Below are 144179 nucleotides of genomic sequence, written 5' to 3' on the forward strand. Positions count from 1 at the left end.
CCCTCTCTGCAAGATAATATTTTCTCCGTTGTAAGTAAAACAAACCCCAGGATTGTTGTGTTCTTCGTTTTTGATATTTGAATATTTTGATATTGAGTCTCATTTCAGTTCTTCATAAGTCAATTGCAATTGTTTATGATGGTAATAATCAGATACTTGCTAAATAAAGGCCAATAATTATATTACCATATGATTGTTCCATCCTGCCAAAATACAAAATGGACTCTTTAGTGGTTTATTAAGAGACCTCTCAGACGGAAAATTTTGAGAAGCAAATGGAAATTGCAGAAAACTCTTCTGAGGACATTTCCATTAAATTAGGAGGTATGAGAATCGTTCGAACCATAAATCAGCAATGGGAAACATTGCGCATGCATAGACTAAGCCCAGAGGTTGCGTGTCACTCGCTGAATTTAATTTTGTACAATGATACATTCTCGAAGGTGGTTTACTGGAACGCAATTTTCAATTTCCAAGACTCCTACTGAATCGATGTCGATCCTCGCCGAGCGCGTTTCGATGGTTACTTTCATGTAGCACCTGCGAGACTGCCCGCACCAAATGCCACCGTGAACGTGAATTCAAGCGACACGGTAACATCGCTGCGGATTGTAAGACACACGTTGGGGGAAGCTCGTTTATTTTACTGGAAATCTTGGTTCCATCTGCGATAATTGTAGCACTACCGAGATGGGCCACATTGCCGAACATGGAGGTAATATTGTGAAAGTAAAGTATGAGTGGTGGAAATATAAGTCGAAAAATTTAAGTATTTCACACAATAGGAAAAGAACGTGTGGATGGAAAAGGGAGTGGTTTATTAATGTGTCACATTTAAAATTAAAATATTAAATTTCGGGTGACGATACGTGTTCCAGAGGTTCCAGTCAACACGGGCGCCTACCGGGAGTTTAATACCGATGTGGACTTAAACTTGGACATCGCTGTGTACCCCCCACTCCGTTGCAAAATCGTCCCCTCCACTCTGACACTGCTCGGGGGTTGGCCAGCTCTCTTCCTTCTCGGCGCTCCCAGTGAACACATCGGTCGACTGAAAGAGTGATTTCTTAAAAATCATTCTTGGTGCTGGCAGGCAAACACAGCTTTGTGCTTAGTTTTTGGGAATTTTTCTTATGAGATTATTATATATCATCGTAGCTTTCTGTAATAATTTTGATTTTGAATGTTTCTACTTGGAATATATTTTGATTGAAAATGACTCGTAATTTTGTGACAATTCTTTCTTTGACTGCTGATTATTCTTGTTTGTGGAGTCTTTCCCTCATCCAGCGAGTGACAAACGATCGGAGTTCCCTGTTTCTGGGGCTTGCGTTAAGAATCTGGAAGATTTAAAGACGTAACGCCACAATGTGCCAGTTTGAAACGTCTCCGAACAGCTTCATACATTGTATAATGGATCATACCCGGGCTTACCCTTTCTTCATGAGTCTATTTTCATTGAGATGATAATAACCGTTATTGACAGTATTCTATTCCTACTCATTAATTTAGGACAGAAGCTACATTATATCACTGGGTTTGTGCTCCAACGGTCTGCCATGGCTGGTTTTTCACTGATACTCATGTGAAAAATTATCGAAAGAATTTTTTTAAATATCGCCAATGGTTACAGTTCTCCAATTTGGTAGCGCACTTATAGGTGATATCTCGTTACTTCTCCTTTTTTCTTGATTTTTTGTCTAGCATACAGATTTTTCTGCATTTTTTTGGCTGAAGAAATCTTGATCAACAAAATAATAAAAAATCAACTAAAGCACTGGTTACATCTAATCTCGTTTCCTCAGTTACACCTGTCTGGCCTGTGAAAATAATGATGTTCGGAAATCGGTCTGCATCACTCCAGTCATCCTGATGCATACGTTTTCTTTCTGGAACCTCCTATACTTCTTACCACTCCTCTGACCCCGAAAGGACGCTGAATCAGCCGCAACACCGCGTACACTGACGTCGTCATCGCTACTGGATTCTGTCAGAACCCAAAAACAAAGGCTTTTAGACGGTATAAGCATCATTTCTTTAGTGAAAGAACGAATGTACGGCTAAGAGATAACGAAAGAAAGAAATTAACATGTTCCAGAGAAAAAACGTTAAGTAATTTTCTTACCAGAATCATAATTTTTCGCCGTTTCTTGGAGGTCGGAATCGTCGTCGCTATCGGTTTCACTACTTTCCGCCCAGTCACGGCAGTTTTTCCAAAATATCTTGATCTCGAATAGTACCATTGCCATGCTGAAAAAAATTATAAATACTCAATAGGCTCTCACAAGATGACACACCAGAACTCCGAGCAAGGAAGAACAAGTCCAAGCAAATGAAAGGAAAAAATATGTATTTATCCACTATTTATTCTCGCCGTACAACTAGTTTCGACGCAGCGGCGTCATCAACAGGTACAAGGGTTACAAGCACAAAATACGTCCTTATATATCGTAAAAATGATGTGATTTCAGTGGGGGAGGAAGAGGGTAGGTGGAAGAGGAGGGTGGGAAAATCACAAGGAGGTGATGTGGCGCTGTGAGCAGGTGGTGAGAGTTGGATAGGGGCGGGGTGTGGAAGACCGTTGGCCGGTAGTGTCGGAAGGTTGTTGGTGACTAAGCTGATGATGGGGGTGTCCTTAAGAGTAGGGGAGCGGAAAGGTTATGGGTTGCCGGTTTTTCCGTAAGGGTCCTAGAGGCTTTTAGGAGGGGAGAAAGGTTTTCAAATAGAGCGTCATTAAGCAGGGAACGTTTTTTCGTAAGTTTTCTAATTTCCAATTCCTCCTTCTTGTCCACTATTCTACCTTTTTCTTCACGATGTAGAATTCTTGGGATGAAATAACTGCTGTGGTTCTCCTCCCACAAGTGTTTTGCTAAGTGAGACTGGAAGAGGTTGCAACTCCTTTTCTGCTTCTCTGCTCAATGCGGGAAAGTGCGGTCCGTTTGTACAACATAAGCAGCAGAGCACTCATTACAATCTAATAAATAAATACTTCCGTTGTCCAATTGGTCAATTCTCTCTTTTGTGTTATTAAATATTCTTTTCAGGTTGTTGTTTTTTATAAAAGCAAATCTTGAAAAGGTTTTTGAGAAAAAGGTTGCTTTCTTTCTCTGACAAAAAACCGTAGTAAGGTAATTTTCTCAACTTAAATCTATCGTCCTTTGATTTTATTTGACTGAATAATATATCGTGTGCTCTCAGGGAGCGTGTTTGAGCATTTTAGCCACAAGTGTTCTATTATACCCATTCTTTGTGCTATTGTTTAAATCGTGTCCAATTCCTTATTAAAGTTTTCTTAGAGATTAACAAGTCCTGGATTTTACACAAAAATGTACGCAATTCCTACCAGGGTGGATCGGGATACATCCGCGCGGGGGCCATTCACACAAATATAGTGCTGTCAAGAAACTAAAGTACGATTTCACGGACAGACGAGATTATTTGCTCACAGACAGAAAAAGCAAATCTCACCACTACCACACACTCCAGGCTCCCAAAGCTCTCTGCTGTAAAAACCCAAGCGTCCTCTCGCCGAAGGCCGAAAAATCTCGAATGATAACAGCGTTGAATATATTCGGAGATGGTTTGGATAAATTACACTGGTCGGCAAAATGAAACTTTTTTCGATCCCACGAACGAAAATAGGTGATTCCTACAGGTTTCGAGCTTCTGAGTTCGAATCCGTTACCCGTCTCTCTTCAGGACGTACCCGTTTGCAGGGAGGAGGTGGGGGGGTGTTTCAATATCCGCCCAAAGATGCTATTCTCCATCCATTATAATTTTCACGTTATAATTAAAAAATCAATATAAATTATGCAAATAAAATTACATAAAAAGTCAAAGCTTAAAATTTGTGTCACTTGGTGTTCCAACTTCTCTTTTAATTACTACAGGGTGTCTCGCGTGTCACATTCCAACAGAATTCTGCCAACATATTCACACTCCATATACATCTGTAGCGCCTCACCATATGGTTGCTATTTGCCGGTGAAACCTTTCTCCGTGTTCGTCAGAGACTTACCCCAAGCTGTACATTTCAAGGAAGAAGCCTAGGTGGCAATGCAGGAAGTGTAACTGTTCTAGTGCTTTTAGTGATGCATGTAGTGAGTCCATAGGTTGCAAGTAAATTTTTGTAAATAGCCACTTCCTTTGACTTTGAATTTAAGTTAAGATCACCAATCAAAATTATTTTTTTGTCTTGTCTGCTTTGAAGAAAAGAATCTACAGTAATGAGAAAATCTTTCTTCTTTGAACGTGGTGGTCTATAAATACATAATGGTAAAATAGAGGCGGAGTCATTATCTATTTTCAAGATTAAGGATTCACATTCATCTAACTCCAATTCAACCACCCTAGCGGATATGGGAAAACAATAGTGAGAACGATAATAATAACAATGATAAAAATGATGTAAAGAATATTTATCACCGTTGGCAAAATACAATGCATGACTACGTCAAGGTTTGCATATGTAAAATGCAAGATAACCCATACAAAAAAATCTGTGCTGTGGCTGTACTAAAGCTGCACTGTAACTGTGCTAAAAGGGCTGTACTGTGACTCTACTTAAACTGCACTTGAATTGAAACATCGCAGTACAGTTATAGCACGGTCGAGTGCAGTTGCCATAGCACAGTCACAGTGGAGTTGCCATAGCACAGTCACAGTGGAGTTGTCATAGCACAGTCAGAGTACAGCTGCCTTAGCACAGTCATAGTGCAGTTGCCATAGCACAGCCACAGTGCAGCTGCCATAGCACAGTTTTTACTGTAATACTCTTTCCATGAATCAATAATTGAGTCTTGATGTGGCTATTGCATTCCCTGTATATCTTATTGAAAACAAGAAGCAGAATTAAATCAAGATAGGACAATTAGCAGAGATATATAGTTCCCTTTTTGGGTGTTTGAAGATTGGTTGCCTGATCCAATCAGAAAACAGCAAAGAGATAACAGTGGCCAAAACGACTACACTCATTCGAATGTTGACTAGTCTAAGGAAAGATAAACCATATTCTCACTGAATTTGTTACGTTCCACTTCCTAAATATGAACAAAGTTTATGGTACTAAAAATATTGCTATCGAAGCACTTAGGTTCTATGAGAAAAATTGACAAATCCTATTCTGCACATCAACGGGCACTCAACATAAAAACCACCAAAATTTACGTCAGTGCTATTTGTCTAGTTGCCACAAATATGCCCACCTTGATAGTTTTTGTTGATGAAGTTTCAGTACTAACGCCGTGGAGCACAATAAATGACAATAAGATATGAAAATAAAAGAAATTTATTAAATACAAATACATATACTCATGATTATAAACATAAAAATGAAAGTCTTGTTAAGGCATGGCCGCTCAATTCATTTGCCTCTTTGGCTTCCTTCCTGAAATTAAAAGGAAAACACATTACATACTGATATCTAATCAAGTGTTACTTCAAAATTTGACTGTTTAAGTTTGTCTGAATTTAATTTTAGATAAGTTGAGTACTTACCTCCAGCAGCAGAGTATAAATAAAGATATGTCTTTTTTCAACTCTCTCGTGCTTCGCAAGGAGTAGATTGCGAGTCGTCGAAATCAATCGTGGAAAGTTGATTCATCGCGAACCACACGAATTTCAGCAAAATCGACGATATCACTTCACCCGCAAGAAAAATTCCCGGCTAAGTAGCTAATTTTGATGTAATTGAAGTAAAGTTCACTTCTTCATGTTCTTAGCGTCGATCTTACATCGACGCATCCATCGTACAGCGTAGAATTAAAAGGATGAGAGCACGTAAACAAGGAATGTTACAACCGGTTCAACACCAATGCTGTCTAACAAAGATGGCTGAGTATCGGCGGAAGTTGTTCTTTTGACCATACTTTACCAAAATAATAAGCAAGCTGGAGCTATGCATTGCCGCGGTAATGTCAACATAAATTTTTATATAATTTACGCATTCATATTCTCATGGAAATGATAGTTTATCGTGATATGAAATAATATAGGAAATACTTTCTCCTGTCAATGACTAGTTTAAGTCCAGCCCTGTCGCAGCGGTTTGAGCCATAGTACAGATCCAGTCATGTTACCCAGCCCAGTCACAGTCCACTTTTAGCCACAGTACACTTCCAGTCATGTTTTCTAGCCCTGTCACAGTCCAGTCTGAGCTATAGTACAGTTCCAGTCCAGTTACCCAACCCAGTCACAGTCCAGTTTGAGCCATAGTACAGCTCCAGTCATGTTACCCAGCCCAGTCAAAGTGCAGTCTGAGCTCTAGCACAGTTCAAGCACAGTGATCCAGCACTGTTACAGTACAGTTCTTCTCAAATTATAGCTGCCATAGTACAGTCTAGTACAGAAAAGTGTACTGTGACTGTGCTAAACACAGAGTTTAGTCCAGTTACAGTGCAGATTTAGTGCAGTCGCAGCACAGATTTTTTTGTATGGGAAAATAAAAATAACATGAATAAATGCGTACACCCTGCAGCTAAAATATAGAAAAAGGGAAACCGTACAAATACAGAATATGATATCATATGTTTTTATGAGTCCTCAAGGTATTCAGTGACACTGTAATCGTAACTTTTGAATAGGAGATTTTTAACCATCAATTTAAACAAAGCAGGTGAAGAGAAGGCTTTAATTTCATTTGGGGTATTATTAAAAATTGCTGAGGCCAAGTGGTAGGCCTTTCAGGCAGAGAGAACTTGAGTATTGCTGAGTGTGTATTATTTCTGGAGCGGGTAGAGTTATTGCGGTAGGAGGCATTTCCAGGAAATTCGTCCTGGTTGAAGTGTATGAAGCAAGCACATGTCAAAATATATCTACATCTACATCTACATCTACAAATTACCCTGCGAGCCACCTCTAGGGTGTTTGGCAGGGGGTGATCAATCACCAGCATGCAGCATGCATTTGGACTCCCACATGCACACCACACCGTCCAAGAAACGTCCCGTATAATAACAAACTATACTACTATATGCTGTTAGAAATAGAATATAGAATACAAATTCAGAAACATGCAGTAAGTTTTACATAGGTTAGTAGGCTACACTACAAGTCATGCAATCTATTTACGCGTTCTATTGCTGCCGTTATAATCTCTTATTGATCGTGGAAAAAATGACATTCGGAATCTGTCTGTTCTGCAATCTATCTCTCTTATTTTATTTATATGATCTGATCTTCCGTAGTACGTTGGCGTCCGCAAGATATGGTTAACTTCGTCAGAAAAGACACTGCTCTTGAATTTATCTAAAAGGTTTAGTCTATTTTTCAATCTACGGTCCGACAGAGATTCCCATCCGAGTTTATCTAAGAGGTCAGTTACACTAACAAGACTATCGTAACGACCTTTCACATACCTGGCAGCTCTTCTTTGCACGCGTTCTAACTCTGTTATTAAGCCTTTTTCATGAGGGTCCCAAACACTGGCAGCGTATTCCAAATGTGGTCTAACGAGGGAAAAGTAGCTAATTTCTCTCACTTTGTCGTCGCACTTTCCTAATATTCTTTTAACAAAACCCATTTTACGATTAGATTGACCGGTTATTTCTCGAATATGTTTATTCCACGATAGATCATTATTGAGTCTAACCCCTAGATATTTCACAGATTCAACTGCCTTTAACTGCGTATCCCGAATGACATAGTTACGCTGTAGGGAGTTATTCTTCTTCCAGAAATTCATTACGACGCATTTTTCCAAATTTAATTCTAACTGCCAAGCATCGCACCAAGCTTGGATAGCAGCAAGGTCATTCGTTAGTTCATCTATATCTTTGCTGGAACGAATTTCTCTGTAAACTACAGCGTCGTCTGCAAATAATCGTAACTTACTCTGCACTACTTCGCCAATGTCGTTTATATAAAGTAGGAATAGGAGTGGGCCAATGACACTACCCTGAGGAACGCCAGAAGTGACTCTAACCTCATTGGAGACTGCACCGTCTAATACTACTCTTTGGACGCGGTCGCTCAAAAATTCTCTAATCCAGGAAATGACATCTTCGTCTAGACCATAAGATTTCAGTTTTATTATTAACTTTCCGTGGGGTACTTTATCAAATGCCTTTTTGAAATCAAGAAAAATCGCGTCTACTGGAATGTTGTCTTCCCCGGAGACTAAAATATCGTGGGCGAAAAGCGCTAACTGAGTTTCGCACGATCTGCTTTTCCTGAATCCATGTTGATTTCCCATTAATAAGTTTTGCGCGTCTAGGTGTTTCATTACCGAGCTGACTACGATGTGTTCAAGGACTTTGCAAGAGATGGACGTTAAAGATATCGGCCTGTAATTAGATGGCTGTTCCTTGTCTCCACTTTTAAATATAGGCGTTACATTAGCGATTTTCCAGTCATTAGGTACTTCGTGTTGCTTGATGGATTTACTGAATATTAACTGCAAGTAGGGGGCAAGTTCTGAGGCTAGTTCTTTATATACGCGAGAAGGGATTTCGTCTGGACCAGGTGATTTATTTGGACTAAGCGATTTCAATATATTTTCTATTCCGAGCGTACTAATGTCAATAGCTGGCATCTTATGTAGACAGGGATTGTCATCGGTCTCGGGTGAGTTTTCGGAAGGCTCCGTGAACACGCTCTTAAAGTAGGAATTTAATAAATTGGCTTTATCGTAACTGCTTGTCAACACATCTCCATTGTCGTTTCTCAGCGAACATACGGTAGATCGTTTACCTTGAACTTCCCTAACATATGACCAAAATGCTTTTGGGTTATCCTGTAACTGCTCTACTAGTGTTTTTCTTTTAAAATTCGTGAACGCATTCCTGAACGCTTCCTTCGTGGCGGCTTTAGTCATCCTATATTTTTTAATTATTAGCTCGCGTTCATTAGCGGATAAATCCGTGCTGACTTTTTTCAATTTAGCATGACACGCTCTCTGTCGCCTCAATGATTTTCTCACTTCCGCGTCGTACCATCTCGGTTCGCTGCCTTCTTTTACTATTTTACTAGGGATGTAGCTATTTATTCCCGAAGTTACGAGCGAAAGAAAAGCTTTCCAAGTATCCTCTACATTTAACTTTAATACTGATTCTTGAAACTTGGGGAAAGCATTTTTCAGATGACTCTTAAACCCATCAAAATCAGCTCTTTTAAAAATGAAAACTTTACGCTCTTTTTTAAAGTTTACAGCGGTATTTAGAGAAAACTTTGCAGTTACTACCCTATGATCACTTATTCCTTCGACAGTGCCAACGTTTATTACCTGATGTGGTATATTTGTCGCTAATAAATCAAGAATATTTTCTCCTCTGTTTGGTGCGGATGCTATTTGAAACAATGAATTAGATGTGAAAGTGTGTAATAAAGCCTCGCAGATCACTTTATCCCTCCCACCAGGAATGAAGCTATAAGTCTCCCAATCTATAGAAGGTACGTTGAAATCTCCACCCACAATCAAGTTTCTTTCAGGATACTTGGATGCTACGCTGTTTATTTGATTTTGAAAATCCAACATTGACGTTATATCTGAGTTAGGTGGTCTGTAATACGAACATAATAAAATAGTTTTGAATTTTGGACATTTAATTAAACACCACACAGATTCAACGCTGGTCTCAGTTACGGTTATCGCTTGGCTGACGGGGCTGCACGGGTTCGCCCGATTGCAAATAGCGGCTGGTCGATCGAGAGCCTTCCTCGAGGTCCATCTCTCGATGACGGGGTCACGTCACCCCGTAAATCTGAGTTTTGGAGGGTCGTGTCTCGGAGGGACGGTGGTAGTGTCACTCTAAGACGGGGTTTGGGGGATGCTGAGGCAAATCCCGTCCCCGTCTCGAACAGGTACCAGTTGCTGTCGGATGGAAACTCCGAGGTGCCTGACGTGCCTACTCCTACCCCGAAACCGGCACCTAGGAAGGGGCGTCAGAGTGGGAAGGGGGGGATCATAGTGTTAGGGAGTAGCAATGTCCGTCGTGTGATGGTCCCGTTACGGCAGAGGGCAGACCGCGAGGGTGTAAGCGACCGTGTAACGTCATGGTGCATCCCTGGTGGCGGTGTTCCTCAGGTGACGCAGGCGGTTGGTGCGGCGGTACGGGGCACGAAGTGCTCCAGACTGCGGATCGTGGCTCATGTCGGCGTCAATGATGCCACCTTCCGTGGATCTGAGGAAATTCTAGATTCCCTCCGGGATCTGAATTCCGAAGTGAAGCGGGTGGGTGGGACCATTGGAGTCGGCATTGAGCTTTCGATTTGTAGTCTTGTCCCGAGGATCGATCGTGGTTCTCTGGTTTGGAGCCGAGTGGAAGGCATAAACCAGAGGCTGCGTCGTTTCTGCACGGACATCGGAGCCTCCTTCGTGGACCTTAGGCCGGCAATCCGATCGTGTCGGATCCCTCTGAACCGTTCGGGAGTCCATTACACGGCCGAGTCGGCTAGTCGTGTAGCGAGTAGCATATTTGAGCACTGTAGGTCTTTTTTAGAGTAGAGAGTAGGGCAGAGTGTAGATATATTAGTGGGTTGAAAAATAAAGGGGTAAATTCAAAACTTTTCACAGACAAAGATTCTTCCAGAAATGAGAATAGAGAAGTAGAGAGAAAAATCAGCGTTTCAGGTATTACATTTAAGCACGAGAAGCGTCAGTCGAGCAACACGTTCAAAGGCAGTCAAGGCTCAAGTCATTTTGATAGTGTGTCAATAAGACATACATTTCCATTTATCAGCGGTATAGAGCCTGTGAATAGTCTATTCGACAAAAGCAAATCAGAATTATTCCCGAATCGCAATATTACTACTTCCGAAGTTTTAATCGTGGCTGTGGTTAATTGCCGTAGTTTAAGAAATAAGATTCCCGAATTCCACCATTTAATTCATAGTACGAAGTGTAACGTCATTTTTGGAACAGAAAGTTGGCTAACAGATGATGATTCAGACAATGAGATCTTCCCAAAATCGTTCACTGTATATAAAGAAGGGAGTGTGAGGATTTTAGCATTTGAAAAAAGAGGTTTGCCAGGGGTTCGTATGGAGACTTGAAACATTGAGTAGATGGCTTGCTTTTGGGAGGAAAAAGTGAGTGACAATTTTTTGCGTTACGAAACGAAAGCTACATTATCTTCTAGTCGTCAGAAAAAAACACAAACTTGACACATTCGTGTGTGTACAGGTATATCACTGGCTGTCCACGAGTGTAAAAAACAGTGGATGTAGGGGATAACCATCCTGATTTCAGTGATGACCTGAACCTCATCTTGTATCACGTAATGGTAGTTTTCACTGAAATCCAGCCGAAGAATAGCTTCCTCTTGCTATAGGTTATCTCGCCTGGGATTTGGTTGTGAAAGAATGTGGGAGAAGTTTTTCCAGATTGTTCACCAGATTATTGATGTATTCATCCAGAGTCACTGTTAGTCTAATTCGTTGGGTCAAATCTGTTGTCACCCATGCACTGTATGTTACTTCAACTTCAGGGTCCCATTCCTCAAGTTTACTTCTCAGATGTTCCTTCAGCAGTCATTCATACGTACCTTCTGAACGGTGCCGTAGCATGCAAGCCCTGTTATTTTGGGAACATACCAAGTAATCAAATAGATCATTGTAGGTCTCCTCTATGGAGCATGCATGGAGAAGAAGTGATACATTCTGATGGACAGCACGGACACATTCAGAATTTAAGACACGGTCTCAGGCGTTACTTTGTGGGACTGCTTCATCATAGAATAGAATAAAATTACTTTGTTCTATTCCACTCTTTCTTTTAAATAATACGACCCGGGTTTCTGCATCTCATGCTATCATCACCTGCATTTTTAAAACCCTATTTTTTCATGTTAGTATTCAAATTTAAAAACTGAATATAGCTCATAAAGGTTATTTAGTAGCAATATTTTTTGGGTGTGGACATTTTGGACACACTCACCTTATCTTTCATTCCTGGTATAAGGCGAAAAAAAACCGTCATTTTGGTAAAACGACTGAACTAAGTCCACTGTAGCTTGTACTATGGTTACCGAATTGCATATTCACTAACATTATGAATGATGAATTTATTTCACCCCATGCTTTTTCTTTCAATGAATCTTTGTCCAAATCCACAACACTATCATCGCTGCCAGCAATTGGGATAAGGTCTTCAATTCCTCAGGTATCTTCGATATTGTGTGTGTATTCATCCACTTTTTCTCTACATGAATTACATACATTTTTTTCCTGGAATAGCTTTAGCAATTTCTGGTATGCAATTTATCTTGAATGAAAATACTGGTGTTACAGTTCGTAGTGATTTACTAATTTTTTTCCTATGACATCTAAATGGATTATAGCCAGTAATTTTGTGTGTTTTATATTTTATGAAGAAGTAGGTTTTATTATGCTCACAAATACTCAAAAGAAGTCCAGAATTAAGCCACTCCTGAGTTCAATCATTTGTATTTATGATGCAAATTGTCTCCGATGAATTCTTCAAATTTTAGGAGATTCACTGAGTGTAGCTAGTTTTATGTTACTCTGTACCACTATATTATGCTAGACTACATTTACCAATCTCTTGATACTCGGCCTTTATAAAGGCATTAGCCTAAATGATAAATAAAAATATGACAATGACGAATGATTTTTAACTGAGAAAGAAAACAAATTGTGTCAAAATATTTTCCTTAACGTTTACAATCCTGCTTTCTAAAGATGGACACAAATATTAACCACAACACTTGATGCTCACACTGCCAAAATTAAGGGCAACTAGGGTAGAAAAAGGGCAAACAATACCTACCTCCTGAGAGAAAACTAATTTGTATATATAGTTAGTGTCAGGGCTTATTCAGTTCATTTTTACTTCTGTTCAATGAACCCTGTTCAGGTCTCAAATATGCGGTTACATGGTTGCATTATTACTATGTATTGTGACATTTTTCTCAGCTCCACAATAAAGTTAAAAAGTGTCACTCCTTCAAGGAAGATACTGCTATACAGTGTTCCACATTCAGTTGGTTGGGTTCTGATGGAGATTCGTTACCCATGTTAATATCCATAAGGCCAGGAGCTCGGTGTTTTCAATAGCAGCATAAAAATTTATATTGCGTTATGCACTATTTCACAGTGTAATCTAATGTAGAAAGAGACGCAGAATTTATTGGCGTCAATAGTTTTTACATAATATTTATAGCAAAGGCCATAAAAACATTTCCTTAAAATTACGTTACAAATGTGTATTTTTTACTTGTCTTCTTCTCGCAATTGTCTTATAACCGTTCATTATATTGAATTGAATCTCTATGCATAATTCTTCGTACTATTTTCTCTTTGGAGGTTTTCACCAATTTTACAATAATTGAGAAAAGATGTAGGTATACCGATGTAACACTCTTTAGAACAAGAAAATTAGGATTTTTTAAAGATGAAAAGTAGTCTCCTACTAACTTACGTTTTTTACGTCGTAGGTCCCTATATGCAGCGAATCAAATTTGAAGAAAACTACAAAGTTACTTTTAAGTGAAAAAATCATTAACTTATCTTCATTTTGAAGGGAGTTACATGGTTTTGATCTGAAGAAAAACCCCGCACGGGGGAAGAGGGTAATCTATTCCTTTGGGGAGCAGCGCCCCCACGGACCCGAACCAACGCTACCCAAAGTAAAAGGCCTGATGACTTCACCGTGACGTCATCACGCGGAGGCCGGCATCGCCCCAGAGGCATTGCTCGTTAAACAAAGGAGAAAAACGCACTTCAGAGGCAAGTCGTCTGCGATGTCGGATTAATGCATGTTCATTGGGTTCGAGAAAACTGTCATTCAGAAAGAACAATTGCAGTAATGTACGCTAAAATTTTTAATACCATTCCATCGACAGTCAAAATGCCCTTACGCTTCCATATTATCATTAGTATGCACAGATTTCAATATATTACACAACAGATTACTGAAATCACTTATGAGCGATGTTTAAAAAAAAAGGAAACACACAAAACTCCACGAAAATCCCCCGAAAATGATATCGTCCCACCAAGGATGTGGGGAACCCAAAAAATTTATTTTCCCCCAATAGAAGGACGAGAAAACCCAGTCCCAATGAGGGAGCGAAAACAGTCCCACTTCCACCGAATTAGCGCTCCTCGCCGCCCCGCCACGCCTGTTAGGTAATTAGAGAGGTAGAAGGGGGGGAATAGGAGAGGAGGTATGTGGTCTATCGCCGATGAAATGGTTTTATTTGAGATACGTGGCATTTACGAGTTGATCCTCTCCGTTCCACGTCTTCTAATTCCACGGTAACCGGACCTGTAAACAGTTAAATTTCGTGTTCTCCCGATCATTTAGGCAATAATTTCCCGGAAATTTTGTTTGCTGCAGAAGTTGAAGGATGCAATTTATATGCTACACTCTGTCCTAGCCTAAATGGTTGCTTTTTCCGATTGCGATTATATTTGCTCGCTACAATCTTGTTGGCATTTTCTAAGCAACGCGAGGGTTTCGCCCATCTAAACTCAAGAGTTTCTTTACTTTCCGGTTGCAACACGCTCTCATCAATCATCCATTGCATGGCCAAAGGATGATTCAACTCTCCCAAGAAACAGACTTGATGGTGAGCATTTGGTATTCTCGTGGAATGCGCTGTTGAAAGAAATCGCCAGGGTATGGACATTTTCATCCCATCGATCTTGGGTATTGTGGTGGAAAATCGTAAGAGCTGTCTTCAGATTTCTGTTAAATCTCTCAACATGGGAGGCTTGCGGATAATAAGGACTAGTTGTCACATGTTTTATGCCCCATAAAAAACACACATCCTTAAATTCTCTTCCCGTAAATGTTACGGCGTTATCCGAGACCATCACCTTAGGAAAACCCGCCATGGCGAATACTTACACGAGTATTTAGGATTTTCACTGTGTTCGCCGCCCTCATGTTTCGTGAGGGCAATATGAATACGAACTTACTGAACGCATCGATAACAGTAAGTATGGCCGTATTTCCTGCACTAGTACGTGTTAAAGGCCCCACGTAATCAATAAAAGACTTCTGGCCCGGTTCACTCGCTGTTTCCGCCGAGTGGTGTCCCACCAGGGTGTTTTGCGCTGCTTTAGCCATTTGGCAGCAAGCGCAAGACTTCACATATTCGGCCAATAAAATTCGCGGGAAGTTTTCCTAAGAGTTTTTCGACATCCTAGATGTCCTCCAATCAGCGAGTCGTGAAAATAAGCCATTATCATAGGTGGCACACTGGATGGAACATACACTCTATTTCGCGTATTTCCCCGTCCGCGAAACACGAGGAGACCACGGCACTTCTTAAAATTCCTTACTTTGTCCCCGCTCATCAGTTTATCCTTAATTTTCTTACACTCAAGGTCTTTTTCCTGCTGAGTCGATATCGTAATAAAAAGACATAGGCATGTCTTGCAAAACACATATCAGAGGCTGCTCTGCGTGAACCATGGGTTCTTCCTCGAATATCCGCGATAAGCAATCAGCGACTACGTTCTCTTTTCCCTTTATGTGATTCACTCGAAACTTGTACTACATTGATAGCCGTAGCATCCAACGCCCGACTTTCCCCAGTTGTTTAGGATGACGCCGCTTCCACGCCAAGGCCTCGTTATCAGTAAACAGTTCAAATTCTACCCCCTTTAGATATTGGTCAAATTTCTCGACCGCAAACACGACCTTGAGACACTCTTTTTCATAAGGCGCGTATTTTCTTTCGGCATCATTTAACGTTCGACTCGCGAAGGCTATCGGAGCGAACTGACCTTCAAACCTCTTGAGAAAGTACCCCCCCTACTACATTAACTGAAGCGTCCTTATGCAAAACAAATTCTTTTTCACAATCGGGTATGCGCAGCACGGGTGGAGAAGAAATTTTCACCCGTAATTTCTCGAACGCCTGCTGTTGAGCGCGACCCCAAACAAAACGTGAATTTTTTCTTTTTAGTTGATTTAAAGGCGCGGCTATTTCAGAAAATGAGGGGATAAAACGTGCGAAAGAACTACACATCCCCAAAAAACGCTTCGCGACCTTCAGATTATCCGCGGTTGGGAAGGTGTTCACAACTCTAGCTCTTTCGGGATCGATCCTAATTCCCTCAATGGACTCCTCATGCTCTTAAGTATTTAATTTTTCGAAGCGCAATGGACATTTTTCTGGATTAACGGTCAATTTGGCACGTCTTAGACGAGTGAAAGCGTCTTCCAGGTCATAAAACAATTTTTTTTCGAAATTCATAGTTCGACACATGTCAAAATGTAGCCCGAGGTACCAAATGAACAGAGAAAAAAAATTTGTACCTGTAGGTTGACGTCCTGCGGTGGCACCAGGGCCATTTATGTTGATCTTAGGCAACCCGCAACGCATGCAATATTTTTGCTCTATTTCGGCGATAAATGTCGTGATTTAAACGGTTTTTTCAGCCGATTCTGCACAAGCCATGTCTCAAATTGTCGGGGTAAGCAACATAAATCGAATACTCACGTTTGTTATACAATAATTGGTACTAAAATGCAAATAAACGTAAAAAAACTTTGAAAATTTCTTAATTAATGGGATGTAATTTAATTTGGTGTACTCATATGGTCATCATCGCACTAATATGACCCTACCGTTTATATAGAACAACACTTTTACACTCTCTCATCCTAAAGTACGGATCTCCTCATCTCCCAATGGCCCGACATGAACTAATGTCAACGCACTACTCAGGCTACATCGTCTACGAAAATGGCTCCGTGTTCCAAATTTTGTAGTTCTTCGCCCATCATGAGAACAGGTACCACTCCGGCTCTCAGGGATACCCAGAACTCACCACGTTGAGGTGGCTCCAACTCGAGGTTTTCCCATACCAACCCACCCTTCAAGTCTTATGACGCACTCGTTAAGATACAATCTTTTTTGGATCCAAAATTGGCGGAGAGAAATGGTAAGTCAACAGATGCGAAGGAGGTGAGCTGCTGAAGACTATGTTAATACTAATTAAAACTAGTAGCAATTGCCGGTATCCTCTCTTCTTTCTCCATTTCTCCTCTATTCTCCCTTACTATATATATTCCATCCGCGCTATTGATGAATTGTATTGTACATGCGGATGGCCTTTCGCAAGGCTTGGTGAGACAAGGATTGCGTGCCGAAGTGACTTTTTTTTGGAGAAGCAAATTAAAAAAATGAATGTATTGGCATGCTATACAGTGGAGAGTCATCTATTCGGCGCTGCTCGACAGTTGTGTGGGAGATATCTTCCCACGTATGAAGATATTGAGAGGTTTTACAAGTAGGTGGAGATGAAAAAGATGCAATAAAGGAGAGAATTTGATCCATCGGCCCAGGAGATAGCTCATGTTGTCGCCGATAGAGTGGACCAAGTGTGGAACGACGCGTCTGGACCTATAATGTCGAACCGCGGCATCCTCATGGCAGTTTATAGATACCACTCGAAATGTAAAAAAAATATGAAGAGCACTAATAACAAAAATTCATCTGTTGTCCATCGAGACTTGGAAAATTTAAGGGAAATGTTAAAAGGCTGTTTGATTTTGCTTAATACAAGTGTCTTCCGAAATTGGCCAAGTGCAGTTCATTTTAGATCGAAGATCAACCGTAGAACTAGTGATTGGGGCCATTGATTGGAAAACCACAGAAAAACAATGGACGACGGCTGCAAAAGAAAAACATTGATAAAAACGGAGGAATCGTTTGAAAAGAGGGCATCAGCATGCTTTGCCCAGAAAATTATTGGTTCTAAACTCAAGCTTTTGTTCTTTATAGTTCCAAATGACTCGCCACCTGTGCTTGACGATGAAGGGCAGCCATCCTCCCGCCCATCCCCAAATAGCTCGTCGCGCAACATCCTGAAGCTTCCTGTAACCAGCCAATTGGTGGAGAGGCACAGCGTAGCAAGCGGTTTGCAGCATCCCTCGTGACTGCAGCGTTTTAGACGACGGCCGGTTCAAACCTGAAAATGCGTCTGTCTGGAAGAAAATTGTGCGCCGAAGGAAGAAATACAGAGAGCTTGCGACTGCAGAGGATACGGAAAAGCTTAGAGACCAACCGAGGATAGCATTGTTCTTCGAGGGAAGAAAAGACAAGACGAAAATCAGGGAATTGTGCAGCAACAATAGAGTGCACATCACGACTTAACCCAAGAGCATGTAGTTATTCTTGCAGAACCCGGCGGATTTTATTTGGGACATGCATCAACTGAAACAGGAGATGCAGAATGCCTCGGAAGCTCTATCCTCGACTTCGTCGAAGCCGCTAGAATTGACTCGTCTTCCATAATGCGCATCGGTTGTGATGGACAGGGTTCCTACTCAACCGTGAAAACCTTAAAACCGTGAATTAGCCGTGAATTTCGTCTACTGTGAAAAAAAGTGGAAAAAGCCGTGAATTTCGCCATGAAACCTTAAAAATATCTCAATATTGATAATAATACTTTGGTTGACTGATCAAATTCGATATGTTAATCATGTTTCATGGTCTGGCACGCGTAGACTCTTAGTCTACGCATTTCTCTACACACGAGTATTCGAAGTGTAGTAATTGGTCCGTATTATATGACGACACATTGACCGATATTTTCCATGTTGATGGCGGAAGTCTGTTATTTTGTTTAAGCTTTTCAATATCAGTGATAGCTTGGGATGGACTTGTATTCGAAAAAGGACGAATGAAATAACTTGCATTTCTAATGGACCCAGAATGAACCATTTACGAAAATTATCTGATTTGTAACTCGAAGTTCAGTTCCCACAAAAATTAGGGCGCATGCCATATGCTTCGAAATATTAGTTTGCCATTGGAATTTTACTTAAGGAAACATTTCTACGGCAAATAGGCTTTCAATTTATGGCAATAGCTCTCAATAGACTACGCTCACCTCGTTTGATTTTATGATAATAATGAAGTAAAAGTGAAAATAACGTGTTTCAGCAGGTATTTATTTTGTCTTTATATGTTTAAAACTAAGTGCATAATACAGTGGAACCCCGATCTATAGTACCCGCATTGATCGTTTTCCCGCATTCATCGTTCGCCGTTCCTGGTCCCAAATAAAGTTCCTCGCGGTCCCGTCGTATAATTTCCCTGCATCCATCGTTTGAGGAAAATGAGACGAAGTGTTTACATCGTGTTGTTTGTGGCAAATAAAGACAGACACCCCCAAGGGATTGAATTACTATAGGGAGAAGCTGAGTGCCGTGGGATAGTTTCATTAGCGCATTTCCCAAGATCCGCTATCCCCCTCCACTCAGAACTCGCCTCCCCCCCCTCTGAAGCTTTCCTCTTCTCCGAAATAAAAAAAAGGTCTCAGCTCGCGCAGGGATCGTATTACGAAGACCTTAGCTTCGAAAAAAATATCAAGTTACACGAGAACAATGGAAACGTGTTTCGCGCCCCCCCCCCCTTTTCTCACCACTTGACCTTTTTCAGCCTAACTGCTTCAAAGTTCCCAGTTTCTAGAGGTCAACTGCTGCATGAATCACCTATTAGCCCAAAAGGTATCTTACAATGAATTTCAGCAATTGGCATTATACTTTTATAAGAATGAAATATTTGTAAAGTGCACGTAATTCAAAAAAGAATGAGACCAAACACGATGTATTTCTAACGTTATTTAAGCATTTAAAACAAGAAAATAGTTGGAAATATACAATTGTGATTTCAGGCGAAACTCGATATCCTCGTTGCTGAGCTTCTCGGCAGTTAATGTGGTATTTTTCCGAAAACAGGATGTCAGGTTATTATCAGTTATCAATTTACGTGTTAGACTATAAGTCTCACTTGTAAGAGTTACTGTGGAATCTTCTCAGGATATTTTGTTTTTCCCTACTAACAATCAGAATTCATCTACTCATCTGGCGCTACGATAAGTAGTATAAGGAGTATTCATATTTGCTCTTTTTATAGACCGCCGAACTCCGAAATCTATATTATGTACCTTCTTGAAAATCAAATATCTGCATTTACGCAGAGAGACAGTAAAAGTGTAATAGTAATCGGGGGAGATTTTAATCTCGCATCCATAAACTGGGATACTTACACTGTAAAACCGAATTCAAGAAATAGAGTAATCAGCGAGGTATTACCCAACATACTTGCAAATCACTCTCTCGCCCAAGTAGTTGACAAGCCTACGAGAGGAAATAAGATATTAGACCTTTTAGCAGTAAGCCATCCTAAGTTGATGAAACAAGTCGATATTATTGACGGTATTAGCGATCACAGAGTAATCCTTGCAACGTTAAAAATTGATATTGTGTCAGCCGTAAAACCAAAACGCAATATTTACTTATCTGATAAATGTAACTTCACTAAATTTGGCGAGATGCTTAATGACTCCTACAAAAAATTCGTTGTTACATCAAAGGACCAAACCACAGATGTAAAATGGACACATTTCTTAGAAATTCTGCGCCAAGGAATCAACAAACATATTCCGCAAAAACTGAAATGTGATAATAAAGAACCTCGCTGGTACAACAACGATGTCAGAAGGGAACTTAGGAAACAGAGAAAACTATACAATTTGTACACAAAGTCCATTACGTCACGTAATAAATCGAAGGAACTTGAAGCTAAATAAAGTTACGCTGCACAACGCTCAATAACCGAGAAATCAATGCGAACTGCAATGCGAAAGTTTAAGAAAAAAGTTCTCGGTGAATTACTCGAAGAAAATCCGAAATCCTTTTGGTCGTACGCGAGAGAGCTTCAGGGAAAACATTCAACCGTAGATTCGTTATTTGAAAAAGATGGTAAACTTGTCACCGAAAATATTGACAAAGCTAACACTTTAAATTCCCACTTCGAAAGTGTATACACTACTGACGATACTAAATTCAATTTAGACATTCCATACACTGAGGGATCGATGGAAGAAATATCTATGCAACGTGATGGGACAACTAAACAACTACAATCGATTAAGAATAGTAAATCTCCGGGTCCGCAGGGAATACCCGCGCGTGTCCTCAAGGAGTTAGCTCCACAGATCGCACCTTACTTAGAGATCATATTCAAGAAGTCACTCTCCGAAGGGAAGTTACCGCTAGACTGGAAAATTGCAAGCGTTATACCCATATGCAAAAAGGGAAACAGACATGATCCAGGCAACTACCGTCCGATTTCATTAACATCGATTATAGGCAAGATACTTGAGCATATCATCGTTAGCAATATCATGACTTTCTTGGACAATCGTAACTTCCTTCATGACTGTCAGCACGGATTCCGAAAAGGTAGATCATGCGAAACACAGCTTGCGCTCTTTCGTCACGACGTTATAAAATCTGGTGAATCGAAAAGGCAAGTTGACGCACTATTTCTAGATTTTAAGAAAGCTTTCGACACTGTACCTCACCACAAACGTTTATACAAATCACAGTCATGCGGATTAAACGAAACAGTTGTAAACTGGATACGCGACTTTCTCAGAGATCGTAAACAAAAAGTAGTTCTTAACGGAATTAGCTCTGATGTTGTAAAAGTTACATCAGGTGTTCCACAAGGAAGCGTAATCGGCCCCCTGTTGTTCATTATATACATTAATGATCTCTGCTCCCGCATTAGTAGTAAAATACGTTTATTTGCTGACGACGCTGTCATCTAACGCGAAATTAGTGATCACTCTGACTATGAAATTCTATTATCTGACTTAAACAACGTTCATTTGTGTAGCGAAGAGTGGGGACTCGAACTTAATCTGAGCAAATGCATGGCGGTACATTTCTTGCGGAATTAGTCCAACTCTAACCATGTTTATGCAGTGGGTGGTATTAACATAAAGGCAACAGACGAAGTGAAGTACCTGGGAGTTACGATAACCTCGAACCTCACGTGGGGAACACTTATAAAGAATATTTGCGGCGTAGCCCTGAAGAAATTAGGATTCGTCAAGCGTATTGTGGGAAGATTTTCGGATGAGAAAGTAAAAGAAAGGTGCTATTTCGCTCTCGTCCGACCGCACCTTGAATATGCAGCGAGCGTATGGGATCCGGTGCAGAAAGACTTAATCCGCGAACTGAATAAAATACAAAGGAAGGCTGCGCGTTTCGTCAAAAACTGCTACGGGCGTACAGGAGGGCGGATCGGAAAAATCGATTTTTTTCAAATCCATCTGGCCCAATGAAAAAAAGTTGTGGGACCGATCAAAAATAAGGCCTGAAAAATTTGAGACCTCTAGGTGAACCCCTGACCCTCGCTCAAATGCAATTTAGGGGGGGAAGGTCGAAATTCGAAAAATATAGTATTTTATGATCATTTCCTATAGATTTTGCCGAGTTACTGACCTTGTAGGACAAAAATTTCGTGCATTTTGACGTATCTGCCACTGTTTAGCCACAAATGCCTAATTTGAGTCCGCGCCCGCGAAGAAAATATTCCAACGCCCACGCAGCGTCGCGGATACAAGAGCCGCAGGCCGATCCCCTCCCCTCCCCGCTCGCTTCTACCCCTCCCACGCCTCAAATACATCAAAATTCATCCCGCGTATGCTGCTAGGAGGTCATTTATCTTTGATAATATAAATCGGAAGAAGGTAGAAGGTAATAAAGGAAGCTTAGTGAGACGACTTGTTCCTTATTAGGCGCCTCGTCGAGGTTAAACAAATCGATGTTACCAACTTTTAGAGAAGTGATGAAATATTTTTAGATCCCAGAACGCAGGAATGGAGCCTACGGTCCATGAAAAGGCCTCTCGAGTGGCTATAAAGGTGTGCGAACTATGGTGACGCTTCCCTTCCATTATGTGTGTGACTAAATGGATTTAGCGGTACAACAGGAAGTACTAAAACTTACGGAAAATGTGAATAGGCCAAAAGTAGGGTTTTTGCTTAAGTACAAACCTGAAGCACTTTTGAAAGAAAATTTGAAATTATGCGATATTTTTGCGTTTAAGTGCAAGAAGGAGCATAATGTCCCCACTCAATGAAGAAGTATGTTGAGAAACCAGCGGACGAAACCATAGATGATGGCTGCTGGATTGAGTCCTAAAGAAATTCGACAACTGAGGAAAAAAAATAGAATCGTCGGAGAGTGTTGAGTCGACATCGTCAATTCTTGTATGGGGAAATAGTATCAAAAATTTTCTTCATCAATTCATCCAAAGAAAATTAAACTGAAGAGAAATCATCCGATTTTTATCTCTGCGTTCCTCATCAAATAAAAATTCAGGACTAAACTCAAACTGGAAATTCTGCGTGGAAAATGCGTCTGCCATATGCTATAGAGCGATATGCAAGAACCAAGAAACAGCAATGACCGGCCCCCCAACTTTAGTTGACGCAAAAATAGCTTCGTAAGAAACATCCAAGGTAGTTTGCAAGATTACTTACGTAGACAGAAAAAAGATGCTAATTATTGTGAATACGAAAAGAGAGGTATCAAAGGGTGTCAACAAAGGGCTACATTTTTATGGAGTGAAAGACTAGCAGAAGAGAAGAAGTCAAGACCAACATTAAAATAGGGAGGCAAAAACTGATAGAAGTGGATGAATTCTGTTATTTGGGAAGCAAGATAACTAGTGACGGGAGAAGCAAGAAAGAAATTATCAGCAGAATAGCCCAGGCGAAGAGAGCATTTCAGAGACCTGATTACAGCGGGAAACTTAAATATGGATGTAAAGAAACAATTTATAAGAACCTACATCTGGAGTATGCTCCTATACGGAAGTGAGGCATGGACAATGACCGCAGCGGAGAAAGCAAGGATAGAGGCCTTTGAAATGTGGTGCTACAGAAGAATGATGAAAATCAAATGGATCGACCGAGTTAGTAACGAGGAAGTCCTAAGAAGGGTAGGAGAGAAGAGAAGCCTCACGAAAACCTTAATAAGAAGACGGAACAACCTTATAGGCCACATCTTGAGACATGATGGCCTGATGAAGACAATCGTCGAAGGACAGGTGGAAGGCAAGAATGGAAAAGGAAGACCTCGAACAAAATATATGGAACAAGTAAAGAGAGATGTGAAAGAGAAGAAATACGTAGGAGTGAAAAGATTAGCTGATAGGAGAACTGAGTGGAGAGCTGCGTCAAACCAATCCTAGGATTGTTGACCAGTGATGATGATGATGATGATGATGATGATGATGAAAGACTACACTTTTTTCTGATGAAAAAAGGCAAGAGCACTTATCAATCCAAGTTTAGAGGGGAATGTGTGATGTTAGTTGAAGAAACAGGGTCCCACCTTTGGGTTTGCCTCCCCCGTCGGAGGATTAGCAAGTTATAAAATCTGCGATTCTCGATTCCTTTCCAAGTGAAAATTAGATACACAAAAATAAAAAGAATTTGAATGCGATGGTGATTACCGCCCAAAAGGAGGCATCATCCCATTGCTACAAGCATAATTCCAACATCCCTTGCTATGTGAGTAATCTTTCGGGATTCCCACCGGGTTAATTTTTCCATAATGGCAAACGTTTCAAGCTCCGACTCGGGGCTCATCATCAGGGATAAATTTCGTTGAATCCCGAGAAGAGTTTACCCACATCATTCGCCGGGAAAGCATCAAATCATATTTCATCCATTACAGAGGTCTATTTGCTAATTGCACTAAGTTGACTTACAATTAGATTTGCGGCATAAACATTGGGAGGGCAATCTAAGGACCAAATTTGCGTTGTTGCAAGGATGCGTTAGGCGGCCGATCCTAGATTTTTTAAAGTGCTGGATTTTAATATCAACTTTTAGGACTACTCGCTGATGACATATTGGAGAGAGACCACAGTACCTCCGGCTACATCTGACCTTAGTGCTGTGGATTTTCAAAAATCTATTGATGAACTTTCAAATTTGAAGTTAAATATTTCTTTTTATTATAGATACGGACGAGAGATTCGTGAAGAAATTCACCAAAACTTAGTTGACAACAGCAAAGACGAGGAAAGACACTGACATAAGAAATACAGATAGGAAAGCAGATAATAGAAAAAATCTTTCGTGATTGTTCCTCCAATGGCGATACTGAAACATTAAATATTTAGAATAAAGAAGTAAGACGCACTTGGTGTGAATTTTGGTGCATTTGGCTCGTGGGAGAAGCTTGCGGGGAGGGGACGCGAGCGGCTTTCACCCAAAATCCATTTAATCACATCTGTCGGACAAAGCCGAAATTGGAGCGCATATCCGAAGTAAGCACACCTTTATAGCCACTCGAGAGGCCTTTTCATGGACCGTAGGCTCCATTCCTGCGTTCTGGGATCTAAAAATATTTCATCACTTCTCTAAAAGTTGGTAACATCGATTTGTTTAACCTCGACGAGGCGCCTAATAAGGAACAAGTCGTCTCACTAAGCTTCCTTTATTACCTTCTACCTTCTTCCGATTTATATTATCAAAGATAAATGACCTCCTAGCAGCATACGCGGGATGAATTTTGATGTATTTGAGGCGTGGGAGGGGTAGAAGCGAGCGGGGAGGGGAGGGGATCGGCCTGCGGCTCTTGTATCCGCGACGCTGCGTGGGCGTTGGAATATTTTCTTCGCGGGCGCGGACTCAAATTAGGCATTTGTGGCTAAACAGTGGCAGATACGTCAAAATGCACGAAATTTTTGTCCTACAAGGTCAGTAACTCGGCAAAATCTATAGGAAATGATCATAAAATACTATATTTTTCGAATTTCGACCTTCCCCCCCTAAATTGCATTTGAGCGAGGGTCAGGGGTTCACCTAGAGGTCTCAAATTTTTCAGGCCTTATTTTTGATCGGTCCCACAACTTTTTTTCATTGGGCCAGATGGATTTGAAAAAAATCGATTTTTCCGATCCGCCTTAGCGTACAGACAGTGTTACCCAGATGTTAAGCGAATTAGGCTGGGAGCCGTTGGAGACATAAATTAAGAGAGATGTTTTGCCGAACGGATAGATATGGGAATTCGTTTTTCCCCCTGAACCATGAAGGACTTTAATAAACGCTAGTCCCAACCTCGTTAGAGCACTTCATTTTTTTAGTAGTAAACGGCTGGTGTCCTAACACCCCCTGCCACACGCCTTTTAGGCGGCTCGCGGGGTATTATGTAGATGTAGATAATTAGAAAAGAATGGGTAAGTTGACTTCTCTTTAGAACAAAAAATTTCATGTCGCAGTCATATGTTTATGCTTCACCCTCTGCAGTATATTCTGCGTAAGACGTACGCGATAGCATCAGTTCCGAACTTCACCTCGCACGAGTGGTTCCGTACTTTCCAGGGTGGGTTGACTTCAAACTAGCGAGTGTTTTTCGTGTGGGTTTAATAAAGTAAGGTTTCATTTTTTTAGTTTTATTTTTATCCGTCTTCGGACCATCGCCCTTCCGAAAAAACAAGTGAGTACTTAAAAAGATGGACTTGAAATAATTGAATATGAAGAAAAGCATCCGGGATAGAAGCGCGTGAATATTGGAGAACGGCTCGGGCTGTTCGCTAGCACATGACGGTAGGGGTGGGGGTAGAGCGAGCTACCAGGTGAATACAAGAAGTGGGATGAAGCCGAGGCTCAGGCGGGCGTGCCGCTGACGATTAACGCAACAATGTTCACTCTTTACACATGGCCTAAATTACATGAAAAATATATTTATAAGACAGGAACATTACAAATAATTGGCTATTTTTGGCCTATATGATCCGTCTCACAACCAATCACTTCGCCGGCGAAAGCGGTTGTTCTAGTCACAAAATTCACATTGCTCTCGTGAATACGTGTACTGGAAATGGGGTTTGATGGATTTTTACATCAGAGAGAAATCCATAATAGCAGGGTAAATGCCGAGTGGAGAGCAAACATTTTTAGTGAGGTGGCGTGTTCCTTTAGGATATTTGAAAGAGATATTATTCGAATCAACTACATGACTTAAGTCTTTCGATAAGGTTCTCGTATTCCTGTAATTGGCTAAAATCTTCTTTGAATCCTTTGACAAATATCATAATTACGCGCCAAAATCCTGCGTTTTCTGGGACATACGCAATCTATCCAAACATTCCCGCAGCGATCGTTTTCCCGCATTCATCGTTGTTTTCGCCCATAACCCCGAAAAACGATAGATCGAGGTTCCACTGTAATTATATGAAATTGATTTATTACATTCTATAAAAAAATTTAATAAATATTTTCCGCGATCTCAGAAAGATTGGGTAAGGGAAATTTGGTTACTGCGTGGTAATAACAACGTGCGCAAGGAACAATCTCTCGGCGAGGAATTAAAAAAGGACTTACGGTGTTCAGACGGGAGAAGGTCCTAAGGGCATTCGCATATTTAAAGGAGGCCATGGTATTTGGCGTCCGGGCAAGAGAGCGGTTGGGTTGGGCCTTTAGTTGGCCCTGAATTTTCCAAACGTTGACGTCATAAAAGATTTCACTTTTCATTGCTGCGTTTACATTCATGGTGTATGTCGCGTACGTTAATTTTTAGGTAATTTAGGCCGGTGATTGTCCTATTGTTGACTTATAAACGGACCATGAATTTGACGACACTGAGACCGTGAAAACCTGAAAAAAACCGTGAACACTTGTAAGAAAAACCGTGAAAACCTGGAAAAAACCGTGAATTTCATTATTAAGGTAGAGTGGGAACCCTGATGGAGCACCTTCGAACGCCGCGACCGGCTGGAACGGAGGCGCTGTATGTTTTATCGAAGCGCGTCTCGGGCGTGCCTTATAGATTTGTGTGGGCCTTCTGCATTCAAATGAACTCCCTCTTCGACATATGATGGAGAAATTTAATGGGCCGACGACAGGACCAAATATCTACATTGGGTCAATTGGTCGCCAACTGAAGACCTGTGTGCAGCTACCTCTGGTGAAATTTCAGGCGATTGAGCTTGGTCTACCTGATCCTGAACTTGATTCATCACTCATCAGCCCACACCAAAAATATTCGCTGGACATGGCTCGTGGTATTGCTAGGGGATATATCCCACAAGAGCTGGCTGATCGTGATAGTGGGGAAATAAATAACACCATATGGGGAACGACGGCCAACAGAATGATCCCCTTTTACATGGGAACAAGACGACCAACATTGGCTTTGAAAACAATAACCAAGATTATCATGAAACTCTACATTCCTATGTGGTTCACAATAAAGAAAAATTGGAAGATTACAGAAAGAGCAAAACATGTCTGGGAAATGATTAAAAGAATAAGACAATTCCCGAAAAAGTAGAGTTCTTGAGAAATTCATCCAAAGCAAAGCGTTCTTCGCTCATCCAGAGAACATCCTCATTTCAATGGTGAATGATGAAAGTGCCGAAGTGCGAAGAGTAGCCTTCCAAACGATAGTGCAGGCAATAAAGACGTATCCGCCAGAGGAAGGCATCAGGGCTTTTCACATCTCTAAGTAGTGCGTTGACATTAGTTCATATCGGGCCATAGGGAGATGAGGAGATCCGTACTTTAGGATGGGAGAGTGGAAAAGTGTTGTTCTATATAAACGGTAGGGTCATATTAGTGCGATGATGACCATATGAGTCCACCAAATTAAATTACATCCCATTAATTAAGAAATTTTCAGTTTTTTTTACGTTTATTTGCATTTTGGTGCGAATTATTGTATAAAAAACGTGAGTATTCGATCTATGCTGCTTACCTCGACAATTTGAGACATGGCTTGTGCAGAATCGGCTGAAAAAAACCGTTTAAATCACGACATTTATCGCCGAAATAGAGCAAAAAGATGGTGTGTGTTGCGGGTTGCCTAAGCTCAACATAAATGGCCCTGGTGCCACCGTAGGACGTCAACCTACAGGAACAAAATTTTTTTCTCTGTTCATTTGGTACCTCGGGCTACATTTTGATATGTGTCGAACGTTGAATTTCGAAAAAAGTTGTTTTATGGCCGCCCCTAGTATACAGCCTCTTGCGCGCAACTCAAAAAAAGAGCTTTTGAAATAGATTTTTTAACTTTAGGTGGCGTTTCCCGAGCCCACCGAGGAGACAACCTCGTAAAAAAAGCCTGATACGACTGGGCTAGCGTCCGGACAATCTTGTGGGCGTGAATGTCTGTATGAAGCGATGCTATCTTGCATTAGCCCACCTACGTGTTTGCCGTGCGTGGCGACCCGTGTCGCAGGGAACGGGGATCCTGGTGGCTGAGGGGACCTCCTCTGTGGGAGGGGAGAATCCCCAACACTCCACTTTGGCCCTTGACTCTCCTAGACGGGCGGCCGTGAAGTGGTCCAGTCTCAGTCAATCGGCTCCTGGCGGCTGGGGAGCTTGGCGGCTCCTTTCGAGCGTACGCCAGGATGGTTAAGTGCTGGAGAAAGAGGGTCTTCGTAGGGCGGCCGATGGCGTGTTGGTTTGAAGGGCCTCCGCGGCGGAGGTTCTAATCCGAAAGAGACCCCCTAATCAAAGGTTCCTATATCCCTTGGGTAGCCCTGACGTCCACACTGGCTCGCGGGTGGCGTCCCAAATGTGTGGCTCCGATGTGGGTGAGGAGGCCAGGGGATGAATTCTCTATTTTTGGGTGGCAGAAGAAAATCTTCCTCCAGTTAAAATATCCCGTCTAAAAGACGGGGGAGCAATTGCATACGGCGGTAGTCAACGGTATTTAGTTATGAGAGCCCAGAAGGAAGGGGAGAACCTGAAAAAGGTGTCACGCTTCCTAATTCGCAAATCTCTGTCGGGTTTGGTTCCTGGGGAGCTGAAATAAGCCAAAAAGCTTCGCGACGACACGCTACTCATCGAAACAAATAAAAAAGCATGAAGTGAGAAACTGTTTAAAATTAATCAGCTTCATGACATTCCCGTCAAGGCCGAGGTGCGCCCCACCCTAAACACCTGTCGGGGAGTTGTAAGCCATTATGAGCTGGTGTACGTTGAGATCGACGAGATCAAACGGGTGATATTTTTATCGAGCTTTTTAACCAACAAAATATCATTGTGTTTTCATGACGACCTCTGTGGGAGCGATCATTTGCCCCTTTCAACCCCCATGGACAGAAACTTTAATCCTGATCTCATCAGACCGGGCGACGGGATTATCCAGAAATCCGACTGGTGTAGTTTTATAGAAAAATTCAAGTATACATGCGATATCAATCGCGATAGCATATACAATACCAGATGTTCATCTAGCTCTATCATCAACGCCGCTTACATAAGCGTGCCACGGTCTCGGCGTATGATGTCAAGACCTGCTGTTCCATGGTGGAACGATTAATGCGCCAAGGCTATCCGTCAACGTTAGAAAACGTTGAGAATTTTTAACAAGTTTGCCACGGAAAATAATTTGTCCGCATTCCGATGCCTGAGAGCGAAAGCCCGCCAAGTTGTGAAAGAGGCAAAAAAGGCTTCTAGGATGGAATGTCTCTAATATCAATATATGAGGACACCACTAGCACATGTGTGGCGTAAAGTGAAGCATAGTGTGGGTAGCCGTCAACAATTCGGTGTCTTCCTCTTGAAAATCAATGGTACCACCATCACATCACTCCCTGCTATCGGCGACGAAAGAACGAGACGAGCAGCGACGAAAGTTACGACCCATATGTTCGCTCTTTAAAACGGCGCTTAGAAACTACCCCTATCTGTTTGAAGGAAACGCGGATGATGGCAGATTACAACCTCCCGTTTTCTATGTGGGAACTGTGATCAGCCATCCTCGACTCCCACGATACTTCTCCGGGACCTAACGAGATCCGCAATGCCTTTCTTCGTAACCTCCCGGATCCGCGTTGCTGCAAGTCCTGGACATATAATCAGCTATGGGCAGAAGGAACTTTTCCTTCGTCCTGGCGGGTGAGTGTCATAATCCCCATACCCAAGCATGAGAAAGATAACTTACTTACTTCCTCGGCACTACAGCCCGGTATGGGCTTTGGCCTCCCTCAAGACGCCTGTCCATTCTCTTCTGTTCTGCACTTTCTCCCACCATCTGACAATCCTCATAGCCTTTATGTCTTCTTCCACATCCTGCATCCATCTTTTCCTCGGTCTTCCTCTCTGTCATTTTTCCAGCCTTCAACATGGTCCTTACATTCCATGTAGCTAAGGTCAATGTTGTATTCCGTTTTCGAGTTCCTGATCGTTTGCCAGTGTCATTATCCTAAAAGCCGTCCGTATTTCGAGGCTTCTTTATGGGTTTCGTAACAGAACTTTTTTTACGGTGTGGGATTGTTAGCCCCACGCCCAACCCCCAACCTGGAGGACCAGGGTATCTCTTTTTGTCTGGCCTATCCCCTTTGACCTGTCCGGCTTGGGTGGCCCTACCAGGAGCTTTCGCTCCCGCCGGCATAGCTCTCAGGTTCACTTAGGCACGCAAACCCCCTCATCACGACAAGATAGAGATACCAGCGAGGGGGAAGATAAGAGATAGATAAGTCCGACCCAAATTCTTACCGACCGATATCTCTCACCAGATGCGTATGTAAATTAATGGAGAGAATGGTTAATCGGCGGCTCATTTGGTGGTTGGAACACCGAAACCTCTGCAACATTCAGTGTGGATTTCGAAGAGGCCGTTCCACCTTGCCCCATTTGGTGAGGATCGAAAACTACATACAAGAGGGCCTTCCTCCTCCTCCAACACGAAGTTGGGGTGTTCTTCGATCTAGAGAAAGCCTACGATCGGGTGTGGCGTAGGAAAAGCTTGCGTACTATGCATGATTAGGGTTTTAGGGGCAACCTACCGGGAGTAGCAACAACAACAGCGTAAACAAGAAGAGCAGTAACAGCAGTGAAAACAGAAGTGATCGCAACAGGAACAGCAGCGATAATTCAAAGAAATCCTCGAATTTAAGTGAGTATAGCTATCGTTTCAAAAATTGTGCATAAGCCGATAAATTACTTCTACCGTTTCAGAAATTGTGCCATAGAAAGCAAATTACTTCTACAGTTTCAGAAAAATATTTTTTTTCATTTTTATCAAATAGAATGTTCATAACTTTTAAGGAATAGGGTAGTTTCCTTCACCAAAGAAAACGAAGGGCATTGATTGCGATTCCTTACCCACCATTAGTGTATTCATAATATAAAAATCATTTGGTTTTAGAAATCCCAGTTTAGACGAATGGCAACGGTCAATTCTTAACCGCATTTGAAAAAGGCCAGAACGGCGCCCATGCGATGCCACTCCACGTGACGTCACAGGGACCTAGTTTCTATACGAGTAGATGGGAGTTTTGCATCGTCTGAGATTACCAATGCATGCATGTGGCACAGAGCTCAGAGAAACACCTCTTAATAATCACCCATTAAAATTACCGAAGTTCGGAAAGTTTCCTTCGTTTGATAAGGTATTAATAATCCTTATTTTAACCAAGTGCCACCTGCTAGCAGGGTACTCAGCTACCTGCTAGCAGCCTGCGTCGTATCAGCGCTCAAGCCTCGCCCCAAGGTCACCTCACGCGCCGACAGCTGGAACCAGAAATACGTCACATGGACTTTTTCCCAGCATTCATACATAGCCGTCGCGTTTTCGCGCGCTTGAAATTTTTCACTTTGTGTTTAATCGCGAAAAATAGATATCGTCATTCGAAAATCTAAGAGCGTGAAATGCGTACTCCAGGAGTAATGATCTTTCTATTTAGGCAATACAAAAATAATAGGAAACCACCCTATTACACCCGTCCGCAATCGTTCCCTCACCTTGTTACGAAAGTCCGGCTGGATATGGTGTTAATACTATCCAATCGAACGTAATTCCCGGGCGAGGACGTGCGGTATTAAGAACTGGATTATCCCTTGAGAAATCTGAAGGTTATTATGGTCGGCTATTTTGTTTATAGCTACTCTCTCGGGATATTCGGTAAAGCATGGGATTGAAGCTCGGCGGGGTTACTGACCCTGATTATAGAGGCGAAATAAAAGTTCTCCTTTATAACCATGGCGATGAAGACTTCACAGTGAATGGGGAAGATCGTATATGCCAGGTCATATTTAAAAAATCGGATGTTACATTCATACGTATTAATTACATACATACTTTCATGGAATACGAGCCAAAGTCGAAAAATATTGCATGATATGAAAGGAATAGAAATTTTGTCGCATTCAGAAGTGGCGATAAATATTCTTATCCTTCTCTTAATTGTTATTTTTTACATCCCATATTATTCATTATTCAGCTTGTGCATATTGAATAAGTAAATCTATAAAATAGGAAAGACTTTTCCTTTTATATTGCAGCAATGGTATTTTAGTTTACGCAAAAAAATCCTTATTTTACGCCGTCTTTCACGCGATCCTATACTCCTTTTTGAACTACACCATCTCGGCGCCCTGTTATGTATGGTTGCATACGCTGTCAGGATGCCGGCCGGCGGAGCGGAAATTTGGCAACACTGTTCTCCATGAGGTCCGTACTGTCAACTAAACGTGGAACGCACTATAGAAGTTAATGTCAAGTCCTAATTAGAGTAAAGTCTGGTCAAGGTTAGACAATTTATCTTCTCCTTAGATTATTTTTATAATTTTCACAACAGTAGGCAAGTAAAACACATTAGTGAAGTTTTTGTCAATACAAAATGGAGAAAGTTAACCTGTAATGACATGTATCATGTATTTAGATGGTTTCTGTACAATTTATCCCCAGCAGTGATGGTATGTGCTAGGAATTCCTTAAAATATTCTATTTAAAATATCAATATATTTTTCCTATCGGGAGAGAAACAATCTGCACATAAAGAATGTTTTATTTTTGCTCTTTTATGTTCTAGATTCATGGTTTAATCATTTGCTTAGACATAGAAAACAGTTTACACAAGCATTTCATCACACTTGAAGGAGGACCCAACACTGACTACCAGAGTAATGAAAAGAGATTTTTTTGCACATATATGTATGCACAACAATAAACTTAATTCTATTGGAGCCCTTGTTGTACCATAAATAAGTGTTGGCAATGATAAAGAATTGGAATAATTATTTGCATAATTTTACCTTTACTCTCAAAGAGAAAAATTTGCTATTATGTAATTTCATATAATATAATCATCTAGTGGACCAGTCTAAAAATGTGCTTTAAATGCTGGATTAATGTGCATTCCTAATGCGCATTAAATGCACATAAAAAGTAGGACAAAAATGTGCTTTCAATGCACATTTCCAATGTGCATTTAATGTTGTTATGAATGCACATTAAAGGCACATTAAATGTGCTTTGGCTCTGCTTGGGTAATTTTTTTTATCATCAAAGCAAGCAAAAAGCTATGAATTTTATTTTTACAGGTAGAGGATCATACTTTAAGAAATATTAGAAAAAATAATTTAGCTTGATTCACATATTTCCTTAGGTCAAAATTTGATGTTTTATAGAACCATATTTTTTACGCAAAATTTTTTCAAATCTTATGGAACATATGAGTTTAGAGAGTTTTCAATGTCCCTTGGGATATTTTTCAATTGGCATTTGTAATCCTCATGAGTTCTATAGTAAACCTACAAATTTTCATAAGAATTGGATGTAAAGTATGGCTGAGACAAATTATTTCCCTCCAGAGGTACAAATGCCTCTGGAGACTGCATTCATTGAAAAACTGCAGTTTCACCCAAACTACAGATGGTCGTAAAAAAAAACTAGTAGAGATAACCAAGAAATATTTTACACTATTTTCATTCCTACATGGAAGGATGAAAACTGCCATGTCATCAAAATCCGAGTCGGTGGGTGTCATGCCAGGATGAACTGACATGGAATGACTTGGGCCCTTTCGGTGCCTCAGGCATGGCTATCCATCGTCGCACAAAGCGTTTTTTTTCCTCACCAATTTGAACATTTGAGACCACGATTTCTTAAATCAGATCATTTTTGTCGAACAATCGCTGTCCTAATGCCACATTCCTGGGACACTGTACTGCAAGGGCCGCATAATATTGGGCCTTGAGTGAGGTCCCTAGCTGCAGTGGGCTGCTTCTTCCGCTCTACCTGCTCCTATTGGCAGAAAGACACAATATGGTGAGAATGCTGGTCACGGGTATATTTTTCTTATTTTAATGAACTTAGGAATACATACTTCCTGGAAGAATTATTTTTTTGCCTTCCTATTAAAGATTTGCTCTGGCTTTCACATTTCATCATACAGCTGGAAGTGATCTAAATTTGTGTGCTAACATTTATTTTGAGATGATCAGGCATTCTTATACCTGGCTAAATTTATTTTCTAGTAATATTGGAGTACTTGTCAAATGAAGTCAAAATTTCTTATCTTCAGAGGAACATATCGATGGCTAAGATCTAACAACACGTATCTCAAAATTTGGCGGGCCTGAGTTAATACTGTTGATAAACAATAAAATTCAAGCAAAGAACAACTCTTTGCTTGCAAATTTATACTTCTTTTTCAGCATACATATATTTTTTCTTAATTTCAATTAAAATTATATACAATTAAAAAAATAAATCTTTTTATGCTCTCCTGAAAAGTTGCTATTTTTGAAATACGTGTTGTTAGAACTTAGCCATCGATTTGTGGTTATGCATTAGCATAAGTTGTGCAAAATTAATTATTATAGTTTAGGAAAGGGTTTTTTTTTATCAATAGAAAAGGTTCTTTTGAGCTCCTCTGATTAAACTTGCTGGATATCTTATTTTCAGGTAATGATTGTCTGAGAAGTACAGCATTTTTTTTGTAGGTGAAGATGAAACGGTGACAATGTAATTTTACCAAGATAATAAATAAGCTACAAGGTTTCTTTTATTGCTAATTTATTCTCATGTAAATTATTTTATGTTCCATTAAAAAGTCATTATCTTGCAATGGAAAACCCGCTCCTTTGTAATTATGAAGAATTAACAATTGTTCCCTTGGCTGCATTGTAGTTTAGCTCAAAAGCTCCATGAAGTGTGCTTGGCATATTGGATGCGGCTGGTCCCTGATCTTCGCCTTTGATAAAAAAATGTAATGTTCCCAGTTTATTCACCATCACACCAACTCGATCTCCCACCTAATTGAGGTAAAAGATATTTATATAAAAACTTATTCCAAAAAAATTTAAAAATACATCTTATGGTAGAAAATAATAAAAATAATTTTATTTGTCCCGTGATATTTTTTTTACAAATATAGGACACGTCAAGGTTTGAGTAAGGATCAAAAACAGTAAAAGAAACCCTGCACGGGAGGAAGAGGGTCATCTTTTCCTTTGGGCAGCTGCATCTTCACGGACCTGAGCCCACAGGGGAGACAACCTTGTTAAAAAAAACCCATAGCGCACCAAGGGTTCAGTCCAGACAGTTTGTGGGTTATCTGACTGTGTACCATCTGGTTGGAGATCCACTCAGGTGTTTGCCGTGCCTGGAGACCTCGAAGGGGATCATGATGGGTGAGTTCTTGAGCACCCAGCCGAGCATTGGATACCTGGTATGGGCCGGAGTTCAATACCCCACTTCTGCCCTGTATTCTCTGTAAACGGGAGGCGATGATCTAGCCAATTGCATCAATCTGTTGGCCGGCAATGGGGGACTGCCATCGGGAGCCCTTCTTAAGGCTGTTTTACACGGGGCACGGAATTGCGCAGGTTAGCTGCATTAATTTCTAAAATGGCGTGGAATTGTGCGAATGCATGAACGAAATTAGAAAAGGGGCTACTTTGCTGCCTCGCATCCACGCATTCTCGCATGTGTTCTAGCAATTCACCGCTTTACACGATGCAATTTTGATTGCGCCTTCGCACGTATGTCAGATTGCGCAATTACCGTGTACCATGTAAAACGGCCTTTAGGGCTCACTGCAGCACATTATGTGTCAGCAGCAAGTGCTGTGGATACGGGTTCACCTCCATCCAAGAGATCCCATCTGAAACCAGGCTGGAGGATTTCGGAGGTGCTTGTTGCTTCAATTAGAGACATAAATCTCGTCTACATCTGCCTGCAGAATGAGCATTTTAAACTGAAGGACAAGGACATTTTAAAAAGTTGCAATATTTATAGAGTTGATGATACTAGTGGCCAGCATGCCGAGGGTGTTGTGGCGATTGTTGTTCGGGAGGCCCTTCCGGAGGTGCCTCTCGAATACAATTAAACACTCCGCTACAGGCTGTTGCAGTGACAGTAAACGCACATGAGGCAATTATCCTTTGCAGTATGTATCTGCCGGAAGGTGAGCCAGTTCGTTGGATTAATTTGGGATCCCTCGCTTGCCAGCTACTGTGGCCCTACATTTTACTTGGAGACTTCAATGCACACAACACCTTATGGAGCAGCACAAAGGTGTAGTGTAACCAAAGAGTATCAAATTGGTATCAAATTTTATTAATGACCTTGACCTGTTTCTAATGAACACCGGTGAAAAAACCTGATTCAACAGCTTCAATGGCATGTACTCAAACATTTATCTAGCAGGATGAGGCGCTGCCTCTGAATTTTAAATTGCTGAATTGCTTAGTTATTAACTTTCTGTATAGAACACTATGGAAATTTGAAAACAAACAGTAGACTATGTTGCATCAGACAGGATTGAATGGACCCAATTTCCTGGGTTCAAGGAGTAAAGAGCAATTTAACCACTGTTGTAAAACCAATATGTCCTTTAATAATTTTAAATTGTTTCTCATAGGTATCTGTTTAAGTGTTTGTTGGATCCGGAAGGTGGAATGAAAAGGCCTACATCTTAATCAGACATTTATTATCACCCGATGGCCGCTCTCGGTGAGCACGTCCGTTTTGTTCCAAGTCCAGTCAGAGAGAGAGCCTTATTCCCCAAGCTATCCCATACATACCAAAAAACAAAGCAATAACAATACATATTTTCCAAGATGGCGGACAGCGCATCACTAAGGCGGCAATACAAATAAAAGAGAACTCAAATACATAATATCCTCCCCCCTTTTAATCATGAACATAAATCTTCAATTAACAAAATAATCCTTTAGATAGGGAGGCTGCTTGGTCATCCGCCTCGGACGGTTATCTTGTCCAGGAGAATTGTCTACTGCCACCTGGGCTTCCGGTCTTGTGTCCTCATCAGTCTCTGTCTCAGGGCTTGGAGCAGTTGAAGGACTACTGTTTACTACTGTGGGCTCGGGAACCTCATCTAATATTAAGGGAGGTAGCTCACCTCTCCAATCCCACGAGCTTCTTTCCTCAACATCTCTGCCTGGAGACCATGCCTGTGAAATGAACTGAGAATTGTCATTAGGAGATATTCTCCTCTGGAGTTGGTCTACATGACGCCTCTCAATTTTCCCCTCTTCATTTTTTACTTTAAAAATTCTAGTACCCTCAATTCCTACAATTGTCCCACGTTGCCAAACCCTCTTACCCCCAGAGTAAACTCTAAAATAAACTAAATCCCCAAGGAAATATTTGTAAGACTTGAGACTTGAGTCAGGTCTTCCCTCCCCCCCATCAATTCCAGTGTTGGGGAGCAACCGGTCTAGTAAGGTTGTTAATTTGCGACCCATTAGGATTTCACTCGGGGCCCTTCCCATATCATTAGGGGTTGACCTCAACATGAGGAGAATATTTGGGAGCTCCTCTACCCATTCCTTTGATGGTAGCTTCCTCAACAATCTTTTTATGGTCTGGACAGTTCTTTCCACTTGGCCATTAGAGGCTGGATGGTAAGGAGGAGTCAAATAATGGCTAATCCCATTCCCTTCCAGATAAATTTTAAATTGTTCAGACGTAAATGCTGGGCCATTGTCAGATACTACTAGATCAGGCAACCCATGAGTAGAAAACCATCTTTTCAATTGACAAATAACAGTACTAGAAGAGAAAGACCCTTTAGTAAATGCAACCTCATCCCACTTCGAAGTAGCATCAATCAAAATAAATAAAGTATGGCCATGAAAGGGGCCAGCAAAATCCACATGGACTCTCGACCACGGCTTTTTAGGAATATCCCATGACATTACTTTAGCCTTCGGAGGGTTATTTTGTGCCAATGCACAACTCTCACAAGATTTAATCATGATTTCAATATCTTTGTCAATATTTGGCCACCAAGCATAACTGCGTGCCACTCTTTTTGTTCGGACAATGCCTTGATGGGCTTTATGCAGCAACTGGAGAACTGAAGGTCTCAAAGCTGCTGGTATTACCACTCGATCCCCCCGAAGAAGACACCCACTCATTACAGATAAAGAGCCTCCATGCCCTCGCAAAAAGGTTTGAACAGCGGGATTAGAAGAAAATTGCCGTCCTCTAAGGATACAGTCCAAAACAATGGATAGTACAGGGTCCCGTTGTGTGACTTCTGCAATTGATGAAGCCGTCAATGCGGAAGAGGGGGGGGGCCTCCTCCAGCAACAAAATACCTGCTGGGTCTGGGAAGGAGTCATCTCCATCTTGGTCAATAGGTAGCCTGCTTAAAAAATCAGCATTACAATGGTTACTCCCAGGCCGGTGTTTTATAACATAATTAAAATTGGCCAGATACAGACACCATCTCAATACTCTAGGAGATAACACTTCTGGAAGCTGCTTCCTTTCACTATTAAATATACCCACAACAGGTTTACTGTCAGTTATTATAGTAAAATTACGCCCCCACAAATACTTATAGAACTTTTGCACACCAAAAATCACTGCCAGGGATTCTTTGTCCACATGTGAATAGTTCTTCTCCACTGGCTTCAACACCCGAGAAGCAAAAGCCACAGGTTTTTCGTTACCATCAGGCATAACATGCGATAAAACAGCACCTACTCCATGAGGAGAGGCATCACAAGCAAGAACTAAGGGAAGATTGGGGTCAAAATGTACTAAAGAAGCAGTAGTGACCACACGTTTCACATATTCTATGCACTCATCATGTGCTGAAGACCAATTCCATGGAGTGTCTTGTTTCAGTAAATCATACAAAATATGAAACCTGGAGCCCTTATTTGGAAAGAATCTGTCATAATAGTTAATAAAACCCAAGTATACTCTTAAGGTATCAACATTATGAGGAACAGGGGCACTTAATATGGCTTTTACCTTCTCATTGGTAGGGAAAATTCCATGTCCATTGATCAAGTACCCTACAAACTGGATACTCGTTACCCCGAATTGGCACTTCTCTGGTCGAAGACGAAGGCCTGCAGTAGATATGCGGGATAAAGCCTCTCGCACTCTCTGCCACAACTCTTCCTTAGAAGAAGCTTGCACCAAAATATCATCTAAATAGACAACCACTCCTTTGAGTCCTGCCAACAAAGTCTCCATTGTCCGTTGAAAAATGCCTGGTGAGGCACTCAGACCTTGGCTAAGGCGATGTACCTGGAATAACCCCTTGTGAGTGTTCAGCGTAAGGAGTTTAGCTGTCTCTGGATCCACTGTCAGCTGCAAAAAAGCTAAAGACAAATCAAAGCGTGCAAAAAACTTTCCACCCACTAATTTAGCCAACAGTTCATCTATAGTCGGAAGGGGATACACATCTCTCAAGCAATTTGGGTTCACTGTGCAAGAATAGTCTCCACAAATTCGAATTGTTCCATCCCTTTTTAACACATTCACCACAGGAGTTGCCCATTCAGACACTTTCACAGGAACCAAGATTCCTTCATTCACCAAGTTATCAAGTTCCTTATCCACTCGAGGAAGCAAGGCAAAGGGAACTGGCCGTGCTTTTTTGAATACTGGCTTCGCATCATTCTTAAGGTGAATACGAGCAGGTGGTCCTGAATATTTCCCTAAGCCAGGAGAAAACACATGATGAAAGTCAGCAATCTCTCGAGGAAGGCTATCAAAGTTGCCCAAATGATTTACCCCTGACACACTTATCATTAAATTTTTAAACCATGAGCGTCCCAAAAGTGAAGGACCTGGGGTAGCAGCAACTAAGAGCAACAGCCTAGCATTTTCGTTATTGTACGACACATTCACCATACACTGTCCCAAAATGTCTAACTTTTGATTGGACCAGGTGGACAATCTAATCTCTGATGGAGATATCTTCAAAAAGGGGAATTTCTCATCATACAATGTTTTACCTATTATGGTATGCCCCGCTCCACTATCAACTTCCATTAAAACAGGCACATTCTCTATATTGACATAAATTTTAATAGGAGCAGGGGCCACTGAAGCAGGGGTATGAAAAAGCATAGATCTTATCTGATTTGCACTGGATGGGCTGGGGACTGGCTCAGGAGACGCATCTGGAGATGGTAGATGATGCTGTGAAGATCCTTGATGCTGCCAAGATGGCCCATGACCACCTCGAAACCCTGGTTCAGGAGACTCATCTGGAGATGGCAGATAATGCTGTGAAGATGATGGCAGATGATGCTGCGAAGATCCTTGAATCCGCCAAGACGGCCCGTGACCACCACGAAACCCCTGGTTCCGCTGCTGCCGCACAGAAGGTCCACCATAGGTCCTCTCTTGAACATTATCCCGCCTTGGCTCAAAGCGGTCTGCATCATCCTGATGCCCACGGTGCTGCTGCTGCTGAGCTCCCCCATCAGACCTCTGCATCGCCGCCCGACGTTTCCGGAAACACATCTTCGCGATGTGCCCCTTAAGGTGACAATAATGGCAGGTCCTTCATGGGGCAATTGTGCGGGGATGGAAACCCACAACGGTGACATCCCGTGCCACTCTGCGCTGGACCCCTCACTTGATGTTCATGACGTGGGCCAACCGGACCACTTCCCACTGCCCTAGTCACTTGTCTCGGGGACGAAACTGAATGAATATTAATCACTTCCACCGAACCAGCACTTTGAAATTGGCGAACGTGAACTCGAGCCCTTTCTGCCGCAATAGCGCGATCAGTTGCAACCCTTAGATTAAGCTCTTCGAATTTTAGGGAGAATAATTGTTCTTTTAAGCTCAAATTCCTCATTCCGCGGAGCACTTGCCTCAAAAGGGCTTGATCGAGGTTGTCGAACTTGCAGTGTTCGGCCAACTGTTTAAGGTCCGCTAGAAAATCTTTGAAGGCCTCATCCGGCCCCTGCATGCGGGCATCAAACTTATCCCTTTCAACCCACACACACGCGGTAGGAATAAAATGGCTAGACATAATGGCCATCAGTTCATCAAAAGTTTTCGTCCCCGGCCGGTCAGGAGCGCACAATTTTTTTGCAATCGCGTAGGTGTGAGGACCAGTACACGATAAAAGCACAGCCCTTTGTTGGGTAGGTAAAACCACATTATGTGCCTCAAAATAAAATAATAATTGCTCTTTAAAGTCCTCAAATTCTTCTGCATTCCCACTAAAATTAGGGACCATACCGACGTTTATTAACGGAGCACATGCCGTACCCACGCCACCAAGTTCGCCCGTAGCCATTTTGAATTGTCGGTTCAGAGTTCACACAAAAAAAAAACAAATCACAGGAAATCGGTAACTAACAAAATAGAGGTATTTTCATCCCATAATATGATCACTTTAAGTCCTCTTGTCCACAGTATCAGTTCAACAACGAAAACCCCTTAACGTGCAAACTCAAAAACTACAAATCCATAACTATGACCAAAATTTAAGAAAAAAGCGATCACACATCAGTTGAAGCCAAAAATTCAAGCGATAAAAGCAGCAAATACACACGCCAATCAGGCAAAAACCAGCAACCAAAATCCGTTAAACACGTGCACACAAGATTCCACCAAACAGGCAAAAATTTAATCGGCAAATAATAAAAAAAACACATGTAAGAAGCGTTTACGCCAAACAGGCAATTAAGTAACGCCAAACAGGCTCTTAAATAACACCAAACAGGCAAGAATACTGAGGCACTAAAGTTTTACGACCACGTGGTGAGCACATTTTAAGTTCAAGTTCAAATTCACATTTTCATTTCACAATTCAAAAGCAATACTTATTCCAGCCACCAATCTTGCATTTCCGCCGCTTCCGATGGATCCCATCCTCGTCGCCATTTGTTGGATCCGGAAGGTGGAATGAAAAGGCCTACATCTTAATCAGACATTTATTATCACCCGATGGCCGCTCTCGGTGAGCACATCCGTTTTGTTCCAAGTCCAGTCAGAGAGAGAGCCTTATTCCCCAAGCTATCCCATACATACCAAAAAACAAAGCAATAACAATACATATTTTCCAAGATGGCGGACAGCGCATCACTAAGGCGGCAATACAAATAAAAGAGAACTCAAATACATAACAGTGTTAACAAAATTCAAACACTTAATTTGAACATTGTACCTTTTTAGTAGCTGGAATTATTCTTGGGGGACCAATGTAGCCCAGATTAGGGTAATGATTTTGCACGTTAATAGTTGGTAGCATATGAAAATGTTTTTATGACTGGCAAATTTTTGCCTATGAATCAGCAAATGGTGTAATTTATTGCCAGTTGAATGCAGCCTGTAGTCATTGAGAATTAGATGAAAATTGATGTAATCAGGCTGTTGTCAATTGATATAATTAATTCTAAATTTTGGGTGTCGGGCTATCTTACACTAACTGATCAAATTTTTAAACAGTTTATGGTTCATATTTCACTTACCTTCATATCATACACATTTTTTCCATAATTCTTCACACTTTCTGCTCCATGAATGTACACAGCTGTATTATAAAACATCCAATTGCCTGATCTGAAAGAATGTTTTAAAATGATTCTACAATAAAACATGGAAAAAGCTAATAGCTGCTCTCTCTTCAAGGCCTTAAGTTCAACTGAAGAGTTTTAGATACTTCAATGAATTGTAAGGATTTTTAATGAGCTTTATAATATTGATGGCTTTCAAGCAAGGCAAAATTAATTGATTTATAAATCAATTGGATTAAAATAATTTTCTTGTGTAATCAGGATCTTTTATTCAGACCAGAAACTGCAATTCATTAAATGAATATAGTAAATGGAAGGGAAAGATAAGTTACGAAAAAAAATTCTTCCCCAATCAGCCAATCTCTTCTGAGTTTGAATCAAGCAAATCCATAGGTTTTGATATAAACAATAGACTCAGGTTTGAATTGGTGGAATTTTTCAACTATGACATAAAAGCACAAAAGCTTTTGTAATTTTCCATACTTAAATCAAACTTACTCTTGCCTAGGGTTCAACAGATAACCTTCATTTGTGGTACATATGCTAGAGAAGAGCTTGTAAGTATTGATAAAGTGGACCTAAGGTAGCATGATTGCCTTGAATATTAATAAATGTTTCTATACAGCCTTGAAATGAGGTTCAGGAGCTTTTGAATTTCCATATACATGTACAAATTAACTAAAATATATAATAAAACATTTGCATATTTATTTTAAATCAACAGTGCCCCATATCCTTGGCAGGGAGCCAGTGATAATGATGACAAACCTTTGAAACTTTAAATTTTATAAGAATAGACATCATTAAACATATTTCGAAAAAAAAAATGAAAATGAAGAAAGTATTTTATATTATAGAAGTCTTCAGATTGGGGCACTAGATTGCTAGATGTGTAGAATTAGAGCAGTTTGAAGCTTTTGAAGCATACTTTATGTTAAGGATATTACATTCCATGAACCACATTGTAATAGGGTGGTTTCCTGTTATTTTTTTATTGCCTAAATCAAAAGATTATTACTCCTGGAGTACGCATTTCACGCTTTTAGATTTTTAAATGACGATATCTATTTTTCGCGATTAAATGAAAAGTGAAAATTTTCGAGCATGCGAAAACGCGACGCCTGAGTATGAATGCTGGGAAAAGGTCCATATGATGTCGTTCTGGTTCCCGCCGCCGCAAGTGAGGTGACCTTGGGGTGAGGCTTTGAGCGCTGATACGACGTAGGATGCTAGCAGGTAGCAGAGTACCCTGCTAGCTGGTAGCGCTTGGCTTAAATAATGATTATTAATACCTTATCAAATGAAGAAAACTTTCCGACCTTAGCAAGTTTTAATAGGTAATTATTAAGACATGTTTCTCTGAGCTCTGTGCCTCATGCATGCATTGGTAATCTCAGACAAAGTAAAACTATCTACTCGTATAGAAACTAGGTCCCTGTGACGTCACGTGGAGTGGCATTGCATGGGCACCAATCTGGCCTTTTTCAAATGAGGATAAAATTGACCATTGCCATTCGTCTAAACCAGTATTTCTAAAACCAAATAATTTTTATATTATGAATATACTAATGGAGGGTAACGAATCGCAATCAATGCCTTTCGTTTTCTTTGATGAATGAAACTACCCTACTGTTTGTACATATGTAGGTACTTACTTCAAGTGAAACATATGATCAGGTATGGTGAATGATTCTGGAGCATAAGAAGTCACTCCGATTCCCAAGCCATAATTAAATTTGGTTCCCAACTTGTCAAGACGTACTTCAAATAACTCATCCCTTTTAAGGGGTCTATTGGTCAACAACACTCCATTCAAGGCTTCACCCATCCTGTAAAATAGACATTCACTGTCTTATTAATGTCATGCAGAGCAATATTAATTTATCTATGTATGCTTCCTCTGTACACAGCGGATACAAAAAAACTCAAGAGGGGGGCACAATAGATATCTTGAGCTACCTTTACTTTCATTGTAATAAAAACATAATCAAGTCTCATGCAAAGTTTAAGAAAGTTTATTTGAAAGTATTAAAGAAACTAAATTAAGAAAGTATTAAAGAAAAAATAATTTAAATTAATTATTTAAGCTTTGACTCAAACTTTTGATCAGTTCTGTGACTCTAAATTTGGAGCGGAGCAATTCTCACGTGAGAAAGACCATATTTTTGGGAAGTTAGCAATTTTTTCCTCCCAACTGGTTTCAGATGTGTAATGGTAAAACCATTCAAACCAAGGCTACATACATCCCATGCTTTTTAGTGGAAACAGTTCCTTGTTACATGCAAAAATGGCCTTCTAGCGACCTTAATGGTAGCGTCCTGCAAATGGACTTTCTGGCGTGGTATCCAGTCCCCTTAAGCTGATTTTACATACATACAAGGCAATGCAATGTTACAATATAAAAAAGTTACAATTATGGTTCTGCAATACTCAGAAATGCTGGTGATCCCACAAGGGGGGAGGTGCACCCCCTGTACCCCCATTTGTACATATTCGCCTTTGTCTGTACCCAGGGTTGCCAACTATTTTTGAAATAAATGAGGGACTCGAGAAAAACATTTATCTAGTGTGCAACATGCATAATCATTATGAGTTGTGAACAAAACTGTAAATTGTTCTGCAATCACTAAGACGTTTCAAGTACGTAAATATATTACTAAATTCTGGTCTGATAACATTGAGGAAAGGTTGATTTCATTCTTTCCTGGAAAATTTTTGTGTTCATTCATACACTACCCTGCAAACCACCTCAACAGGTATGTGGCAGGAGGTGCTATAAGGAGGTGTTGTTGCCAAAGAAGCATAAAAATGAAGGTGAGCATTGTAGATATTTGATTACTGAGTCCCTCCTAGCATTTACATATTTTTAGTCCTTCATTGTTTGGGAAAAAAATTCCAATACCTATCCATTTGGAAAAATATCTCTCTTATATTATTGTTTCTGATGATCCTAGAAACATATTGAGGTTTTAAAATGATGTTATCCATGTTGCTCTGTAGAAAAATGCCTGTTTTTAATTGCTTGATCACTCTAAGCCAAGTAGGTAGCCTTCAAGACTCAAATGGCACCCCTCTTATTTCGTGTAAAAGCTGTGTAATCCTCATTCTTTTCTCCTTGTAGTTATGATGAATCTTGCGGCTTACCTTTCTATTTCTTACATATGATAACTATGACAGGTTTGAAGTCATTGTGTAAGTGGATCCCACGTGCATATTTGACTTCATCTGATGCCTTTATGTTAACTCCATCCTCAACATAAAGAAAGATATGTGAATGTCCTACTCAAGAAATGCAGTGTTGTGCATTTGATAAGATTTAGTTCTAGCACCACTGGTGGCTTCATGCATGTACTTAGTTGTTTGAGAGTGATGACAGAATTTCAAAGCCAGAGTGTTCACTAATTTCATGATTGATGATGGCATTATTAGTAAATGGCTGTATTATACTGCTAATTCAGGAGCAGAGGTCATTTAATAATATGTACTGAACATACATATTGTACTGTCCAACATAGTCTCATTAGGCATGTATTTCAGAGATTTAACATCCATCCTATTATCTCTGACTTAACAGTGTTGGGATTTTAGCCTTAAATAACACAATTTTCAATGTAAAGCCATTTTGTTGCCTCCTAAAATTCAATGGATAAGATATTAGTAGATACAACTGCTTCCTAGTGCGCCGGTGAACAGACTGACTGACTTTGCCACAGGAGAGCACACAATCACTTTTGGGACTTTGTTTGACATTTAAACTACATCGATGTTACCTCCAGAAGGAACTACTCTTTACTAATGATCACACAGCAGGTCGCACAAGCAATTTACTATTTTCCACTTTTACCCGCATGACTGGAATTTATGTAAAAGTTTTTGTGAAGCATTGTGACAAATACTCTTAGACAATTACGAAAAAAGGCACCAACTTTTTTTTATTTCCCTGATTTGATAAAGTTGTGAAGAAAGGGCACAAGCTATCCTTTGCAAGATCTACCCTTTTTCAGCCATGCTGACTGCCAAATAAGGAGTTTCGAGTGTTCTGGAAATTCATCCATTATTTGTATTTTTGAAGTTTTCTTGAGCATGTAACCTATTTAAAAATTCAGAAGCAGCATTAATTTTTTTTAAACATTCTAAAAAATAGCATGAAAGTGGACCATTTTATCAAATGGGATTAATCCATGATTATAAAGTCTTCCTGACACGAGGTTTATTCAACTAAAAAGCATTATGTATAGACAAAATTGGAGTAATTTACAATTCAGTGGATACAATTTTAATTGGTATTCAGTGTGGGATTGATTTTCGCGAGCATCTCATGGGATTGATTTTTGACAAGTATTTAGAATTTTATTAATTTCAGGGCTCTGCCCTGACTGGTTGTCAGTCTTCTATCACCCCAGTCAGGATTGATCAATATCATCCCTGTAAATTAAAAAATTAAAGCACGTTTTTCTAGTTCTAGACATTGGCACCGGTAACAGAGTGATGAGATACTATCAAGAGCATCAACTGATTTTAACACTCTCGCCAGTTGTAGAGCACCAGAAGTCATCATGAAGTTATATAAGTCAGTAGCTAGCTAGGGGGAGGGTCCAGGGTGCCCACTGTTCCTCCACCCCGGAATATAAAAACACAATTGCTATGCTTCATATAAGAAAACAAAGTATTGAAAAATCATGAATTTATGATTGATTTCTTTGAAAAATTAAGTTTTTTCCATTATGAAAAGTGTTAAAATTAGCTTAAAACTCGCTACTTAGTAGCTGCAGCTTGGTTTTTCAAAAATTTTCCTCTCCTTGTTTTGGACCATCCTACAAAAGAAACTCCTGGCAACCCCACTGATATACCGTATTCCTCCGAATGTAGTCCCCCTCTGAATATAGTCCCCCCCCCCTAATTTTGAGGCTTGAGTTTCAGGAAAAATTTAAAAAATGGGTTTGAATATAGTCCCCCCCCCTTAACTTTTATCACAGGCATTTTGGGAAAAAAAGGGGGGACTATATTCAGACAAATATGGTATGTAGGTGCTAATGTCGTAGTTAATCTGAGGAAATTATTTTTTTATTCTTGAGAAACCAGAAAATATTGCATGGTTGGAAGTCCTCTATTTTTGTATTAAAACACCCGTTTTATCAGTACCTACTACGAAACAATGTTTTTGAAAGTTGAGAGGAGACACTGCGGCTAATTTATTATTTTTCTCATTTTAGCCAATTCTCATTAATCATAATTTTGATCAGTATCTGTATTAATGTTTTGTTCATGCGATAAGTCACCTTATTTTTTGTGCTGATCTCCCATCCTCAATTATCGCTATGTTAGTTCCACACTTTGGATGAAATGTAAGTCTGCCAGATGTCTGAGCTTTGTTCTCTGTGCTGTTTGCTGTTGTTCCTGAAATATGTAATGGATTTCATACAGTGTAACTGTTGAATTCAAAATTTTCATTAATGTCTCTTTATAAGTGGTAATACTAGTGACCGTACACATTTTTGTTGATAATATATAGGATGTTCCAAAAATGTATAGCAGAATGATTATTATTAAAGATTTACACCTCACCTCGTATCACTCCTTGGATCTTAACAGCCTGGCCATTGCTACACTGATAAACGGTCTGTGTCATGTTCAATATTATGTTTGTATTCCTTGGATCTGTTTTGGAAGCATGGAATGTGGTGAACCACTCCCCTGCCTCATCCTTCTTACTGTTGATGAAAAGATTGAGCGTCTGGGTAGAAGATGCTCTGGCTTCGCAGGTCGGATTGGAAGCATCTTCTGCTATTGTGCCCACGGCAATGAGTAACAGAAAGGATAATACTAGACACCAAATATTCATGCTGGCGAGAGTGTCTCTGTCTTTTCCTGATGATTCCCTTCTTACAAATGACCTCAAGATTTCACATAAGGTCCTCTTAAATGCTTTATCTCTCTGGCAGAAGTACCCCATTGGTTGGAGGAAAGCATTGGAAGGAGGGAGTTCAGGAAGGGCAAGCACGATATTAGAAGCTACCTATCTTCGTATTTTTTATGTGACTGGTCATAATTTAGAATGGAACTGGTGTGTGTGCAGGCATTTTTAGAAGCTAAAGATCAAGGAGACTTTGAGTGGCTATTCCTTTTTTAGGCAAAGTTCAGGCCTTTGGTTCAAGATAACTTCTATGGAAATGAGTGAGATGTACCCTGGCTTCCTCATTTCATGTTTGGGCTGGAAGATATTTACATCCTTAAATCAAAAAATCTTATGATTGAGGTGTTTTTCTGATAGTGGAGTAGTAGTGGAATGAATTTATGTTTATAAAATGAACGTATAAGCCCAAGTGTTAACATTTATTAAGTGATTTAGTTCAGTATTTAATTACAGGGAAGGATTTTTTTAGCGTCTGAAAAAGGTTTAAATTCTTTACTTTACCTCTTGAATTTATTTACAAAAATGATAATTACATATATATCAGCGTATTTGGCACTACAAATATGTGCAGCATAAAAGAAAATACAAGATACACACGTCGGTGTTTTATCCTAATATTGGCTGGTGCATCTTTGATGATGCACACACAGCTGTTGAGAGCTGCTTGCTCTTTTGGGCTTTTATTCACCTGCAAATGATCAAAGAAGATTGGAATATTTCTCACACAGTATGGCTGGTCCCATTGCAGGATTTCAGGTGGTCGGAAAGCCAGCCACTTTTTCAGCACAAAAGCATTTTTGTTTGGTCGTGGCCTGAGAAGTATTAGTGCATCAAAATGGTTCCTAATAAGGATGAGTTGATTCTTAAATTCTTTTGGTTATTGGTACTAGTCTGCTTCTCCCCCATTGGTTCTAAGTTTTTGATACTCAGTTTCAAGGAGGAACTCTTATTATCTGGATGAATAGCAAATTTAAATGAACAACCACAAGAAGTGAATGAATATAATTTCACTTCAGTTGTAAATAAGCAGGAAAGCTCTGTACAAAACTTGAGATTGTCTCCACAGCTTAATTTGCAAAGTAAAAAAGTTAAAATAACAAGTTGTTAAATAATGCATGATCAAGCGCAATATGTCGCATTACATCAGGTAGCCACTGCCCACACAGCACACGGACATCTTTAGGACGTCTGGTGACTGTCTGCCTATTGGCCTACGGACGTCTGTAGGCCATCCGCATTTATGCCAGAGGATGTCTTGTTGGGATTTCAACTGTAAATAATTTGCTCCATTTACAATGTACGTAAGGCCGTTTATTGCCTCGTAAAATAGGAAGTTAGAATACAGTTCGGAAACATCTGCTAGAGAACAACTGCTGTGTAGCGGGGCAGGTTACAGACTGACTAGAACACAGCAGGTCACACTGGTCACACGAGAACATACAAAAGCAGTGCTGCCAACCCTTGGAAGTGTTTTGGTTACGACATCTTTGCAGGCTTACAACACAACATGTCTGCTGCACGTATGCATGTCAGTAATAAAGGCTGCCTACAGACATCCTGAAAGTGTCTGCTTCGGACACCTTCAAGACACTCAAAGGACAAATTTAGGTTAGGGCTGAATTTAATTTGATATCAATAAATACTAGGTACGGACAAGAATTTAAGTAAATAAAGCATATTTTCATATACAATATTCATTTGGCTTCTTTGGTAAAATAATATAACCCAAGAAACTGCAGACCATTTATTTCTCTTCCTCCCTTGCAACCGCTCCTTGGCGTGCCTTAGGCAGTTTCTGCCTCCTCCACATCTTTTTCAGGGACTGGCATGCTCTCCTGCACTGCTCCTGTAATAATGAAGTATATAAATGTGGCATTGTAATAAGACATCGTCTCTTGTTGGTAAGGAGCTGATTAGAAAAGACAGGAAGCTACAGACTCATTAGTTTAGTGTTTAACATACTTAAGGTTTTAAAATTATGAAACTTGTCCATAATAGAATTTAGAATTTTTTATTTGTCCACAGTGATACAATACACTAGTTACACACTAGGCAGGTATATAGGACACGTCAAAATATCAAATATTAGTTTAAAGTACAATATACACATCGAATATAAAATTTTACACTGTGAAACCTTACATGCCATGTACTCAAATATTCATTAATGCTATAGAAGCATTTTTCAAGAAGATAAGTAAAAACAATTTTTTAAAATACAAGTATTCTATTTTCACATTTTATATAGCCAGGCAACTTATTATATAGTTTCGTGCACATTGCACGGGGTCCTTTGGTGGTATGAGTAAAATTTTTTTGTGTGACATGTAGATCATTACACTTTCTGGTATTGTAGGAGTGTATACTATTATTTTGAATGAAATCGCTAAGGTGTTGTTTTGCATAGATTACAGAGTGGTATATGTATATACAAGGCACAGTTAACAAATGTTGATTTTTAAATAGAGGTCTGCAGTGAGCTCGGTGATGGTGTTTAAGCATTACCCTCAACAATTTCTTTTGAATTAAAAAAACATTGGGCAACTTAGGTGAGGAACCCCAGAGCATGACACCATATGATATCCTAGAGTAGAACAGACCATAGTAAAGCATCTTCAACACATCTAGACTGACAGTATATTTGATCACAGACATCAGATAGAAAACTGTATTTAGTTTTTTACATAAGAAATCAATATGCGTTTCCCATTTTAAGTAAAAATCGACATAAATACCAAGGAATTTTACGTTTTTAACCATACCAAGATCAAAGTCATCATGTAAAGGAGAATTTCTATGTTAGAAGATTGACACTTGTGTTTTTTCAGCACTTAGAACCAGGTTGTTGTTTGTACACCATTCAGTCATACTTTCTATTAATGGTTTTCTGGATCTTAATACTTCAATCTCAGTTTTACAAGATGTTAGAACACTCACATCATCAGCGAATAAAATACACTTATTATTAGGGTTTTCCATCAGCTTATTGGGTAGGTCATTGATAAATATTAAAAATAACAGTGGACCTAGTACTGACCCTTGTGGTACACCTTTGTCAATCTCCCTAAGTGAGGATGAGTAATTTATGCCATTTCGTCGAATGGTTACCTTCTGTTTTCGTCTAGATAGGTAGGTTTTTAGCCAATTTAAAGAGATACCTCTGATGCCTAGAGATAAGCATTTTAAGAGCAAGAGTTCATGGTCCACAGAGTCGAAGGCTTTTCTCATATCAAAAAATATCCCCATTATTTTTTTATTTTCATTTAATAGGGTGGTTTCCTATTATTTTTTTATTTTCTAAATCGAAAGATTATTACTCCTGGAGTACATATTTCACGCTTTTAGATTTTTAAATGACGATATCTATTTTTCGCAATCAAATGAAAAGTGAAAAATTTCAAGCGCGCGAAAACACGACGCGTAAGTAGGAATGAAGGGAAAAAGTCCGTGTGACGCATTTCTGGTTCCCCCTCCCGCCTGGTAGGTGACCTTGATCGAGGCTCTGAGTGCTGATAGGACGCAGGATGCTAACGGGTAGCTGAATACCTTCCTGGCTGGTAGCGCATGGCTTAAAAAAGGTTTATTAATACCTTATCAAGCGAAGAAAACTTTCCGACCTTAGCCAGTTTTAATAGGTGATTATTAAGACATGTTTCCCTGAGCTCTGTGCCTCATGCATGCATTGGTAGCCTCTGACGATGCATAACTCCTATCCTCTCGTGTAGAAACTAGGTCCCTGTGACGTCACATGGAGTGGAATCGCATGGGCGCCAATCTGGCCTTTTTCAAATGAGGATAAAATTTGACCCTTGCCATTCGTCTAAACCGGTATTTCAAAAACCAAATAATTTGTGTATTATGAATACACTAATAGTGGGTAACGAATCGCCATCAATGCCTTTTGTTTTCTTTGATGAAGGAAACTACCCTATTGTTCAATTGTGAAGTCAGCCGCATCAAAAAGTGCTTGTACAGTAGATTTCTCCTTACGAAAACCAAACTGATGAGATGAGAGCAAGTTGTTGATCTCAAGGAAATCAGTCATTCTTTTACAATACACATATTCAAAGACTTTTCCAAAATGAGAGATTATAGATATTGGTCTATAATTCCTAATGTCGTCTCGGTCACCTTTTTTAAAGATTGGGACAACTTTAGATATTTTTAGAGACTCAGGATAAAAGCCTTCTGTCAGAGATTGGTTCACTAAAAAGAGCAAAGGCTTTACAATAATATCCCTACAATCTTTTAATATCTTGCCTGTAATTCCATCAGAATCAGTAGACCTTGTCCTTCCTGCCTTAATTAGATAGGAGATTAGCTCATCTTCACTGCAAGGTTTCTGGTACATTGACTTAAAGTGTCGAATATTATATTTTATGTTGCTCCTTTGGGGAATAAGGTTAGTATCTGGCAGATTCAAAAATGAGTGATTAAATGCATTAGATATATCAGAGAAATCGGTAAGTAAATTGCTGGAAATATCATGCATTTGAGAGGGCAGGATGTCAACGTTAGAACCAGTATTACATTTAATGATTTCCCAAGCCGCTCTAGAATAGTTTGCTGCTTTGTAAATATATTCATCATTATACTGCCTTTTTGCTTTCTTGATCGAAAATCTGTATTGTTTGTTAATAGGCCCTATACATTTTAGAAACTTTTCTTTGACTTTTTCTACTTCTTAAAAAATACGAGATTTTTAATAATAATAATAATAATTTATTCTCCGCAGACCATACAAATGTAGGTATCAGATTCGTCAGTATATAAAGTACAACATAATATTTAAATACAAAGTACAAAAGCATCACAGTATACATGGGTCATAAAGAAAGTGATTCAATTTAACATTGTTTGTGATCATCACTAAAGAATTCATTTACAGTATAATAACATTTCATTACCAGATACTCTTTTAAGAGTTTTTAAAATACTTTTGTCGATTTTGTACACTTCACACTGTCAGGTAGCAAGTTATAGATTTTGGTACCCATAACCATAGGATTATTTGAAGATATCTTCTTTTTGTGAAAAGTTACATGAATATTGTATGCATTTCTTGTGCCATAGGGGTGAATTTCTTCATTAGTATTAAATTTATGAATATTTTCTTTCACCAAAATTGCTACACAATATATATACATAGATGCAATAGTTAACAGTCTTAGTTCTCTCATTAGTGGTTTACACGAAGTCCTTTGTGAAACACCCATTATACATCTAATAACTTTTTTTTGAACTAAAAAAAGTTTTTGGAGTAGGCTAGAGGAGGATCCCCAATGGACTATTCCATAAGAAGCTCTAGTGTAAAAATTTGAAAAATAAACAGTTTTCAAAACATCTTGAGATACTACTAATACTAATATTAATGCATTTAATATTTTAATATACAAGTAATGAATATTTACATTTTAGTAAGTTATATATTAAAATTAAGAGTATATTTCTGTTTTAATTTTTTAATTCCTCCTCCACATCCCTCAACTCATCCTCTGTGGATATACTCAGGAAGTTTTCCACTGAAGGGGAAGATACAGTAACTTCAGTGCAACCTCCGTTCTGCTGTCCCTCAACCCTTTCCCTGCTATGAATGTATCTGCTACATTCACCCAATAGACTGCGGCAAACGTAGCTCCAACGTTTGCTGTGGTCATCCCTCTCCACGTTTCTCTTTTCCTGGGATTTTATTGCCATCCTTTCCACGGTTGCTTGAACTCGTCCACACCTGATGGCAGAGAGTACAAAGGCGTCTTTGGAGGACTGGGCACCCTCACCACGGGGAGCGCTACCCAGATTATCCCCTCTCCGAGAGAGAGCTCCCGTCTCTCCGCGGCGCATTCACAGTGAAAACAATTCCAATGAATCGGAATCCTTGCAATTTGAATGAATTTTGACGCTTTCGCAGCTAAAGGGTTAATTCATGGTGAAACAAAAACACAGTACTATTCCACAAAATTTATTTTAGCTGTCAACTAGTTTCGACGTTTACACCGTCATTATCAAGTCTTGATGATGACGGTGTAAATGTCGAAACTAGGTAGTTGACAGCTAAAATAAATTTTGTGGAATAGTACTGTGTTTTTGTTTCACCATGAATATTTCATCGTTCCACCAAGTAACGCCCAAATCAGTTGATTTTAAAGGGTTAATATTGGTCAATTGCTTCAAAATGGACTCCAACAACTCCATGTTGAGGGCTACCATGCTTCTCAGCATTGAAAGCTGCCTCATTAAATGCTTTTTTAAATCTGTCAAACAATGTATGTTAATTACTTCTCACATGCTTATGTAATTCACAAAAGAAAAGTCTTAGTTAATAGTTGATCAAGAAAGTGACATTTATTGGAAATTTGAAAAATTACTACCCAAGTACTGTACACTCCCAATTATCAGGGCTAATGATGGGGAGAGCTGGCACGAATAATCAAAATACACAGATAATCCAAATTTTCTCTTAAATGTCTTGAAATGTTCATTATTTACGTAAAATAAACAATGGATTATTATTTATGCAGTTATTCTGTTATTTTAGAGTGCTTCCTGGACTCATTGAGAGCTTCCTTTTCCCAGACCTGGATCTTTTTAGTGGCGATAACATGGTTGTACTCGTATTATTAATGCTCCAGGTAAGGCCTGGTTTCGAAGAGCAGGCATGGCTGTGGCTGTGTGATCATGGATACAGAAAATTGGTTTGCACGAATGCTTCAAAATCACTGCCCGACGTCTGAAACTACACTGTCAGGCACCATGCCAAGTAGTCGCGTCTCGCACAAGTTGCTGGGTTGCAACTGCTGCGCGATGTGTATCCATGATCAAGGACTGCGGTCGTGCACTGCGAGGCTTGGAACAGGAACACTGTGCTCCCGTGAATGCAGCTAGTGCGTGATCGCTTCCGTTTTACGGAGGGGATTCTAATGGAAGGAATTAGCCTGGTGTATCATATCATTAATGCAGTAATTCAGATGATTTGGCATCCGATTTATTTTATAAAGATCGCGGAAAAAATTGAGCGAGAGTTAAAATCATGCACGGATAATCCGCAACCCGGATAAACTGCAGCCAGATAATCAGTAGTCTGCTGTATGCCATCAGTACGAAATGGCATTTACCTGCACCAAAATTGCTCAGATCAGACACTTTAGGAGTTTCTTCCATAGGCAAAGTACCATGGGATTGCATATCATCTTCCAATAGCATTGAGCTTGATGTCCATGGGGTTGTGTGATGCATTACATTTGCAGGAGGTGGAGGGAATTTGAGGTGGTTTTCCCTCATATCTTCCTGGGCATCATCAGGACATATATCGGACTCTGATGAACTTGAAAATTTTCTTACTTTCGTCCGCTTCCTCTTTCCTGAGCAGGCATCATAATTGATGTCAGAGGTTTCTTTTGCCTACCTTAATTTCCCTCTTGCTTCCTCATATGTCTATGAAAGGAAACAAACAGGAAATAGTCAACAAAAACTTGCCACGTCTTTTGAAGAATTAAAAAAATTAAACAATAAGTGTTTGGAAAAAATACATATGAAAATTGTAAAATCAAAAGTATTGGGGCCAAATTTGTTGAATGACCACATATTGGTAGGAGGTTAAGCTCCTTAACTTGCATTGCATTGCAAGGAATGCACAGTGGCAGATCCAGAGATGGGCTAGGGGGGCTATAGTCCCCCTTCCATTGGGTGTGCAATTTACCCTAGATAAAATAGTGAATTTGTTCAGACCCCCACTTCAACTGGGAGGTTACCCCCACCTAGCCCCTTGTCCCTATCCTGGATCTGCTAATGGGAATGCACAACATGTTTTGGCATTTCTGCCATCATCTGTTAATACTAATAGACATCGTGACAATGATGATTATGTAAACAGTGGAACATCATGTATTCCTTGAAATGAAATACAAGGAAGGTAATGAGTCAGAATTTTTATCATCATGAAGATAAAACTTTAACTACATACACTTCCATACAAATAGCCTTCTGGCAATTAAAAAAAAAGATAATCATCTTAGACAAAATGGAATATAATTGGTCCAATTGAATGACAATATAATAATATCTTGTATGATATTTCTAACCATATATGTGCCCGAAATCCGAACTGAATTCCAAGACCAGCCACCACCTACTACCACTTTATTAACAGCTGCCTTTTTGATTCTTTCATCGGTATTATGTGGGGGCCATGGGCATTTCTCTTTCTCTATCCAGCATGATGGCATACACAACATTATACTTTATTGCTGGATAGCAAATTCTTCCTTGTATGTATTCTAGCTCCTTCCTGGATAAATTTTGGCCACCCATACTATCCACTATGGCCCTTAGTGCGAAAAAATTTAATGCTGATACAAATTCACAAATGAGTGACTCCTTTCAAAACATTTTTACCCACTGAAATTTCAGCCTAAATTTTCATAGATGTGTAATTGCACACAAATGTTCAATTGGTACTTTGCCATCCTTTATAAGCATAGATGAAATAGCAGATCAACCATCCAGCTGAAATGCAGTGCAACATTAATGTACACAATGTTGCAAATTGCCACTACAGAAAATAACTGTGGAAAGTGTGAGATATCACTGCCCCCTGTTAAATTCTCTTCCACTAACTGATTGAGTAATTTAATCAGCAACAAAATGTTTTAACCAGTTTCATGTTCTGCATCTTTTGGCTCATTTATCTGTTAATGTTGTCCTGTTGCAGAAGAGATGCTTCTAAATTTTGCTTCTTTTTTCTTCACTGTGATGCGGTGGAATATACTCCCTTAATAGACATCTCCAAATAGGTGACTCCTCCAACTAATGGACAGCTTTTTTGATCTTGGCAGCAGAGCATTGAACCTTATGTAATCAATACTTTCAAGCAGAGGATACTCTTAGCAACAGATGCAGGAAGCAGAAAATGCATATTTTTGACAATTTCTAACTTTTCCCCATTAAAATTCCAACTTGCAACTAAAGTTTTTCTGCATGAAAGGCCAGTTTCCCATTATTCCAAGTAGGTATGTAGCCAAGAGAGCTTAAGCCTCCCAGAATGTTTTTCCTTTTTGTTGACAACCCACAATACATAAGCTGAGCTGAAACCAATAGCCCTATCCTCTTATATTCCATTTTCAGATATAGTTACACTTCATATTACACTCAAACCCAGTGGCGCCGACTCCATGGGGCCTGAGGGGGCTCGAGCCCCCTCAAAGATTCGTTCGGGGGGGCGGAGCCCCCTCAATAATTCAAGAAAATAATTAAGTTATATTATGCTTTGTGAAATCAGAAAAATATATTGGTAATTTTTATTTCCCATGTTTGACGATAGATACCTTTTAAAATAAATTCAACAATGTATTAAAACAAATAATTATAAGGTTAAGCAGGTTAACTGAATCAAGTGGTGTGAATCATGATAGTATTTCGGTGCTGCGACACACTTTGAATTTAACCTCTTCCCGGGGCAAGACCTCCGATATGGGCCCCCCCCAATATTTTTTATAAGTCGGCGCCCCTGCTCAAACCTTCATATTGCTGACATATATATGTCTGGAAATATTGCACTCTATTGAGAGGTGTTCGCCATTCAGAGATGGGGGTGTTGTCCAGAATATTATGGCTTGGTTTTTATGAGCTGTAACTGCATCTTTTAGTAAAAGCATGATGTTTTTAATCCTTAGAGCGTGGGAACATTTTTACATGTTTTGCATGCTGGCCTCCAGCATTTACCCAAAATTTTTATTGCTACCTGGATATCTCGCACTTTCCCTCACCACATGGATCGGCAAGGGGTTCCTCTACCAGACCAACCCTGTGGCAGGGGTGCCTCCTGCACAGCGGGTCTCTTCTGCACTGGCTGGCTGCTAAAATCGTCAACACCTGCTGCCCAAGGGTTAAAGCCTATCAACATTTTTCTATTTTCAAAATACTGAAACTAGGCTATTTTAGCTTAAATATTCCATATGAAAATTTTGCTAATTGTGGTCCATGTGGTGACCATTGGCATTTACATTACCATAACCAAATACATATAAAAATTCCCTTTCACTCTGTCTCCTCCTACACAACTAACTGTCTCCCCTCGAAAGTCAAGGCAGAACCCAATTCTTATAATTGCACAACACCCACAGTAAGTTATGCATGGCAATAAAAAAGGAAGGACTAGTAACCTGTACACTAACCAGTAGACCTTTTTCCTGGATAAGTTCCTAGTAAGCAATGGACTTTCAAAAAATGGTGTGTGTGGTGTGGAGGAATGAAAAATTTTCAAAGGATTCCATGTACTATGTGTGTCTGTTATTGGACATAAGTGGGACAAATTCAGATATCTCCTGGCCCATGGATGCCAATCCATATTTCATTCATTTCCATTGCAGTTATCATATAGCAAATGCTTGAACTTTGCCTAAAAAAGGAATAGCCGCTCAAAGTCTCCTTGATCTTTAGCTTCTAAAAATGCCCGCACATACACCAGTTCAATTCTAAATTATGACCAGTCACATAAAAAATACGAAGATAGATAGCTTCTAATATCGTGCTTGCCCTTTCTGAACTCCCTCCTTCCAATGCTTTCCTCCAACCAATGGGATGCTTCAGCCAAAGAGATAAAGCATTTGAGAGGACCTTATGTGAAATCGTGAGGTCATTTGTAAGAAGCAAATCATCAGGAAAAGACAGAGACACTCTCGCCAGCATGAATATTTGGTGTCTAGTATTATCCTTTCTGTTACTCATTGCCGTGGGCACAATAGCAGAAGATGCTTCCGATTCGACCTGCGAAGCCAGAGCATCTTCTACCCAGACGCTCAATCTTTTCATCAACAGTAAGAAAGATGAGGCAGGGGAGTGGTTTACCACATTCCATGCTTCCAAAACAGATCCAAGGATGACCAATGTAAAATTGAACATGACGCAGGCTGTTTATAAGTGCAGCAATGGAGAGGCTGTTCATATCAAAGGAGTGATCCGAGGTATGGTATTTTTACCAAGTCAAATTCATTACATATTTGGCATCAGTTTTTCACAGCCTATTACATAAATACTATATCAATCTAAAATCTAACGCATACATGTAAAAAAATTTCATTGTAATCTATCAAAGATTCATTGGGAAGAGAATTCCATTGAACAATATATACACATCAATTTCACATTTTTAATTAAATAGAGTATCTTTTTTTAATACAATGTGCCACTATTAACCCTTTTGCTGTTTTGAACATTTCTGGTACATTCACACTGCTGCACACAGGCTGCTGTAAACATACCCCTTCTTCCTTCCTGTTGTGTGCTCAGCGCTATCACTGCATGTGACGGCTAGGCATCTGGAGAGCGAGCAGTAGCAAAATGGTTTAAGGAAAGCCAGTGCTATAGAACAATGTATGACTTTTAAAGCTAACTTTTAATAACTGAGATGAGCTTACTCCCTAAGATAGAATTCATATATGCAATATAGATTTTTAGAAATAATCGGTTATCCTTAGGAGATAATTTTTAAACTTCACAAAGTGCTTTTTTTTTGCATTATTTAACTTGAATCATCTCTTATTTCAGGAGATACAGCTAACAGCTCAGTTCAGACTTTTAATAGACTTACATTCCACCCAAACTGTGGAACTAATGCCGCCATCAGTGATGATGGAAGGTCAGCACAAAAAATTAAGTGAGTGTCAATCCGAAATTTTGGCTGATATGTTTGTGCGTTAAGCTTACCAACATGTCCAACATTTGATGTACGCACTGGCAAATGTGATAAATACTTTAATATTTTTAAATCGCTCAACCCATGATGCAAGATTCAATGTATTAGGTTATTAATTTAATTCCAATAATGTAAACCCCTTCTACCGCAGTACAGTATGATCTCTGCTATGCGACACTCAGACAATCCTATTGCTGCCCTACCCTGAATGTGTGATATTCACTCGTCCATGGCTAGTGTCAGCGTCATAATGATGTGCCGCTGTACCATGGAAGAAGATCCATAATCTTAAAAAATATTGATATTTGTGAATGTTAATAACTTCTATTAATGTCATGTTACCAAACGGGGCTTAGCCGGGCCACTGCCTGTTACCAGGAGGCGAAGTTTTGCGCACAAGACGTGGCAATGTAGCATTCCTTTGCTCTGGCATATTTTTTTAATGCCCATATATAATCTATACTACATAAAAGTAATGTATTTTCAGATCATAGAATAATTGCAAATAAATTAAGAAGTGTCTCTATAAATTTTATTTTGTCTTTTGGAAATGGAAAGGAAGGATGGAATTTATGCATAAGAATAATGTTTCCATTATTGGCACTTCTATAACATGAGTAGAAATAACATCATACGGCCATAATTTGAAAAATCATTCACATTTATGAACTGATGGCAAAACAACGGTCATAAGAAAAACACATAATTTCACACAACTAGTGACATGGAATATTATAAAAATGCTGAAAGGAATCTCTAATATTCGTATTGTATTCATCGTGTTATCAGGCCATAAATTAAAATTCGTAAATGTTATATTGTGTGGACCTTGAATAATTTCAGTTTTTCATGCACATACCAGCCAAGTTTATCTGCATAATTGGATTTTAAAATGGTAACCGCACCCCTGGCACTCATCAGTTGCCGTGGTGGCGTACAGAGCTGCGGACACGTAGGTCATATGTTTGGATCTCCCTTATGTTAATTTATTTTTCTTTCTGCCGCAAGGATAAAGTACTTGCATTATGCTTTATATCTTCAGCAGCCGGTCGCTTGCAGTTGTTAATTTTTTTCTATTTACGGGAAAATCTAGTATCAGTTGCTAAGCTCTAATAAAGACTCACGGAATTTCACTGGTAGGCTTTAAATTCATGTTGGAATGAGCCGCGTAGCATGTGTAGTCCGCTGTTCAGCCACCTTTGGTGCTCCAACAGAAGGGACTTACGTTGTCTGAGGATATTTGATGGCATTCCTTACCTATTCTTCCCTAACATCTTACCCTTGCCTTATATAAGCCCCTTAGGTTACCATAAGCTGCTTATAATTTTTTTTGTAAGAAAACCATAAGAAATGGATAACTCTCTTACTTTGTGCTATCTGGGTTTTTGTAGGAGAATTAATGTCTGTAAGTGAGAGGTTTCACTGTAATTACATTTTCTAATTATTGCATGTATTCAACAAAGAATGAAAGATGCACCATTATTCCAAAAAAAGTATATAAGTAGCTGCTTTAACCCTTAAACAGCGGAGTTTTTTTTCGGAGTTTTATTATGTTTTTCCGTTAAAAACTGATTGATTACCTTCTAAGGATTCAGATAAACACTTAGTTTTAAAATTCTGTTGATTCGTACTTGCTAGAGGGGGTGTACCCATATGGGCACGCTAGCCGTTCCGGCCACCGGTCTGCATTCTGCAGAAGAATCGCTCGAACCATCATAATTCTTATTTTTACTGCGTGATACGCCATATATTTTCGCATTTACCTATAGTACTTCTTTTATTTGGCAATTTTAAGTAATTTCAAGTCATTATACTATATTATTTTCGGTTTAAACATTTTTTTAGCTGTCCAAAGATCTTAACAGTATATAACACAGATTTGAAAACAGTTATTGAATAAAAAAACACGTTATCGATGAGTTTATTAACAAAATTAGTCCTTTATTGCTAGTAGAGTTTTTGAATACTATATATTGGGTTTTCAATTGCCGAGTATTATAGTTAGAATTTCATTGAAGGCAAACACCAGGGCACTTAGCACAGTCTGAGCGTGCGCGGGAAGAATATTCTTCATAAGAACATCGGCGTCTATGAAACGGGACAAATTGGTTATCTCTGCCATCATACCTTATGTCATCAGACTGGCTATGATTAGTTGCACTTGATAGGGAATATTAAATACGACCACCAGCTCTGAAAAAGGTACATTTTCGTTACAAAAACACTTGTGCAATCTCTCGCCTAAAGGTTTACTGCGGTATATTTGAACCAGAATTTTCCATATTGATCCAGGCATTTACAATGACAGCATCAAGGAAATAGCTTCATGTGGACCATCACCATTTTTTCCTCTGATAGCATTCCTGTACCTGTTGATATTTTGATCCGTGAGATCAGTTCCGCCTATCTAAATATTGTATATAGAGCTGCTCTGCCACTGCTGGCTGCCTAACTTGTACCATTTTTGAGGTAACACGCGGGAATCTCGTGACCTTTGTGAGTGGGTGTACACATTGGCAAGGTGACTTGAGAGTCACTACCGAAAAATCATTCTATCTAACAACAACAATATTCCCTTTTTTCTCCCGTGCGAGAGCATGGGAGGACCGCTTAGCTAGCTGTTTTTCGACCTTTGAGTATCCTTTTTCTCACAACTGTTCCAGTAGCCTCACATCCTTGAGATTTTAACTGACTTATAAGAGGAAAGCTAGTAAACCTATTGTCAAAATAAATGGAAAAGATTTATCGCTTCCTCTAGTAAATTGTCCAACATGATAAGCAAATACGAAGAGCATTTACCTACGAATTTATGGTAGTTATTTTTTTCTTCAGCACTCACTCCCTGCTATATGCTGAAGTCCACCAAGTAATCTTGAGGAGCATTCAAGCACTATATTTTAAAGTCGAAACTTATAGTTTCACCCAGTATGAACTGTTTGTAGCCATGATTGCCAAAATATTTTATCATGGATTCATCATGTTTTAGCTTTCTCATCCTTAACCCTTCCACCATGCACTTGATTGTTGGGTATGTATACCAGTGGTAGAAAATAGCCCTATCATTCTTCATACTGGATAGTTGAGCAAAGTATAACGCAAGCACCATGAATAAAAGTGTTGAATAGTATAAAATGTATTTTTGTACTAAAAATTAATGGAAATATTACAAAAAAATACAGCAAAAAATATTGAAGTCGTTAAAATCGAGTGATATAAGAAAAAAATGAAAGATTGACAAAAAATTAGCATTTTACATCGAAATTATTTGATAACAGACCCAATAATGACGTTTGTAGCGAAGGACACCAGCCAAAAAAGACACCCCCGGCTACCGGCTAGCGTGCCCATATGGGATCACCCAAAAATAAATTCAAATTCCTTGTTTCATACGAAAGATATCACAATACTGGCAAAAGAAACCGAAGTTGACATCATTCATTATGAGGATAAGATTAAATACTTAGCAGAGTATAAAAAATAAAAAGGAAAAAAATCGCATTTACTGAAGACACTTCGCCATTTTTCCTCTTTTTCCATCTCGAACAGAGTGAGTAAGAATACCCATCATGCCACAGTCAACTGCTGGTACAAATGCTGGCCGTAAGCACACGAACCGAATAAAGTGATACATTGTAATCATTTTTGGAGAAAACAGCATGCTCTATAATGTTTGGGTCGGAATTTATACGAAATTATTTAGACCACTGCAGCTGTGCCCATATGGGCACGCTAGCCGTTCAAGGGTTAATGAAATATGTATATTGATTTCTGATACATGAGAATTTTGGCTTAAATTTCAGTACAGGCAACCAGCTCAACACCACGCCTTCACTTGAAGCAAATTTGTGGCCTCTTGTCTGGTCATCAGTTGCAATCAAACATCAAATTAGACCTCAAACTCTACACTTCTGGCCAGTGGGGTAGCCAGGAATTTTGTTTGGGGGGGGATCCAAAGCCAGGTGGGAAAATTTTGAAAGGACGGTATTAAGTAGAGGGTTTTAACTAATTTTAGCACTTTTCATAATTGAAAAAACCTCATTTTTCATATAAATATTATGTAAATTCATGGTTTTTTAATATTTTGTTTTCTTTTATGAAGTATAGTAAATGTTTAAAGTATACCGGGACTAGCCGCTGTGATTACTTTTACGGGAGTCACCCACAATGCACAATTGTGCGAAAGATACACAGAGAGAAAATCATCCGCCTTGACTGGGATTCGAGCTCGAATCCCCGTATATCCGGTCGAATGCTTTAGCCAGTTAAGCTACCGAGGCGTCATTCTTTCTTTTCTGATCTTTCGCATGATTGTACATTGCGGGTGCCTCCCGTAAATGTTATCACCGCGGCTAGTTCCGGTATACTTTAAACTAGTCAAGAGCGAACACCTCTTTGTGTTCTATGTCTGGGCCTGCTCTCCAGCTGTGGTGCTGTGTGCACGATTTGGACTGCTTATGGGATCACATGCTCAGCAGTCCAACAACACCTTTTCCGGTAGTGTCCACAAATATCCACAGGGAAGAATGATGCTTCGGTAGCTTAACTGGCTAAAGCACTCAACCTGAAATTGGGGGATCTGGGTTCGAATCCTGGTCAAGGCGGATGATTTTTTCTCTGTGTATCTTTCGCACTATAGTAATTGTATTTTTACATTTTGGGTCTGAACCCCCCAGACTCTCCCCTTTGCTACGCCACTGCCTCTGGCATCCCCATGGTAGACAATACTACCAAACTAAAGGAAGGAGAAAGAAACCATGTCTAGACTTTTTTCACAGTGTCCTTTTTGAAGAAGATTCCACCTCTGGAGAAATAAAATGAGCTAATTAAATAACACCAAGAGGGAAAAAGCACTGAATTCAATGTTGAATTGTGTTGTATCGGCAAGGACTTTTCCAGAAGTTCATGTTTATCAAATTTTTCTCAGAATAATGTGTGGGCACATACTGTAAAAGGTCTCCACCCTAATATAGAGTTAGAATCATGCAACTGAGAGTTGTTTTTTCTTCATTAAGACTATGGCTATTGGCAAAAATCAATAGTTCATAATCATGGAATGTAACAAAATATTTTTAGATTCGGGACTAAATTCTGGTGTTGTTTATACTGGTAAAAAATATTTACATTTTCTGAGTTTCTTTACATTTGTATACTTGGAACAAGATTCAAAAGTGCTGGATTAAGAGTAGGTCTTACACTATTATACTTATTTGCCAAGCTTCTCCGGTGAAATTGTCAGTTTTCATTTGCTGAGGACATCAAAAAGCCTGATATATAGATACATAGAACTTAAATAGGTTCTATTGGATTGAAATTTTTTACTTCCAAGGGAGTGAAAATATTTTTATTTATTTATTTCTGCCTTCATTTCAACGATGTGACAAGCAAACCTCAGCTATGTGCATGAACTCAGAAATATTTTCTTCAAACCACAGAATAATTGGTGAATTCACCTAATTATCATATGTTATTATCATTTTTACTTCTACTTAAGTTGGTACAACTTGGTTGGAACAACTGGTGACTTTTCATGCAAAGAGTGATGACATCTAGAGTGACATGTGTTACTGAGGAAAAAAATGAAGCAAAAATCACCTAAACTTTTGAGATTCAGCTATATTTTACGGATTTAATTCACATGATACCATTTCAATAAGAATGTTGCAATCGAATGCAATATATAATTCATTTTATTCCTATTGCAACAATATGAAAAGAATCAAACATATGACCTTGCTTGTGGAGTACCCTTATCTGATGAAATGAGCAAGTTAAATTTGGTCGTAAAATACCTAAGTAAAACAAAATATATTTTACATTTGCTTAAAATGATGTTTTTAGTCATAATTATTGATGATAAAGAAATAGAATGATAAAATTACAAAGAAATCAAAATGGGGAATTGAAAGACCCCACGCACTTACTCATGTGTCTCAGTGAGAATTCTTTCAGAGTTAAGGCACATTAAGGATAACGAATCAAGTCTTGTTTCATATGATAGCTAGCATATGATTTTCAAAGTATTAATTAAAACATATTCCTTATTTAAGATTGGAGGATGGCTTGAATGGAGTATTACTGACGCAAAGACCCCTACGGAGGAATGAGCTATTTGAAGTGCGACTTGACAAGAAAGGAACCAAGTTCAGTCATTCCTTGGGAATTGGAGTAACCATTTATACTCCAGACTCATTAACTATTCCTGACCATATGTGGCACTTGAAGTAAGTAGAACCACATCTCAGTAATGTGCTTGCACTTATATTTGTCAATTTTTTCTCTATGCCAAATACTCATGAAAAAATGTATGAAAAATAATTAGTGGGACACTATAGCTTTGTACCAATTTTCAATGATAATTTCAATTTGGTATAATCTATTGAGAATGAGCTACAAAGTGCCTGAAAGTCGACTGATAAAACTTCACACATATTTTTTTCTGGGAAAGTGTTACATCATTCACACAATGCTTTATTTTCTGCAAATTGTATCCACACTTTCCCCTCCACCAAGCTGTGATTGGCTGGATGCTTTTCTTCAATTTGCTTTCCACCTCATTTTAAACCCATGCTAGCCCAGCGTTCCTTTTTAATTTGCATGCTTTGAGACTGATGTGAAATGTTTTGGTGTGCTGTTACTCAATGTGAAATGTTTGAATACAATGGTACTCAAGAATTAGAAATTCGGAAAGTTATAAGTCTTCTCAGTCCTCATTTAATCCATTCACTGCAGACCCTTGCCACTCAGAGAGGTCTGCAGGGACTGGACACGTCTGAAATAAAAATTGGTACCTGCCACAGTGGTATTCGTAAATGAATACAAAAACAGAGAAAAAAGTCATTACTCCATAAATTCACACTGCAGGGAAATTGTTGAAGCACATCACCCATAATATAAGAAAAAATTTAATCTTCTCAAATAATTTCAATTTTTCAAATTTTCTATTAGTGTCTTTTTTTAACAAAATGTTTAAAATAGTATCAACACATTTGGAAAAATTTAAGTTCATTCAGAAATGCTTGATACATATGTATAATGACTGGTCTTGAAATTAGCACTGAAAGAAGCTTAAATTATTTTTCTGTAATATTTTCATTCAGGTCTGGAAATTGGATGATGTACCATTCAAATGTGTACGTTAATGGAGCAGAAACTGTGAAGAATTATGGGAGAAATTTTAATGAACTTAAGGTATGTGACTCATAATGTGCGGGAGTGTGATGGCACATTTGGTTTTAGTGTTAGGCTTCTGATTGAAGGGTCTCAGGTTCGAATCTTGGCTGAAGTATGTAATAATAATTTATTTGTCCAAGGATCTACAAGAAGATATAAGACACTTAAAAAAAAGGGGGAGGGGATTTGTACAATTTAGTAGATTAGAAGCATATACATACTTGAAATGTTATGTATAAGTCTGTATTTTCACATATAATATATTTTCAAAACATGAAAATGAAGCACTAGATTGTGGAGTCCGTCAGGTATTCCGTAACAGAATAATAATTCTTTTCGAGCAGGAATGCCTTCAACTTCCTTTTAAAAGATACATACCAATGACTCACATTGATTTTTTAAATTGTGCAGGAGATTATTGTATGCTCGGAGTCCCATTTCTCTTGGACCTAATTTCATTCTATTTGTCCTCACTGCATTATAGTGAAGGCTTTGATTATTTCTGGTTTCATAATTATGAAAACTGGAGTTAATTTCAAACATGTCGAGATTTTTACATGTAAATATTAGCAGAGATAATAAATAGACGAATGGTAATGGGAGGATCTTCAAAGTTTTAAAGATGGGGCTAGAGGGAGCATCATAAGGGTTTTTAAAATTATAATTCTAATTGCCGTTTTTGTATTGTAAATATTTTGGATGCGCGAGGTGATGAGCCCCAAAAAATTATGTTATACGACATCGGGGAATAAAAAGCACCATAGTATACAGTAAGCAAGATATGTATCTACATTAACAGAGCTTCGGAGGTGGCGTAAAAGGTAGCAAATAGAGCTAAGTTTATTGGCTAAAGATTCAATATTCTTAACCCAGGACATATTATGTACCACTTTTATATGAACCTAGAAATTTTGTTGAAGTAACATTCTCAATGGACTATTTATCAATTTTAATTAAAATACTTTCCAGATGACTTTTACAACCAAATTGAACTATATGTGATTTTTCAGTGTTTAATTTCACTTCATTATCAACCGGTGAAGAGTGATTTCACTTGCAGATTTAGAACTCACGATAAGGTCATTTTGTGATGGGGCAGGAAGTAAGATGTTTGTGTCATCAGCATATATTCAGATATCCCAAACAAAAATTGCAACGCACACACGTTGCGAGAAATGAATTGATGAGAATTAGGCGGTTAGGAGTGAAAAATAACAAAACAATAGGGTTGATTTCCAACAGTATAAATACATTTAATGTGCAAGTAAGCTATAGGTACACAATACATATAATGCTAAATTGCCTGAGGTTAATCTACTCTTGAAGTTGGGAAGATGGCGGGCACGAGGAGTTCCTTCCTTGTCCGAGGTCAGGAGCAGAGAGACCGAGCCAGCCGGCTTACAGCCGAGCCGCGGCGCTCGAAGCAGGCGTGAGAGGGGAGGTGAAAGCAGAAGAGGGCAGACAGGTTTCATTCTGATGTTTCACCTTACAATTGGAGAGTTGGTGGCAGAACGTAATAGAAGTTCACGCATGGCATAAAGAGGCCGACACCGTTGATGAATTCACTATAAATTGCAAGGACTTCACCAGACGTGAGAATCAAGCGGCGCGCATGAATCAAGCAGGCACGACGTACTCCAGCGCTTCGCGAGAATGGTACTCAGGCGCTCGCGAATCGTCTCCTCGTGATGAAGTCTCGGAGGGATAAAGTCTCGGAGGGATCAAGTCTCAGAGGGATTGAGTCTCGGAGGGATTGAGACTCGGAGGGATTGAGAAAGTGCCCATTATGGCACAAAATCCTCAAAGTTTGATGTGGCGCAGAGAAAGTAACTTTACAGGGAAATTGGACTGCCCAAGCTCCACTCAGGCTTGGGTGCCATTTAAATCATATTTTTTTCTGTACGTTTATATGCTATGGTGCTGTATAGAGCCAATGCCAGCAGAAACCCAGCACAAAAAATTTCATTTTAATCGGGCAATATTTAGAAGTAGTTAATGACCCTTTTTCTTCCTGTGCAGTTTTGAACCATGAAGAACTTCACCACATAACAAAGCTCTACCTCAGGAATGCCTTCAATTGGAGAGTGTTAAAAACTGCATCGAATTCTCCTCATTTCGTTCTCCCTTAATTTGTTTTATTTGGGTATTATGCATAAAAAACTGTGATGTAAATTATTTCTGACTGCAAATTGTTTTATTGCGTTAGGTGGGAGATCGAGTTGGTGTGATGGTGAATAAACTGGGAACGCTACATTTTTTTGTGAATGGAGTAGATCAGGGCCCAGCCACATCCAATTTGCCAGGCACAGTTCATGGAGTTTTTGAGCTATACTACAATGCAGCCAAGGGAACCATTTTGGACCCATCATAATTACAGAAAAGAGGATTTTCCATTGCAAGATAAGAGAATACTGTTTTGATGGCACATAAAGTATTCTATTTTTGAATAAATTTGCTAGGAAAGAAACTTGTTGCATGTTTATTGTTTTGGCAAAATAACTTTTTCTCTTCAAAAAGAAACCTTTATGTAATTTTTGGGAAGACATTAACTAAAGAAATATGATTTGCACATTCAATCAATAGTAAATAAAACAAACCTTAACAGTGATAAAAATTATACATGATCAAATATAATTTTCAATTAAAATTGAAAAGTTTATGGAAAGTCATAGCCTCATAGGCTCCTCTCAACACATGTAATAAAGATATCATTCGATAAATTCACCAATATTGCTAGACATAATTCCACATAAAATTAAGCCAGTGTAGAGAATTTCCAATCTCTCAAAATAAAATTAGGGGTGCAAATTCAGTTCTCTTCCAGCCAAATGATGTAATGTAGGAGCCAGAGCCAATCTCACTCATTTCCGTAGCAGTTATCTTACATCAAAGGCCTGAACTTTGCCTAAAAAAGGAATAGCTTCACCAAGTCTCCTTGATCTTTAGCTTCTAAAAATGCCAGCTCATATACACCAGTTCCATTCTAAATTATGACCAGTCACATTAAAAAATACAAAGATAGATAGCTTCTAAAATCATGCTTGCCCTTCCTGAACTCCCTCCTTCCAATGCTTTCCTCCAACCAATGGGATGCTTCAGCCAAAGAGATAAAGCATTTGAGAGGACCTTATGTGAAATCGTGAGGTCATTTGTAAGAAGCAAATCATCAGGAAAAGACAGAGACACTCTCGCCAGCATGAATATTTTGTATAAGGTATTATCCTTTCTGTTACTCGTCGCCGTGCACGCAATAGCAGAAGATGTTTCTGATTCGACTTGCGAAGCCAGAGCATCTTCCACCCAGACGCTCAATCTTTTCATCAACAGTAAAAAGGATGAAGCTGGGGAGTGGTTTACCACATTCCATGCTTCCAAAACGGATCCAAGGATGACCAACATAAAATTGAATATGACGCAGACTGTACATCAGTGCAGCAATGGCCAGGCTGTTCACATCAAAGGAGTGATCCGAGGTAAGGTACACATAAATGTTAAGTTATCATTCTTCTCTGATAGCTTTTTAAAATCTCTCCATAAAACCAACAAAAATCTATAAAAGACTCCTAATCCTGTAACCCATAAGATGTCGTTAACCATTGTTCATTAGTTTCGAGGAGAAGAAAATTAATATTGATGTATTGGGAAACAAACAATATCAATGAAACTCAAATAATGAAATTTTTAGAATATATCAAGTACATAATGATGGAGCATCATTGGATGTTAAATAAAAATTTTAGTTTTATATAACATTCTACCTTTTAGGAAGGAAATTTTTACAGAATGTTATGGAAGTTTTCATTCAATTGTGCACTTTATTTTAGGCGATACAGCAAATGGAACAGCCCAGTCCTCTGACAGACTGACCTTCCACCCGAAGTGTGGAATTAACGCTGCTATCAGTGATGATGGGAGATCCGCACAAAAAATAAGGTGAGATTGGCATGGATAAAATTTATTACAATCAGACTAAATAAGTTTTCCTAAATTTCTGAAATACATACAGATTGCACAGATGCCATTTAACATGAATTTTCTCATTGAAGTTATATCTCACTCATTTCGAATGGAATGTGATTGAAATGCAATGATATGAGGGGGTGTCTTCTTATATTTCCTGGCACCCTCAGTATTATTCTATGTAACTTCTCTAAGTGCCAATGAAATAATTATAGTCTATATTTTTTAAATCTCGTTCGGCTTTGCTAATAGGATATTCAAATGTAGTCAAAATTCTGTGTAACTACTTCTCCAATAATGAAGGGTGAATCCTCAAACATGAAATTACCAATAATTTTATTCAGTGCTTGGAGAAATCCTGTTTGTGAATGTGAAATGAAGAATGCAGTCAAGTGGGAGTCTAGCTCTGGTAATCTGGATTCATTTACTGCTCCAGTTCCTGTTCTTCCTTTTGAGTGCCTGCAATTTCATTTGTGCATGATGTTAATTTCTTTGGTTTGAGTGATGGTGTCATTTCTTCCTCAACCTTTTTGTGTTTGCTCAGTTGCTTTTGAACTTGTAACACCATTCCAGGAATCACTGTACTTCACAGTCATTCTGTTATAAATTTCTATTGGTAACCCAATTTCTCACTCAATTTAGGAGTTACAGAATGTTGCCTTAGCAGGGAGCATGTGGATAGCATGGCAGATATCTTGTTACGGATATTATAGTCTTCTCCGGATTTTTGCAGCAGCACTTTGCCATTGGCATGTCACTTGGTTAATCACAAGAAACACCATATTTAAACTTATCTTGGGATTCCGCGCAGGTAAGATTTTCTAAGGGCACCAATATTTCCGGTTCTGACACATTACCCATTCTCACGGCTACTGAATAAATAATAGATAGAGCGGAATAATAAGATTGCCTTTCTTGATGTCCTCGTCCTTCAGGATGAAAATGGCGTACTGAGTCATAGTGTCTTTTGTAAACCCACACATATAGGTTTGTGCCTCAATGGCCATAGTCAGCATCATTCTTCTCAACGCGGAGGTGTTCTTTCCACTCTGATACATTGTGCGAGAGCAATTTCCGACACTGAGAGTCTTCCTGCGGAATTGAACCATCTCAAGAATACCTTCTGCCAGAATGGGTACGGAGAGCAGCAGATCTCTTTGGCCTTCAGAAACTCCTCCGAAACTACAAAGAGCTTGCTTATGATGGAGGATTAACCAAAACTCTCAGCCAGGGCCTTTTTACCCTATGTTTCTACAATATCGGGCAAAATTTCAAGGGTTTTGAGGAGTTACAGCATTAATACCATCCATCGACCTTTGTCTAGTTTAAGACAGCGCCTCGTTTGTGTAAAAGATCCGATTGGCCTAATGACTCCTGAAGTTTATAAAATCCCTTGTGAGTGTGGTAATGTCTACGTGGGGGAGACTGGGCGAACAATATCTACTGGTCTCAAAGTACATCAAAGGCATTTCCGACTTGGTCAACCGGAAAAATCAGCCATAGTCGAGCATAGCCTGGATGAGGACCATAAAATACGGTGGGATGACACCAGAGTATTATGGCGATCAAATCAATTTTGGTATCGTTTAACTAAAGAGGCTACAGAGATAAGAGTGGAAAATAAAAATGTCAACGGAGACACCGGATATTCAATCAGCAGCTCTTGGAATAGAACTCTCAAAAGAATTATGATTGCCAGAGCTAAGTCGGCGCTGGTCCTCGGTCCTCCACGACAACAATCGAGACTCGACCAATCCCTCTCCTCCTAATGCTGAGCTTCAATGGTCACTTCAAATATTCATTCAGTAGCTGTGACAATGGGTAACCAGTTGGAACCCGAAATGTCGGCACTCTTACATAATCTTACCCGTGCGGAATCCCGAGAAAAGTTTAAATATTCTGTTCTCTACGAAAGTGTAAAATCTTACATCACCAGAAACACTATTCCCAAGTACCAAATTAATTTTTAAAATTTTCTCAACTCTATTGCACTCTTAACCTTTTCATTAGAATTCCCCTGGCATTTATGCACTCCAAATGCATATTATATATTCAGTTCTTGAAGAATGATATACAATCTTTCAGTACTCTCAAAAAGTACATAGTGCTTTCTGATTTTCTGTTTTTCAAGCAATCTGACCTTGCATTAAAAAAAGAACTGTATACAGAGGAGGATAAGATGAACTAAGCTTTGAATCAATGAGAAAATAAATGTCTATTTTTTCAGGATAGATGACGGTATAAATGGAGTGCTGTTAACTCATAGACCCCTCAAAAGGAATGAGTTATTTGAAGTACGCCTTGACAAGAAAGGAACAAAATTTAATTCTTGCCTGGGAATTGGTGTAACAACGTACACTCCAGAATCATTTACCATACCTGATCACATGTATAATTTAAAGTAAGTACCAATCAATGAGTAGTTTATTGCTGGTATACGCTATAGTACTTAACCTGACTAAATTTATCTCAGGTTTCTCCATGGGTAAGAAAATCTAAAGTGACCTTAGATTCTGTGCTAGGAATTAACAATATTTTTAAGTAAAATTTTAATTATTTACGGGTGATTTAACATATTCTCCGCCAATAGAATGAATAAACTTTTCTCAGATTTCCGAACGGGTAAGAAAATCTAAAGTGACCTTAGATTTTCTTACCCGTTCGGAAATCTGAGAAAAGTTTATTCATTCTATTGGCGGAGAATATGTTAAATCACCTGTAAATAATGAAAATTTTACTTAAAAATATCGTTTATTCCTAGTATGGAATGTATTTTTAAAATATGATATTTCAGTATTTTGCCTATGTTTCTATTAATCCCTGATTCCGTATGGTGGTGTAACGTAGGGGCGTGGAGTTGGCATGGAAGTGTTGCACCACAGTGAAATGTTCGTTCTGGGTACAGGCCTCCTGTGAAGCTGAAGAGCTGTATGGCTGTGGATTAGTCTGTGTAGTTCTTTGTTATTGTTTTGGGAGCGAGAGAGAGCAATGAGGTCAATCGGAGCTGGTATGGATATGGATTCTACCCTGGAGAGACAGTCTGCGATGATGTTGTCCAGTCCGAAGATATGCCTCACATCCGTGGTGAATTGTGAGATAAATTCCAAGTGATTAACTTGTCTTGGTGAGCAAGTGTTGTTACTCCTTTTTCTAGGGCCAAAGGCATAAGACAGGGCTTTATGATTGGTTAAGATGGCGAAATGGTGGGCTTCTACCATTGGTCGAAAGTGCGTCACTGCTTGGTAGGAAGCGTAGAGTTCACGGGCGTAAGTGCTCCACTTCTGCTGGGAAGGAATCAGCTTGCAAGAGAAGAAACCGAATGGTTGCCAAGAGTTCCCAGAAAATTGCTGTAGGACGGTGCCGATTTAGGTTTGGCTAGCATCAACGACGAGAGCCAGAGGTGCTGAGTTGATTGGATGCGACAGGGTTGTAGCCTGGGAGAGTCCAGCTTTAGAGGCATCGAAACTCTGCTGAAGTTCCGGTGTCCAGCAAATTGGAGTGGATTTTTTGATATCAGGACCTTGAAGCAGTGCATTGAGAGGGGCTTGTGTAGATGCCGTGTGTGGTATGTGCTGGCGATAGAAATTCAGCATACCGAGGAATCTCCGAAGGTTCTTAATGGTCTTCGGTGGAGGGAAGTCATTGATAGCAGCTACCTTGTCAGGTAATGGTGTGCATCCATCAGCGCTCATGTGAAAGCCCAGAAGTGTGACCTTGGAAGATCCTAGAACACACTTAGCTGAGTTGATGATGACACCGTAGTCAGTAAGGCGCTGGAATAAGATCTGTAGGTGTTGATGATGCTCTTCCTGCGAACGGGAAAATACTAATATATCATTAATTTATGGAAAACAAAAATTCAGGCCTTTGAGAGCTTCGTCAATGAAGCACTGCCATGTTTGGGTGGCATTACGAAGTACAAATGGCATAACTAGGAGTTCAAAAAGGCCGAAGGGTGTAATTATGGCTGTCTTTTCTATGTCTTTGGGAGCCATAGGAATTTGAGTGAAGGCCTTGGCATTGTCAAAAATACTGAAGATGGTGCATCACTGAAGAGCGTGGGAGAAATCCTTCAGATGGCAGACGGGGTAGCGGTCCGGTATTGTACGTGTGTTGAGGGCCCTGTAGTCACCACAAGGTCGCCAACTAGGTACTATCCTTCTTGCGAACCATGTGAAGTGGTGAGTTGTAAGAGCTGTGCGAGCGACGAACAGTGCCTTCGCATACTAATAGCTCAAATTCTGCCTGTGCATCTCGAGGTCGATCCGGGGCTAGACAGCAGACACGGTAGTAGATCGGTGGTCCAGGTTGTAGGTGTGTGTGGTGCTTAGTATGATAGTGGATCTCCTGAGGAGTCCCTGGTGGCCAGGTGATACCATGAAACTCGGCCAGGAGGTCGTGGTAGGATGAAGAGCCCGACAGAGCGTGCACTCTATCTTGGGAAGATCGACCCCTATTACCCAATGTAGAATGGCCAGTGATTGTGTTGATGAGCTGAGTGGTGGCCATGTTAGGAATGAGTTGAAAGTGAGTTAGTAATGTTATGGCTACTAATAATTAGAAGACTCTGACCCAAAAGTAACTAATGAAGAACAACTTTTGATGGAACCGAAATAAACACATGTATGCATACACAAAGAGACAACGACTGGTTACAACAGGAAACTAAAGGAGTTGCTAGCAGTAAGCATATATGCCACAGGTGACAGCATCACCAAGTTGCACTCATGCGCACTAGGTGGCGCCATGGCACAATGGTGAGGGTTATTTTAACTTCAATAAGGAAATCTGCTCCGATGATTGGCTTGGTAACATTGGCAACAGTGAATCGCCAAAGGAAGTCACGAGGGAGGCCAAAAACTGAACCTTCTCATGGCAATTGATTAAGAGCATGATTTTCTGGTACAAATGAATTTACCTCAAACATTTTAAATGCACCATATTTAGTCCTAACTTTTCATAAATCTTACAAAAACAATAAAAAATTCTTTAATTCTCAAGTTGGTACTATGGTGGGCCTTAAGTGAGAACTGTGAACAGCTATCTACTTCTTTCATATATTTTTTTATTCATTGCAATATTTTCTTTAAGGTCAGGGAATTGGATGATGTATCATAATAATGTCTACACAAATGGAGCTGAAAGCACAAAAAATTATGGAAGAAATTTCAATGAATTGAAGGTAAGTAAAACACCTTTATGGCAATATTTCAAGTTAATGTAGGTTATGGTATCATAATAAAACACTGCTATAATGGTATACATTAATGACAACCTGTGTGTATTTGTCTTCAACAGACTCACAGACAGTATCTGAGTTTAAATGACTCATTGAGTATGGGCAAACTGAGGAAAATAATGACAGAAAACATTTTGCTCTCAGTAATTATGTAACTAACCCAATTCAGCTCACACCGGCTGAATTAAAAATTTCAGAACAGATCTTTTTTGAACCTTTTTTGGCTGGCCTTAAAAAAAATATTTCCACCAATAAAAATCTTGCTTCCCAATTAGGTGGGAGATCGAGTTGGTGTGATGGTGAATAAACTGGGAACACTACACTTTTATGTCAACGGTGAAGATCAGGGCCCAGCCGCATCCAATTTGCCAAGCACGGTTCATGGAGTTTTTGAGCTGTACTATAATGCAATCAAAGGAACCATTGTAGACCCATCATAGTCACAGAAGTGAGGAATTTCCATTTCAAGATAAGGTGATGCATTTTTAATGGTACATGAAATAATATAGGCATGAATAAATTAGTAAGTGAATGGAATTTGTGGCTCATTTATTATTTTTGTGATATGACTTTTTCACTGTTCATGACTGTTACAGAAACCTTAATTTATAATTCCTGGGCAAAGTCCCAGATGGCACTAAAAGGTTTAAGTAGAGATTACTTCTTCTTTGCCATTGCTTTACACAGATAAATAATGGTAAAAGATGGCAGATCTATGTAGTGGCGCCGACTCCATGGGGCCTGAGGGGGCCCGACCCCCCTCAAAAATTTGTTGCGGGTGTGAGGAAAAAATGTGTGTTGAAGATTTTCCCCGGAGTGTCCAGATATCGAGACGCGAATTATCAGTGTTCTAATGTTGATTTTATGACTCTTCTAAAATGCTTAAATAACTTCAAACTCACTACTTATAAAATTTCCGCGGCAAGATCCCCGGTTTGGGCCCCCCCAATATTTTTTGCAAGTCGGCGTCCCTGGACCTATGTATTAACATGTAACCCCTATGTACATTTAAATGGTAAAAATCGGATAGGTGCCGGGTAAAACCTCCAGTTACGACATCAGAGCCATTTGTCGAGCTGAAGTTGAAACATTTCTTCCATGTAAGGAAATAACCACTTGCTGAAAGAGGAGTAAATACAAAAACAAAAAAACAACATTCATAAGGATATGAATTCTTGTTGAGGGGAATTACTGAAATTTATGAAAGGTGTATTTGAAGAATAATTGCCGATTTGATTTCTTTTAGTGTAAAAAAAAGTTTGACTTAGAAACAAATTTATTCCGTTGAACTCTGGGTTACATTTTCCAAAGCAAATGCCTTTTGGCATTATTACGAGGAAACAAAGCCACTTAAATGAGAATCAAATATTTTATGTGCTTTGCCAATTTTTTTTCACCACCAATTGTGCAAACAAACAAAATCAATGTAAATAAATACATCTAAAATTTAACAGAGCTTTTGGGAAACTAAAGTACAGCTATGAAGGTAGTTAAAAAGTGGTGCCTCACCATTATGTCACTACAAAAAGTGATACAACTCTCTGGTCAATTTTTTCACTAAATTAAATTTTATTAATTTCAATATTTAATCAGGTAAATTAGTTTAGTTTTCTTTCATGCCCCAGGAATAGCTAGAAATTATAACTGCCACGTTCATTACTTTGGCACTTGCAGTTGCCTTCATGTTCATTGCATTCTCCAATATCATCCATTTATTTTTCCACTTGTAGTCAATGTAACTGTTCACTGTTCGCACATTGCAATTAAGGATCCATTGTAGCCAACCTCATAGTGAGTTTTGATGTAACAACTTTCATGTCATTTTAGTAAAAATGATATTTTTATTATAATTTGTATCATTCTTTTATAAGACAAAGCCAGGTAATTTTTAAGAATTTATTTGCGTTAACAACCTCAGCCTTTCATCTATAACGTGTATGTAATGTGAAACATTGAGAAATTAAATCAAAAGTAATTTCATAAATGTACCACATGTAATAAATGTAATGTATGTAAATAATGGGTGAGGAAAGAGTATTGAGGAAAAGGGTAAATTTTCCCCAAGTTACTCAAATAATTTACATAAAAATTATCTTTTCTGCTGGCTGGGTTGTACCAGAAAAAAAAAGATACCCATCAGGGTCAATCAACATCAAATGAATGAGCAAATAAAATAAACCTTTTCAGTGTTAAACAATAAACCTCTCATGCAATAAAATATTTAATTTAGAATGCACAGGTAAATGATAACCTAGCCTCATAAATTCCTCTTGAGAGAAATTATGTAATCATTTGATAAATTCACCAATACTGCTAGAAAAAATTTCCTCATGAAATTAAGCCAGCATAGAGAATTTCCAATCTCTCAAAATAAAATTAGGGGTGCAAATTCAGTTCTCTTCCAGCCAAATGATGAAATGAGGAAGCCAGAGCAAATCTTACTCATTTCCATAGCAGTTATCTTACATCAAAGGCCTGAACTTTGCCTAAAAAAGGAATAGCTTCACCAAGTCTCCTTGATCTTTAGCTTCTAAAAATGCCAGCTCATACCCACCAGTTCCATTCTAAATTATGACCAGTCACATAAATAAATACAAAGATAGATAGCTTCTAAAATCATGCTTGCCCTTTCTGAACTCCCTCCTTCCAATGCTTTCCTCCACCAATGGGGTACTTCTGCCAGAGAGATAAAGCATTTGAGAAGACCTTATGTGAAATCGTGAGGTCATTTTTAAGAAGTAAAGCATCAGGAAAAGACAGAGACACTCTCGCCAGCATGAATATTTTGTATATAGTATTATCCTTTCTGTTAATCGTCGCCGTGCACGCAATAGCAGAAGATGCTTCTGATTCGACTTGCGAAGCCAGAGCATCTTCCACCCAGACGCTCAATCTTTTCATCAACAGTAAGAAGGATGAGGCAGGGGAGTGGTTCACCACATTCCATGCTTCCAAAACAGATCCAAGAATGACCAACATAAAATTGAATATGACGCAGACTGTATATCAGTGCAGCAATGGCCAAGCTGTTCACATCAAAGGAGTGATCCGAGGTAAGGTACACATAAATGTTTAGTAATCATTCTTCTCTGATAGCTTTTTGAAATCTCTCCATTAAACCAACAAAAATCTATAAAAGACTCGTAATCCTGTAACCCATAAGATGTTGTGAACCATTGTTCATTAGTTTTGAGAAGAATAGAATTCGTATTGGTATTAGTAAACAAACACTATCAATGAAACTCAAATAATGTAATTTTTAGAATATATCAAAGTATGTAATGATGGAACATCATTGGCTGTTAAATAAAAATTTTAGTTTTATATAACATTCTACCTTTTAGGAGGCAAATTTTTACAGAATGTTATGAATGTTTTCATTCAATTGTAGAAATAGAAATTTTATTCACCTGCTTGGTGTTACATGATGTAGACATAGGCTTTGTCATATTATATCTACTCCTTAATACATATATAGAGATTCAATGTTCAAATTCCGTAGGATTTGAAATTTTCACGTTGGCAAATACAAACATGCCAAAATTGAAACATAAGATACAATAGTATACAATTTATAAGTAGGTTTTATGAATGATAATATTTGCAAGTTTTTACTAATTTACAATTTTCCAACATTTTACAAATTACAATTCCTTTTCGGTTTTTAGAAAAAAAGAGAATGCATCAACAGTATAAAAAAATTCACTGAGTAATAAGGTTTTTACTTTCCTTTTAAATTGCCCAAGGGATGTGATATTCCTGATACTCTGGGGTAGGATGTTGTACAATTTTTTTCCATTATGGTACGGACCATCACTGCATAGTTTTGTATTTCTAGTTAAGACATGTAGTTTATCACTAGATCTAGTTTTATAGCTATGGTACTCGTTGTTTTTAACAAAAAAAAATATGTTTCTTTTTATAAATACCAGTATGTTAAGGATGTATAAAGAGGATAAAGTCAATATTTTTTGATTTTTAAAGTGAATTCTGCATGATTCTCTGTAAGGTAATCGCAACATGGTTCGCAAAAGTTTTTCTGAAACATAAAGATCTCAGCTGTGGTTACTATTCCCGCAGAAAATAATTCCGTAAGAAATAAGGGACTAGAAATTAGCAAAATACAAGCATTTTAGAATATTTAGAGAGGTACTGGCCCTCAGGTATCTAATTTGGAATACAACACAGGATAACTTTGATTTTAGCCCTTCAATATGTGGACTCCATTTCATGGATTTGTCAACAACTACACCAAGAAAACTTACATAATTTTTTCAAAAATCTTTGAGAAGCCTGAGAGAAGACTAATAGGTCTGTAATTGTCAGGATCATTTTTTTCCCCTTTTTTAAAAAGTGGATATACTATACTCGTTTTAAGCTGTTGGGGAAAATTACCCTTTGATATAGATAGGTTTCCTAGGTAGGTAAGTACAGAAATTATAAAAGGAATAGAAAACTTAATTATCTTGTCTGGAATGCCATCACAGCCAGAGGATAATTTATTTTGGAAAGACATTCCAATTTGCAGGATTTCCTGAGGGGTGACAGGATGGAGAAAAGGAGAATTACATGGTTTGAAATTGGTAGATTTGTTAAGATAGGCTGTAGTTTTGTGAGTATTGTTAAAAGACTGTAGGATTTTTTCAAGTATTTCAATGAAGTGGTTGTTAAAAATATTGGATACTTAACAAGGGTTAGTTTCCAAGCCACTAGAGTCAATTAAAGAGATATTGTTATGCTGGTATTCTGACTTTTTTGCTTTCCCTATTCATAATTGACCATGTTGTTTTCATTTTGTTGGTAGAATTTTCCAATATCTTATTATTGTACGATAATTTGGAGAACTGAACCCTTTTCCTGACGTATTTGGCAAAGAGTTAGTATTGTGTTTTATTTTCACAATTATTGCACCACTTGTGTTTAGAGTATAACTCTCTTTTAACTCTGCTCAGGTGAATTATTTCAGAAGTTAGCCAACTATCCTTTTTTGACCTACAATTATTTATTCGACATAATTTCTTCGGGAAAGTAGTCTCAAAAATATACTGATATTTACTTAGGAAAGCCTCAATTTTTGTTTCGAACGAATCTGCATGGTAGATCTCCTCCCAGTTTTCATTTTGCAGCAAAAAACCACATAGATGATATTTTTCATCGTTATAACACCGCTTATGCATCCAAAAATTGAGGAGGCACTTTATTTTAGGCGATACAGCAAATGGAACAGCCCAGTCCTTTGACAGACTGACCTTCCACCCGAAGTGTGGAATTAACGCTGCTATCAGTGATGATGGGAGATCCGTACAAAAAATAAGGTGAGATTGGCATGGATAAAAATTATTACAATCAGACTAAATAAGTTTTCCTAAATTTCTGAAATACCACGTTGCACAGATCCCATTTAACATGAATTTTCTCATTGAAGATATATCTCACTCATTTAGAATGGAATGTGATTGAAATGCAATGATATGAGGGGGACTTCTCTTATATTTCCTGGTACCCTCAGTATTATTCTATGTAACTTCTCTAAGTGCCAATGAAATAATTATAGTCTATATTTTTTAAATCTCATTCGGCCTTGCTAATAGGATATTCAAATGCAGTCAAAATTCTGTGTAACTACTTCTCCAATAATGAAGGGTGAATCCTCAAACATGAAATTACCAATAATTTTATTCAGTGCTTGGAGAAATCCTGTTTGTGAATGTGAAATGAAGAATGCAGTCAAGTGGGAGTCTAGCTCTGGTAATCTGGATTCATTTACTGCTCCAGTTCCTGATCTTCCTTTTGAGTGCCTGCAGTTTCATTTGTGCATGATGTTAATTTCTTTGGTTTGAGTGATGGTGTCATTTCTTCCTCGACCTTTTTGTGTTTGCTCAGTTGCTTTTGAACTTGTAACACCATTCCAGGAATCACTGTACTTCACTGTCATTCTGTTATAAATTTCTATTGGTAACCCATTTTCTCACTCAATTTAGGAGTTACAAAATGTTGCATTATCACGGAGCATGTGGATAGCGTAGCAGCCACCTTGTTATGGTTATTGCAGTCTTCCCCAGATTTGCAGCATCACAGCATACATCGTATGAACCAAGCTTCAAATCAATGAGAAAATAAATTTTATTTTTTTCAGGGTAGATGAAGCTCTAAATGGAGTGCTGTTAACTCACAGACCCCTCAAAAGGAATGAGTTGTTTGAAGTACGCCTTGACAAGAAAGGAACAAAATTTAATTATTGCCTGGGAATTGGCGTAACAACGTACACTCCAGAATCATTTACCATACCTGATCACATGTATAATTTAAAGTAAGTAGCATTAATTAAGTAGTTTATTAATGGTATACGCTATGTGTAATAGAAAGTACTTAACCTGGATGAACTTATCTTTGGTTTCTGCACGGGCAAGAAAATCTAGAGCTATTTTAGATTTTCTTACCCGTTCAATACTTTCCATTTTATCGACAATAACTTCCCTTCCCTACACTCGGTATTGTGATCCGACAATCCCTAGTTGTGATCCATTGTTTGAAGAATGGATCCCACACGGAAAATAGATATCTATAGATATCTATATATTGTCTATTTTCATCTATGAATAGATATATATCTAATAGATGCCTATTAGACAGGTGCACCTAGTGCCACCTGCTGGCCACCACGGGAACTACCAGACGGCAGCTCGACAGCTGCTACAGATATATCTCTCTCTGCTGGACATCTATTAGATGCACAGGTGACGAGCGGAAGTTTTGGATGCATCTCCGAAAGTGTCTTTTAAAACTTGATTCATGAGCTATGGAAGTGATTTAACATTTGATTAAGGGACAAATTTTTTGGTTCCTTACTCGAGCGATGGCAAAAAATTTTGCGACGTGTCGAACGATGCCTGGCGACAGTGGCGAAGCCAGGAATTTCGTTCGGAGGGGTGGGCTCCAAAACCAGGGGGGAAATTTTTTGAAAAACTGGGCACTAAGTAATGGTTTTTAAACTAATTTCAACACTTTTCATAATTGAAAAAACTTAATTTGTTAAAGAAACATTTTGTAAATTCCTGATTTCTCAATTTTTTGTTTTCCTTTTATGAAGGACAATAATTGTGTTTTTATATTTTGGGGGGAGGGAGGCATCCGGACCCCCATACCCCCTGGCTACGCCACTGCCTGGCGACTATGCCAACTATATCTGCATATTGTCTATTTTCATCAATGTATAGATGTATATGTAATAGATGTCTATTAGACATCTATTAGATGTGCATTTGACGAGGGGTGGTTTTGGATGCATCTCCGAAAGTGTCTTTTAAAAAGTGATTCATGAGCTAAGGAAGTGATTTAACATTTGATTAAGGGACAATTATTTTGGTCCCTTACTTGAGCGATGGCAGACTTAATAAATTATGCCACGCGTCGAACGATGCCAACTGCATGACGTCAGCAATCATCCGTTCCCCGTAGCTGCCGTATCCTTTGCTGCCGTTCCTCCTATTAGAATTAAGGTGATTAGTACTAATAACCATGATTATTATAATTACATAAGATTGTTCCTCCCCTAACTGACAAGGGGAGACCACGTACCTTGCTCCGCCTTTTTCAATGCCGTATTTGTTATGGCATTCGGAGTGGCGAACACATCTCTGAACTGATAGTGGTTCCATTGAATGGGCTTTAGTTTGGCTGTAATTAATTAATTTCCGAGCGGTATTTTTAACAAGCGTTATATAGTCCCAAAATAGTGCCCCTTCATCAACAGGGTCAGTTGTTCTAGTGGTGAGCGTGTCCGGCTATCACAATGGGGGCTGGGGTTTCGATACTATTTCATGGCAGTATATTTTGTAGTTTTCATTTTGATCATACGGCGACAAGTTTTTCACTAATGTTAATTGCAGCAGGCATTGGCATGAGAAATTTTTTTTAAAGATATAGATAAAATAAGTATAAAACATATAGATAAGTAGTTATCTAATAGACATCTACCATATATATCTTTTAGACATTCTCCTGTTTTGACAATAATATATCTAATTGATATCTACGATAGATGTCTATTACATAACTATTTATCTATCTGTAGGTATCTATTAGATATCTAATAGATTTTTATTTTCAGAGTGGGATGGTACACCTGGGGGTGAAAACTTGGTGATTATTTAACCATCGTCAGACGTTAGGATTATCTCTTTCTTTTGGGAATGGGCAGTGTCCAACAGTGGCACTAGATTTTTCCTCTTCATTTCGGCATTGAAACTTTTAAGCCACTCTTCCATGATTGAAGCCGTGTTCCATGCTTTTTTATTATGTCTCCATTTGACCGGTAGCTTCTCAATTTCAACGTTTTTGAAGCATTGTGGTCGAGCTGATTTCCCGATGACAAGAGGCTTTAGGAGCTCCCCTGCCATATTCCCACGAATATGAAAATGGTCAAACGCTCCTTTGAGTGCTTCCCTCCTACAGAATAAAGAATAAGTGTAAATATAACATCATTGTTTGAATTTTTACCCTAATTTCTAGAAATAGAACTCGGAAATGCATACAAACCCTTGCAGTTTTCTCCTTCAATATTCATGTATGTATGTAATTGTTTGTAAATTTTATACTTGACTTTAGCCTTGCAGATGTGTGTACTGCCAATGGTGAAATAAATTTATTTCGTCAATCAAAAAACAAAAAAAATAATGTTTTAGATGGCAGAGCCCTAAAATACATTTCGGTTTCATCCCCATTGTAGATATCAAATTGTTGATAGCCTTTAATTTTTACTTGAACCATACATTTCCACTCTATGGTTTCCATGTCAACGTCATTTGACTCACCAACAACACTGCTCCAAACAACATTGTGTCTTGCTTTGAAGCTCTCTAGCCATCCATTGGAGGCCTTAACATCCAATTTTCCTAAAGAAACTGCAAATTCCTTGGCCTTTTCTTGGACTATTGGACCTGACAATGGAATATTCCTCGATCTTGCTCGCGCAAGCCATTCCCAAACTAGGTAATTCGTTTATTTCTTCATATTCGCAGAGAGGTGTTTTCCTCTTTGAATGTAAACTAAGGCCTAAAATAATCGACGGAAACAACAATTATTTTATGGTGTGCCGTTTTGCAAACTATTGTGGCATGGGAAAAGAAGAAATATGTTTTTTGGAACCTACCTCTTTCAAAGTCTTTCTTAATTTTGTCCTTCTTCTTAATTGCTTGGTAAACTTGAGTCTTTCCACTCTTAAACTTCTCTTGTATCTGCTTCACAGAGAGCTTTTCTCGTTCAAAGCACTCGATCAAGTCCAGTTTATTTTTCAGCGTTAATATGTTTCGTGGCATGGCGGAAATCAATCCGCAGTTCCCTTTATTCTTAGCGTTCTGCGTTGTATTCTTACCCTGTCAGCAGCACGTAGGAGAATGATTCCTTCTTATTCGGTTGTGAGCAAGGATGCACAAAATGCTTGTGTATGCAGAGAGAGGGTTCTACGAGTTGGTTTGTACACGTTGTACGAATAAAATGGACAAATATTGTCTATTTTATTGGTACAATCTATTCTTCGTATTTCTACAAAAGGCGAACCTTTCATTTGTTACACATTAATAATTTTCTTAACCTGTTTGAAAATAACAATTTGCAAGTTTGTAAAAATAAAATTGTAGAAATATAATACATATAAGGGAAAGGAATTAGAATACCTTGGGATAGTCAGAATCAAATGACACTGTGATTAAAAAATAAGGTTTGCAATTTATCTCTAAGCTACACAGTGATAAAATTTGAGAACGGTGGGCAGAGTTAAGAAGCTAATAAAATGCAAAGATTGGATAAAATTCAGGCGGCAGCTGTGATGAGCAGACGCTGCCTATCGGTGGTGCCCGACACAATTGTTTAAAAAAATTTTTTTTCAAGAGATTCCCATTTCTTATTTGCTTACTGGAATTTCTGAAACTTATTTTTATTTATGTAATAATATTTATTTAAGTAAACTGGGACTAGGCACGGTAATAACTTTTACCGAGTCACCCGCAATGCACGGTTCGAATCCCGGTCAAGGGGAATGATTTTTCCTCTGTGGATTTTCTGCACAATTCGTAAAAATAATTTTCTTTCAAGTTCAAGAATCTTTTCTTGGCAAATGGTTAAGACCATGATTTTCTGGTACAAATGAATTTACCTCACAGAATTTAAATGCTCATAATACCATATTTAGTCATAACTTTTCGAAAATCTTACAAAAACATTAAAAAATTCTTTAATTCTCAAGTTGGTACTATGGTGGGCCTTAAGTGAGAACTGTGAACAGCTATCTACTTCTTTCATTTATTGTTTTATTCATTGCAATATTTTCTTTAAGGTCGGGGAATTGGATGATGTATCATAATCATGTCTACACAAATGGAGCTGAAAGCACAAAAAATTATGGAAGAAATTTCAATGAATTGAAGGTAAGTGAAACACCTTTATGGCAATATTTTAACTTAATATAGGTTATGCTATCATAATAAAACACTTCTACTTGTATACATTAATGACAACCTGTGTGTATTTGTCTTTAACAGACTCACAGACAGTATCTGAGTTTAAATGACTCATTGAGTATGGGCAAACTGAGGAAAATAATGACAGAAAACATTTTGCTCTCAGTAATTATGTAACTAACCCAATTCAGCTCACACCGGCAAAATTAAAAATTTCAGAACAGATCTTTTTTGAGTCTTTTTTGGCTCGCGTTAAAAAAAATATTTCCACCAATAAAAATCTTGCTTCCCAATTAGGTGGGAGATCGAGTTGGTGTGATGGTGAATAAACTGGGAACACTACACTTTTATGTCAACGGTGAAGATCAGGGCCCAGCCGCATCCAATTTGCCAAGCACAGTTCATGGAGTTTTTGAGCTGTACTATAATGCAATCAAAGGAACCATTGTAGACCCATCATAGTCACAGAAGAGAAGATTTTCCATTTCAAGATAAGATGATGCATTTTTAATGGTACATGAAATAATTTACACATGAATAAATTAGCAAGTGAATATAACTTGTGGCTCATTTATTATTTTTGTGATATGACTTTTTCACTGTTCATGACTGTCTACAGAAACCTTAATTTATAATTCCTGGGCAAAGTCCCAGATGGCAGTAACAAGTTTAAGTACAGATTACTTCTTCTTTGCCATTGCTTTACACATTTTAATTACGGTAAAAGATGGCAGACCTATGTGTTAATGTGTAACCCCTTCTATACATTTAAATGGTAAAAATCAGATAGGTGCCGGGTAAAACCTCCTGTTACGACATCAGAGCCATTTGTCGAGCTGGAGTTGAAACATTTCTTCCATATAAGGAAATAACCACTTGCTGAAAGAGGAGTAATTACAAAATAAAAACAACATTCATAAGGATATAAATTCTTGTTGAGGGGAATTACTGAAATTAATGAAAGGTGTATTTTAAGAAAAATTGCCGATTTGATTTCTTTTAGTGTAAAAAAAAGTTTTACTTGGAAACAATTTTATTCCGTTGAGCACTGGGTGACATTTTCCAAAGCAAATACCTTTTGGTATGATTACGAGGAAACAAAGTCACTTAAATGAGAATCCAATATTTTATGTGCTTTGCCAATTTTTTTTTTCACCACCAAGGGTGCAAACAAACAAAATCAATGAAAATAAATGCCGCCACAATTTAACAGAGCTTTTGGGAACCAAATTACATCTATGAAGGTAATTAAAAAGTGTTTCCTCACCATGATGTCACAACAAAAAGTGATACAACTCTCTGGTCAATTTTTCCTATATGTAAATTAAATTTTATGAATTCCAATATTATATCGGTTAAATTAGTTTAGTTTTCTTTCATGCCCCAAGGAATAGCTAGAAATTATAATTGCCACGTGCATTACTTTGGCACTTGCAGGTGCCTTCATGTTCATTGCATTCTCCAATATCATCCGTTTATTTTTCCACTTGTTGTCAATGTAACGGTTCACTATTCGCAAATTGCAATTAAGGATCCATTGTAACCAACCGTCATGATGAGTTTTGATGTAACAACTTTCATGTCAATTTAGTAAAATGATCCTTTTATTATAATTTGTATTATTCTTTTATATGTATAAGAAATAGCCTGGTAATTTTTAAGAATTTATTTGCGTTAACGACCTCAGCCTTTCATCGGTAACGTGTATGTAATGTGAAACATTGAGAAATTAAATCAAAAGTAATTTCATAAATGTACACCTAGACAAATGGCAATTCTGCGCAGGAGTAAATAATGGGTGAGGAAAGAGTATTGACGAAAAGGGTAAATTTTCCCCAAGTTGCTCAAATAATTTTCATCAAAATTATCTTTTCTGCTTGCTGGATTGTACCAGAAAAAAAGATACCCATCAGGGTCAATCAACATGAAATGGATGAGCAAATAAAATAAACCTTTTCAGTGTTAAACAATAAACCTATCATACTATAAAACATTTAATTTAGATTGCACAGTTAAATGATAACCTAGCCTCATAAGTTCCTCTAGAGAGAAATTATGGTATCATTTGATAAATTCACCAATACTGCTAGAAAAAATTTCCTCATAAAATAAAGCTAGCATAGAGAATTTCCAATCTCTCGAAATATAATTAGGGGTGCAAATTCAGTTCTCTTCCAGCCAAATGATGTAATGTGGAAGCCAGAGCAAATCTCACTCATGTCCATAGCAGTTATCTTACATCAAACGCCTGAACTTTGCTTAAAAAAGGAATAGCTTCACCAAGTCTCCTTGATCTTTAGCTTCTAAAAATGCCAGCTCATATACACCAGTTCAATTCTAAATTATGTCCAGTCACATAAAAAATGCAAAGATAGATAGCTTCTAAAATCATGCTTGCCCCTCCTGAACTCCCTCCTTCCAATGCTTTCCTCCAACCAATGGGGTGCTTCAACCAGAGAGATAAAGCATTTGAGAGGACCTTATGTGAAATCGTGAGGTCATTTCTCAGATGTAAAGCTTCAGGAAAAGACAGAGACACTCTCGCCAGCATGAATATTTGGTGTCTAGTATTATCCTTTCTGTTACTCATTGCCGTGGGCACAATAGCAGAAGATGCCTCCGATTCGACTTGCGAAGCCAGAGCATCATCCACCCAGACGCTCAATCTTTTCATCAACAGCAAGAAGGATGAAGCTGGGGAGTGGTTCACCACATTCCATGCTTCTAAAACAGACCCAAGGATGACCAACATAAAATTGAATATGACGCAGACTGTACATCAGTGCAGCAATGGCCAGGCTGTTCACATCAAAGGAGTGATCCGAGGTAAGGTACACATAAATGTTTAGTTATCATTCTTCTCTGATAGCTTTTTAAAATCTCTCCATAAAACCAACAAAAATCTATAAAAGACTCCTAATCCTGTAACCCATAAGATGTCGTTAACCATTGTTCATTAGTTTCGAGGAGAAGAAAATTAATATTGATGTATTGGGAAACAAACAATATCAATGAAACTCAAATAATGAAATTTTTAGAACATATCGAGCATCCATTTATGGAACATCATTGGCTGTTAAAAATCTATCGCTTTCTGGGGCCAACTCTGAAGATACATATTGAGATATCTTTAGAAGATCTTTACCATTAAGAAAGCCAGTGAAAGTTTTGCCTTATATAACTTTAAATTTTATATATCATTCTCCATTTTAGGTTGCAAATTTTAACAGAATGCTTTCAATGTATTCATTCAAGTGTGGCCTTTATTTTAGGTGATACAGCAAATGGAACGGCCCAGTCCTCTGACAGACTGACATTCCACCCAAAGTGTGGAATTAACGCTGCTATCAGTGATGATGGGAGATCTGCACAAAAAATAAGGTAAGATTGGCATGGATAAAAATTATTACATTCAGGCCAAGCAAATTTTCCTAGATTTCTGAAATATTACATTGCGCAGATGCCTTTTACCATGAATTTTTTTGTTGAAGTGATTTCTCATACATTTTGAATTAAATGAGATTGAAATTCAATGATATGGTGCGGACTTCTCTTATATTTGATGGTAACCTCAGTATTAGCTAATATAATTTCTCTGGGTGCCAATTTAGGTATTGCATTCAATATTTTTTAAATCTCCTGTGGCTTGCCAACAACATATTCAAATGCTGTCAAAATTCTCTGTAGCTACTTATCCAATAATGAAGATTGAATCCTCAAACATAAAATTACCATTGATTTTATTCAGTGCTTGGGGAAATCCTGTTTGTGAATGTGAAATGAAGAATGGTGACCAGTGGGGGTAAAGCCCTGGTAATCTTGATTCATAAGGGCAAAACAGTACGTGTGAAAAAAGTCTTTACTGCTCCAGTTCTCGTTGCTCTTTTTGAGTGTCTGTGACTTCATTTGTGCTTGATGTTAATTTCTCTGGTTTGAGTGATGGTGTCATTTCTTCCTCAGCCATTTTATATTTGCTCAGTTGCTTTTGAACTTGCAAAACCATTCCGGGAATTGCTGCACTTCACTGTCATTTAAGATAAATTTCTATGGGCTACACTATTATATTACTCACTCAAGGAGTTATAGAATGTTACTTTATCATGTGGATAAGTGGCAGCCATCTTGTTATGGATATTGCAGTCTTCTCCAGTTTTTCAGCATCAATTTGCCATCTGCGTTTTACTTGGTTAAACACAAGAAACACTATTCTGCCAAATACCAAATGAATCATGAAAATGTTCCCAAATCTATTGCACTGTTAATGTTTTCATTGGAATTCCCCTGGCAATTATGCACTCCATATATTTTTATCAGTTCTTGAAGAATGATATACAATCTTTCAGTTCTCTCAAAAAGTACATACATATTGCTTTCTGATGGTTTTTCGAGCAATCTGACCTTGCATTAAAAAAAGGTGGTAGCCTTGTGTACAGAGGAAGAATTGTGAACCAAGTTAACCAAGAACCAAGTGAAGCGTTACGTCTTTAAATCTTCCAGATTCTTAACGTAAGCCCCAGACACAGGGAACTCCAATCGTCTGTTACTAGCTGGATGAGGGTAATACTCCTCTAACAAGAATAATCAGCAGTCAAAGAAACAATTGTCACAAAATTATAAGTCATTTTCAATCAAAATCTATTACAAGTAGAAATATTCAAAATCAAAATTATTACAGAAAACAACGATGATAACTAATAATCTCATAAGAATCATTACCAAAAACTAAGTAAAAAGCTGTGTTTGCCTCCCAGCACCAAAATTGATTTTTCAGAAATCACTCTCTCAGTCGACTGATGTGTTCACTGCGACCGCCGAGAAGCAAGAGAGCTGGCCGACCCCCGAGCAGTGTCAGAGTGGAGGGGAGGATTTTGCAAAGGAGTGGGGGGTATACAGCGATGTCCAAGTTAGCTGCATTGGTATAAAACTCCTGGTAGGTACCCATGTTGTTGACTGGAACCTCTGGAAAACTTCTCGTCATCCAAGCCGGGGTTGGGGGAGAACAGCGTACCGCTGGGTTTCCTCTCCTCTATCTCCTGGGTTGGAGACGTAGCCAAGTGGTGTTATAGCTGGTAGAGGCAAGCCATTGGAATTCAAGGAGGGAAAGACATAGTAGGATGAGGTGTTGGAGGGAGAAAGAGTTGTAACAGGACAAGTGGAGTACTTCTCACTCCAAACTGCATTCTTATGCCTCAGCACACACTTCCCCTTGATTGCCAGGTGTCGTTATTCCTCCGCCGTGCTAGCTATATAAGTCTTGATCTCCAGGTGGGCTGGGTCGGCGGGCTAGCATCAAAGGGCAGCTTCGAAGGACAGTGTCGAAGAGCAGCGTTGAAGAACAGAGTTCGAAGGACAGAGTTCGGAGACAAGATTTCCAAGACTTGGAGTCTCCGAGCCTTTGAGTCGAAGGGCCTTTGGCAAAAATCCTCTGCGGGAAAAACCTTAGCGAAAAGTCCTTAGCGGGAGAATTTCTGTGGATAAGTTCGGAGGAATTTCTGGGGGGGGAATTACAGAAATTTTGTAGGGGGAGGGTACACTAAATTATGCCGCACAAGCTTCAAATCAATGAGAAAATAAATTATTTTTTTTTTCAGGGTAGATGAAGCTCTAAATGGAGTGCTGTTAACTCACAGACCCCTCAAAAGGAATGAGTTATTTGAAGTACGCCTTGACAAGAAAGGAACAAAATTTAATTTTTGCCTGGGAATTGGAGTAACAACGTATACTCCAGAATCTTTTACAATACCTGATCACATGTTTAATTTAAAGTAAGTACAAATCATTTAGTAACTCATTGCTGGTATACGCTATGTGTAATGGAAAGTACTTAACCTGAATCAACTTATCCCGGGTTTCTGCAGTGGTAAGAAAATCTAAAGCGACCTTAGATTTTCTTACTCGTTTGGAAACCTGAGAAAAGTTTATTCATTCTATTCACCGGGAATATGTAAAATCACTCGCAAATACTTAAACTTTTACTTAAAAATATTGTTTATTCCTAGCAGGGAATGTATTTTTAAAATATATTATTCCAGTCTTATCCCTATGTTTTTATTAATCTCTGATTCCGTAAAATGTAAAATATTGATTATCTTTTTTGGTTTTCTAGATTTTTCCAAGTGTATCACCTATGGTTGTGATTTTTTACAACCGACCATGTGTTTCATTTCCATGCACTACTCTAATGACATCTCATCTCTTTTAATTCCTCACCATAAATATTACTATTCATTTATTAGAAGTTTGCTAAATTGTAGAGGCATTTGCTATGTCAATCAAGTCTCTGGCACATCAATGATGTTGGATTGAGTATCAAAGGCCAGGGCCAAGTTATAAGGTCGTTGCTTGGGAGGGGCAGTTCATTACTTCCCATAGCGTATGCAACTATTACTTCCTTGGTGGTATACATCACCTCTCTGTGGTATTTCATCTGAGATCTAATATCCCTAGACCACTGGGTTTGACATAATCATCAATTATTTTTAAACATTATTTGTTAAATTTATGAAAGAAAAAATTTGTTGGACAAAAACCTAACTGCAAAAATTACTATCTTTTCAATTTATCCAGAAATTACAGGGGGGTGACCAACCCGACTCCCCACTTATCCACCTCTGTGATGACATAATTTACAATTCCCTTTCTGGCATAGATGCCGGTGTGATTCAATGGAAATATCTTCATTATGACTAAATCAGGGCATTAAGAAAAAAGTATGTAGTTATATTATTCACTCAGCTACAAGTCTAAATGAGGGAACATCACAACATTCCTCCTTCCTATCCAAAAGGCAAGGCTCGTCAAAGAACCTGCACATTCACTGTGGAGGTAAATCTGCTTTCTCTGGTTTAGAATGTGATCGAATGCTCTGGTGGGTCATGGTCAAACTTCATTCCACATGGCATGGCCCCCAGTGGCTAAATTTGGCACAGCACTTGTCACCCTTCTGCCAAACGAAGCAGGGTCAATGCAGCAATTGGGTTAATTCAAGTTTAAGCAAAAAATGTACACATATAGTCTCTTGATCATAGAGGATAATGATGGGGGCATAGGGTGCAGGAATAATTGGGAAACACAGGCAATTAAAAGTCCCTTTTATTTTTATAAGGTTTTGTAATTTACATATTTTCATTTTTGGAAATAGTCCGTTAATTTTGTTTGTCTAATGGATTCATCGATTAGGTTTCTCAACTGACCTCAGATATTATTCTCTGTGATAACATCATAATCCCTCAGCTCCACATAGCAAAGCAAATTATTTACGCAGATGAATGCTTGGCTATTACTTATGTGATTTCTACTCCCCTCGTCTTTTAAGTCCTAGTCGCTACTTTCACTTCCTCCATGTTGTGTGCGGAAAAATTATATCAAGACTCAGTTATGAGGCACAATGGATTTATTTGCCAGCACACAATATTTACAGATACTGCCAGGGCTCGCGTTGGACTCCCTATATAAAAAACCAAATTAATCACCTTGGCAGAGTTCAATAGAAGTTTCTAAGGGTAGTCAATTTTTATGCTGGTCTTCCTGATGTTCCATATAAGCAGACACTGGAAATTTCGGACTTGCACCCATTAACATGTTGCGTACCAGGGTATCGAAATTCCTAGGAATTCTGGGTGGAGGTGTTGAGATTGGAAATTGTGCCTATTAGGGCGTAATACCTTTGGGTTAAATATGGTTAAAAAGCTAATGTTTAGAATATAACTTTACCCAATCAAACATTATGATGCATCAATTCATTATGAATAACAAACAACAACTGAAAACATACTAACGAATACGTATTGTACGCTTTAAAATTGTTTAGGTTGACGCGCCTAAATGACGAGAATCTTCACATCCGTCCGGAATGTTCGGGGAAAAAAATGACGAGAATTCTCACCATCCGTAGGCAACGTGTTAAGAGTCCGCTGCCAGCCTGCTGATTTACTATTTCTCTACAGGCTATGTAATAACAAAATCAATAGTTCATTCCTTATACATCTTCTATCCTTCGATACTACCTTCAATTTCACAAGGAAAACCAAACTTTTCTATTTAAAATTTTGCTGTAGAAATTTCACATTCAATGCACCCATTATCAGACTTCTGTGCACTTATAACTTAGTGGAGCCAACAGTAGATATTCATTTTGACTCTGTTTTTATCTAAAAAAAAATGTCTGGCAAAATTTATGTCTTTTTATTATGCAGATTCCATCTCTTAAGTTAAATAATTTTAGTGTATTTTTTATCCATGTCCTTGATCATTTTTTGGTATTGATATATTTTATATTTCTTAACATTATTTTAATCATATGTTATATTATAACTTTTTATATTGATCACATGTTATCTTTTGCTACCTTTTACTTTTTTTAACGTGTTAAATAATGCTTTTAATGTTTGTATGCTTTACTTTTTATATTGATCACATGTTATCTTTCGCTACCTTTTACTTTTTTAACGTGTTAAATAATGCTTATTAATGTTTATATGCTTCTGACATGTATCCTATTTTATAACTTTTTATATTGATCTCATGTTCCCTTTTGCTACCCTTTACAATAGTAACGCGTTAAATAATGCTTATTAATGTTTATATGCTTCTTATATATACTTAATTATGTAACACATATATCTATTAGCTTATTAATGTAACACGTTTTCTGGACCATTTGGTTAACACCCATAAGAATAAACAATTATTATTATTATAATTTCCCTAAAACAAGATGGCCTCATACAAAAACAAACATTCATTTCAATTACATGCACAGTACATAACACTCCACTTCCTTCCTCTCTGGCTTGTCTGGTGAAGGTCATGGTGTAAATTATGTCCTCATCCTTCATATGACGGAATCACGATTTACTGTTGTCTCTTTCCAACCACTCATTTAAGTTTTCTTCATCAACACTTTCTAACGCTTTCATTGTTTTCACTAATTTCCACCATTTGGAATCCCTCACTTTTGATTCTGAAAATACATCGAAATTACTTTTGAGGTCTACTACTAAAGTTTCGTCCACGAGTGAACTAGTGTGGTTGGTTTCACTGAGAACCAGGCCTGAGACACTCCATGAATTGCATCTAATATTGTAATTTTCTTCTAGATCTTTCTTCATTTGATAGCATTAGCAGAATAAGAGTGTGGTTATTCCTTTTCATTGATGCAATGAAATTTTGATTAGGGATGGAATGATCCAGGAAATTTTTTCAAATCCAGTGTTGCAATTATTAGCTGAGTTCTTGCTAATCAAATATATCTAATTACACTTGAAGCAGAGCGTAGGAAAGGAACATGAACAACGTTCTTTACTGACTTTTAATATATCCCAAAGAGGCATGGTTACACTTAGCAACTGTGCTTCCCAAAGATGAATGACTATGAGAATCCAAACAGACTACTTCAGATATCAATATGGGTCATATAAATGCATGAACAATAAGAATCACACTCTCCAACACTTCCCCTTGATTTTTATTGAATTGAACACATCACTAACACTAAAGTTCACGGTCCCCACTAAATGAAACTTAAACAGCACAAGCAAAATGATTATGTAACATGACAATCTTTAAAACACAAAACAAATTACTTTACTTAGGAAACAGTTAACCCAATCCCTACAGATATTTTTTTGAGTCTTTCTTCCTGTCAGGGATTTGGTAAGTAGGTCAGCTAGGCTGTCTCAAGACACTATCATACTGCACCTTAATCAGGCCCCTCTTGACGCAGTCCTTAATCAAGTGGTACTTGATATCTATTGCCTTGGACCTCTCGTCAACCTCATCCTTTTCAGCCAGGGATAGGGAACGGATGTTGTCAGCAAATATTTGTGGGGCTGTTCACACTTCTCACTGGCCCCAATATTGTATAGAACATTTTTCAGCCACAGATACTCATGGGCAGCCACAGCCATTACCACATACCCTGCATGCTTGGTAGATGTGGCGACAACTGTCTGTTTTTTGCACCTCCACTCAATAGGACCACTAGTAGCAGCACTACCAAGCCACTGAAGGATACTCTATCAGCCTTGTTGTTGGCCAAATCAGCATCAGAGTACAAAAAAATTTGACTCCCTGATTTTCTGTATACAATATAGTAATCTTTGGTATGTTGAGGTAGCTCATCATGTGCTTGACTGCAGCCTCATGTCTTCCATAGGTGCTGACAGGAATTGGCTCAGGTAGCTCACAGCAAAACTCAGATCTGGTCTGGTGCCATTTTCCACGTACAGCAGCATACCAATGGCCCTCCTGTATTTGTCTTGATCAGCATCACAATCTTCTTCTACTTTGTCATTAAATAGGCTTTTGCTTAATGGACAGGCGGTTCCTTTCGAGTCAGTCAGTCCAAACTCATCCAGGATCTTTTCAATGTAAGCACAATGGTCAATACTCACGCAATGGTCACCAAATCTCAGTATACAGAATGATAGGAGGTCTGAGATCTCTCGAAGCTCTCTTATCTCTACCTTGTTGTTAAAAATTTGTTGAAACTTGTCGAGACCATCCTCTTTCTCCGCCCAAATACCTCTGTGTGAACCTTTGCCCCACTAGCCATTGCTTTGTATTTTTTAGGGTTTCCACTTGAGTCAGTCTTGATTTTGAATTTCCAAGTGGATCCAACGATCTTCCTCTGAGGTCTGGCTATGACATCCCAAGTGTTTAGCTCCTTGCATCTTGCTGGTTCTTCATCCATAGTGTCTTTCCACTTAGACTTACTGGGGCTGGCCTGGCTTCCTTCAAACTTAAAGATTCTTCATCATTGCATTTAAAGGTTGATGCTGTTGCATATGCTGAACATATTAAGCGTGATGTGTTGCTGCTGTTATCATCTACGCATATATGTACATTAGGGCGGATCGGAAAAATCGATTTTTTTCAAATCCATCTGGCCCAATGAAAAAAGTTGTGGGACCGATCAAAAATAAGGCCTGAAAAATTTGAGACCTCTAGGTGAACCCCTGACCCTCGCTCAAATGCAACTTAGGGGGGGAAGTTCGAAATTCGAAAAATATAGTATTTTATGGTCATTTCCTATAGATTTTGCCGAGTCACTGTTCTTTCGGGCAAAAATTTCATGCATTTTGACGTATCTGCCACCGTTTAGCCACAAAATGCCTAATTTGAGCCCGCGTCCGCGAAGAAAATATTCCAACGCCCACGCAGCGTCGCGGATACAAGAGCCGCAGGCCGATCCCCTCCCCTCCCCGCTCGCTTCTACCCCTCCCACGCCTCCAATACAGCAAAATGCATCCCGCGTATGCTGCTAGGAGGTCGTTTATCTTTGTTAATATAAATCGGAAGATGGTAGAAGGTAATAAAGGAAGCTTAGTGAGACGACTTGTCCCTTATTAGGCGCCTCGTCGGGGTTAAACAAATCGATGTTACCAACTTTTAGAGAAGTGATGAAATATTTTTAGATCCGAGAACGCAGGAAAGCCTACGGTCCATGAAAAGGCCTCTCGAGTGGCTATAAATGTGTGCGAACTATGGTGACGCTTCCCTTCCATTATGTGTGTGACTAAATGGATTTAACGGTACAACAGGAAGTACTAAAACTTACGGAAAATGTGAATAGGCCAAAAGTAGGGTATTTGCTTAAGCACAAAACTCAAGCACTTTTGAAAGAACATTTGAAATTATGCCATATTTTTGCGTGTAAGTGCAAGAAGGAGCATAATGTTCCCCCCAATGAAGAAGTATGTTGAGAGACCAGCGGACGAAACTAAAGATGATGAACAAATGAAAAGGCCACTCGAGTGGCTATACAGGTGTGCTAACTTCGGATATGCGCTCCAAGTTTGGCTTTGTCCGACAGATATGATTAAATGGATTTTGGGCGAAAGCCGCTCGCGTCCCCTCCCCGCAAGCTTCTCTCACGCGCCAAATGCACCAAAATTCACACCAAGTGCGTATTAATTCGTTAGTCTAAATATTTAATGTTTCAGTATCGTCTGTGGAGGAACAATCACGAAAGATTTTTTCAATTACCTGCTTTCCAATCTGTATTTCTTATGTCAGTGTCATTCCTCGTCTTTCGCTGTTGTCAACAAAGTTTTGTGAATATCTTCACGAATCTCAAAAAGAAATATTTCATTTCAAATTTGAAAGTTCATCAATAGATTTTTGAAATCCACAACACTAAGGTCTGATGTAGCCGGAGGTACTGTGGTATCTCTCCAATATGTCATCAGCGAGTAGTCCTTAAAGTTGATATTAAAATCCAGCACTTTAAAAAATCTCGGATCGCCCGCCAAACGCATACTTGCAACAACGCAAATTCGGTCCTTAGATTGCCCTTCCAATGTTTATGTCGCAAATCTAAGTCAACTTAGTGTAATTAGCAAATAGACCTCTGTAAGGGATGAAATATGATTTGATGCTTTCCCGGCGAATGATGTGGGTAAACTCTTCTCGGAATTCAACGAAATTTATCCCTGATGATGAGCCCCGAGTCGGAGCTTGAAATGTTGGCCATTATGGAAAAATTAACCCGGTGGGAATCCCGAGAAGAGTTTACTCACATAGCAAGGGATGTTGGAATTATGCTTGTAGCATAGGGATGATGCCTCCTTTTTGGGCGGTATTCACTATCGCATTCAAATCCTTTATATTTTTGTGTATCTAATTTTCACTCGGAAAGGAATTGAGAATAGCAGATTTTATAACTTTTGCTAATCCTCCGACGGGGGAGGCAAACTCAAAAGTGGGACCCTGTTTCTTCAACTAACATCACACATTCCCCTCTAAACTTGGATTGATAAGTGCTCTTGCATTTTTTCATCAGACAAAGGTATAGTCTTTCACTCCATAAAAATGTAGCCCTTTGATGACACCCTTTGATACCTCTCTTTTCGTATTCACAATAATTAGCATCTTTTTCTGCCTACGTAAGTAATTCTTGCAAACTACCTTGGATGTTTCTTACGAAGTTATGATTTTTGCGTCAACTAAAGTTGCGGGGAGGATCATTGCTGTTTCTTGGTTCTTGCATATACCTCTATCACATTTGGCAGACGCATTTTCCACGCAGAAGTTCCAGTTTGAGTTTAGTCCTGAATTTTTATTTGATGAGGAACGTAGAGATAAAAATCGGATGATTTCTCTTCAGTTTAATTTTCTTCGGATGAATTGATGAAGAAAATTTTTGATAATATTTTCCCATACAAGAATTGACGATCACAAATCTGGTATTAATAGTCGTCCCCTAGGCTGTAGGGGCCCCCTTGCAGTCCCCTACAATGGGAGCGGAGTGAGCCTTACCTTGCGACATGTGCATGAAGCGGAGAAAACAGGTACTACTGAAATTGTAAGCAGAAATCTTTAGCTGCTTTCGTATTTTATTGACTTCATGTTGCTGCTTGTCCCGATACGTTCGTTGCTTTGTGCTCTCGTTAAAAAGTTACTCATTTATGCCTATAATCATCTCCATATTAATTCATACCATACCATTTATTCATTCTGTCACATTGCTCATTCGCCCTTTCAAAAATCGTTTCGTTTTCACCCATTTTCATTAATTTCACCATATCCCTTTCATCTCAACTTTTTCCTGTGTATCACTTCGCTATATATACGTTCATATTTTCCCATTTACCCGTGATTTGGGTTATCTTTGACGAGGATGGACAGCCTGGAGGCCTTTGTTCGTCGTCTCGATAGATTGGCGAACCGACATCTGAGATTGAAGAAGTTTTACGTCTGTGATGCGCAAAATCCATTCGATTTTTTTTTAGAGATACTGAGTTCCTGCAGCGGTACCGGTTTCCTAAGGAAGCCGTGAGAGGGCCTCTGCTTGAGATGGTGCGGCCTCATTTCGTCGGTCCTTAGTGAATCTCAGGTTAGAGAGTGTATACGAGGTTCAATACATCTGTGTGAAATCATGCGTCGGACAAACTAAAAAGGCCATACAATGCTGAATAAAAGAAAATTCTCGAACACTGAAGAATAGACAAGAAGAGAAATCAGAAATGGTTCAACATGTCTTGTCAGAGCCAGGTCATGAAATCAATTTTGATAAAGCAAAAATCTTGGCCAAAGAAATGCAATATATAGTAGTATAATAATCAGAGAATCGGTGTAAATTACCAAAAGACCATAAAATATGAATCGGGAAGACGGTTACACCCTTTCCAGGATCTGGAATTTCCAGCACCACGCTTGTTTCTGGACCCCAGAAAGACCCCCTTGCCCCGTACAGGGACCAATCAGCGACGGGCAAGCGCTCCCTCAGTCTGGCGCCACCGTATAAACATCGGGCAACCAGAGGCACTCTCCATTTCAGCCTGGCCTGAGGACACCTACAGCACAGTTGGTGAAACGTCGCCATCAAAATGACAGCGCGGACGGAACCAGGAAATCTATCCAACGGCGTACTAGTTGTATTATTCGATCTTGGGAATGCAATTACTTAAACCTTTAAAACACCAAGGCCACATTATCTGGTTTTTATTCCGCTACATTACCTCCTCAGTCTCAGTTATCAGTGTTTGCGCCACAAAAAATTTGTATCTTGGAGCATTTGGTCACCAGTGCGAATTAGGTACCTTGACCTACCACTGTTCAACTTTGTAGTCTATTATGTTTTTTGGCTGTTGCTAGATACCAAAACTTGTTCCAAATCCATTTCCCTTAATAACAGGCACCGATTTCCTTATTTTCAGCCATTATCTCATGCTTTCATGATAGGTATTTAACAAGTTGAAGGAATAAATTTATATGCAAATCTTAAAATTTTTAAATATATTTTATAAAAATAAAATTTACAAATTAGGGGTCACGTTTCCCAAAAAACTATTTCAGTTGTGCTTCCGCCAGCTTTCTAGCAGCCACAGCTTGCCTCAGTCTATCTTTTGTTATTTTGTCCTTCTCCAGGGATATTTCTATCTTCATTTCATACAATCTTTGTAAAAAGTTCCTCTCCTCTTCCATCATTTCCAACCTGGCCTTTAACTTTCTCTCAGCAATTCCCAAGGAAGTATTGGCTGAAAGCATCCAGGAAGAAATTATAAATTAACAACAATATATCATACATCATTTTGTAGGAAAAAATAAATAAACAGAGCTGAAAGCATGATCATTTTTCAATTTTTTTTTAATCACAGAAAATGTAGCATTGTGACTTAAACGACATATTTTTTTCGAAAACTTTTATATTAAAATGTCATTTAGATGGTTATAAATTTTATCCTACAGCCTCCCAAAGCTTCTATTTAAATAATTTTCGATAGAATTTGCACCGAGTCCAACGGCTAATATAATTTAAGTTAATAATGCAATATTACTAGCTATCAACACACTAGCACTATTTACTCCAGCTAATTTTCAAGGCATATTAAGGACTATTATTCACTGTCATTAAAATTATCAAATTCACATCTAATCACACCAAAGAAATTAATACAGCAATTAGCAAATAATTCAAGAGCAAAAAAGCACCCGCATTTCAGAACACCGTTTTTCAGGCTCAATAGGCAAATAAATATGCGCCTGTCAGTACGTAAAAACTCATACCGTAATACACTCCACATATTACTCCAACTCACATTACTGGATCCTCTCAGAATGAATGCACATTTTACTTTCTTTACTTCAAATATTCTGTTGCTAAATAGGTATGCTGCAATCTCATTATGAAATCGACAGAAAATGCTGAATCCGGCAAGGCGAGGATGTTTTCTTCAAAATTGTATTACCAACTACGTAAAATCAGTTAACCTGCAGATAAATACCTGAAAGAGACATCCTAAACTTACCTTTACTTGCATAGCCTTTTTATTCACCTTTTAAGTTATTTTACATCTCTTCTAACAACATCGCCTTGACAGTTGAACTCACTCCGTACAGATAGTCACGCCTTCTTCTTCACCTCGCATTGAACGCTGTCCGTTCAATGCGAGGTTTGTTTTCAATGGAACATTTGTATTTTTCAATCAAATCGCACAATATTTTCTTCTTGGTAGCTGAAAATGAAGCATTTCACGCCGCCATCTCAAGTTCTTTGTACAAAAACACCTATAAAAATAAAGTAAATAAACACCTCTGTTGTCGTTACAGCCCATAGTTACCACGTTCGGAGTCCCCTTACTAGGGGAATCCAAGGGGACGACTATTAATACCGATGTTGAATATTCCCCTTGGAGTCCCTTGGGAAGGGTGCCCCTAGGGGACCCTCAGGGGAACGACTATTAATACAGCCCTTAGTCTCCATGATTTCTTCTATCGGTAAAAAAAGAAAAGTGTTATACAATTTATCATTAATGCTGTGTAAATAAAAATAAAAATTTGAAAGAAATATATTACATACATACCTATTCGAATGATTCTAAGTTTTGTCTGAAATATGCTTGAATGTACATATTTCAAATAATTTGAAGTTATCTATGAAGTAACTTATCCTGTGAGAAATAACTAGACCATAATCACCAATGGTACAGAAATAATACATTGAAATTCATTGTTTTATAACTGAACAGTAACTACTATTTTATATTCTAAATAATATATCAATAAAAAGAAATATATACTAAATTTACTTTCCAAATTATTTTTACCTTATGTATCCTGTGTCCCTTCATTAATGTACTGTTGGGTAAGCTCCAAAATCCTCAAACTGGAGTCCAAATATAATAGTGGATTAGCCGCATAATACATGTTAGCTATTGAAAATGACAAGTAGTTATGCAGACGAGATTGCCATTTTCCTTTTATATTCATGCCTGGACTGAAATTCTCAGGAAAATTCCCACAATTTAGACACATTGCACGATGAACACAGACAAATATTGTCTACAAAAGGTGAGCCTTTGGTTTGCTACACAGTAAGAATACTCCTAACCTGTTGGAAAATAACAGTTTGGGAGTTTGTAAAAATGAAATTATAGAAATAAAATATTGGGGAAAAGAATCAGAACACCTTGGGAATAGTCAGAATCTACTGACATTGTGAATGAAAAATAAGAAGGTTTGAAATGTATCTCTGAGCCACACAGTGATGAAATGGAACTAATAAAATACACATTATCATTAGGACAAAGTAGAGATCCTGATATTACAGTAAAGCTTTGCCACAATATTTATGTAGGGAAGAATGGCCTTTGATAATCCCACAAACAAGAACGCATCTATTCTATTTCATTCTATTCTAAATTTGAGAATGGTGGGCAGAGTAAAGAAGCTAATAAAATGCAAAGATCTGGTAAAATGCAGGGGGCAGCTGAGATGAGCAGACCCTGCCTATCGGTGGTGCCCAACACAAATGTGTTAAAACATTTTTTTCTGAGAGATTCCTATCTCTTATTTCCTCACTGGAATTTTTGAAAGTTATTTTTTTTTGTAATTATAGTTTTTCTTCGAGATTTAGAACCTTCTCAAGAAAATCGGTTAAGACCATGATTTTCTGGCATAAATGAATATGCCTCACATAATATAAATGCTCATAATACCACATTTAGGCCTAACTTATCAAAAACCTTACAAAAACATTAAGAAATTCTTTAATTCTCAAGTTGGTACCATGGTGGGCCTTGAGTGAGAATGGTGAAGAGCTATCTACTTCTTTCATCTATTTTTTTACTCATTGTAATATTTTCTTTAAGGTCAGGGAGTTGGATGAAGTATCATAATGTTGTGTACACAAATGGAGCTGAAAGCACAAAAAATTATGGAAGAACTTTCAATGAATTGAAGGTAAGTGAAACATCCATATGTAAATATTTCAACTTAATGTAGGTTAGGCTATCGTGCAAAATTCACTGGTACTGACATCGATTACTGAAAATCTGTGCATATTCATCTTTAACAGGCTCACAGACAGCATCTGAGTTTCAATGACTCATTGACTACAGGCTGACTCTGGCAAATAATGACTGAAAACATTTGGCTCTCCCGGTTAACAAACCAAATTCAGCTCTCACCGGCTGACTTAAAAGTTTCAGAGCAGATCTTTTTTGAACCCCTTTTGGCTCACCTTAAAAAAATAATTTTTACTGAAAATATTTGAAAAAGAATTTGGAATGTGAAATTAATAAAAAAGATTATCCGAGACAAATTGAATCAACTTAAAATGCTACACTAAAATTATGTCTCCTTTCAAATTTGAATGTGACACAAGTGGTGTACTGAGTAGTATTATTGCTTTCTTTTTTATAAGCGATAAGAAAATATAATTGGTGGCAATTTTTTTGGCCATATTTTTTTAAATAGAAAAATCAGAAAAAATCTAAAAGCAATTTTTTAAATATCTTATTGGTAATAAAATTGATTCTCATATTCTTATTTTTGTTAGGCAGAGTGAACATTTGATTTAGTAAACGGAAAATTGTTGAATATTTTATATACTTGTATTTACCTTCACAATTATTCTTGGCTTGCCCATCATTTTTTGGAAAAACTAAGGTCCAATCTATAATCGCTGAAAATACATTCCCGCTAACGCTAATGAAGATCATGGTAGGGGCAAATGATCACAAACACTTTTGAATTTATTTCCAATTCGTCATTTCCTGAAGCTTTTGATCCTACAAATATTGAAATTTTTTGTGTCATAAATGCAAATATTATTCAGGATCAATATTGACACTAAGGTTAATTCGTAAAAACAACTGACTGACCTGATAAAATTTTGAACTCCTCTGATGTACCTATGTATAACATAAAGACTAAGTTTTCAAATATGCGATTTCCAGTATGGTAATTGTGCAGTTTTTTCAGGTCAAGTGTTATTAAAGGCTTAAGATATTTGTATTTCCACCAATCAATTCAGGCTTAAGATATTTGTATTTCCACCAATAAAAATCTTGCTTCCCCATTAGGTGGGAGATAGAGTTGGTGTGATGGTGAATAAACTGGGAACACTACACTTTTTTGTCAACGGCGAAGATGAGGGCCCAGCCGCATCCAATTTGCCGAGCACAGTTCACGGAGTTTTCGAGCTGTACTATAATGCAATCAAAGGAACCATTGTAGACTCATCATAGTCACATAAGAGAGGATTTTCCATTCCAAGATAAGATAATGCCTTTTCAATGGTACATAAAATAATTTACATATGAATAAATTAGCAAGTGAATATAACTTGTGGCTCATTCATTATTTTTGTAAAATGACTTTTTCACTGTTCATCTTTGTCTACAGAAACCTTAATTCATAATTATTGGGCAAAGTTCCAGATAACACAAAGTATAAAATACTCCTTTTTACCATTGCTTTACATGCATAAAATTAAAATGGTAAAAGATGGCAGACCTATGTGTAAACGTGTAGCCCATCTATAAATTTAACTGGTAAAATTTGGTAATTCGGTGTTCAAATTCAGCAAAGTTCCAGGTAAAATCTCTGGATGTGACATCAGAGCCATCTGTGGAGCTATCGTTATCAACGTTGCGGTCCACTATTCGCAAATCGCAATTGAGGATCTAATTTAGGCAACCATCATGATGAGTTTGATATTTATACTTTCATGTAATTATAAAAGTAAGTAAAATTAAGTAAAAATAATTATCTGATGATAATGTGTATTATTCTTCTTATATCTAAGAAAATAACCAGGTAATTTAAAGTACTTTTGTGTATATTCATGTGTCTACATCGTACTTCCATTGGTTCAAGGTACTTGTAGACTCGAATTAGACAAGATTTTATGTGTCTAATTTTATGTGTTAATTTTTCATGTGCTCTCAGTGTTGCCTTTCCACGAATTATATAAGTTAACTAAATCCACATAGATCCATAGGTGTACCCAGCAATGCCCAGTATATTCATAAAATAAAATATTCAATTTAGATAGCACATTTTAACAAAAACCTAGCCTCATATGTTTCTCTAGAGAGAAATTATAGTATCATTTGATAAGTTCTCTAATATTGCTGGATGATTTTCCTCATAAAATTTAGCCAGCATAGAGAATTTCCAATCATCTCAAAATAAATTTAGGGGTGCAAATTCAGATCTCTTCCAGCAAAATGATGAAATGTGGAAGCCAGAGCAAATCTCATTCATGTCTATAGCAGTTATATATCAAGGGCCTCAACTTTGCCTTTCTACACCTTGTCTCCTTGAACTTTTAGCTTCTAAAAATGCCAGCACGTATGTCAGTTCAATTCTAAATTATGACCAATCACATAAAAAATACAAAGATAGATAGCTTCTAATATCATGCTTGCCCTTCCTGAACTCCCTCCTTCCAATGCTTTCCTCCAACCAATGGGATACTTCTGCCAGAGAGATGAGGCATTGGAAAGGACCTTATGTGAAATCGTGAGGTCATTTTTAAGAAGTAAAGCATCAGGAAAAGACAGAGACACTCTCACCAGCATGCAAATTTTTTATCTTGCATTATCATTTCCGTTACTCACTGCCGTGCGTACAATAGCAGAAGATACTTCTGTTTTGAGCTGTGAAACAAGATCATCAGTCAACCAGACGCTCAGCCTTTTCATTAACTGTAAGAAGGATGAGTCTGGGGAGTGATTCACCACATATCATGCCTCTAAAACAGATCCAAGGACGACCAACACAAAATTGAATATGACGCAGACTGTATATCAGTGTAGCAATGGCCAGGCTGTTCATATCAAAGGAGTGATCTGAGGTAAGGTACACATAAATGTTTAGTAATCATTCTTCTCTGGTAGCTTATGTATACATTTTTATAAATAAATACAACCGAAGATCTATAAAGTATGTACTCATAATTCTATAGAATAAAATATAGGTATCACGAAGGGAGAATTATTTTGAATGAATTTGGAAGCTAATATTTTCCAAGAAAAACAGTCATGAAATGTTTAGAGCATAACAAGCACCAATTATGGAATATCATTAACTGCTAAAGATCTATAGTTTTGTGGGACCAACTCCTACCGTATTTGAAATACAAAAACCTTTGACTTGGGTATTTGATAAACAAACTGCAAAATGGTATTTTAACCTCTCAAGCTTGTGCGACACAGCATATGTGTCCTTGCTATTCTGTTCCTATAGGGTGCTTTAATTGTATGTATACCATAGGTACTCATAGGTAATATATAAATATATTTAAACCACCCAGGGTGCTTTAATTTGGAGGCACTGAGGATTTTATGCAGACATTGAGTTAAATATTTTTTACATCGTTATCGCTGTCCAAAAAATTTCCAAAAAAATATATTCTATAAAAAATAATGTTTAAATTTTATAATTATGAATACGTACTTACGATTTTCAGAGCCGTTCACTTTTTCCTGATCCCCTTAGCCGGTGGTGAGTGGTTGACCTGTGTGTGATACTGCTCAAAATAGGGTTCTAAGCAGTTCCTGGGAAGTTTTTGCATCTATATCTTGTCTCTTTTCTCTTTCCGTTTTTTTGTGTTCAACACACTTTCTACTTCCAACCTTAAATGTCTCAGTATGTGGGTTTTGGTGAACAAAATGCTGCCCGGTCAATCGTGTACATTCCGTATCGATATCTGAGGGCCGTCCTTTGCGCTGTTCTAAATTCTGTCTTTGATACTCAGCTATTATTTTGTTCACTAATCTTATTCTGAATGCTAGGTGATCTTTGTTATTACCAGCCTTACGGTATAGAATGTATGCATTTAACACAGCCGTATTAATTAAGTGGTTGAGTAATTTCTAGTACCACACTTTTGTCCTTTTGCTTTCCAGCAAGAACAATTCTAAAAGTTGGTCTTTTAACTCTACACAGCCCATATATTTATTTTATTCTATTACACACATAGGTTTATTTACACATTCTAGCCTGCTCTTATGACTTAGGGGTTGCATTTGGTCTGAATGTTTTGTAGTCAGCAATGCAACATCGCGTTTATCCTTCCACTTCAAAACAACCAATATCCCACACTTTGCTCAAACAACTTCTCCTTCCTTTAGTTTCTTTTTGAGGTTTATTGGCATACATTTTATGTGTGATTTTCATGGTTCCAACAGCATCTGTTGTCCTCTTCACTAACCTCTGGAAAAGATCAGGACTACAAAAAAAATTGTCCATATAAACACATCTATCCAAGTCTAACAGTTTCTCACACAAATTCATAACAACTTTAGTTGAAAAAAGATCTGTGTCCTTTTATGATTTCACAGCCCAATTTTGTCCCTGAGCCGCAGTAAATAATAAAATTCCATAATTACCCTGTGGAGTCCCAAAGTTCAAACAATTTTATCCCAAACCGGGAAGCTTTCATGGGAATGTACTGTTTCCATGATAGTCTACCTTTCCACAATAACAAAGCATCATCTGCACTGATTTCCTTACCCGGTACATACACTTTTTGGAACTTATTTTTCAAATATTCACGAATTGGTGAAATTTTTTATATAGTTTCGGATTTTTGTCTGAAGATTTTTGCAGCTTCTTTTATCAATCTTGCTGGTTGCTTTCGGGAAGTGCTGTGTAGGTAACATTTTTCTATTCGATATTTCACTGCTACTGGGAGCATTTTCAAGAGAATCAAAAAATGCTCCACCAGTAGGAGAGGTGAAACGTCAAGGAGAAAAATGTTACCTATGCAGCATTTCCCAAAAGCAACCAGCAAGTTTAGTTTCGGATTCTTTTTTACAACTTCCTTGAGAAATTTGCTGAGCAATGAAAACCTTTGCTCTCTCATTGCTTTGGGAAAAAATGGAGTCTCTAATAAATGCTCTCTGCTAAAATACATTCTGAGGATTTATATTTCTGAATTATTCCCATCATTATCAGTAAACCTAGTTACACCCTTATTCACCCCAGCGTTGTGGGAACCCACTTTTGGAAGCGCAATTTTTTTGCTTCATAATTTTCTCTTTCACATGAGCAAGAAACTGTGCTGCAGTTTGTCTCAGTCACTATAATTGAAATTATTTCATCATCAAAAAATAACTTAAAATATGCCTAGGAATAACCTATACATGGGAGAGGTAATATGTATTTGTTTTCCAACTAATTCACATGCAAAAGGTAAAGGAGGGTTAGCACTGTCGATCTCTTGCCAATTATTTTCTTGAAAATTCACAGAAAAATGAGAAGGTTCTTCACTCTCTTTCGATTTGGAATCTAGAGAGTATCCAATTGAAATTTTGAAATGGTATTTGAGCATTCTGCACTCTCTTCTTCCAAAGCATCAAGAACTTGCTCATCCCACAGCTCATGCGAGCTAGAAGCCATGGTCAACCAAAGAGGAGTAGAGGTATGGAGTGGACCCAAGGTAGAAAAAAAAATTTTAAAAATCACGAAAGCAAATGTTTGGTGAAAACACTCCAACCCTAAGCTTCAGACGTCGTAAATAAGATACCAAGATGTGGAGATGCTGGCTGGTCTTCGAGGTTCCGAGAGGCGTTGAGTGACAATGCCTGAACAGTAATAATAATATAATAATAGCAATAATTTTTATTGGTCCCAGGACTTTACATAGTAAAATATAGGACAAGTCAATACAAAAAATTATACATAAAATCATACACTTCTGTAGTAACCACATTCCTCCAGAAAGTCGTTTATGCTATAATAACTTTTGTTAAATAGAAAGTTTTTCAGGACACACTTGAAATTTACCCTTGACTGAGCATTTTTTAATCTTGGAGGCAGGGCATTATAGACCTTGGAAGCCATATGGAAGGGGCTATTATTATACATGGCAGTTGAGTGGCAATACATATGTATATCCCCACTATGGCGAGTAGTACGTCCATGCACTTGAGCATTGGTGGTAAAGTCTTCTAAATTATCTTTTACATACATACACAATTGATATATATACAAACAAGGTAATGTTAAAAGTTTTAATTCCTTAAAATATGGTTTACAAGATTTCCGAGGGGGAATCTTTGCCATATACCTTATATTTCTTTTTTGTAACAAAAAAAAACTACGGAATCCAGGTGATCCCCAGAAAATAATACCATACGACGAATACCATAAGTCCATGCCTTTGCTATCATTGCCTCGATGAAAGAGAAAGGAAATGATGAGGCAAAAAAGCTGATGATAATGAACCACTGAGGAAAGCATTCAGCATCCACACACATCACACACAATCGCTAAGAGAGCACATAAACCAGAGCTTGAGTGAAAGGATATCTTTAATTAGCATCCACCATTCTCTGACCCTAGAGGAAGCATTTCTTTCCTGACATCAGCTGAAAAAAATATTCTAAGAAATATGAGAGCAGATCTTTTTGGAACCCCTTTCGGCTCATCTTAAAAAAATAATTTTTTCTGAAAATGTGTGAAAAAGAATATGGGGTGTGAAATTTTCGTACATGAATTTAAAAAAACAAACTATCTCGGTAAATTCGAATCAGATAAAAATCTTCCAAATTTCATAGTGATACAGTTGGTGTACAGAGTACAGATATACTGAATTATGTTTTTTAAGAGAAAACTACATATTTAGAATTGGTGACAATTTTTTTTGGCATAAATTTTTTAAATAGAAAAATTAACAGCTTTATTTTTTATATCAGATAGCAAGTTAGGAATGGTGGCTATTTTTTTTTGGCCATAAACTTTTAAAATATAAAATTAGAAAAATTCTAGTTGATTCTAAAGAAATTGTACTGCGAATGCTTATCAATTTCAGAAAACATTCTGGTAATGTTTATGATTGGCACAATATGTGTAAAAAATCACAAAGACTTAAATATTTATTTTAAATATGTAGTCATTTTCCAAAGTGTTTATTTATGATATGCAGTGGCAGATCTATGGGGTGGGCTAAGAGGGCTATAGGCCCCCTCATTGGGTCGAAACACACACTTGATAAAATCTAAGTACATATTTGGGGGTTATCACTTTCGACAAAAGTATTTAGTTATATTTCCTACATATTTTGCTATTTTAACGAAGTGAAATACAAATTTGCTCTAAACTTAGGGCCTATTTTATGTGCTTCTGGTAAGTTACGATCCAGTAATTGATCCAGAGAGGGGAGAGGGGGTACTGTGGCCCCCCTTGGGTATCCAATTTACACTAGATAGAATCATAATCTTAGCCTCCCCACCCTTGTCCCTATCCTGGATCCGCCACTGATGATATGATCACTCTTTTTTTTTTTTTTTCGTTAATGTACATATTGTAGAGGAAATGTATTGACGCAAAGGTAAATTCATTGTCCTATTAATTTGTAGAAAGGACTATCCTGAAAAAGTTGTAAACTCTGCAATTAACTCTGCAATGGTGAGGACTTTACCCCGCCGGCCTCGGTGGCGGCGGGGTAAAGTCCTTGCCTGCCAAACCGAAGGTCGTGGGTTCGAGTCCCGCCTGGGTAGGTTGCCCCTATCCAGGGCATGGTTGTGTGTGATAGTTGTTGTTTCATGTTATACCCTCCGATGTAAAAAGGCCATGTGAGCTGTTTTCGGGGCGATGGAAATAAATAAATAAATAAATAAATAAAATTGTATGTGACAAAATGAGTAAGTTTGCAGATATGTGATTTCCATAATGATAATTGTGAAATTTTCAGTGGTCTAGTATGTGTCTTGCAATTCTGGCTTAAGATATTTAGTTCTACCACTTTATATCTTGCTCCTTGATTAGGTGGGAGTTCGAGTAGGTGTGATGGTAAATAAAAAGGGAACCTTACACTTTTTTGTCAATGGCAAAGATCAGGGCCCAGCCGCATTCTACATGCCAAGCACACTTTATGGAATTTTTGAGTTGCACTATGATAAATGAATGAATGGCTAAAGGAACCATCATAATATCAATGGAGGGCTTTCTTCTCTGCCAATGGATGTGCTTTATTTGTTTTCATTTGAAAGTTATGAAGAAAGGAAACAGTACGGCAGTAAAATGTATTTGTTAATTGTATACTTATTCAGGGGCAGTCTGGGTGATTGGAGGCCCTCGGTCGGGGCTCATTATGGGGCCCGCCTTACCTGGGGAGTTTCGGGAGCCCTCCCCCGGGAAAATTTTTACGAAATAGGGTTGTTTCCTATTATTTTTTTATTGCCTAAATCGAAAGATTATTACTCCTGGAGTATGTATTTCACGATTTTAGATTTTTTAATGACGATATCTATTTTTCGCAATTAAATGAAAAGTGAAAATTTTCAAGCGCGCGAAAACGTGACAGGTAAGTATGTCGTTCTGTCGTCATTCTGGTTCCCGCTGCCACAAGTGAGGTGACCTTGGGGCGAGGCATTGAGCGCTGATACGATGCAGGATGCTTGCAGGTAGCAGAGTACCATGCTAGCTGGTAGCGCTTGGCTTAAATAAGGATTATTAATACCTTATCAAACGAAGTAAACTTTCCGACCTTAGCCAGTTTTAATAGGTGATTATTAAGACATGTTTCCCTGAGCTCTGTGCCTCATGCATGCATTGGTAACCTCAGACGGTGTAAAACTCCTATCTACTCGTATAGAAACTAGGTCCCTTTGATGTCACGTGGAGTGGCATCACATGGGTGCCCATGTGGCCTTTTTCAAATGAGGATAAAATTGACCCTTGCCATTCGTCTAAACTGGTGCTTCTAAAACCAAATAATTTGTATATTATGAATACACTAATGGTGGGTAAAGAATCGCAATCAATGCCTTTCGTTTTCTTTGATGAAGGAAACTACCCAATTGCATGCCCGGAAATGGATTTTGACACTATTCTGGCACTTAAAAGCCGCATAAAAGTTAATAAAAAAGTAGCAATTTCTTAAGAAAAAATATAATGAAATGTGAGCATTTCACGGTTTATAAAATTTAATACTGTATTTTGGTTCTATTATCTGTTATTTATTGTAGTTTTTCCTTGAAACTGCGCTGAAACAAAAAAAAAACTTTAAAATAGCCTTTTCAAATAACCCTTTCAAAAAAGAATCAACCTAAGTTCTCTTTTATCTTCTACCACCTTTATTTTATTTTTTAAAATAATCTATTACTCAGAGTATGTCATAAATATAGCAACCAATGAAAACGTAGAATTTTATAATGGCAAAAAAATTTGGTTCAGGTACTCTTGAGTCTTTTTACTACACTTTTCATGTATGCTTCCCGATACACACGGGCATTGCGGGTGGCCCCTAAGCTCGGGGCCCTGGGCAATTGCCGACCTAGCCAGACCGCCCCTGTACTTATTGTTTCAATAACATGTATGCCAGCTCTATGTGACCTACTTCTACAGAAAACCTTTCTTGAAGCTTATTAGCCTCTTTTATTCAGTTTATTATTCAATCAATCAATCAATCAATTTATTAGTCGTTAAATGATATAAATCACAATAGACATCGTCAAAAATAAAATATATATATAATAGGTATACACTTACAAACAATGAAAAGGATTACAACATGAAAAACAAAGTAAAGATCACATATTAAAATAATAATTGGCCCATTAGTCACAAAGACCTGTGAAGTCCCCAGACATGTATTCTTCAAAAGAATATAGGGGTTTCCTACGCAACCATTTCTGGATCGTTTTTTTTTAATTATTAGTGCCTTTTAGTTTCACCTCTCTTGGCAGTATGTTGAATGCCTTAATAGCCATGTTTTTAAAACTGTTTTTGGACTTTGACAATCTATAGAAAGGTGTATCAAGGTCTTCTTTATGCCTGGTGTTGTGTGTGTGTACATCAGACCTACTAGTCATAATTGTAAGGTTGTCTTTGGCAAATTTTAAAAGCTCAAATATATAAAGAGAATACACAGTCATAATTCCTGACTGGAGGAAAAAAGGCTTGCAGTGGTCCATATGCTTTAGATTGAAAAGTGACCTTATTGCTTTCTTTTGTAGCAATAGTACCTTATTTGCCTTGGGAGCATTACCCCACAATATAATCCCATAGCTGATGTGACTTTGAAAGTATGAGTAATATACATTCATCCATACTGCCTTAGATACAATGGGCTTTAATTTTCTAAGAAGGTACAGAACTCTACTTATTTTATTGCAAATTTTATCAATGTGGGTATCCCATGACAGCCTCTGGTCTAAGTGAAAGCCCAGGACCTTGACTGACTCTACTTCGTTGTATGTTTCTTTAAGTGCAAAAGTATATGTTAAGGTCTTGCTCTTATTCAGGAATAGTTCATTGCCTATGAACCATTCGTTAGCCCTGCTTAACATATTGTTGGCCGTTTGCCATGCAATGTTGTAATCTTTGCTGGAAGTGATTAATGTAGTGTCGTCCGCGTATAAAATGGGAGCTATTCTTAGGTAGTTGGGGAGATCGTTTACATACACTATAAATAAAAAGGGACCAAGAACAGACCCCTGGGGTACCCCACACTCAACTATTGCTTTTTTAGATAATTTACTATTATACATTGTTTGTTGTTGTCTGTTAAATAGAAAGCAAGATAAAGTATTCATTATTATCATCACTGGAAAATAATCCTAGTATTGGTTAGATTAACCTCTCCAACGGAATACAATATCTGCTAAACTTTTCTTATTTACCTATACATATCTTCTCTTTTACACCCCAAGTACATAATTTAGCATCTTTCTCATTGGAAACCTTCCTTTACAATTCTTCAGGTACACCTTTCGTTCCACAATAATTTTAATCAGGCTATCATGTCTGACAAGGAGTGACCAATTAGGTAGTCCTGCATTCTTCTTTGTGATTTTGTAAGGCCTCTTTTATATCTTATCATTCTAGCATAGGCATTCTAGCATTAGGGTATGGGGGCACAGGGCCCTCTCCCCCAGACGATGGAAATGCATATGTGCAAACAGTTAAACCCTGAGCTCTGTGATCTTTCTCTGCCTTGCGACGTTTAAAAAAAAAACTTAGCATCGGAATGTCATAAGATGTTCGAGTGGACTGGCTTCAATGCATACCCATCAAGACATTGTGTCAAAAATGAACATTAATGAAGTAATGGACATCTTGAGCCAGAGACATAAAAGAAAACTATCCTTATTATATATGTATTCATCTATTAATATTTTCATATTTATAACTTTTATATTAAAATGGAGAGTATTTTTCATTCATTAATTATTGGATGTTGTTTTTAATGCCGCATACGAGAAGATCCTTTGCTTGTCTGACCCTTGTGCCCCCCCAGGAAAAATCCTGGATCTGCCCTTGCACCAAGCACTACCTAATTAATTACATATGTATTAATTCAGTACCCATTTGATCGTAATTATTCTTATGGCGGATCACATTTTGAATGCTTCACCAATGACTTGTCTGCAGCTCACAATATGTATACTCTTTTGAATCGCAAATATCAACCATAGCATAAAGGAATTCATGTATGCAAATTTAACTTGCTTGATTCTTTCACCAAGTTGATTTAATCTAAGGCTGATAACTGTAAATTCGTGCTGTGTACATTTAAATTTTTTTTATTTATTTTTTTTTGCCTTCCAAACATTCTCCAGCAAGGGTGGTGCATTTTATGTGGGAAAAGACATTAGGCAGTGCAATGTAAAAGAAAGGAAATGTATTTTACGACCTCTGGCATGACTCTTTATCCTTACCTCTAAAAATATTTCATTCCAGAAATACCTACCATTCAAATGGAATATTGCTGACATGGTGGGTCATTTGGCTTAAAAAATCAGTAGATTTTTCCAGAGAAGGTTGACCGTACATCTCAGAGGTCATTGGTGTAGTTTCATCTTAAGGTAATCTATATTATAAAATGAATGGAAAAATATGTAAAGATGAACTAACTACTCATGAAATTGCTCCCGAGAATTTTTTTTCGTGCTGATGATGTTTCTAATTGCATGTATGTCTCACGAGCTCCATGCAATGGTGAACTGAAAAGTACCACTTGAAGATTCGCATTACACCGAGGAAGTTACGTTTTAATTAAAAACGGTGCTAGTAGGCACAGAAATTTTTTTCCCATCACGTTTTATAAGACTTTTTATCTATTGCATTAAAATTGTACTGGGGCTCTTCAGGGCTTTTGTTAAACTGAAACACAAAGTATGCTGATTACGATTCTATTTAGTTTATTGTCAACAGAAAAATTCTTCAGAATGAACATAAGTGTTATCCATAGGATGCATTATATATAAATGTAAGTCTATTTTCTTCTAACTTTCATGAAAGTATTCTACAAGTGTATGGTTATATTGCTCATGAAATTTTTTGACCGTTAGCCAGATTAAAAAATATTCACAATAATTGGTTGCACATTGTGCAATAAATCTCCTCTTTTTACCTTTCATTCGTCTTTCGAATGCACATATAATTGCGCACTCTTTACTTCAGTTTGTTGAGGCATTGAATTGACCGCGCTTTGATAAGATGACGGTACTCTCAAGATGGTGTACTTAAACGGCGTCAGATGGCGCTAAAGTAGAATCGAGCGATCCCGCCTCCTCGCGGCAAAGTCATGACTTTCTAGGCCGTTTCGTCACGGAAGGGAATTCAAAAGATCTGTCGCGCTAGGATAAGCGAGCGTTTACTAATGACTCAGATACTGGCTGGGTCACCCGCTATATTTTGCTGTCGAATTTTGATAGAGTTTGCAAAATAATCATACCGGGGAATTTTGTTGTATATATGGTGCATCCTGATTTTTTTGATCGGTGCCAACTCTTTTATCTACATCATCTACATCTATATACTATCCCGCAAGGTATTTAAATTGGCACGTGGCGAGGGGTGTTAGGACAGAAACAAATTAACAAATAAAAAGAAAATAATGCAAAAAAGTACCACATTGAGTCTATCATTCGTCATCATCATCCTTAGTCAATCCTAAAATTGGCTTGACACAACTCTCCATTCCTCTCTTCTATCTACTAGCCTTTTCATATCGACGTAATTCTTCTCTTTTACAGTGGCGCCGACTCCATGGGGCCTGAGGGGGCCCGAGCCCCCTCAAAAATTCGTTATGGGTGTGAGGAAAAAATGTGCCAAGCTTGTCGATTTTCCCCGGAGTGTCCAGATCTCGATATTCGAGTTAACAGGGTTCTAATGTTGATCATATGACTCTTCTAAAATACTTATAAAACTTAAAACCCACTAATTATAAAATTTCCCGGGGCAAGATCCCCGGTCTGGGCCCCCAATGTTTTTTTTTTAAGTCGGCGTCCCTGCTCTTTTACATTCTTTATGTCCTATGTAACTCATTCGGGGCCGTCCCTTGCCCTTCTTCCCTTCCAAATGTCCTGCGATTTTTTTCACCGGGCCATCATGTCTCAGAATGTGGCCAACTAAATTGTCCCGTCTTCTCCTCTAGATAGAAGATCTCTTAATCTTCCACTCTTCTTGGTACCTCCTCACTACTTACTCGGTCTTATCTTCATCAGTCCTTTATTGTTAGGGGTAAAAACGAATTCCCATATCTATCCGTTCGGCAACATACCTATCCCTATTTCGGACTTTCGATTTCTGTCGGACCTGAATATATAGTGGGGTTCTAATACGATGTTCTCCGTGTTCATCTGAAAGATATCTATTCTCAATTGCTCAAGCAATCTAAGCTAGGTGCCGGGGCCGGATTTTCCTATTGGCTAATTAGGCTTTAGCCTAGGGCCTTATGATTAAGAGGGGCCTACGTTTACCTGACATTATCGACTTTAAAAAATTTATAACCTGTGCCACATTTTTAATAAAGATTGGCACCAACTACAACAGGTTTCATGTTTATTATTATTTGTCACCTAATTTACCAACTTAACCCGGTAACGCCTGAATTAACAATTTCATCCCAACTTTTTCGTAATATTCAATTGTAAAATCTGATTGATTAGATGTAAATTAATTTTAAAAAACTTTTAGCAATAATAGTCTTGAAGATACAGCCTGGTACAATGTGGTACCGCTAGGTCCTTAAGGGGTCAAAAATCGAAATTAAATAGGCGTTAGTAATTTCACATTTTAATGCCAGAAACATAAAAAATTTCAATTTTGAACAATAAATTATCAAAATTACTAAAAATGTCAAATCTTGCTTAAAAAGGCAAACTTTTTAGAAAAACGTAATTATAAATATTATTATTAGTTTCAAACTCTCAAAATCCCGAACAAATTACAGTAAATAACAAAAAAAGTTCGTTTAGTTTTGCACTACCAGCTGGTACGATATGGTACCGGTAGGCGTTAACGGGTTCATAATTGGAGGTGAAAAGGCCTCATAAGTGGAATAGCCTAGGCCTTCTTTTCGTCTAAACCCGGCCCTATCTATCGCGCAGCCTCCGAGTTTCTACCTGTTCCCAGCCTGATTCGTTTAACATCTGCGTAACGCAAGGATCTCCGTCTGTCTGCGTAGCCGATTGCATCGAGATGGAAGGATATTTCAGAACATTCCCGTAGTCAAATCGTTACGAGGCCAAAATTCCAACTGTATTCTCCATGGTATAGTCATAGTTAGAGATGCGTGAAAATCGCAAATGCGATGTGCGCAAATAAATGCGACATAGATGCGATGACTGGAATTTTATGATATTTTTACACAAATTTGCCTTTTCGACGGCAAAATTCGTACATTTTGTGCCAGGCGCAGTTAAAATGCTCCGCCGACACTCACCGCTTAAAGCATGTGAGCGACTGGCCAGCTGCTAGTTGACTCTACGTGGCCGCGAACTACAAGTGGGCGCGGGCTAGCTACACCTCCGCCGCTATATGTCTTATTCCTTAATTTATAATTTTTTTACAACATAATTATTTTGAATATTCTGTATTTTGTCATATAACTGTGTTTCACTACATTTTATCGTCATCTATCTCATTATGAAAATAAAAAATAGGCGCTACAAAATGCGATAAACTGTTATTGAAAGTGCGATAAAATAAAAATGAAAGTGCGATTTTCACGTATTTCTAGTCATAGTAAATTGGGGGAAACATACAAAAACCCTTATTTACGTGCGGAAAATCCACAGAGAAAAAAATCATCTGCCTTGACCAGGATTTGAACCCGGATCCCCCGATTTCCGGTCGAGTTCTTCTCAGTTAAGCTACCCGTAGATATTTGTGGACACAACTGGACAAGGTGTTATTGACTGCTGAGCATTTGATACCGCTAGCAGTCCAAATCGTTCGCAAGCCACAGCTGGAAAGCAGGCCCGGACTTGGAACGCATAGAGGTGTTCTCTCTTGACTAATTTTAAGTATAACGGGGCTAGCCACGGTGTCACCCGCAATGCACAAATTGTGCGAAAAATCCACAGAGAAAAAAATCATTCTTCTTGACCGGGATTCGAACCCGGACCCCCGATTTCCGGAAGCACTCGACCAGAAATCGGATTATCCGGGTTCTAATCCCGGTCAAGGCGAATGACTTTTTCTTTGTGGATTTTTCGCACAATTTGTGCATTGCGGGTGACTTCCTAAAAAATTATAACCGTGACTACATCTACATCTACATCTACATCTACATAATACCCCGCAAGCCGCCTAAAAGGCGTGTGGCAGGGGGTGTTAGGACACCAGCCGTTTACAGCTATTAAAAAAAAAAAGAAGTGCTCTAACGAGGTTGGGACAAGCGTTTATTAAAGTCCTTTATTGTTCGGGGGAAAAACGAATTCCCATATCTATCCGTACGGCAAAAAATCTCTCTTAATTTATCGCTTCTGTCGGACCTGGAAATATAGTGTGGCTCTAAGATTATGTTCTCTGTGTCGCTCTTAAAGATATCCATTCTTAATTGTTCAAGCAATCTAAGCCTAGCGCGCAGCCTCCGAGTCTCCAACGGCTCCCAGCCTAATTCGCTTAACATCTGGGTAACACTGTCTGTACGCCCGTAGCGGTTTTTGACGAAACGCGCAGCCTTCCTTTGTATCTTATTCAGTTCGCGGATTAAGTCTTTCTGCATTGGATCCCATACACTCGCTGCATATTCAAGGTGCGGTCGGACGAGAGCGAAATAGCACCTTTCTTTTACTTTCTCATCCGAAAATCTTCCCACAATACGCTTGACGAATCCTAATTTCTTCAGGGCTATGCCGCAAATATTCTTTATATGTGTTCCCCACGTGAGGTTCGAGGTTATCGTAACTCCCAAGTACTTCACTTCGTCTGTTGCCTTTATGTTAATGCCATCCACTGCATAAACATTGTTAATGTTGGACGAATTCCGCAAAAAATGTACCGCCATGCATTTGCTCAGATTAAGTTTTAGTCCCCACTCTTGACTCCACAAATGAACGTTGTTTAAGTCCGATGATAGATTTTCATAGTCAGAGTGATCACTAATTTCGCGATAGATGACAGCGTCGTCAGCAAATAAACGTATTTTACTGCTAATGCGGGAGCAGAGATCGTTAATGTATATAATGAACAACAGGGGGCCGATTACGCTTCCTTGTGGAACACCTGATGTAACTTTTACAACATCAGAGCTAATACCGTCGAGAACTACTTTTTGTTTACGATCTCTGAGGAAGTCGCGTATCCAGTTTACAACTGTTTCGTTTAATCCGCATGACTGTAATTTGTATAAAAGTTTTTTGTGAGGCACAGTGTCGAAAGCTTTCTTAAAATCTAGAAATAGAGCGTCAACTTGTCTTTTCGATTCACCAGATTTTATAACGTCGTGAAGAAAGAGCGCGAGCTGTGTTTCGCAGGATCTATTTTTTCGGAATCCGTGCTGACAGTCATGGAGGAAGTTACGTCTGTCCAAGAAAGTCATGATATTACTAACAACGATATGTTCAAGTATCTTGCCTATAATTGATGTTAGTGAAATTGGACGGTAGTTGCCTGGGTCATTTCTGTTTCCCTTTTTGAAAATGGGTGTAACGCTTGCAATTTTCCAGTCAGGCGGTAACTTCCCTTCGGAGAGTGACTTCTTGAATATGATCTCTAAGTATGGCGCGATCTGTGGAGCTAACTCTTTGAGGACACGCGCGGGTATTCCCTCCGGACCGGGAGATTTACTATTCTTAATCGATTGTAGTTGTTTAGTTATCCCATCACGTTTTATAGATATTTCTTCCATCAAATCCTCAGTATATGGGATGTCTAAATTGAATTGAGTATCGTCAGCAGTGTATACACTTTCGAAGTGGGCATTTAAAGTGTTAGCTTTGTCAATATTTTCGGTGACAAGTTTAGCATCTTTATCAAATAGCGAATCTACGGTTGAATGTTTTCCCTGAAGCTCTCTCGCGTACGACCAAAAGGATTTCGGATTTTCTTCGAGTAATTCACCAAGTACTTTTTTCTTAAACTTTCGCATTGCAGTTCGCATTGATTTCTTGGTTATTGAGCGTTGAGCAGCGTAACTTTCTTTAGCTTCAAGTTCCTTCGATTTATTACGAGACGTGATGGGGTACTAGTCCCGGTCTACTTAAAATTAGCCTTATTTACGTATTTAAAAGTGATTCAACATCCAAGATTTAGCTGTCTTGAACGGTTCTGCGCGGTAGATAAGTCCTAGTTTTTTACAAAATATTTCTGTACAAACTGTGTTTTAAGGAAAAAATTGCGATTTTTCGAGCAATCGATTTTTAATCGAGATAGAAAGCTTCAACAAAAATCGAACTTTTAAAGAAAGGTCTACTGATCGATAAAATCGACGGTTCTCTTCTTAAAATATAGTTTGTACAAAATATATGTTTATTATACATACGGAAAACACGCAGAATACACGTTTGAAACTTAACGCTAATCTACTTTGAATACATGCGTGAATGGGGTGGTTTCCTATTATTTTTTTATTGCCTAAATCGAATAACTCCTGGAGTACGTATTTCACGCTTTTAGATTTTTAAATGACGATATCTATTTTTCGCGATTAAATGAAAAGTGAACATTTTCAAGCGCGCGAAAACGCGACGCGTAAGTATGAATGCCGGCAAATCTCTCCGTGTGACGTATTTCTGGTTCCCCCTGCCGCCCTGTGAGGTGACCTTGAGGCGAGGCTTAGCGCTGATACGACGCAGGCTGCTAGTGGGTAGCTGAGTACCCTGCTGGCTGGTAGCGCTTGGCTTAAATAAGGATTATTAATACCTTATCAAATGAAGAAAACTTTCCGACCTTAGCCAGTTTTAATAAGTGATTATTAAGACATGTTTCCCTGAGCTCTGCGCCTCATGCATGCATTGGTAACCTCAGACGATGTATAACTCCTATCTTCTCGTATAGAAACTAGGTCCCTGTGACGTCACGTGGAATGGCATCGCATGGGCGCCAATCTGGCCCTTTTAAAATGAGGATAAAAATGGACCATTGCCTTTCGTCTAAACCGGTATTTATAAAATCAAATGAATTGTATATTATGAATACAGTAATGGTGGGTAAAGAATCGCAATCAATGCCTTTCGTTTTCTTTGATGAAGGAAACTACCCTATTATTGGTAGTAAAATTTTTTAAGTGCTCGCACATTAAAAGTTTGGGTTAACCGCTTGGAAACATTCGGCTTCGCTATTTTTTATGAAGATCGACTGATTGCAATGTTATCTTTATGATGGAGGGCGGACGTGAATCATATCCTTCGTATACCATCGTTCTATAGTAGACGCGATCATGAGAATAAAATAAAAGAAATAGACTACAAAACAGAGAGATTTAAAATGGCATTCTTCCCTCGTACTATTAAGGATAGCAACGTTGTCTCAATTGATAGGATTAATGGCGTCGCTCGCTAGGATCACTCATTGCATGTTTTTTCATAGTTCTAACCTTGCTCTAGGAATTAATAACCATTAGCAATTTTTTTATGAATAAGCAGGTATATTTTGCTAGTGTGCGTAATATTTCTATGACCGTGCGGTGTGCATGTGGCGGTCCTCATGCATGCTGCATGTTGGTGATTTGTCACCCCCTGCCAAACATCCTAGAGGTGGCTCGCAGGGTATTATGTAGATGCAGATTTCCAATTTACCGGCCTAAGAGGAAAGCCTTTCTCACGAGACCGATGACGTTATCATAGATCGATAGAGAGGCTGCTGAGGTCAAGCGAAATAGTCAAGATCGAAGTCAAAAAATCGGAATTTGATCAAAACTCGAAGATCGAGGATCGATATCGATTTCCTCTATCTTGGGCACATAAAATTTTATTTTCGATTTCAATCGAAATCGATTTTTCCGTCCTCCTCATTTCTCTTCGAGCCGGTACTCCCACCACCAACCCTCTCTCCGTCTCATCCCATTTATGCTTTCACGCGCTTACCGAGGCGAAGAAAAATACAGAGGTAGAAAAAAAAACCTGCAGGGTTTTGCTAGTATTTTCTATTCTTTTGATCTCAAACTCATCTGTCATGCGTTAAGAGTTTACCGTCTACTCGGCAAAATAAATGCAACTTCTCGATGCATCGCATTAACTACGTTTCTTTTAGCTCGTGACTATATTCGCCAAAATTGTATTTGAATTTTATTTTTTTATTAGAAACTTAAGATGAAGATCTCTCATGTTTCTCCGGGGACTACACAGTCGTGTTAAGGAAGAACAGGAGAAAAAATAAAACGTTCAGCCGTCAAAATTCGTCCGTTAAATTTTTCGTAGAGAAACTTCCCGTATTTTAAACGGGGTGCGAATATCCAAAAGTGAATATTTCTGGATCTCGCTTCCGTGTCCCACTAATAAAAGAAGTACGTACGATGGCGGATGGATATGGAGTTTCTGCCAACGTAATTCAATCTTACCAATTAGATGTAATAAAACTGAACGGGACGCCTCATTTTATTCTCAGAGCATCGCGCACTGGCACTGAATTAAAAATAAGTATATATATCTACGTATATATGTAAAAGGAGTTTTGCATCGTTTACCTTCTTTTTTTCCTCTCTCTCGTAAAGTCTCAGTGGGAAAAGGAAGATTTCATTTCGTGAGAGTTTTGCGAAAATGGAACTAAATAAGAATGACGCGGGACTCATTAAAAATAATCATGGTTTTCTCCCTTCCTGGGGGTTCGTAGTACCTACTCGGGAAGTGGCAAGGGCGGTTGTCTTCCTTCGTCCCGGGCCCTCACCCCCGTCTCCTCCCGCGAGACTTCTGCGTCTCGGCCGCGGAATTAAACTCGAGAAACTAAATTCAGTTACGGGAGACGGAATCAAACTTGATGACTAATTAGGATCTGCGAGCGAGGAATTTAAATGGAAAGACAGGGTGCAAAGGGAATTGGGGAGGCAAAGGGGGGAAAGAGGGGGTAGGGGTCGCCCACGCCTCTCTCGACATTGACCGTACACCTGATAGGGGGGTTATTCTGTATTTCCGAAAGAAAACGACCGCGGAGTGATATTGGATCTTCAAATGAATCGTTCGGTGAGTCACGTTAGCAATATTTCTTTTCTCAGTCTGTTCTTTCATAAATTACAACAACCAGGGGATGGTCTGGGGTGATTTGGGGCCCTAAGGCGGTGCCCATGATGGAGTCCTCCTTCCCGGAGGATTTGAGGGCCCTACCCCGGAAAAATTTGAAAATGCATGCCCGGAAATGTAGTTTAACACTAATAAGCTGTTAACGACAATATAAGAGTTAATAAAAATGAGTAATTTCGTAAGAAAAAATACAATGAAAAGTGAAAATTTCATAGATAATAAAATTTAATAATGCATTAGGGCTATATTATATATTATATTTATTGAATTTGTTTCTTGAAACAGCTTTGAAATCTAAAAAAAAATCTCTAAAATATCTTTTGACGATTAGTATGTTGTAAATAAATCAACTAATGAAAACGGAGAATTTTGTAATAGCAAAAACATTTTGGTTCAAATAATCTGAGTCTCTTTTACAACACATTTCATATACGCTTCACGATGACATAGACGCGAGCGTTTTGGGGGCCCCTTAGCCCGGGGCCCCCAGCAGTGGAAATCTTCATTTGTTTATTCTCCATACTTCATACCGACTAAAACACCTGCAACGCGACTATCGTATCAACATCTATGCATGATAAAAGAAGGACGCTTTTCATAACTGAAACAATTGACTACTCTCCTTGCGGAAACAAAAAATTCAAACTATGAATATAAGAAAGCATTAGTTAACTGTCGATTTTGGACACACTATTAAAAAGTCGTTCATGCCTCGACGCAGCAACAATGATAGGATGAAAATGCACTTACAAGGGAAGCCCCTCAAGTGTGACAGTCAGATTTCTTTAAAATTTTGCCAGCCAGATAGTAAATGAATAATACCCATGAGGTGTATTTTTAGTTTCAGTTGCCAATGCTCAATACTTTTTTGAGGCATTAGCGACGGAAAGTACAAGGAAAACACCTAAATTTATGCAACCCGCTGCGCAATAATCCCTTACACTCCCTTGCCAGGACGAAGGAAGCACGGTTTATTGTCGTGCTGCTGGTCGCAAGAATTTAGACGTTTTCATGTCGCTTTCCGTCGCTAATATCTCGAAAAGTATTGAGCGTTGGCGGTTGAAACAAAAACTAAACCTCACGGCTATCCATTTCCTATCACCTAGCAAACTTTGAAGGAAATGACGCGTGAGGGACTTTCCTTGTTAGTTAGAGCAAGGATTAATATTGGGTGGGTATCATCTTAAGTAAACACGTTTACCCATCATAATGTGTATCGTCGTGACTCATTGTAATGAGTCTAGGGTGGTTTCTAGAGGTATCATTCTGATGTTTTTCTATGTTCCATTTTTATATTTTTTCCACTTACTATAAGGGTTCGAGGATTCATTCCAATATGCAGTAGCAATAATGAAGTACCCATATAATAAAATTCTAAACCCTGAAAACGGATTTCACTGAATTCCAAAACGCTGATGAAAGAATGAAAGAAGAAATACTATAAGTTCCGCCTAGCATTTACTTTAGTCCTTTATTATTCGGAGGAAAATCAACTTTTATTCCTAACCGTTTGGCAATATTTCTCTCTTAATGTCTCGTTTCTGTTGAACCTGAAAATATAGTGAGGCTCTAAGATGTTCTCCTTGTAGCTGTGAAAGATATCGATTCTTAATTCCATAAGCAATTTAATTCATCAGAAAATCAGAATGGAAGAGCCTGAGTAATGAGTCAGTTAATTCAAAGCGCACATAAATCAAGTAGCAATGAAATACGATTGCTTTCCAGTGTCATCATAGTTTTCTAGTCTGTACACCCTATGTAGTCTTTGCTGAAGGTTCGCGGGCGGACCTAACGGATATCGTTCTTCATCTTAAGCGCTTCCTACTCAAGGTATCCCACATTTCAATTGTATCCAACTTACGTATAGATCCTCATAATACCCTGCCAAACAACCCTAGGGTATTTGGCAGGGGCGACCAATCACCAACATACAGTATACAAGGCAAACCCACAATGCCCACCACACGGTCATAAAAATATTACGCATAATAGCAAAAAATTCGTGCGAACTCATGCAAAGTCAATAATAGCCGACGGACACTAATTCCTACGGTAAATACATACAAGGCAAGAAAAATGGAAAGAGATAAGTATGAAATGAGTCGTCCCAGCGAGTGACAACATTAACTTCATTGATCAAGACATTGTTGTTATTCCTAATAGTTCGAGGAAAGAATAACGTCTCAAATCCTTCTGTTTTGCTGTATTTTCCCACTACTTTCTTCTCGTGATCGCGTTCACCGTGATGCGACAGTAAACGAAGAATATATTTCGCGTCATCCAAGAAAAACTCTTATCTAAGTTTGCCAAGAAAACGAAGCCTATAGTTTGCTCTGTGCTCCTGTAAAGATTTCCATCCTAACTCGCAAAACACAATTGAAACGCTACAATTTTTATCGTAATAACTCATCGCAAATCTGGCCGTCCAGCGCTATACTATATTGATACCAGCCATCAGTGTTACTTCATAAGAATTCCACACGCTAGCAGCATACTCCAAGTGAGGTCTTACCAGCGTATGGTATCTGATCTCTTTCACCCTTCTATGTCATATACAGAGAATTCTTTTAAAAAATCCCAGTTAAACGCTGGCTTTCCCGCATACATAGCGTCTGTATTTATCCTGTGGGAGATCCGGAGTATTGGTGAGCGTAATTTACAAGCGTGAGCGTCAAACGGCGCCTTCCCCAATCGCGAAAGATGAACTGAAAGCAGGCATCTTATCTTTCTGCAGGCTTGGCACACCCGGGGTCGTCTATATAGTGCCTTTGCGTCATGGCTCTGAGGGAGGAATTGAGTCGTCAAGGGCGACCCAATCATGACGTATCTCCGGCACTGTTAGACTGGCCGCTGCAGTTCGAACCTTACCCTCCTGACTCAACGGGCATTCACAGCTTAGTGCTGCAGTGACTGTGATACGCGCTGGTTCGTGCAGTTTTTTTTTCTTGAGTGGGAGAACTCGTGCACTGTGATACCGGGGGTTTGACGGACTTTCTTCGTGTGAACGCGGTGGCGTTTTATTATCGCGTTACTTTCTCTTCACTCTCTGTTGGTGCTGGACTCTACTTATGACTATTTACCGAGAGACGCGGTGTTAGGTGTAGTTTTGGACTTCTGGTGAGTAATAATAATATAATAATAATAAATAATTTTATTACTCCACACAAAAATTACATGACAATAGCAAAAATTGAGTAATTTTAGGTAGCCGCGAAGGATAACTTGTTTGAGGCTACCATCCAAAATAATTATACATTATGCTTTGCATATAGTGTAGCACATTTTGTGTTACCTTGGTAATCTATACTAACAAAGTTAAGTGCGTACATGAAATAACAGCTAAAGTAGTATTAAAAATTCGTTTACATCAATATTTTATAACAATATTTGTTCTACACTTTCTTTAGTGAGAAGCCGAGAATGTGCATTTTGCAAAAGCTTTTTTAAAGACTTTGAAATACAGCGTGACTGGGGGAACAAATTTAAAACCTTTGGTCCAAAGTACAAAAAACATTTTTTAAACAAAGTCAAATTTGGTTGTGGTAATGGCACACTTATTTTACGTATTATCATTTGAGTAACCTTTGAAACTCTCGCCCGTGGCTCGATCGAGTTTTTCGCGAGATTTGAGAACCGTTATTACTGGATTACTGTTACATACTTCACGTCCTCTGATTGCCGCATTGTACAAATTCAAGAAAACCTGTCAGCTCACTGCATTGGTGACTACCTCGCGAGATACTCACTGCAAATTTGTGGAAAAAATCACCGGAATTTCTTTTATAGATACCTTATATTATCTTCAGCTCGAATTCGTTGGTATTCAATACGCGGAGTCTTACAGTTTCGCTCTCGGACGAAGAAATCGTCTATCATAGCCCCTGACGGTTGACTCAAATTCTTTGCGCGAACGCAGTCGTGTTCTTATCGCCGCGTTGTTACTTTACTACCCGATGGTGAAGGATTGTGCTATATTTTTCGGTGCAAATATAAATCTACCAGTGCACGACTGAAATAAAGTTTTCGAGTGTCCTCTGACCTAAGCAAGGAGACGAGCGATGTTGTGGTCAACTCAAGCCAGCGTACGAGGATGGAGTTCCTGAGAAAGCTGGAACTTATGCGCAGCGATGGAAACATCTGTATGGATTCTGGACCACGCCTAGCTGATTGCTGATCGTGGAGGTCGTCCATTGTCGTCCGCGAAGGCTGCAGAAGCAATAGAGGTAAGCATCCCAAATCGAAGTGAGTACCGTATTTATTATATTTCAGCTGTCATCGCTTCGCTTTTGTCCATATTTTTTATAATTTTGATGGCCCTAAATTTGGAGGCTATCGGACGAAAACAGGCAAAATGATATAGCTGAGACTCATTCTAAGATCCGGTTGTAGCGAGTAGAAAGGACTTACGTTTATTATTTTTGTTGCCAATTTTGAAATTCGTCTTGTGCGTCATGTCAATTAGAATGTCCATATCTAAGTAGATTATGGAGTGGTCGTTTTCTCTTCCCTCCTAAATAGCGGATGTGGGCACCTAAATGGTGTGGTAAATATCTCAAAAAGGCCTATGCTAGGTCTTTTGGGGCAGTTCTAGTTTTTTCGCTTTATTTTCTATTTCTTACTGTTAACTCAGGATTTAGTATTGCTAAGAATTTTTTGATGCAATTTTGACAAAAAAGTGAAATATAGCATTTTTTTGCGCTTTTTCATGTTTTGTTTTTTTGGTTTACGTCACTATAATGTTGGTAAAGACGAACAGAAGAGATTTCACTAGGGGAAGGATTGAATGGAAAGCGTCATAATATATATGTGTCATGGGAACGAAATAAAAAAATATGCATAGCAAACCAATTATATAAGATACGCTAAAGAGTTTGGGTTTCATCAAGAACTCATCATATTATTAAACCATTTCAATCTTAATGTCAATTAAAATGTTCATGAAAATTCGGGAATTTTTAACCTATCAACTTGTATAAAAGTCTATGATTATGGGCCACAAAATTTTCAAACCGAATTTCCCCAACCTTTCGGAATTGTGTTCATTACCAGAATTAAGGTTGAATCCAAAAAAAGTAATTTTTATCAACATGGAGAATAAAAAGTATGGCTAAATGGTTATTCATGATGATAAATAACTAATGATCTAAAGTACTTTACATAAAGTGCCCTCAACGAAGTACTAACAAGTGTAGGGCAATCTCTTAAAAAATCTCCGCCACTATCGGAATTTGAACCCGGATGTACGGAGTGGGAAGCCAACAGTTCAACCACCGCACCAACCCGATCCCCCAACAAATTAAAGATGCCAAATCACAATTAAATTTATAACCATTGTATTTAAAACAAGTTATGATGACTGTGATAAGAATAATATTTTTATTCGGACCACATTAGTGATGTCACCCGCCCTTACAAATGGTAAATAAATTATTTACGAGCGTATTGAAATAAGTACTCGCAATTTTCCGCGGTTATAAAATTTATCACGACCTAGATTTCAATGTTGCTATAACATCCGAAAGTTCAAGCTTGATGGAGCGGAATTTTCCCGTGTTGAATGAATGAATTCTTGCTATTTCCCAGGATTATAAGATTTATTACGACCTAGGTTCCGATGTTGCAACATAAATTTTTATAATCGTGGAAAATTGAGAGAATATATTTATTCAATATGGGAAAATTCCACTCCACCACTGTCTCCACTTTCAGCCTCGTGTTGTATGTGCATTTGGTTTTTCCTTCAGCACGCTGAGGAGGGCTACTTTGTAGCCGAAAAACGTATACGTGTGGTTCCTCGTCCCCTTACTGACCCTCGACGACGCTCTTTTTGGGGCAATTTTTTTTCTCCCAGAATATTGAATCCGTCTGTAGGCGAGTGAATGTTTGAGCGACTGCTTATCGAGTGCGTGTATTTCCGCAAATCACTGGCTATCCCTAGCCGGCCCATCCTGTGAAGATTCCCGGTTTTTTGTGGAGCGAGAATCCTTAGTGGAGGTCCCTACAGCCCCCACAAAGGATCTTGTTGTGTATGTTTGTTGTGAGTGAATGTGTGTGTGTTTTTGGGCTTTCCGGGTTAGAGGCTGGTGTTTGGTCCCTGCGGTGAATTTCTCCCCCTTCCCGCACTCCAACACAGTGAAAGTTTTGACTTGTAAGGTGGACGAGCCGTGGGAGAATAGGGTAGTTTCCTTCATCAAAGAAAACGAAAGTCATTGATTACGATTAGTTACCCACCATTAGTGTATTCATAATATAAAAATTATTTGGTTTTAGAAAACCCAGTTTAGTTGATCTCGTTTGAAAAAGGCCAGATTGGCGCCCATGCGATGCCGCTCCACGTGACGTCACAGGGACCTAGTTTCTATACGAGTAGATGGGAGTTTTACATTGTCTGAGAATACCAATGCATGCATGAGGCACAGAGCTCAGGTAAACATCTCTTAATAATCACCTGTTAAAACTGGCTAAGGTCGGAAAGTTCCCTTCGTTTGACAGGGTATTAATAATCCTTATTTAAGCCAAGCGCTACCTGCTAGCAGGGTACTCTGCTACCTGCTAGCATCCTACGTCGTATCAGCGCTCAACGCTTCGACCCAAGGTCACCTCACTTGCGGCGGCGGGAACCAGAACGACGTCATATGGACCTTTTCCCAGCATTCATACTTAGCCACCGCGTTTTCGCGCGCTTGAAAATTTTCACTTTTCATTTAATCGCGAAAAATAGATATCGTCATTAAAAAATCTAAAAGCGTGAAATGCATACTCCAGGAGAAGTAATCTTTCGATCTAGGCAATAAAAAAATAATGGGAAACCACCCTATTAAACGACCATTTGAGTATTTTCCTATCTACCTCTCCACCACGCTTGAATCTTATTATTTCATGATTTATGAGCAATTCTTTATCTTGCTCATGCGCAGAACTTGAAGCATTCGCGAGGGGTGTAAATAAATTTTAGCCGCAGGAATGAGGGGTGGGAATAGGTGTGGGGAGGTTGAGGTTTGAATCGCGGATGTACATACATATATGTACCGGATGAACATACATATATGTGCCGGGGTGAAATGAGTGAAAAATAGGCAGGGGAGGGAGGTAGAGAGAGAGAGAGAGAGGGGGAAGCTGTAGCCGTTTAGGGAGGGGGAGGAAGACTTGATTTCGTGGAGGGGGGTGGTAGTTGTGGTGGTAGCACTTCGGAATTCTTGGATATCCGCACGTGAGGCATTTCTCAATTTGCACACGTACTTCGGCCATTTTGCGGCGAGAAAAATATTGCGAGTTCGTGTTCGACCGCTTGGAAAATAACGACAGTTTTTTCTCTGTTTTTTGTTTTTTCTTGAATATATTTTTTTCTTTATTTTACCTACCATCCTCCTCCATTGTTTTCATTCCGTTTTTTTTTTGTTTTCCTCGCCTCCTCGTCGCGATACGACCGCCATCTACCGGAAAGGGAGGAAATTATGCGTGCTCGAGTTCGGTTAGGAATAACTAAATGCCGAAAAGGGATACAGAAAAACTAATTGCACCGTAATTTTTCTTGCTCAAATATGAGGAGGTTTCGGGCTGTTGTAGATTTGTAAATTTGTTGCGTTGACATCATTGATTCCTGTGCCGTAAGTTTAAATAAAGTACGCTTTTAAGAAAAGGATCTGGCATACAAATAAAATTTGAACATAACAATACGGCGCACAGTGGTCCCAAATCGAAAAAAACTGGCCAAAATTAATAACGTCGTAATTTTAGCTAAAACAGCAACAAAAGTGGATATCTCCCACTGATTTTGATCGTCTGAATCTGATTTTGGCATTATTTTTACGATGTCTCTTCATTTTATCATTATTTGAGCTGTTATTATTTAAACAATTTTTAGAAAATCTCAATATAGATGTCATTGCGATTGGTGATAACTTGGTGTTCATGGAGAGTTTAAATTAGTATAATTTTAAGGTAAAAGATGTATAAATTGTTGTTAAAACCCATTATAGAATTTTCGACATGAAATTGGTGAGATTCGAACCCGCGACCATCAGCATAGTTGGTGAGATACCAAAATCGGAAAAAAGTGCTCACACTCACTCATTTTTGGCTTCCATATATTTGATAAGTCACATAAGATGAAATAAAATGACTGGTATTAAGAACATTGAGGAAAATAATGTTCGAATTGCAATAAAATGGCTTTCATGTATCACAAAGAACAACTTTACAAATAATCGTCTCCCAATGTCACACCATCGGACTCATTGTCGTTCTGCGAATCACTTAAAATTAGCAAATTTTCACCTCACCTGATAGGCTGACCTCGTTTTTTTTGTGACTCCTGATGTAATTAAAATGTATGATTCAAATATTTGCAGGAGTCTTCGAAATATATCTTCATAATTTAACATTCTTGGGTATTTTCTTGTACAATGCTCTCGGAATTTCCTCATGTCTATGTTCCTGGCCTCCAATGCTTCCTCCGTTAAAACTTCAATTGTTAGAAAGGATTCTTCGGAAATTGCTGTTCCAATTATCAGCACTTTATTTACCATGAGCAGAATATAATACCAAGCATAATCGATGCACAGCTCAGCTATTTCAATGCAATACTGGCTGAAGGCTTCATTATTTATCTCATAGCCGCAGGACAGAGATTTTAATATCACTGAAAGTCTATGAATAAGTCTTTCATCGATACCCGTCGTGAAAATTACAAATCACATTAATAATTGCATTTCATACACATAAAGCATTTATTCGTAGATTTTTTCAAAATTATAGAAACGGGTCCAATATTTCTTACTTATTGATTATAATTTTATATTTACACGTAATTTCATCTTGTCTGAAATGAAATCCTGAATCAAAACTTCACTTTCAAAAATATGATGATTGAGGTTAATAAGTGATTATTTTTATACACTGCATATATTCACCGACTGTGCATACACGGTAATCATTTGCACTCACTAGATGCGAGAAGGAGATATTGATATGCTTCTGGAGGGAATTTCATTTCCTTCTGCAACCAGCATTTGAACATCTCTTTGCAATGCTCATCTGTCCTCGAGCTTTGACTCCACTTTCTCAGGTATTTCGAGAAAACATTCTTCGCACAAAACGCGTCAGAATATTTTTTGCATGCTTGATTTCACTCAGTCGAAATCTTGTTTTCAAATATTCCACGACATATTCCTTCTTCTTCGCTTATGACTATTCTTTCCTCTCTGTATTTTTATTGTACACCGCAAGGTACGAAAAAATTTGCGGCACCCATAATTCAAATTTAACAGGAGTATTTACGGCTGAAACGATGAATGTGATTTCTATAAGTTGTCTATTTTTAACCAATAATAAACCGGAAATTATGATTTGACATTGAATAAAAGATATAAAGCTTATATAGACTTGCCTCTGAGTTTCCGGCGTATCCTGAAATTTGAATGCCAAATATTGGCAAACCAAGTGCTTTAATTATCTGGACAGGAGAAGTTTCTCGAGTTAGTTCTCGAGTGCGAATAATTCTTGGCATTAGGGAGCATTTATTTCTCTTAGCCCCATACCTTATTCCGGAATAACGTGCTGACAACGCTGTACAGCATGCAAGGGATCTCTTCTCTATAAAAATATGAGGAAAGTTTTGCAGAGAAAAGCATCTTGTGGTTACTGTAAGGTTCTCGCATGAGAACTTGAGTAGTCACTTTTGATCACTCATAATGTTTCTCATTAAGAGCATGAAAACCGGCCCTCGTTTGTTTCATGAATATTTGAAGGTGAGAGCACAAGCGAGAAGTGTGCATACGATAGGCGTGAAGCACTTGATTTATGTAATCGTACAGGATGTAGAATTATGCTAAGTATACACCATGCAAGTTTGACTACCGATACAGGAATATTTGAGCGATAATGCCACTGTCTCCCGCCGGCCGCCGGCCAGCCGCCCTCAGCGGTGAACCACTCAACTTAAAACCCTCTAGATGTCGGATAGGCAAGTATAGGCAAGATTTTTTTTCTCCATCTTGTTGTACATACTCTTCCTAAGGATTAAGCATAGGAATCTTTGAGGGGCACGGAGGGGCACGAAACTATATTGACACATTTGACTAAAATTAGGCCCAAAAATAGCTAACATTATAAATAATTAAATATAGTTAAAATAAATTCTGAAACGAACAAAAAATACTATAATATTGTGAAAAAATATGCAAACTTACCGTATTAAAATTGACAGATGAATCCCATGAAATTAAAATAGTCATTTATTAAGTTGAATTACCCTAAAATTGACTATTTCTACGCCTCGGGCGTTTTAGGCTGAACATGCCCATGTTTGACGGGTTACACAGGTCAACATAATAATCACACAGACCTATCAGGTACAAAATATTATAGGCCATATCCTGCAGAATCCGAATACATAATTCAAAACTTCCTAGTAAAGAGTCGAAAAAATGACTTTTGGCCAGCTTTTTTCGATTTGGGACCACTGTGCGGCGTCACCATAGAGTTTATTTTATCTGCATGACCACTTATAATAGTGAAATGAATACAACGTCATCGATTGCGTTTAATTTAAACTGATTGTTCGAAAATAACTGCTCTCTCTTCCTACGAAATTTGCGTAGGTAGCTGAAACTTAACGTATGTGTAGCAATAATACATGTGTTACGATGGTTCACTTTTGGTTGCTATCAGTGGCGCAGCGAGGGGGGGGGGGTTTGGGGGATAAAACCCCCCCCAGAGCTAAGAGAAATTTTTAAGTTTAATCCGTTTTACTCAATTGGATTGATATTACTAATAGAATAGTTTTAGGAATAATGAAATATCCCTCAGAAAGCCGTAAAACTCACCATTTTGAACAATTTATCTTAAATTTCCGCAATTTATTAATCTCGCACCAACCGCTTATCCTGGTGGGTATTCTATACCCCCACACACACCGGTATTAGTTGCACCTAAAACCCCCCAGCCTTAATTCCTAGCTGCGCCCCTAGTTGCTATTGTATAATTATTATTCCTAAGTTCAGGATAGAGGGTATGTAGCTCTGGAGGGAACTTAGCCATAGTACACTAAAAATACGGGGATTTTTTTAAAATCACCTCAGCGATATTAAGGATGAGAAAGCGATTATAAAAGTGAAGTGTAGACTAAATGTACGCAGGTTTGGCCAGGAAAGATTTCGGTGCAATTAATTCTTCTACGTCCCAATGAGTTGGTTAGAGTTATTCTGTCAAAACTCGAGCGCACATAATTTCTGCGCCGACTAGAGATTTGGCGGGAGCCTGAGCCCGGTGGAAGGTGGCTCCGCCAACCGTGCCTTTGGGTTATTATTCATGAGACGCCGCGCGCGACAATGGCAACACGTTCTTTTTACGTCTCATTTTTACGGTTTTCGGCCCCCCTCCCTCCCTCCTAGCTTTAACTTTTCCCGTGAAACTTTCCAACCAAACCCCCCACGAATAAAAAAAGAGAAAAAAAATCTTTATTTCTCCCTTTAAATTGCACATTTTGCCCACCATAAATCCGTCCGAATCACTGTACTAGTCTCGTTTCTTTTTCTCTGAAATTTATGTGCGGATCTGTTTTGTGTATATTGATGATTTCGCACGGCCGGCAGTTGCGACCCGCGTCGTTATTCGATTGTTTCCTTTATATAATCGCACGGTCGTGATTTTAATAAATTGGCGAGTGGAAGGATTTGATTATTTCCCGACGAATGATTCTCGGGCTTTCCACCGGGTTGGAGAATTCACTTATGTCAGAACTACAATCAACCAGCCCTGAGGAACATGAAAATGTACATTAAAATATGTATTTTATCGAAACGCTGACAGAAATGGAGAATCTAACCCGGTGGAGAGCACGAGAAACATTCACGGCCAAATTGGTGAGTAATTTGGTTTGTTCCCTCTTCGTCTTTGGCTGAATTGCAATCCAATTTGGCGTATACTGGGCGATCTGATGATTCCCCAGTTTCCGGAGGTGACGTCATATTTTTCAACTTTGGCCTCTGGAACAGCGATTTATCTCTTTGGAATAACATCTTAGCAAAACGATCTCTCATTTATGCCAATCACAGTTTTAAAGTAATTTGAGTGCAAAGGTGCAGTGTCCTTGTTTTACGATAGCTTCTTGGTCAGGACGGCACCCGATTTTTTCTCAATTATGTTGAGATGACAAGTGGATATTGTCACGTCTTCTTCATTTCTACTTCGTATACAAGGTTTTCTGCTTTACATTTCCTCCCATCCAGTAGATAACCTTGCCAATATTCTCCGTCAATACCTCGATTTTCGCTTCCAGTGATACCTCAATTTGATCGTAAATGGACTGATGTCATTTTTGGATGAGTAAACTACCTTAAGAAATTTATAATGTACTTCTTTACACGAACAATTAAGGATAACAACGGTGCTTCAATTAATAGAATTGCGTCACACGGTAGAACGACTCATAGCATGTTTTTTTTCCATTGTTCTAACCTTGCATAGATTTGATATTTTGTTATATTGCAATTTGGATTACTAACCGTAGGCAAGTTTGTCCTTGCATGAATGTGCACGTAAATTTTGCTGTTATGAGTGTGCGGTGTGCATGCGGCGGTCCTCTTACATGCTTAATGTTGGTGATTGATCACCCCCTGCCAAACATCCGAGAGGTGGCTCCCATGCTATTATGTATATTTATATGCACACCGTCGTCCTCATCTTTAAAAACATCTCGATGTCTATATATAAACATCCATATCTAAAATAGTCTAAAAAAATAATCCGGGGGAGCTATTGTTCAAATACCGATTACGTAGGCTATTTTTTGACCTTTAATGAAAGCTACTTCCTCTGTTTTCTTCAATAGAGCCAAAAAATATTTAAAAAACATAATTGCGATTCATTGAGTACAATTGATGAAGCAAGGATTTCAAACGTTTTTAAATATAGACCATCAAGTTATTTCAAAGGTATTTCAACCCAGGTTTAACGCCTGTGACGGCTGGACAAATTCACCACTAGAATCGGCTCACTTTACCTTTGCAGCTGAGCGGGTGTGTCTAAAACAAGTGGGGGTGAAGGAAGAGGAAGTTTCTCGACACTTGACTTTCCCTTTGCCAATCAGAAGAGTGGAGGCGTGGCCTAGCGCTTCGAAAATTTTGTCGCTCTCAGACGTCCGTTGTGTTAACATCGTGAATCTGCTATTGGAACATTGTTGCCAAACCTCACGCATTCTCCTTGTATGTCTTTAAGGCGGTTTACACACTGGTGTCGTAGACATGATGTCTACGACAAATCTCGTGTCCGAGGCATGTCGCACGTAAAACCAACCTGTGTTGTCAAATCAGAGCTTACGCACTGCTTACGACAGATGTTCGAAGCATCATCTGTGTATCGGACAGGTGTCGCACGGAACCGGTTTGCCGGTGTTTGGTAAGACATGTCGCGCGAGACCTCACCCCGCGCATGCGCCCCTGCCACAGCCAGCACTAGAAAAAGTATTTGTCAAGAAATACATACCTTAAGAATACTTTGAGCCGTTCTTCAATATGTATGGACTGACGAAAGTTGCTCTCACCCGCAGTACAGTGGTTTTTTACTAAATCACAAAGTTTGTTGAAAGTACCTTGTTCCATCCTATGAAAGTTTTTGAACTTATCTGGATGATCGTTTATTAATAGCTGTTGATTGGTAACAAACTGGCTTGAACCCTCAACATTGGCAGTCCAGTAGGGGTGGGTCCAATATCGACGGGGTGTGTAAAACCCAAGGTTCTCAGAGTAAGTCTAAGGCCGCCTTCACACTACGCCGCTGAGCAGCGCCGCTGCAGATGGAAATACATTGAGAGCAATGGGAGCCTTCACACTACGCCGCGCCGCAGAACGTGCGGCGCCGCGACCCGCTGCTAGCGGCTACTAGTAGCCACCAGCGGCGACCGCTAGCGGCTCTGTTGCCCTTCACACTATGCCGCCACAGCAGCGCCGCAGCATGCAGGGCCGTAGCCAGGATTATTGGCCAGAGGGGGGCAGTCAGGGTGTCAAGTCGGGCAACAAGGATACGTTACTTCGGGTGGTATAGTGTATACAATTGGAAAATGCTTTCATTTCAAATTCTTTCTTTTGAAACATACAACACAAGAAATGTATAAGTAAAAATTGAAACTAATTTGTAGCATAAACACTTTTGTAACAGTTTTTAGACAAGATAACTTGGAAACCCAGGTCAGGCGAAAATTTTACCAGTCTGGTCGACACATCCAGGTCGTACGGTCGGTCGCCAGTTGATGCACGAGTGTTCTGAGAGAAGTTGTCGCTGCCTCGCGTTTTAATTAAAATGGAAACAGGTGTAGATAGCATTAATGCTGAACGCTTCATAACAAGTATTGAAAATCAACCAGCGCTTTGGGATTCTTCCCATGCTTTCTACAGTGACAGAGTGGCCAAAAGGAACGCATGGGAGTCTTCTGTTTTTTCGTTTTATTTCGTCGCACTATCAGCAGTGCAAGGAGCTACACATCTTGGTCAACGTCCATTGCGACACTGGACAAACACTGAAGTCCAACCTAGAATAATTTTCTGCGGCGCTACTCTGCGGCGGTACCACGCTGCTGAGCAGCGCCGCAGCAAACGCGCTGCCGAGCGGCGTGTACATTTTTTGGCGCTGCTGAGCAGCGCTGCTCAGCGGCGCCGCTCAGCAGCGTAGTGTGAAGGCGCCCTAAGAACCTTGTATAAAACCTGCGGCGACGACGTCTTCGTCTCACAACTCCAAGTAGTAACATCACTTCATCCTCCTCGGATGACATTTTTCACTCGACTGACTACAGCAACCGACAAATACGGTCATGCAACAAACGACAGAGACAAGTACAAAAGACATGCATGTCTCATGAAATTTGATCAGACACGACACGTGTCTTACGACACCAGTGTGTAACCCGCCTAAGTATGCCTTTCACCAACGTTACCGCATTAAGCGTGGTAGCAGACCATGTCATGGGCTTCTGTGAAGGCATTATCCTCAATACCTTCCAAATGACTTAGTACATTGTCTCGGAGTCGGGCCCTACAGTCCGGCCGGCGAGAGTTGTCCGATGACAGCTAATCGGTCGCACTAGGTTGAGTTCCGGTTTGCTGGTAGTACACCCCGAAGATGTACGGGAATTAGTTTATGTTATACAGCATACGTGAACACGGCAAACTCGTGGCCAATCGAAGCGCTTCGCTCAAAGTTTTTGTACGTAGTTTAAAAGTGGTGCGTTTTCGACGCAAACATCAATAAAGATTTTTGCTGTGCGAAAATTCCACAGAGAAAAAAATCATTGGCCTTGACTGGGATTCGAACCCCGATATTTCGATTTCTAGTCGAGCGATTAGCCAGTTAAGCTACATCTGTGAAAATTTCCTTTCAAATCCCGGGTTTGAAGATCTTGGTTCGATCCCGGTCAAGGGGAATAATTTTTTTTCCTCTGTAGTTATGGAAAAATTTGTGCATTGCGGGTGACTTCGTAAAGTTTGGACCGCGGCAGGTCCCGGTATACTTAAATTAGTAATTTTGGTTCCTTCTGGCATCAGCTTTGCAAAGTTAAAATTTTGTGACATAATTTTCCTCCAATCTGTATGATATGGTGGTATACTTGATACGGAATTGGGCCTTTGGATATCGGCATAGGGAGGTGGAGTCGTACTTCAAAAGGGCCAAATCGATGAAAAGACGCTGTAGATCCTTCTCGTATACCCTCACGGTGGCCTTTACTTTCATTCATTTCATGTGCTGGAAATCCTATTCCAACCCGTCCTTTTGATTGCGTTTAATTGTTCTGCTGGGGTAGAATGATTCAATTAGACCGGAGGACGATATTGGCAGGTGCGGGCTCTAAGAGGGCTCGAATTATGGCGGCTCTGCGTCTTCCGTTGCTTCCCGGGGAGATTGATGACGTTAGTGCAGGCATAAAACGCGAGAGCGTAGGTGCGACGTATCGCTGGCATCCATCACCATGGCTGCACGACCTCGTTCGTTGCCGAAGTAACGTTTTTATTCCGTTTAAAAGTCCAGCCACCCATTACCGCAAGGGCTCTAGACGTCGAAGGCAATTTATTAATGTGTTCGTTACCCATATACTGGGCAGAAAGGCTATACGTTCCCATTTTTGTTCTCAGCTTCAGCCGTTAATTGAGTGCCCGCAAAACCAATGCGAAGCAAAAGAAGAAATAATTCAAGTTTAACCGTTATAACTTGACACTTGACCGTTAAATGGTCGACTAATCAGTGAAAGCGTTTAATGCTGGTTGAATGAGGTGGGTTGAGGTAACTTGCGAAGAAAAGAGGGCAGCTTTTATTATATCAGTTTATAGAGTAAAAATTACATAGTTTTCCTTGTTTTATTAAAAAAAATACAATATTTCGAATGAATTAATCGTTTTTATTGCTATGAAGAGCAACTTCCCACTCTAATTTCGCTTTTTTATTGGCGTCTTAAACATTGTAATGTATTTATGCAGATTAGAGACGACGACGATGGCAGGGTATGATTTCAACTCGCATTACATTTTTATTCTTCTTATACTTCCTTTGTTTCTCTCTGGGATTGATCTGGGTACTCGATCATCCATCCATAGGGACCTCAATGTGGCGCTCAATTTATTATCGTGAATATCATTACTCATATAGGCATTAAGCTGTCCAAATCTCTGAGGAAATGTCTTCAATGTAAGTTCTACATTGGCTGTCCAGTGTCCACACACTACTAAAGAAATGAATAATGCCTTACTTAATAGGGAAATTAAACTCGGACGAATATGCCCATCCATACATATTCAATTGAAATGAAGAAGTAAATTAATCGTAGCGACGAAAGTATTATGAGTTTTTTGGAGCTCCTTCGCTTAGAAAAAATATTAATTTCAAAAGGGGGACCATTAATATACACGTTGTATCATATGCTTTTAAAAAATCCTTTCATTCTTAGCATTTTTTATTTTACTTAATTTTTTTATCAAAAAAGTACCCATTTTTTTGCTCGTAAAATCGCTTTGCCTAACTCAGCACTTATTATTCCCATGGTTTGCAGTTTTGATATGAGGAGGCTAAATCAAATCATATCTGATTGCAGAAAAAATTATTTATAGCACTAAAATTAAAGAGGTGGGAACTTGCAAACAACGCTAACTTCTACATACGTTGAAACCAATGGCGAAATTTATAATTGATTGGTACCGTCGTGTGCTGTGCAATTTTTTCTAGGCAGTCATTTCATTTGAAGTCCCCTTACGCCGCTTGTCTCGAAGCTTGGTTTGTAATGTTGACTTCACATTAGCAGATGATATGAGACGCAGTCTGGCATCCTCCATAGTATCAAGGCAATGGATTACCATGGCAATGCTTAGAATGAACGCAAATCGGAATTTTCTGCAAAAACAGAAATTCCCATAGTTTCGCAGGAAATTTGTCTCGAGAGTGTCTAACTGAATGATTGAAGAAAAATATTACTGTAATTTATTGATCTATTTCACGATAGAGAGACACTTTTGTTATACAAACACTCTTTTATGACACTCAAGCGATGTTCCATTCTTTATTCCTTGCATTCTTCTTTATTCTTTATTCCCTATATGCATAATATTGGTGTGGGATGTTAATTATTTTAATTTTTTTACAATATTTCGATTACCTTTCTTTTTGCAAGTCTTAATTCAAGTAATAACTAGAATCAAATAATGTTATGAAAACTTTAAAAAGTATTAAAAATATTTTGTAGCTTCTTACATCCAATTCACGTGCACCCACTTTTCCTCCTAAAATTAACCATTTAATTAGTTACTATAAATATTTTGGTCTGTTACGGAAAACCCATTAGAACATTAATTGCTCCTCTTATTTTTCCATTTTTTCCACCCTTATGCACATGAGGTTCACTTTCACCGGTATTATTCCGAGTTTCTATGGGCATTTTTTCCTTTTCTGTTTTTTTTTTGACTGGTTGATAGCTTGTGTAAAAAATGCCTTCTGAACGATTAGACTCGTGAGTTAACTGAATTTAGTACTGGTTAAACTTGTGAGATATTTACACTTTGGCACTCTTAGAGGAATAGTTGACTAGGACAAGTCAAAAATGCATACATATGCATAATACCCTACGGTAGGCATAACAATCCACCTAAAGGGTGTTTGGCAGGGGGTAATCTCTTGCTAACATGCAACAGGACCCCCACATGCTCACCATACGATCATAAAGAATACATATTGTATTAAAAATGTACGTGCACATTCATACAAAGCCAAAAATTACCTATAAAATGTTTAATATTTCATGCAAGGTTAGAACAGTGGAAAAAGATAAAAATCATATTAG

At 38.6% G+C, this 144179-nt stretch overlaps 4 protein-coding genes across 6 annotated transcripts; 3 read left to right on the forward strand and 1 right to left on the reverse strand.

Annotated features, from left to right (window-relative positions):
* Positions 1 to 35531: 35531 nt before the first annotated feature.
* LOC124167705 (neuralized-like protein 4) lies at positions 35532 to 49157 on the reverse strand. Its single transcript, XM_046545703.1, has 5 exons — positions 48853 to 49157; positions 48567 to 48684; positions 44943 to 45116; positions 43243 to 43333; positions 35532 to 35787 (listed from the first exon to the last, which is right to left on the reverse strand). The coding sequence occupies exons 1-5, from the start codon at positions 49127 to 49129 to the stop codon at positions 35623 to 35625; spliced, it is 825 nt and encodes a 274-aa protein (XP_046401659.1). The 5' UTR covers positions 49130 to 49157; the 3' UTR covers positions 35532 to 35622.
* Positions 49158 to 59734: 10577 nt separating this feature from the next.
* LOC124167704 (neuralized-like protein 4) lies at positions 59735 to 71453 on the forward strand. 2 transcript variants are annotated; one of them, XM_046545702.1, is made up of 5 exons: positions 59735 to 60159; positions 60743 to 60851; positions 66938 to 67111; positions 67988 to 68078; positions 71388 to 71453. In XM_046545702.1, exons 1-5 carry the CDS (start codon positions 59772 to 59774, stop codon positions 71388 to 71390), a joined length of 765 nt encoding a protein of 254 aa, XP_046401658.1. In that variant the 5' UTR covers positions 59735 to 59771; the 3' UTR covers positions 71391 to 71453. The 2 variants fall into 2 exon arrangements, with proteins under 2 accessions (XP_046401658.1, XP_046401657.1); XM_046545701.1 differs by lacking the exon at positions 71388 to 71453 and adding an exon at positions 70267 to 70527 and having other exon boundaries at positions 59738 to 60159.
* An 8426-nt stretch (positions 71454 to 79879) lies between these two features.
* LOC124167703 (neuralized-like protein 4) lies at positions 79880 to 88275 on the forward strand. Its single transcript, XM_046545699.1, has 5 exons — positions 79880 to 80312; positions 82466 to 82574; positions 83396 to 83569; positions 87593 to 87683; positions 88014 to 88275. The coding sequence occupies exons 1-5, from the start codon at positions 79925 to 79927 to the stop codon at positions 88176 to 88178; spliced, it is 927 nt and encodes a 308-aa protein (XP_046401655.1). The 5' UTR covers positions 79880 to 79924; the 3' UTR covers positions 88179 to 88275.
* A 1364-nt stretch (positions 88276 to 89639) lies between these two features.
* LOC124167702 (neuralized-like protein 4) lies at positions 89640 to 107208 on the forward strand. 2 transcript variants are annotated; one of them, XR_006866746.1, is made up of 6 exons: positions 89640 to 90542; positions 90989 to 91097; positions 93308 to 93481; positions 105311 to 105401; positions 106526 to 106741; positions 106848 to 107208. XR_006866746.1 is itself a non-coding variant. In XM_046545698.1 (5 exons), the coding sequence occupies exons 1-5, from the start codon at positions 90107 to 90109 to the stop codon at positions 106688 to 106690; spliced, it is 975 nt and encodes a 324-aa protein (XP_046401654.1). In that variant the 5' UTR covers positions 89641 to 90106; the 3' UTR covers positions 106691 to 106787. The 2 variants fall into 2 exon arrangements, 1 of the variants encoding a protein (XP_046401654.1); XM_046545698.1 differs by lacking the exon at positions 106848 to 107208 and having other exon boundaries at positions 89641 to 90542; positions 106526 to 106787.
* Positions 107209 to 144179: the final 36971 nt, after the last annotated feature.

The sequence above is a fragment of the Ischnura elegans genome, chromosome 11, assembly GCF_921293095.1.
Source record: "Ischnura elegans chromosome 11, ioIscEleg1.1, whole genome shotgun sequence".
Taxonomy (NCBI): domain Eukaryota; kingdom Metazoa; phylum Arthropoda; class Insecta; order Odonata; family Coenagrionidae; genus Ischnura; species Ischnura elegans.

Excerpts from the sequence above, each read along its gene's own strand:
- LOC124167704 (XM_046545701.1), top strand. The coding sequence starts at position 59,772 with ATGGGATGCTTCAGCCAAAGAGATAAAGCATTTGAGAGGACCTTATGT. Across the intron at positions 60,160-60,742 it reads TATCAAAGGAGTGATCCGAG|GAGATACAGCTAACAGCTCA; the intron begins GTATGGTATTTT and ends CTCTTATTTCAG. Across the intron at positions 68,079-70,266 it reads GAAATTTTAATGAACTTAAG|GTGGGAGATCGAGTTGGTGT; the intron begins GTATGTGACTCA and ends TTATTGCGTTAG.
- LOC124167703 (XM_046545699.1), top strand. The coding sequence starts at position 79,925 with ATGGGGTACTTCTGCCAGAGAGATAAAGCATTTGAGAAGACCTTATGT. Across the intron at positions 80,313-82,465 it reads CATCAAAGGAGTGATCCGAG|GCGATACAGCAAATGGAACA; the intron begins GTAAGGTACACA and ends ACTTTATTTTAG. Across the intron at positions 83,570-87,592 it reads GATCACATGTATAATTTAAA|GTCGGGGAATTGGATGATGT; the intron begins GTAAGTAGCATT and ends ATTTTCTTTAAG.
- LOC124167705 (XM_046545703.1), bottom strand. The coding sequence starts at position 49,129 with ATGAATATTTGGTGTCTAGTATTATCCTTTCTGTTACTCATTGCCGTG. Across the intron at positions 48,685-48,852 it reads GATCCAAGGAGTGATACGAG|GAACAACAGCAAACAGCACA; the intron begins GTGAGGTGTAAA and ends TACATATTTCAG. Across the intron at positions 35,788-43,242 it reads AAAATGTGTATGATATGAAG|GTGGGAGATCGAGTTGGTGT; the intron begins GTAAGTGAAATA and ends TACCTCAATTAG.
- LOC124167702 (XM_046545698.1), top strand. The coding sequence starts at position 90,107 with ATGCTTGCCCCTCCTGAACTCCCTCCTTCCAATGCTTTCCTCCAACCA. Across the intron at positions 90,543-90,988 it reads CATCAAAGGAGTGATCCGAG|GTGATACAGCAAATGGAACG; the intron begins GTAAGGTACACA and ends CCTTTATTTTAG. Across the intron at positions 93,482-105,310 it reads GATCACATGTTTAATTTAAA|GTCAGGGAGTTGGATGAAGT; the intron begins GTAAGTACAAAT and ends ATTTTCTTTAAG.